This window comes from Triturus cristatus, chromosome 2_1 (genome assembly GCF_964204655.1).
Source record: "Triturus cristatus chromosome 2_1, aTriCri1.1, whole genome shotgun sequence".
In the NCBI taxonomy this organism is placed as follows: domain Eukaryota; kingdom Metazoa; phylum Chordata; class Amphibia; order Caudata; family Salamandridae; genus Triturus; species Triturus cristatus.
Window position 1 is genome coordinate 427,316,336 of NC_140581.1, and position 144,179 is coordinate 427,460,514.

The window sequence follows — 144,179 nt, forward strand, 5'->3', positions numbered from 1 at the left end:
CCCTGTCTCACTTTCTTCGCCCCCCCTTGGTACAACAATGCAGTTCAAAGTTACAGGAGAAAACGAAAGTAAAACTGCACTGGCAAACTCGGATGCTGGTGTTTTTATAAGCCAATAAAATAAATCTGGCCACTTTGGAACCCCTAGGACTGTCTGTATTACGCCCCCCCACCCCCATCCCACGCTAGCAGCACCCCCCAGGTGAAACAGACAAAGAAACGAAAACGAGCGTTTTTTTTTTTTCGAAATTCGCATCAAATTGCCTGCGCTTTGACGATCAACGAGCAGAAACAAAGCAGAGATCTCAAAAACCCACTTACACCCCCCCCAACATTGTGCCCCCACCCTACCTAGCGCACACATCCACTGATACCCCCTCCCCAGCCCCAAAACTGACCTTTACACTCCGACGCGCAGGAAGCAAATGGCTTCCAGCGCCTCGGAGAGCAAAGGGGAAGCCTCTGGTGACGTCAGCGCGGCTCCCGCGCTGACGTCATTGATGACGCGGGCGGGGGGGGCGGGGGGAGGCAGGGGAAGGTCTTCCCCTGCCTCCCAAGCAAAAAAAAAAAAGATCGCGGAATCACGGGGGGAGCGCCAGCGCTTCCCCCAAGGGTGGGTCCCATGACGAGCTGGACTCGTCATGGGCACAGCGCGACTGTGCTCCATGACGAGTCCAGCTCGTCATGGGCACTGAAGGGGTTAAAACAATAAACATTGTTACACTTACTTACAGTTGGGAATTAAATCATGATAACTGAACAGTGGTGGAAAGCAGCACCACCATCCCCTAGGAATTTAGTTTATATAAATTTATAAATGAAGATGTGAGTGAAGGGACCCCTCACCTTAGAAGAACCTAGTACTGGTAGTTGTTGCATCATTCAGAAGCTCTGCAAAGCTCTGGTTCATAGAAGGGAATCTTCCGTCTGTAATGCGAAAAATGAAATGGTGCGCGTTAGTATATTGCAACTTGCAAGCATTTCTCAGCCGTGCCAAAAAGTGTAGCATTTATGGATAAGCAATATGGACTAAAGGTACACCAGTACTTCCTAAAAAAGTGGCTTGTTAATGTTTTTGTTGACCGCTTGTACGCAGCACGTAGACTAGACAGTAGCAGTGTGAGGCAGGTCATGTGGGCTCAAAGGTGTCTTATACAAAAAGCTGCAAGGTAACGTCACATGTGCAAAAATAAAAGAGACAAAGGTAAAATGGTTGCATGGCTCGAGCTAACTAAGCAAAGGCTAGAATGACCATATATAACTATTAGTGTCTACTCTACTACTACCTGATTTGTACTAGTGATGTATGTTAGTATTAACTCATTTTTCAACCTTGCTACTGATCAATAGGGGGGAGGTGTATATGACGCCTAATAAATGTGTAATGTTTTGTAGGCGCACTACCGACCACCATTGCCGGGGCCAGCGAAGGCGACGCGGAGGGAGAGGATGCGGCAGTTGCTGCAGATACCAACGGAGCGGTAGGGGGAGTGGCAGCACCAGTGGCGGGTGGTGGTAAGTTAGATTCATAATCCTTAACTATTGTTGAACTTGACAGTACACTCACTGCAAGGGTGTACTGTATGTATATGTATTCTGTACTGTTGAGACTTAGGACCCCATTAGGATGGCGGGCATATTGCCCCCGCCGGGCCGGCTGTATTCACCACCGACACCGCAGGGGCAAACCTCCCGCCATCCCTGTAGAAAAGAGTCAGCCCCCCACATGTCGACCAGGTGGAAAAGGGTTCAATATGGCGGTGATGCCTCTCTGAACACACCGCCAGCCATATAATCTGCATTTTGGAATGCCTTTGCGTGGCGGCATTGCCGTCTGCCACGGAAAGGCATGCGGACATTGCAGAGTATGCTTGGGGGCCACCATGGAGGGTACCTACCTATGCTATGGTACCCCCCCTGCCTTTCAAAGCAAAACGTGACAGGCTCCGTGCGGGGCCCGTCATGTTTTGTGCTTGGAAAAGCAGCGCAACATGTATTTTTAGCATTGCTTTTGGCACCGCCAACCAGGATGTAAAAAAAACAGGATGCGCCCGCCACTGTGCCGGGCACATCATCCTAATTAATTGTCCCCACGGGACCCCCACCCTTTTTAGCGTGAGGATGGCGGGCGGACAAAGTCTGCACACCATCCGACGTCGTAAGTAAGTTTGAGTTGTTGTGAACGTTTGAAGAGTGAACTAGAAGACTAGAATCCCTTTAATTGGCATAGGAGCGGGAGTATTGAGTAACCAATGGCCTCATCTATCTGATTTCAACTCCGCTTTGAAAGTTTTATGGAGAAGAGCACCTGGTGCACTGTTCAACTAAAAAGTGAAAGACGGGTGGAAGGAAGAAGGACGGGCGAGATTTAAAATGTTATATACTACTGTGCTTTATAGTGCTACTCTACCATGCCACTATGTGTATAAATAATTAACTTGTCTTATTGTTTTTCTAAGAGTATATTTTACAATTGTCTTGTTTTTTTCTTTTTGATACACATCTACTCCTAAACTCAACCGAAAGGAGTTGGCCGCCAAGGTACGGCGCCGGAAGCTGGAGGCAATCCAGCGGGAATACCGGCGGCTGGTGGTCTTAGCAGAGGAGGAGGAGGAGACTGCGGCAGCAATTGAAGCCTCCTCCAGTGCCCCGGGCTCCAGCCACCGCCCTCCAGCGGTACGGCGCCACCGTCTGGCAGCTGCCCGCCACCACCGTAGTGCAATCTCTCGTGCCCCCCCACTGTGGCTGCAACTGCCGCGCCCTCAGACGCCGCGTTGCCCGTTTAGAGGAGCAGATGCGTGTCCTCCTCGAGTTCCGCCCCACACCTTAGTCCCTGTCATCAAGTTCTGCCCCTTTTTTAATTCTTGTTTGGGTGGGTGGGAACTAGTTTGGGCGTTGGGTTTGGGTTTTTGCTTTACAGACTTTTTCTCCTGGACTTTCCTATGGACATTGGTTGGGGTTAGGGAGGGGGGTGGGTCAGGTTTTGTGGGTTTAGTTTATTTTTGTTAGGGTAAATTAAATATATTTTTCTATGTTACATGCAATGTTGTTAATGTTTTGTAGGTGGGGTAACTGTTTTACATCACACTGTTTCCTTGCTGGTGCAGGGCCGCCCATAGCCAGTGTTTGATTTAAATAATTGGCTGAATGTGTAAGACACAAACAGATAGATGCGACACACCTCACTGATTGACTTGTCCTTCTAGTACTTTCAGTCTGTCCTCTAGTCTATGCATTCTTTATCTGGACTGGTGTGTCAAATTGAAATCATTGACAACATGTCCATTATTAATTCTACCTCCCCCAAACTTCTCTCTTACCTGTGCTTGATGTTTATGTTTAACTTTGGCACAGCAATGGCTGCATGGTGAAGATGGTTTCATTTTTCTAACATGCCATGATTGGGGTGGTGGTGGTGGTAGTATAGTAGTACTAGTAGACACTGGCAGGACGGCAGCATTTGCAAAAAAAAGAAAAGGAGACAGTCAATCGCCTTTGAGAGACTGTTAGAGGAGTAGTAGAATGAAGTACAGTACAGAACTTACCGAGCAACAATAATATGCTAAAATATTTTACAACAAAACATAATGGTGGTTGGGATAGCCTACTAGACAGAGTTACAAACTATAGTTGTGTTGAGTCACTTGACTATGCCTACAGCCTAACAGTTAGTGCTGTATATGAGGAATGACAACAAACAAATCCAATCAATGCCGGCAATTAATGCTGAGGTATATGTTCCTTTGTAAAATAAAATAACCTGTAAAATATCCTACTCATGGGTGGGCAAGCAGAAGAAGATCATCGCTCTGCCTTGAAATTGAAGTACACATCCGCCACATCCGCCCCAGCAAGTGTGTGATTAAGTATTGGTGTACATTTAATTTAGTCACACCTCGACAATAAGTCACACAGCCCGGGGGAAGAGGGTTAGGGCTTGTTGAATGGATGGGAAAGGGTTTTTTGGGAAAGGTTTGACATAGAAAAACAGTATGCATGGACAAACAAACGACAATCATTGAAAACTACCATATCCATATGTTAAGAGTGAAAAAGGAAATGCATGCATGATGATGAGAGACCTGGATTACATACACTTCTAGTTCTTGTTCTTTTGTTCCGGCCTTAATACTTTTACAGGTAGCAAATAGAAATTTTAAATATTGGTAGGGAAGAATCATAAACAGGGAGCAAACCTAATGATGATAATAACAACTCCAAGAACACACTGTTGTAAAGATTGTATACTGTGTTATCCTGGTAAAAAATGTGGACTGGATTTGCATCTCGGCATTCCTCTTGGTCCTCTCGTCCATCAATCTTTGGTGTGTCGCCTCGCCACTGCCCGGCTGGAAAAAAAAATGTCGATTTATTGGTAAGGTAAGTGTGCATTGTAATGTTTTCCAAAGTATAGGGCAAGGCCCGGCCTGTAATTGTAGATGGAAAACCAAAGGGGATATTGAGAAACAAAGTTGAAACAAATGCACAAGTTATGGTGTAGTGCAACAAGAACACTTTCTGAGGTGGCATGTATGCATCATCTCTAATCTAGTCTGTTTCCAGCATTGACCTTCAACAATAACAGGAGAGAGAAGGCCCACAGTGCTTAGCAGTAGCACATCCTACATTAAGACTTTAGAGTACTTTTTTTTTCTTTTTAAAGAGTTGGACAAAGGCAAAGCACATTATCCATTCCAAACATAGCATTTTACAGTTTAAGTTAGTAAATCAATGCACCGCAGTCATCCCACCGCTACTCTATTCCACCTCCACACAGACATTTTTGGTCTGCTGTGGTTGTTTTATGCCACTCATGAAACGTCCTCCTGACTTCATCATCATCTCCGATACTTTTACTGACTGACTGTGAAGATCGGCCTGCAGTAGAAGTAAAATTATTATTACACAACAAGAGTAGAAATATTATTGACTTGAGTCAGTCTTTAGTGTGTACAGAAAGATAGATTACTAGTACACTTTGACTTCACTTTGTGCACAACAAACAAACAACGAAAGCACAAAGACCAATCGCTCAGAGTCAGGTGTCCAATGCATGCCATTAATTGTCATTACCTGTTCCTTCTCATCTTAAGTTAACGGGCCGTCTATTTCGCCATCATCATGATGGACGGTGCTGTTGTGTCAACCATACTCATTGCGCAGATTGAGTGAGTCCCCTTCCTGTATTGAATTAAAAGCAATGTATCACCAAGCTGCAGGAGAAGTACACATTTCTTATTTGCAAGAAGAGGAAAATTGAATTCACCTTGAGTTAAGTTTAGTGTGTTCTGTAGAAAGTTGATTAGTGGCAGTGCACAATTACATAAATTCATGCACAACAAACACAACAAAATCATTCAGTCTGCGACTCTGCGTCCAATGCATGGCATCAATCATTACCTGTTCCATCTTATTTTCAGTTAATGGCCAGTCTCTCTCGCCTCTGAAAGGAGGATAGCTATAGTAGTCATCTGATTCATGCTCCACTTCTTTTGGCAGGACTAGGAAAGTTTGAATTTGTTCTTGTAGTATTTTACCATCATCCAATCATCATTCATGAGGGCAATGGATTTGGGCGGGAGATTCAGTATGATGGAGCGGAGGAGCTGGATTCGGAGGACTGTACTGTCAAATTGCAGACAACTGAAAATTGTATATTAAATAAGAAGAGTAGAAGACGGTGGTAATGGATTTGTTGTGATTCACAAGTTTGTAACCGGAACGACAGACACACAAATAAAGGTGGGAAAAAAGGGAGAAAGACAGTAAATGCAAGCCTAATTTTCAGGGAAGTATAGCTTATCCTCAAACTCTGGGGGGTCAGCCAGTAGTGGGTAATAATCATCATGTGACACACTACTTCCGTCACCTGAACCGCTGTCCTCATCTTCCTCCATTGCTTCATGTATTGTGTAATTCGGTGGTATGAAGTGCTGATTCATTTTGATCATTGTTAACCTCTCCACTTTTTTGGGCGAGAGACTGGTCCTTCTCAATGTTACAATGGAACCAGCAGCACTGAAAACATGTTTGGAAGAGACACTTGCGACAGGGCAAGCCAGATAGCTTATCGCCAGTCTGCTGATCTGTGGCCATTCAGACCTTTTCCTATACCAATACTGCAATGGGTTTTGATCAATGTACACCTCTGTTAGGTCGTCCAGATAGGCCTGGACCATCCGCTAAATGTTCAGGGTTGCTGCTGGTAAGCTTTCGTGCTCTTTTCTCTGTGCATCAGCACTGTGCTTATTAATGCCTAACTTTACATACCAATCGTGTAATGATTGTACTCGGCCTAATGATCCAGTTATTGTTGCTGTGGTCGATAGTGATGGCGAGTGTTGTGATCCAAACGCACTGCTCTCAGCCGACGAAGTTGCACTTGATCCTGCATGGCCTGCTGCAGTACTTCTTGTGGGTTGATCTTGCGGGTAGCAGCCGTTCGTTTTCCAACTTACTGGCTGCTTCAGCTATACAAGTTTTGTAGCGGGCAACATCAATCTCGGAAAAAGCAAAGAATGTCTTCAGTCCAAATTTTGCACGTGGATCCAGAATTGTGGCACAAATGTAATGTTCTTGTGACAAAATTTTATTTTGTATCCTTACATTTTCAGCTAAGCGACGGGATAAGCTCTCCACCAAGTCATGGGCTTCCCTTTTGTCCTCTACAACTTTGTACGATTCAGACACATTATTCAGCTGATGTTCTAGCATTTGCAATAATGGGATAGCTTGGCCCATTGTACAGTCCTCCTTGCTGACTTCACGTGTGAAGACCTCAAAAGGACAAAGCATCTCAGTCAGGCATTTAATTAGGCTCCATTGCTCCATCTCAAGTTTCATGTCTTTAACAGTAGCATCCCCTCTTCTTTTCCAGACATATTTATGGAGTGACCTGTACTGCTCATACAGACGATCAAGCATGTAATACATTGAGTTCCAACCTGTTGCCACCTCCTGGATGAGTGCCTTGACTGGCATCCTATGTTCACGTTGGATGATCCTCAGCTGCTTCTGAGCTTTAAAAGAATGGCTGAAATGAGTGCATATTCTTCGGCAGATGGCCAGTAAATTGCTGACTGTGGGTTATTTTTTTAGAAAGTCATGAACTATAATGTTTATGCAGTGCGCCAAACACGGAACCCTGAAATAGGAACCAAGATCCAGGGCCTTAAGTACATTACTGCCATTGTCTGTGGCAGCAAAACCAATACCAAGCCCTCTTGGCCGCAGCCATTCCAAAACCTTGCTGCGAAACTTGTGTAAGATGTTTTCAGCCATATGAGATTTCTCCATGGCGAACATGGCTACAGTTGCATGTTTCCGAGTACCTTCAAAAATCGCAGCTGTGTCAACAGCACCTCGTGCAGATAGCTTATCTCTAACCCCCACAAAAGAGATCCAGTGTGCAGTGATGCACATGTAATCTGTGGTTTGGCAACTGGTCCACATGTCTGTTGTCAGGTGGATATTGTGAACAGCACTCTGCTGCAAAGCTTGTCCAACCAATTCCAGCACATCAGGATGTAGTGCCGGAACAGCAATTCTTGCGAAATAGGACCGGCTGGGAACCTTCCATTTAGGGCTAATGGCAGACACAAATTCAAGGAAACCCACCCTTTCCACAAATGAAAAAGGAAGAAGGTCCAGCGTTAACATTTTAGCCAGCTTCGCATTGTACAACCGTGCCGTTGGGTGGTTGCGTTGGCACTGCCCCTCCAACCTAAACATGCTCTCAAGGGTAGGCTGGATTACTTTCCTTTGTGGTTCTGTTTTCATTAACCCACTAAGGCTCAACGACACAGATTGTCTCATTGCGGTACTCGGTCGCCTTGGTGTCTCAGCCTGACTCAGAATATGGCTCTTACTGCGGTGCCACTCTGATGTTACTGAGGAGGATGTGGGCGTTACCACTGCACTACTGGGGACAGGGCTAGAAATGCCTCCCTCTTCTTTACCTTCCACCGCAATAATATCGCTCCCTGATTCTTCCTGACCAACTTCAATGGGTTGAGTTTTTCTACTTTCTTTTAACTGAAGTAGGTGATCCTGCCCACGATAATGTGGTGTATTCTGAGATGACTTGCTTGTCCTCCGGTACCATAGTTTTTACCAAGCTTACCACGCCGAACACCTTGCCGACAAATTGAGCATATAGCAACGTTCTCCTCCTTGGCGCTAACAGAAAAGAAGTCCCAAACTGGGGAGGAGAACTTTCTGGCATTGCTGGATGTGCTACTTTCAATACCAGATGAACTGGAGAGTGTGCTTGAAATGTGACCCTGTGCACATAGACTGTGACTTTTACTACCACTACCTACTGAGATGGTTGAGCTGGATGTAGGTCCATGCCGAGCCTTGGAAAATATGGCAGCTGGAGGTAGTGGTGGTGTAACCTGTGTTGGTGATATCCGTGCTACATCCGGCTCAGTAGCAGCCTTTCTCGATAGGGTGAGAATGTTGGTCTCCAATCCCTTTGGGGCGGGAGTAATGTGCGTGATGACTGGCTCGTCTTCATCAACATCATCACCCCCCTCTTCTACATCTACCTCCATAACTCTAAGTTTTTCTGGGACCTTCCTTTTCAGAAGCATTGTCTTGTGGCGTATATCACTCTCAGACTGAGCTAGTGGGAGCCAAGTGGCATCACAATCATCAGAAGCGGGGCTTGAAGAAGAAGATGATGGACTAAGCCTCCTTTTCCTTGCTGGTGGTCTGCAAGACAATAGATCTTCTGAAACAGTGGTTTGACTTTGCTCCACTTTGTCTGCGGGAAGCTCAATTTCCTGAAATGCCCCTACGTCAGGAGCAACAACTACTATTGTGGGCTGTTGCGGCCGCTGCTGTTCTTGTTGCGGCCGCTGCTGTTCTTGTTGCGGCCGCTGCTGTTCTTGTTGTGGCTGCTGCTGTTCTTGTTGCGGCTGCTGCTGTTCTTGTTGCGGCTGCACACTTATCTGCTGAGTTTGCGCCTGCGTTGAACTTGATTGTGTACTACTTTGCGGTAATGACATTTCTTCAACATCGCTGCTCGTTAGTAGACTGGCTACCTCTGCGACACTAAAGCCCTTGGGCCTAGGTTGGTGGGGTTGGACCGCTGTGCTGCTCCCAGCTTGGTTCCCTGACAATGCTGCTGCAGGCGTAACTTTTTTGGTGCCAGAAAAAACATTGGCCGGCACACCACCAGTCGTGGTTAATGGCACTTCCTTTTTCTGTTCCTTCTTCTCACCGGCAACTTTCTTGGTACTGGACCTGGTACCTTTCTTTGGGGCCATCTTCTTCAGATGTCAGGCAGGATGCAGATGCACAACAAGTTCTGGTCACACGTGGACGTGATGCGCAGCAGGACTTCTGTCTGGCTGGCAGTACAACGGGTAGCTGGGTGATGCTGATGACACCTCCTCCTCTGTCTTTTGTGCACCTAAAAGCAAATAAGCCAGGAGAAAAACATCAGTGAAATGTTGCATTTGTTCTTGTGGTTCAGTTACTTAGTGCTGTACTAGTGCAAACAAAAGATAGTCTAGCCATTTATGACTTTTTTTTTTAACAAGGGCTATGTTATACTACTGTGTACAGTCACACACTACACTCTCAGGAAGGATAGGAAAGTTCATAATAACCACCAAAATAAAAATGTAATGGAAGTGGGGTGGACCCTATTTGCCATTAAAGTATTTGAGCATCTCAGCATCCATGGAGCTGCTGCTGGCAAAGGGGGTGGATGGATGGAAGTAGTAAGCCAAATAGCCAATAGGAAAACCATGCAGGCCTATGGCAAAAGCAGGACACCAATAACTCCCAGTCCAAACACAAAAAAAGGCCACCAGCCACATGGACACTCACAAATCACAAACATGCAGGGTGTCGGTTTTGTCGAACCACTCACCTGAATTCCAGGTAGTTGACAGGAGCGATTGAGATGAATGTTCCCAAACCCGTCTGGACTATTTCTCAACCTCACTTCTAGTAACAATGACGCTGGCAAATACTCCAAAAGGGAAGGGGATTGGGACCACGAACTACACACAAAGAAAGAGACACTGCAACTCTTCTCCAGGACCAGCCGGGTTCTTACCATAGAAGATTGATTGCATGCGTCAACAGTGGCTGAGAGAAACACAATAAAACACCCTTACTGAAAAGCATCAATATGACTTAGCAACAGTGTATCACTTCTGTTATCAATAATCACCATCTTTGTAAGGGCAATACCTTAGTGAGCTAGACGTCGCTTTCAACTCCTTTCTAGGCATGTACATCAGTGGACAGTCGCTCTCAAGTCTTTCACTCCACAATGCTCTATCCTTTTTTCTATTGAAAGCACTCTGTGGGGAAAAAACCTTGCGTACATCCTAAAACATTGATTGGTACAATATAGCTATCAGGCTCATATTAATAATACTATACGTGTAAAGAATTATGCAGATATGAATCTCTGTCTCAATACTTTTATAACTGAGCACTAGGTGTGGCTTGAGCACACACTAGTGCGAACACTTTCATATAACACACTTGCATTTCTTTTTTCAATATATATATATATATCAAGATGAGCGCTGAGCGCTCCAATGATTGGAAAGTCAACTTGCACTTGAGCGCTTCATGGAAGTCTTAAACGCATTTACCTAAAAATGTCTGCACGCTTTAAACATCAAGTTCCAAAACGCTCACATGCGTTTGCCAACAATAGTCTCTGCACGCTTTTAACACCGCAAAGTCAATGTTTATAATACGCCTTAAACGCGTTTACCAAAAAATTGCCTGCTCGCTTTTAACACAGCAAAGTCAATGTTAATTAGATTCCTTAAACGCGTTTACCCAAAGTGCCTGCACGCGTTTAACACAGCGTTCACAGCAGCAAAAACGAAAACGAGAAACTCAGGGACTTAGCTCGGTACTTCATCACGATGCTCAGGAGCTGGCTTGCATCTCTGTGGACAGCAATGGATGTTCCCGGTCTCGAGGTATCCAGACGCGATGCCTTCGACTTGCACGATGCTCAGGAACTGGCTTGAATCTCTGTGGACTGCAATGATGTTCCTGGTCTCGAGGAATCCAGACGCGATGCCTTCGACTTGCAGGGATGAAAAGACGAAGTCAAGCACAGGGAGATTGTGTGCGCGTTATTTATAGGAACAGCTGGGCGTTTCCTGCCAACGCACGAGTAAACATTCCCCAATGTGCCTGACAGACACGTTTCTGAACAACGTGTGACAGACACGTTCCTGAACAAGTGAAGGAACGTGTCAAAACGTAATTGGTAGCATGTGTCTTTCAAAATGCCACTACTGGAACAGCAGCATAAGTGTGTGAACAAACAAGCATTGCTTAATGTAAATACCAAACCAAACAAGCATTGCGCAGAACAAGTGATAGGTTATGCGAACAGATTACTCAGGCTTTTTCTGGTAAACAAGGAAGACATACATGATTACTATAATTACGCCTTGAAGTACAGATGACACAGTTTGAAAAACCCCAAAGCCCACAGGCCTGTTGTTTCCTGACAGTCCTCCCCCTCAAAACCCCTGATACGGGGCGTGGTTTAGTGGGATGTTGCAAATGAAACAGTTTAATCAAGCGTGGAGCATGTATAGAGGATGCTGGTTCCCATGAATTTTCTTCGGAATCGTAACCTTTCCAACTGAGCAAGTAATATAAAACACCTTTCTTTCTCTTGGCATCCAATACCTTATCGATTTCATACTCCCATTGACCATTAACTTTAACTGGAGGAGGAGCTGGACCAGATCTGGTTTGGGCTATATACGGTTGTAAAAGAGAAACATGGAACACAGGATGAATTTGATAATCAGTGGGCAAACACAATTCCATGGTGACTGGATTAATGACTGTTTTAATTGGAAACGGTCCCAAGAAACGAGGTTGAAGTTTTCGAGAACCACTTAACCTAAGATTCTTGGATGATAACCATACTAAGTCTCCTTCTGAATATTGCGGAGCTTTTCTTCTATGTTTATCTGCCTGTGTTTTTACCTGCAGTTGGTATTGAGACAAATGATCAATGACTTTTCTCTGTATAGTGTGTAAGTTTGAATGGTGAACAGAAACAGCAGGAACTGGAATATCAAGATCTAATTGTGGAATGGGTAACATACGTGGATGGTAACCTAACAAGCAATAAAAAGGAGAAACCCCTGTAGCTGTGTGAACAGAATTTTTATAAACAAATTCAACCAGAGGTAAGGCTTCATCCCATTCAGTGGACCACATAGAGGAAAAACAACGCAAAAGCTGTTACATAGTTTGATTCAGTCGTTCTGTTTGCCCATCTGTCTGTGGATGGTAGGCAGAAGACAGACGAACGTCCATTTTCATGGATGAACAGAAGGTTCGCCAAAACTTAGAAATAAATTGGGGGCCCCGGTCGGAAACAATGGCAGATGGCAAACCATGTAGTTTGAAGATGTGTTGAATAAATAAATCAGTAAGATCCTTGGCGGTGGGTATTTTCTTTAGTGGAACAAAATGAGCCATTTTAGTCAAATAATCCACCACTACCCAAATAACATGATAACCATTTGAGACAGGAAGGTCTGTGACAAAGTCCATACTAAGCGTGTGCCATGGAGCTGGGGGAACAGGTAAAGGACGTAGATATCCAGCTGGGGCAACATGAGAACTCTTAGTTTGCACACAAATTGGACAAGTTTGAACATAGTTTTTAACATCTTCTATAAGAGTAGGCCACCAGAATTGTCTTTGTACTAGATCAATATTTTTTCGACAACCCGGATGGCCAGCAAAGACAGAATCATGTGTCCAAGAGAGGATTGTTTGTTGTAAGTCCGTTGTTGGAACGTACAAACGAGTGTCATGGAACCACAAACCTTTTTTCTTTATCAGATTAGGTGGGATCTCGTTTTCCTTTTGAGCTTGTTGTATTTGAGACTGAAACTCCTGTGGACCACAGAGAGCGACAATGTTATGGTCTGAAATGACTGGCTTAATTTCTTCCTGATCTAACTCAGTACCAAGAAAACTAAGACGTGACAAGGTATCAGCCTTTAGTTGTTCTTTTCCTGGCTTATAAGTGATGACAAAATCAAATTCGTTAAAAAAAAGAAGCCAGCGCAGTTGCCTTGGTGTTAAAGCTTTAACGCTTTGATAAAATTGTAAATTACGGTGATCAGAATAAATAGTGACTGTATGCCGTGCCCCTAACAAATGATGACGCCATTCTTGAAAGGCTAACTTGATGGCAAGCAACTCACGTTCTGCTACCGTGTAGTTCTGTTCAGCAGGTAACAATTTTTTAGAAAAATAGGCAACTGGGTGAAGATGACCAGAAGTAGCATCTCTTTGAGACAAAATGGCCCCTACCGCTACCTGAGAAGCATCTGCTTCAACATAAAAAGGTTGTGTAGGATCTGGATGATGTAAAACGGGTGCTTCAGTAAAGGATCTTTTTAGATTTTGGAAGGCTTTTTCAGGCCTCTGTTGACCAACTAAAACGAGCACCTTTTTTCAATAACTGCGTGATTGGAGCAACAACAGTAGAAAAGCCAGGGATAAAACGTCGATAGAAGTTGGCAAATCCCAAAAACTGTTGGATATCTTTCACAGATTTAGGGGATTCCCAACGCAAAATGGCCTGAACCTTAGATTGATCCATGGCAATTCCTTGAGGAGAGAGCACATAACCAAGGAATTCAACAGTGGACACGTGAAACATACATTTTTCCAACTTAATGAACAACTGATGTTCTCGTAAACGTTGTAACACTGCTCTGACGTGATGGACGTGTTCTTCGGTGGACGTAGAGTAAATCAGAATATCGTCAATATAACAGATGACACAAACATCCAAAAAATCCTGCAACACTTCATTAATAAAGAACTGAAATGCAGCAGGAGCGTTACAAAGCCCAAAGGGCATTACTGTATACTCAAACAATCCAAACTTAGTTCGGAAAGCCGTCTTCCACTCATCACCTTCCTTTACACGGATGAGATGATAAGCACCCCTAAGATCAAGTTTGGTAAAGATGGTAGAATTCCCAACCTGGTCCAAAAGGACAGGAATGAGTGGAAGCGGATATCGGTTTTTCACCGTGACCTTGTTGAGAGCGCGATAGTCTATACAAGCGCGAAGCTCTTTATTTTTCTTCGGCACGAAGAATAAAGGAGAGCTTACTGGAGAAGTTGAATGACGTATAAAACCTTTCAAGAGTAGGTCATCCAAATATTCTCGTAAGTATCGCGTTTCAGGATCTGATAGAGCATAGATTCTACTACAAGGCAAGGTAGCGCCGGGGATGAGGTCAATGCGACAATCAAATGACCGATGTGGTGGAAGTTGCGTTGCCTGTACTTCCGAAAAAACATCCGAAAAATCTTTGTAATGATGGGGTACTAAAGACATCTGTTCATTAGAAGAAGATATACCTACAGAAGCACAATGCAACGGTGTGATAGTCATCTTCCTATCTTCATAACAAGAGTGAACACAAAAAGAGGAATCCAGGGTTATCGTTCTTTTCACCCAATCGATTTTAGGGTTGTGAGTCTGGAGCCAAGGTATTCCTAAGATAGCTCCGAAAACAGGTGTGTCAATCAAATCAAACTGAATCTCCTCGGAATGTCCATCAGCACAAACCATAGTTAATGGTTGAGTTTGAAATTGGATCAAACCTGAGGTTAGTTCAGAACCATCGACTGCTCGAACTGGTTCCGGAATTGTCTTTTTAGAAGTTTTAATATCCAAGGTTTTAGCCAACCCAATATCCAAAAAATTTCCAGTAGCACCAGAATCAAGAAGAATGGGAATAACTTTTCTGACTTGGGTTGACAAATGCAAGGTGACAATGAGCGTTAAATGTTGAGGAACTGTCGTTATGGTGTTAGCCAGAAACTGCGGGGAGACCCAGGAATCAGACACGCTCGATAGGGGGGTCTCATCCCTCATCGGGCTAAGGCGTTTCCCGAAATATCATCAGTAACGGAAAAGGAATCATTACAACCAATACTCTTTTTCGGTGTGGTTGGTTTCGAAGAACATTCCCGAGCAAAATGCCCAGATTTCCCACAATATAGACAAAGTTTTAATCTACGTCTACGGTCCTTTTCTTCTTTAGACAAAGGCCCCCTGATTCCACCAATTTGCATAGGTTCTACACCTTCAGAAGTGGAATGATTTAGTTCTTTTCTTTCTTGTTTGAATACCAACACTCTAGGAGCATCGGTTTTGGATTTTTCCCCTTTACGTTCTCCTAACCGATGATCTAAACGCACCACAAGGTCCATAAAATCGGAACAATCAGTAGGGAGATCAACAATTTGAGCTAATACATCTTTAAGATCATCCCTAAGTCCACGATAGAACAAAGATGTTCTTTTTTCTTCAGGCCATTCAATTTCAGCGATGAGACGATTGAAGGAAGTCATATAAGATATCAAATCCTTCGACCCTTGACGTAAATTGAGCAGTTCGTTATCACTGGCCTGGATAAACTGATGTCGAGCAAACAACTTACGCAATTCTGTCCTAAAACGTGAAAAGTTGTGTAAAATAGGATCATCCCTGTTTACAAAAGGAATTGACCAATTTGCTGCGACACCACCCAAATACGATAATACAAAAGCTACCTTCGCTTCATCATTTGGGAAAGCCGCAGGGCGACACAGAAAATGTAATTGACACTGATTAAGAAAAATATCAAATTTAGAATGATCCCCAAGGAAATGCTCTGGAGGGGCTAAAGGAACAGATGGTGGAGAGGTGACAGAGACATTAATGGGTGGTACAGGGGATGTCTCGGACTTTGTAGTCTGCGTAAACTGAGTTGGTTGTAACATCACTTTGGGCCGAACTGTAGAAACCCAAGGATTGTCTCGGGGTTTATAACGTTGTAAATCATCTCGTAACAGAGAATTTTCTTGTTTCAGATTAGAAATCTCTTGTCGAAGGTCCTGTAGAACCTTTGACACTTCCTGCATAGACAGGGTGTTTTCACCAGTGGGTGGCTCCATCGCTCAGGTCAACTGTTAATTTTATGGCTTGACTTTCTGTCGGTTTTGTCGAACCACTCACCTGAATTCCAGGTAGTTGACAGGAGCGATTGAGATGAATGTTCCCAAACCCGTCTGGACTATTTCTCAACCTCACTGCTAGTAACAATGACGCTGGCAAATACTCCAAAAGGGAAGGGGATTGGGACCACGAACTACACACAAAGAAAGAGACACTGCAACTCTTCTCCAGGACCAGCCGGGTTCTTACCATAGAAGATTGATTGCATGCGTCAACAGTGGCTGAGAGAAACACAATAAAACACCCTTACTGAAAAGCATCAATATGACTTAGCAACAGTGTATCACTTCTGTTATCAATAATCACCATCTTTGTAAGGGCAATACCTTAGTGAGCTAGACGTCGCTTTCAACTCCTTTCTAGGCATGTACATCAGTGGACAGTCGCTCTCAAGTCTTTCACTCCACAATGCTCTATCCTTTTTTCTATTGAAAGCACTCTGTGGGGAAAAAACCTTGCGTACATCCTAAAACATTGATTGGTACAATATAGCTATCAGGCTCATATTAATAATACTATACGTGTAAAGAATTATGCAGATATGAATCTCTGTCTCAATACTTTTATAACTGAGCACTAGGCGTGGCTTGAGCACACACTAGTGCGAACACTTTCATATAACACACTTGCATTTCTTTTTTCAATATATATATATATATATCAAGATGAGCGCTGAGCGCTCCAATGATTGGAAAGTCAACTTGCACTTGAGCGCTTCATGGAAGTCTTAAACGCATTTACCTAAAAATGTCTGCACGCTTTAAACATCAAGTTCCAAAACGCTCACATGCGTTTGCCAACAATAGTCTCTGCACGCTTTTAACACCGCAAAGTCAATGTTTATAATACGCCTTAAACGCGGTTACCAAAAAATTGCCTGCTCGCTTTTAACACAGCAAAGTCAATGTTAATTAGATTCCTTAAACGCGTTTACCCAAAGTGCCTGCACGCGTTTAACACAGCGTTCACAGCAGCAAAAACGAAAACGAGAAACTCAGGGACTTAGCTCGGTACTTCATCACGATGCTCAGGAGCTGGCTTGCATCTCTGTGGACAGCAATGGATGTTCCCGGTCTCGAGGTATCCAGACGCGATGCCTTCGACTTGCACGATGCTCAGGAACTGGCTTGAATCTCTGTGGACTGCAATGATGTTCCTGGTCTCGAGGAATCCAGACGCGATGCCTTCGACTTGCAGGGATGAAAAGACGAAGTCAAGCACAGGGAGATTGTGTGCGCGTTATTTATAGGAACAGCTGGGCGTTTCCTGCCAACGCACGAGTAAACATTCCCCAATGTGCCTGACAGACACGTTTCTGAACAACGTGTGACAGACACGTTCCTGAACAAGTGAAGGAACGTGTCAAAACGTAATTGGTAGCACGTGTCTTTCAAAATGCCACTACTGGAACAGCAGCATAAGTGTGTGAACAAACAAGCATTGCTTAATGTAAATACCAAACCAAACAAGCATTGCGCAGAACAAGTGATAGGTTATGCGAACAGATTACTCAGGCTTTTTCTGGTAAACAAGGAAGACATACATGATTACTATAATTACGCCTTGAAGTACAGATGACACAGTTTGAAAAACCCCAAAGCCCACAGGCCTGTTGTTTCCTGACAGTGGGGGCCTGGGAAACACCAGGAGCTGAAAAAAGGCCTATAAAAGCCAGGTAAAGGATGCATGCTAAAGCACACTGCTCTGCCTTTTTAAGGCAACAAAATGGAAATACGAACATTCACAGGCCCCTAAAAGGTCTGCAGGGTGCATGCATTGCACACCAACACACCAGACACGTACAACAAAAGCATGTCTTTAAGACAACCAACATCAGAAAGGCCACCCCAAAAAAACACACTTCCCCAACTCAATCCAATGCCATCCATGCCCTAAATGATGTCTAAATTCAACAGACCAAACAGAAAACACTTGATTAATAAAGCTGTGGCTAAATGCTCTGATCCTAGTGGATGAAAGCAGGCCTGTTGGAAGACAAGGCCAGGCAAGCTTGCAGGCCTAGGCTTCAAAATGGCCACCAGCCACATGGCCAGGCCCAACAACATCAGAAAGGCCACCCCAAAAAAACACACTTCCCCATCCAATACCACCCATACCCTAAATGATGTCTAAAAATTCAACAGACCACACAGAAAACACTTGATTAATAAAGCTGTGGCTACCTGCTCTGATCCTAGTGGATGAAAAAGCAGGCCTGTTGGCAGACAAGGCCAGGCAAGCTTGCAGGCCTAGGCTTCAAAATGGGCAACAGCCACATGGCCAGGCCCAACAACATCAGAAAGGCCACCCCAAAAAACACTTCCCAAACTCAATCCAATGCCATCCATGCCCTAAATGATGTCTATATTAAACAGACCACACAGAAAACACTTGATTAATAAAGCTGTGGCTACCTGCTCTGATCCTAGTGGATGACAAAGCAGGCCTGTTGGCAGACAAGGCCAGGCAAGCTTGCAGGCCTAGGCTTCAAAATGGCCACCAGCCACATGGCCAGGCCCAACAACATCAGAAAGGCCACTCCAAAAAAAAAAACACTTCCCCAACTCAATCCAATGCCATCCATGCCCTAAATGATGTCTAAAAATTCAACAGACCACACAGAAAACACTTGATTAATAAAGCTGTGGCTACCTGCTCTGATCCTAGTGGATGAAAAAGCAGGCCTGTTGGCAGACATGGCCAGGCAAGCTTGCAGGCCTAGGCTTCAAAATGGCCACCAGCCACATGGCCAGGCCCAACAACATCAGAAAGCCCACCCCAAAAAAAACACACTTCCGCAACTCAATCTAATGCCATCCATGCCATAAATGATGTCTAAATTCAACAGACCACACAGAAAACACTTGATTAATAAAGCTGTGGCTACCTGCTCTGATCCTAGTGGATGAAAGCAGGCCTGTTGGCAGACAAGGCCAGGCAAGCTTGCAGGCCTAGGCTTCAAAATGGCCACCAGCCACATGGCCAGGCCCAACAACATCAGAAAGACCACCCCAAAAAACACACTTTCCCAACTCAATCCAATGCCATCCATGCCCTAAATGATGTCTATATTCAACAGACCACACAGAAAACACTTGATTAATAAAGCTGTGGCTACCTGCTCTGATCCTAGTGAATGAAAGCAGGCCTGTTGGCAGACAAGGCCAGGCAAGTTTGCAGGCCTAGGCTTCAAAATGGCCACCAGCCACATGGCCAGGCCCAACAACATCAGAAAGACCACCCCAAAAAACACACTTTCCCAACTCAATCCAATGCCATCCATGCCCTAAATGATGTCTACATTCAACAGACCACACAGAAAACACTTAATTAATAAAGCTGTGGCTACCTGCTCTGATCCTAGTGGATGAAAGCAGGGCTGTTGGCAGACAAGGCTAGGCAAGCTTCCAGGCCTAGGCTTCAAAATGGCCACCAGCCATATGGCCAGGCCCAACAACATCAGAAAGCCAACCCCAAAAAAACACACTTCCCCAACTCAATCTAATGCCATCCATGCCCTAAATGATGTCTATATTCAACAGACCACACAGAAAACACTTGATTAATAAAGCTGTGGCTACCTGCTCTGATCCTAGTGAATGAAAGCAGGCCTGTTGGCAGACAAGGCCAGGCAAGTTTGCAGGCCTAGGCTTCAAAATGGCCACCAGCCACATGGCCAGGCCCAACAAAATCAGAAAGACCACCCCAAAAACACACTTTCCCAACTCAATCCAATGCCATCCATGCCCTAAATGATGTCTACATTCAACAGACCACACAGAAAACACTTAATTAATAAAGCTGTGGCTACCTGCTCTGATCCTAGTGGATGAAAGCAGGGCTGTTGGCAGACAAGGCTAGGCAAGCTTGCAGGCCTAGGCTTCAAAATGGCCACCAGCCACATGGCCAGCCCAACAACATCAGAAAGCCCACCCCAAAAGAACACACTTCCCCAACTCAATCCAATGCCGTCCATGCCCTAAATGATGCTTGAAAATGAAATATATTAAAAAAACACCAAAGGAACAGTTGCTTCATCATGCACACACCCATGAGGCCATGCCCCTGACTAGCTTGGGCCTACTACTGACTACTACTACCCACAACATTTAAAAAAAAAAAGGAATGATGATAGTTACTAAAAATAAATTGTAGTTACAACAACTGCAATGCCCACAATCAAACAGACACAACAACCACTTACTTGTAAAATATCAAAATCAAAAAATCCTCAAATCCAATTGCAATGATGCAGCAGACAAAAAGAGTGATCTTTCCAGCTCAAAATCCAAAGGCAGTATGAGCAGGAGATGGACAAAGCACTGGGAGGAGCCTGCTGGACAGGAACAGGAAGTTGGAGATTCTGTGTCACTTCCTCCCTCTCCCCACCTTTTTAAAAAAGGACTCCTTGCACAAAAAAGGACACCCAAATGTCAATCTGAGGAGTTGTTTTCATCCAAAATCATCATTTGCAGAAGGTTTCATGCTGCTAGAGCTGATATTCTTCTCCAAATTGAAAATTTTACATGTTCGAGTTCTCGAGCTTCACATTACTTCTGCCGGATGTCGATGGCGTGTCGAAAATGACTTGATCACGTTCTCTCGCTGCCTGTCGCGTTGGATATGACGTGTTCGGGGTCTCTTTCTCCTTTTCGCGTTCGATTAGACATGCCCGCGTCCTCACTCTCTCGCTCGCGGTGGAGAATGACGTGTTCGAGATCTCAATCTTCTCATACTCGCGCAGTGCATGATCGCGAGAAGAATGACGTGATCGCGCGACAAATGACGTGATCGCGCGACAAGTGACAATAATGCGAGCGCGAACTGTTGCGAGACAGCGCAAAATGGCTACCAACAATCCAATATCTCGTGGAGAACGCGACCGGGTCGGGAAAACTTGTCAGCGAACGCGGGGATTCAGGTAAGGTGATCACGCGCACGCGAGAATGTATTTTTTTACAACGCGAGCAAGAAACAAATTATCGCTAAGCTGCGGATTGCGGAAATTTTGACATTTTCGCGCTTTCCGCGGAACGCGAAAATGCCAAATTATCGCAATTCCCGTGAACGGAACTGAATTTTGGCCCAGGCCTACATAGATCCCACTCCAGAATAGATTATATTTTTTGTACACAACCTATTCTACAATTTCTGACACATGCCGAGATGGGTTCAATACTTATTTCAGATCATGCCACAGTCATAGTAGATCTGGACTACCCTACTCCTATGCCCACTTCACGTAGATGGAGATTTACCAATATTCTTTTGCTGGAGAGTTAATTTACAGAACAGTTTAAATCATTTACACAGGAATTTTTTGATAATAACCTTCCCTGGAACTCACAGATGAATTTTCTATGGGACGTATTTAAGGCAACGACAAAGGGTTTCATTATGGATTATGTTGCAAAAAAAAGAGGAAGAGACATAAAGAATCAACACTTCTTATGGAGCAAATTAAATCCTTAAAACAAGAATAATTTTCTTCAAACCACAATGACACTCTGTCTAAACTTGTTAAGGCATAAATGCAATATAACAAACAGTCTTGGGATGACACTTGTGAAAGTTTGCTTACATTTAATGGTATAATTTATGGAGGTCAGAACAAGGCTGGCAAATCTTTGGCTAATTTCCTTTAAATTAAAAAGCAAAAGACTAAAATTGTCGCGATAACAGACATAACTGGGGTCAGGCATGTTAGTGACTCTAAAATATTAGAATGCTTCACAGATTTCTACAGCAATTTATATACCCAGGAGGTTTCCCCTTCGCAGGATCAGATTGATGCCTTCTTTCAATCTATTCCTAAGTCACCTGAAAACAATATTGATCTATCCTCTTTAGATATTCCAATATGTGAGCAAGACATTTTAAATGCCATGACTCACCTTCCAAAAGATCAAACTCCCAGGCCTCATTGATTCTCTGTGCGTTTTTTTTAAACATTTTAAACAACTGCTGATTCCTAAGCTGCTGCTTCTCATTACCCATTTTTAATCATTTGAAAATATAGTTTTTTTTTAATCAAGCCATGCTTTGTTTGATCCCTAAGAAAGGCAAGAATCCCTCCCAGTGCAGTAATTACAGACCTATTTCATTGATTAACACGGACTGTAAGATGTTTGCTAACTATTGGCACTCCATATTAACCAAGTCATCCTTGACTTCGTTGATATACATCAATCAGACTTTGTAAAAGGTCGCTCCATGAAGGACAACTCTAGAACTTTCCTTAATATAATTCACCTAGCTTCCCCTGTGCCAGCCATAAAGCTAGATGCAGAAAAGCATTTGATCGTGTGAACTAGGAGTTCATTTTCGGAGCATTGAAAAGGCATGGTTTTAGTCCTCATATCCTTCAATATGTTAAGTTATTATACTCTGATCCCTCTACCTCAATTTGGGTCAATGGTCAGCAGTCCAGTTATTTTCCCCGCCATAGGGGGACTAGACAAGTATGTCCTTTATCCCCACTATTGTTTATCTTCTCTCTAGAACCCTTCCTAAAATTTGCTGTTCTTCACATTCACAGGTTTTTAATTTAAAAATATAGATATTAAATGTACTGCTTATGCGATGATATTTTGCTATACCTCACCAACCCAAGCACATCCATTTCAGAATTGTTCTCATTATTACAGGAATACTCTGTAGTTTCCCTGATATAAACTTAATATAGATAAGTCAGAGGCTCTTCCCCTAAATAAATATTGCCTTCCAGACATGTTCAACGACACGGGTTTACATGGAACTCAAAAAATATAAAATGCTTAGGTATCTTAATCACAAAAACATTAAAGAAACTATTAAACTTAATTTGAATTAAATTATTACAAAGATTTCGGCTTTAATACAGGGCAGGTCCCCGTTACTTTTGTCCTGGTGGGGTAGAGTGGCAACTATTAAAGTGATGTTACCACCGTTAGCCAATTTTTACCTCTCCATGTTGACAGTATCCCTTCCACTTTCTTTTTTTTAAATCTGTCAATCGCTCCCTCATAAAAATGTTATGGAATAGTCGCAAGCATAGAATCTCATTAGTGTGTCTACAACAGTCAAAAGAAAATTGAGGGGCCAATTTTCCCATTCTGCCTTAACGTTGAAACAAAATTGGCCCTCCCTAGCACTAACCCCTCAAGGAGAAGTGACTACCTGGGGTCAACTTGAACAGGCCCAATGCACATCATTTTCTTTGAACAAGGTGGTTCTTCTCTCTCAACCCCCTAAATCCTTTTTCTCTCCAATACTTACCCACTCCATAGCTGTTGCTAAACCTCTAATTGTTTCCTCTAACTCCAGCATGGAATACTTTCCTGCAAACTTCTATTTGGTACAACAAACACTTAAAACTAAATAACAGAGTCCTCTCTTGGAGAGAGTGGATTAACAGAGGCATTATTACCATTGGCCATATTCTCAACGATGACTCTCTTATGGATTTTTCTGAGATTCAGGAAAAAATATGGCATATCTTCTTTTCATGCTACACATTACCTTCATCTTAAGATGCTTCTTTTTTCTCTTCTCACTCAGTCTTCTTTCCCTGTTCCAGTATGTCAACCCTCACCCCTTAATCTAGACTTTTCCTCTCATATGAAAGTCTCTGGTTTATACAGGCTTTTGTCCTGCCCCTCCGATTTGAGAACGAAATCCAAGATGGAGCTCTTATGGGAAGCAGACCTTAACAAAGAGTTCTCTCTCCAGACATGGGAATCCATTTGGGCTAAGATCCACACTTCATCTCGCTCAGCAAGCACAACACAAACACTATATTATTTTTACAATAGGCTTTTCCTCACCCCTGCAAATCTTCACAGATTTAATTTGACTGATACTGCAAAATGTTGGTCTTGCTCGTATGATAAGAGTGATCTTTTTACATATGTTTTTTCTTTGCCCTCCTGTTAAGCGGTATTTTGTCCACAACCTTTCCTTTTGATATTTCACACATATTCTTAGGAGGTTCCTCCTTTATATGGCAATCCCAGGGAACGATAGGAAACTTCATAGACTTGTTCATAGCATTAGCCCTACAGATTATCACCACGAATTGAAAAGATTCCACAAAAATGTCATTCATTGATTGGTGTAATCTATAATACCATCATCATAGATTGGACCGTGCATACTCTACCTCTATTTCTTTATTAATTTTAAAAGGATCTACTTTGGTCACTACTTACGTCTTTCTTATCCAGTCAATCTGCTCACTCCATATCCATTGCTATGAATTATGAACCATTTTCGGGAATGCTGCTGTTGCTTACATATCCTTTTCCTTCTTTCCGTCCCTTACCCCCTTTCCTTTTCCCCTTCGCCCTCTTTCTTTCTTTCTTCTTCTTCCTATAAAAATAAAAATGCATTCACTTCGGTAAATGTTTATGTTTTCAATTCAGGCTTATTATTTAATGCATCAGTTTATTCAAAGTTATCTCTTGCTCATGTTATATTTCGATAATGCTCACTTTTGGTTAATAGAGTTATTGACTGTTCTTATTTCATTTGTTCATTAATTTTCCTTGAATTGAAGTGCTTGTATATTTTGCCTTATTGCTGTACTTAACCAATCTTAATAAAGCATGCTAAACTCCCCAAAAAATAACTGAAAGTGGTGAAGAATAGTATGGAAAACATGAAAATAATTGAGCACATGAAGGCAATTCAAGAAATGCTGCTTTCGATTTTAAGAAATAATCATAAAAGCAGCAACACGTTATAAATATACACAATAATAAATCAATACAGTATTCCATTAGTCTTGTACAGATAAAATCTTTGATGCATTAGTGCTTTGTAAATATCACAACAATTAAAACAATACAGTCTTCCGTTTGGTGTAATGCAGATTTTATAATTCTCTGAACTGTGGAAAATACTTCATAGTCAGCTACCATTTGGAGCAACCCTAATGCTGTTCTACATTGGCAAATGTTATGTTTTCTTAAAATTGGGATTATGAATGTTTTAGTAAAAGGCAGATGACATTTACAGAAAATATAATATGTAGCAGTATTTGATCAGAAAACTCATCACAAAGACAAATAAAACGGATTCAGTACTGAATTGACCCAAAGGGAAACACAATTGATGTCTAAATCTAAATTTAGACTCTAAAACTAGTTTAAATCCCTACAGAAAGCCTCTCTCCCAGACACCAAATTACATAAACAGATATGGGAGAACAGAGTAGATTGAATAAAGACATAACTCCTAACAGACTTTTTCTTAAGCTTGATTTATTAGCCTTACATGTGAAGGAAGGATTAAGGAACAACTGTGGTCTGCCAAACTCACTTAGGGCCGTTTAACATGTTGCAGGCAAGGTATTTCTAAATAGTTGTCACAGTTCATACAATCCATAATAACTTCTTTATTTAGTGAGTGCATTACACCAGATGGAAATCCAGAGTAGTAAAGGAGCTAGTTTTGTTGTGTCCTTGCCCCAGCTTATGGTTCTCCAAAGTCGGTCTTGGAGGGCCAGATCCATGGCAGATTTTTTTGCATATCCATGTTTAGATAAATGTAGTTGTGTTAAAAATCTGGCATGGATCTGGCTCTCCAGGACCGACTTTGGAGAACCCTGCCCTAGCCCCTCGTGACTAAATAATTCAGAGTGCTTGGCAGAAGAGAGAGGAGACGCAAACAAAAACTGTTTTCCACAGTTTGCAAACTCCTTAAATTAGCATAGCCCCATATCCCTGCTCTGTACATACGTGTAGGAATACATTGCCTTTGGTATAGCTCTATGAGAGGGGCTGTCTACTTTATCTAAACCAATTGCCAAGTTCTTGGCAGAACACCTTCTTGCTTGTGCTAAAGCATTACACAACTTGGATCCATGAAAGGAATATCCACAATGGAAAGTCCTGGATGCTGATGGCCTCCAGTTCATTAAAGGATGTGGGAATCCATGGAGTTGTGCATTTGTGGACTTTAGCAGTTGAGGTGGGAGAGCAAGTAAAAGCTCGAGCCAGATGTCTGGCTCTCGCTCAGCTTCGGGTCTTTTTTGGCCCTTGAGCCCAACAAGGGCTGAGCTTTCATGTTGCTTCTGCGTGCCACCACGCTCTCATCTGGTGCATCGAAAATTTACAGACACAGCATGAACTGTTGATGTAAAGCAGGAGGCAGAAAAAGATACCCGTCTACAGGTTGAACAGAACAATTTGGACTGCCATGTTCGAAAATTGTGTGACCAAATGCATATATTTGCTTCAGCAAGCCAACTTTTAGGGTATACATTAACTTACTAGCGCCATTGTTGTCAGGGTGCTGGAGGGGTGGACAGGAATGTTTCCAAGTTCTTGTTTAAAAATGATCACTTTTAAGAAATCCTTCTCAATGCAGTGATTTCTTCTGATGAACTCCAGTGAAACGCTTCCACGTGCTATTGAGTTGTTAAGAGACTATCATTCAATACATGATTTTTGCTGCATGATGAACGTGCCAAGCATTTCCAGGACTTGGCTTGTGCTCTTAAAGCCAAGCCAGACCCTTGGCTCGGCTCTAGGTCTGCTCTCCCCATTCATTTGTTGGCTCGTCCATCTCTAGAGTTGGTACTGCCTTTTATAAGCCTAATAGCACCTTTTATAGAGAAATGTATTGGTATGTGCTGTACCTTATAATTCTGTCATCTTAATTAGTGGGTAGTAGAAACAAAACTGAGCAGTGATGAAATATTAGCCAGTAGAGATCGTAATAGTGTGTTTTGGGGGTTCAGCTGTCCTTTGCCTTTTCCGGCTCTTCTTTAATTTCTTTATTTTCTGACCTGAATGAAGATTTGGGGCGAGTTGTCTGTTCCCCCCTAAGATTGACCAATATTCTTCTCCATATATTACTTTGTGCATGGCTCCTTGCTTTGTGACCTGACACCCATGGGCCTTAGACGGGTTCTATACAATTATGCTGCTATTAAGCTATCGAGCAGGTCCTCAGGCCAGCTCCCCTTACAACAGTTCTCCTGTCCAGCTTTCCTGCAGTCCGCTACCCTCTGCTGCCTGTCGACCTGCTGCCCTCTGTTTCTGCCACCCTCTGCTCATTTCTTGCTTGGTTTTGCCTTTCTGCTCATTTCTCTGCCCTTTGTTTTGCCTTTCCCTGTTCGTTTTTCTGTCCTCTGTTTCGCCTTTTCTGCTTTTTTTGATCATTTTTCTGCAGTTCATTTTGCCTTTTCTGCTTGTTTTTCTGCTCTCTGTTTTGCCCTCTTCTGTTTTGCCTATTCTGCTCATTTTTCTGCCCTCGGTTTTGCCTTTTCCTGCTCATTTTTCTGCCCTTTGTTTGGACTTTTCTGCTTGTTGTTGTGCCCTCTGGTTTGCCCTCTTCTGCCTTTTGTGCTTGTTTTACTGCTCTCAGTTTAGCTTTTTCCTCTTTTTTTCTGCCCTCTATTTTGCCTTTTTGTGCTTGTTTCTTCAGTTTTCCCGCCATTTCCTCAAGACCTGGCTTTTCGATGGAGACCTTGCGCCACAGCATCCAGATCCCCCCAGTGGTGACAGTGCTGCACTCTAAAAATGCTGATTGGTTGATTGATTAATGGCATCATTTTCAAATTCGAAATGACACGAACTATATGCCTCCAACCCTGGAGGCACGGGAGTTATTGCTAAAATTAGGTTAAAACACACTAAAAATTATCAATAATTGGGATTATCATTTGATCAAAGAGTGTAATGGGAAGCAGAGAGGTTATGTAGGTAGGGGGTGATGTGGGTGTGACGAGGGAGGGCTAGGATGAGTCTTTCTGTGGCGTTCTGGATGGTCTAACGTCGGTGGAGGAGGAGTTAGAGATTCCGACACATAGTGTGCTGCCATATTCTAGTCTGCTTGTGACGAGGGCTTGAGTGCTTCTGGTGTTCTTGGGAATGCATTTGAAGATTCATTTTAGCATGCGAAGTATATGGATGCCGGAGGAGATGATTGCGTCATCTTTCCTGCCATGTTGAGTTTGTCATCTAGGAGGATTCCCAGGTTTCTTGCGTGGTTAGTAGGAGTTGGTGTGGGGCCAAGCTCTGACAGCTACTAGGTGGAGTTCCAGGGGGAGTTTCTGTTGCAGAAGATTAGCACTTCCATCTTGTCAGAGTTGAGATTTAGGCAGTTTATTTTCATCTACTCTGCTATGCTGATCATGCATTTGTTGACGTTGGTTCTGGTGGTGGTGGATTTGTCAGACATTGATAAAATGAGTTGGGTGTCATCTTCGTAGTAGATGATGTAGATTCTGTGTGCTCTGATGACTTTGGCGGGTGGTGTAATGTAAATGTTGAACAGGGTTAGGCTTTGTGATTAGTCCTGTGGAACTCCGCAGATCAAGTTCTTGGCCCCAGATGTGTAGGGTGGAGTGGCCTTTTTCATGCAGGTTTTTGAGGAGGCTGCAGTGTAACACGGTATCAAATGCAGCTCAGAGGTCAAGCAGTATGAGGGCAACAGTTTCTCCATGGACCAGTAAGGTGTGGATCTCATCCGCAGTGGCACTGAGTGCTGTCTCTGTGCTATAGTTGCTATGGAAGCCAGACTGGTTGTGGTTGAGTAGGTTATGGAGTTCCAGGTGCTTGGTGAGTCCTTGGTTGATGGTCTTGTCTATCACTTTGGCTGGGTACGGGACTAAGGAGATGGAGAGGAAGTTGCTTAGCTCACTGTAGTCGAACGAAGATTTGTTGAGGACGGCATGACTGCTCCATTTTTCCAACTTATGGGAAGGTGGCAGATTTGATTGATAATGTGTGTGAGGAGTTATTTGATCAGAGGTTGCAGCGGTGTCTTCCTCTGGGACTGTTGTCCAGTTGGTTAGGTGGGTGCTCTGGTTGGTTGTGGGCAGGTTAGTGATTAAGTCCTTGGGGTTTGGTTGTTTTTCAAAGTTATTGTAGAGCTTTTTGATTTTGCTGTGAAAGAAGTTGGAGAGGTTGTCGTAAAGTTCCTGGGAGGGAGTGATTGAGTTGGCTGTGGCCTCTGGGGTGGTGAACTCCTTGATGATAGAGAAGATCTTTTTGCATTTGTTGGAGCTGGTCTCAATTCATTCAGTAAGGGCTCTTCTCTTGGGGTCTTTCAAGAAATGGTGGTAGTGCCTGAGTGCGGTCTTGTAGGTATATCTGGTTTGAGCTGTGTGGTTGAAACCTCCATTTTCTTTCCAACTGCTGTCAGTTTCTTTTGGATTCTCTGAGTTTATCTGGTGGTTCTGCGACGTTTATGAATTTTGCTGGGTGCAAGTGAGTTTGTGCAAGTTTGGATCCACTGTTTGAAGTTGGTGAAATCACTGTGTAGGTTGGCGGTGGTGCGAGGTTGTTTTTTTTTAGAGTTCTGCTCCAATTAACTTTTGCTAATTTGTTCCAGCTGGGCAGGTTGATGATGGTAGGCTTGCGGTGTGGATATTTGGAAGTGTATGACTGAGTGTACAGTCCAGGTGTGCAGCGAGGTGGAGTTGTAGTTAATGTTGTTCCCAGCAGCAAAAATAGGATTTAGGGTGTGTCCTGCAATGCGAGTGTGGTCTGTGACAAGCTGGGAGAGTCTGATGTTGTTCAGGCTCTTGAGGAGGTTCGTGGAGAAGGTATCGGTGGGGAGTAGAATGAGTGCGGGGCATGGGTAGGAGAAATGCTGAAAGTAAATAGCATGGTGCAACTGCTTTCCTTCCCCCTTTGCCTGTCTGGAGTAGGCTATTGGGCATTTAGGGTTGAGTGAGCGGAGGGTGACTGCAGTGTAGCAACGGAGGTTGACAGACCAGGAGTCATGGTGCTGTGCGCAGTCCAGACATGAATGGGCACATATGGGCTTGCCTGTCGTGTTCCAGCAGCATGCCCGCTGCACGGATGCACAGTGGTTACCATTAAGTAGATCCTGGAGGGGGAGAGGGCAGAGGAGCGGTGGGTGGGGCTAGGAAGGGCAGGAAGAAGATATGAGAAGAAGCAGGACAGCAGGTAAGGAGCAGGAGACAGGAGTTTGGAAATGCACATGAGAGGATGTGGGGAGCTGTGGGGGCCTGAAGGGGCAAGTGGGAAGGTGAAAAGGAGCGTAAGAATGAAAAGGTTGAAAAGATTAAAAAGGTGCAAAAGAGCACAAGAGTGAAAAATACAAAATGGCACAATAGTGGACGAGTTCAGAAAGACACAAGAGTGGGAAAATACAAAAGGGCACAAGAGTGAAAGAGTTCAGAAAGGCACAAGTGTGGAAAAATACAAAAGGGCACAAGTGTGGAATAGTTCAAAAGGGCAAAGAGAGGGAAAATATAAGAGGGCGCAAAAGTGGATTTTTTTTTAAAAAAAGGCACAGGGGTGGAAATCTATAGAAAAGGAAAAGGCAAAAGTGAGGCTCAAGTGTGGAATGGAGAGCGAGTGGAGAGAGGAGGTTGCAGAAGGAGAGAGGCAGGACCTTGAGGCACAAGGGAGCACCTGAGAGGGCTTATACTGGTTGGAGGACCTAATATTGAAAGTGTATCATTATAAGCGCTCAAATTTGGGAACAGTTCTCCAGAACCATCGAAGCAGCATTTTACTTGCCCCGTTTTGTAACAGAGTGTAGCACTACTTATTTGACAAAAAAGCACTCAAGTGCTTTCATTTGTCACTTAATGACACACTGACATTGACAAATATACACACACATGTAGACAGCTGGCTTCCTGCATTCCCTCTAGAGAGCCACACACAAAAGTTGAGTAGGTGTGACTGAGCAGCCATCTGCATGTTGATGGGTCATTCTGAGGTAGGATGAAAGGGAGAAGCTGACACATGCAGCTATATATGGTTGTGCCTGTCCCCACAGAAGAATTGCATACCCCGCTGTAGTGAGTCTGGAGCCAAGGCGGGTAAGGCAGGGTGTTATGCACTTCAAAGCATCTCTTTGAAGTATCCCTACTTCAAAGGCCAAATTGAGTATAAGTACTGGACCTCACACACCTGATTTTAGAACACTTTTGGATCTACGAACATTCTGTCAGGAAGAAGAGCTGCTGTGCTGCAGGAGGGACTGCCACTTTGCTACCTCCTATGCTGTGCTGGCCTGCTGCTTCTTGCCTGGGAGTGAGAAGGACGGGCCTGCTTTCTACATGTTTGAACCCAAGTGTGTCCAAAGACTTGTTGACTTGCCTACAGTTTTGAAGTCTCAGGGCCATCAAAGACTTCCTTCAACCCTGCTTCAGCTACTGGACTCTGCCAACTGTGAGTCCTGCCCTGCCAATAGATGACAATCCAGCCCTGGGCCTTAAAAGTGGGTTCTGCAGCTGTTTTTCTATAAGAATTGATGTAATGACAACTTTGCGCTTATCAGAACTGATGCAGTGCCCTTTGACAGCGACGCAGTGCCAATTCGAGGACATGCCCGTGTGGCTTGACGTCTCGTGACCAGACTGGAAGGCTCCACAACGACAAAGCGCCTGCATCGCAAGCAGTTCAACGTGGACGCAGGACCTGACTGCGAGGCTGGACGATGACGACACTTCTCCTGCATCAAAAGGAGTTGGATGACAAGCGGACCCGACTGCAAGGCTCGACACCGATGCATCTGCCCGACTGCATAGCTTGGAACGAACACATTGAGTCTTCAACGCTTGCTCCATCCAAGGTACTTTTTCACAATGGTGTCCGGTAATTGTAGTAGGGAGGGGTGTAGATGGGACACACATACTCACAACCATGCATTCACACAAATGCACACACACACACATCCATTCACAACACTAACTGCAAAATATTCAAACATAAACTCACGCACCAAACTTTAATTAAGAAAAATCATACTTACCTGCAGCACTGCCTCAGAGGTCCCAGGAGGCTTGAGACTACTGCCTTCCAGCCAATGAGGGAAGGCAGCTGCCCCTACTTTGTCACGGAGTGGGATGGGGTCGTCACAGAGTGGGATGGGGTTGGTGAGACTGCCGACCCCACTCTGGGAAGTGTCACTGATTGACAATCAACCCTTGGCACTTCAGAGCTTAAAACTGAAGCACCCAGGTGCGAGGCAATGAGTGACGCTACCCCTCAACACTGAGAGGGAGGGACTCAAGGAACTTTGCTGAGCTTAGGAGGTCACGAACACAGGAGCTGTAACATTCTCAGCCAGCAAAGTTCAGCTCAGGCAGCCAGGAGCGCACGTCCAGCTCCTGGCTGCCTGACCTGAAAATGAACAGTGTCTGTCATGCCAACCTTTGCTCAACCTGACAGACAGTGTTCGTGAGGGGCAAAAGGTGAGGGGATGTGGCCCCGCAGCCCCAATGGAATGGCCGTGGCTGCTTTTTCAACAGGCCCTGCATGGGTCCTTTAGCCAGCCTGTCTGTCATTGCGGTCAGCCTGAAGTTTGGATTTACCCCGGTCCAGCACGACCTCAAGTAACCCCTAAACGCTATTTGCTTTTAAGCACTACATTGCAGTTTATTCTTGAAACATTCATAGCTCAAGGTCTACTTATTGGATTTATGTTGTTTTGGTCTTATCTTACTCGGATAAATGTTCTTTTTTTTTCTAAATTGGTGTGGAGTCACTTTATGGTGTTTTCCCTGTGTTACTGTAATTAAGGTGTTGCACAAATAGTCTACACATTGCCTCTTAAGTAAAGCCTGACTTCTCTGTGCCAACTTACCAGATGGTGAGCACAGGTTCATTTAGGCTGTGTATCTGACTTACCCTGACTAGGATTGCGGTCCCCAATTGGACAGGATGCAAACTTCTGCCAACTAGACACCCAATTTTGAACACCAGCTCTTTCCTGACTGAAAATGCACCTTTCATAGTCAGCATTTGGCATTGGATTGAACTTGTTGTTTGACACTTCCTTGATTTGACGGCACGTCACTTCATCACCTTGTGGTATTTTCTTTACTACTTCTTTTACTCCTTCACCTGCTAAATTCTTTAAATATTTAATGATCCAGCTTCATCCAGTGCAACAATGAAATCATTGAAGGTTTCACCCCAGTCAGTCTATCTGTCACCAATGTTTTGCTTTTTGGAAGTATTGGAGGGAGGCGGTGGTTTCAAGAAGGCGGCGGATCCATATCTTGCAATCCTTCCAGCACCCATTGAAAGATTTTGCTATTCAGACCGCTGGTCACATGCTTTTAGTCTGGCCAACGTGGTTCACCAGCTTCGTAAGCACAAGCCCCGTGCTTCTGCTTGAGTAGCGGCACCTGTTGCTAAGGTTGGATGACTCTCTTTACTGAGGTTCTGGAAATAGTGAATATATTCCTCCATTGTGCTTGGTTGTCGCCCTTTTTTAATGTTTCTCTGTATTCATCTGCTTCAGCTCGGAGTGTTCTTATGCACCTGGCTGTCACCACTTGCTGCACTTTCCGTACCTGGTTGTCACTGCCTTTAACGTTTCTTGATGTTAGCACTGTCTCTGCTTTAGCGCTTTCTCGCACTTGGCTAGCACAGCCTCTAGCTCTTCTCTGTACCTGGTTGTCGCTGCCTTAAACATTATCTTACTGTATGAATGACAATTTTGTGTCGCGTTGTGGGGTAGTACCTTTTGTCTCAACTTTATTTGTAAATTCCTAGCCGACAACAAATAATCTTGCTGCAAGGTATTTACTTTCTTTACAGACCTGCCTCTGGCTGGAGTGTCGCTCTGACTCCACAGACGCCAACCATTGATTTTCACTTTGCACACGTGGCATGCACGAGCAGTTCACTGGACCACGGCAAAATCTTTGGGAGAGAACACTTGGTTCTTCGGGTCGCGGGGTTTATATGATACCCTATCTCATCGCTAGTTGTAGCGTCCAACCCTAGCCCGGGTACTTGTAAATGAACATGCCACATATAGAGCTTGGTATTACACGTCTTTATTCATCAGTGTGTAACCATGAACTGAACATTCTGTATCATTAATTCTATTACCCACAACCATGCACTTACGTCACTATTCTACGGAGTCCGTCAGGAACCAAAAGGTTCCCGCAGGGGTGGCTCCTCAACTGCTTTCTCGCAGTGCGAGAAAGCCAAAAGATAAAATGGCAATAGCTTTTGGTTATTACCATTTTATGGTTCTTTGTGCATTGCTGGTGGGCGGAGCGGTCCTGCTCTCCGAGCAGGGCAGGGCAGGAGTGGTTTGCCCACTCCTGAGTGCGCAAAGACTGTTTGGTCAGCCCTCTCGGGCCACCCAAACCAGTCATGCACACTTCCCCTTCTCCATGCAGACTCCATTGCAGCCTGCATGGATAACATGATATCTCCTATAGCCCCTGGCTCGATGGCGACCAATCACAACGCTCCACTGGAGCATTGTGATTGGCTTAGGGGAGGGAGCCTGGCTGCCTGCTTCCTGTTCCTGGTCGAAGGACAAGAGAGCAGGAACAGTGAAGACGCGGGACCGGGCTGGCGGAAAGGTAGGTTTAATATATATTTTTTATTATTATTGGCCACCCCAGTGTCGCCCCCCTCCCGCATTGGCCCCTTTCCCGCATGGCCCCCTCCCGCATGATCCCCCTCCCGCATGACCTCGCACCCGCCCCCCCTCCGACCCACAATCCAATGCCGGCCGCTACTGGGGTCCCGTCATCTTTAACTCACAAGACACTACAAGTAACCCACAAAAGACAAACGCATGCATGGCACAAAGACACAAACATGCAGTCACTGTGAACACTACACACTTTTACCTGTATCAGTGCCATCATACATTTGCTCTTCAGGCAATCGACCTCCATTTTTTAACTACTAGAGCTGATCAGGTGTTTATAGAGAAGAACATTGATGAAAGTAAACAGGAATCATTTAATTTTTAGTATTTCCTTTAGAAACAGTTGAATTTACAGTATATGCACAAAAAAATTCAAAACAGCCTCATAATGTCATTCTAGTGCTCGTAAATTCAGTTACAAAGCTGCTCGTATATGTTGAGAGAATCCTACACAAATCATCACCAAAGTTTCAATTCAGAAACCTATTTGTACACCCATGTTTTAAGTTAGGTACCCACAAGGTATGATTTGCGAGCGTACGCTCACGTTTGGAATTCACAATATGAGTTTCACTCATAAAATCATATTTTTATGTTGTAAGTTTACAATGTGCTCTCTTAGGGGGGGGGGGGGGGGGGGAGTGTTCCCGGATGCAGATGCAGTGAAAGTTGGCAAACAGTCGAAGCTATGATAAGCGCTTATTGGTATTCACATACTGTTGAGAAGCATATTCTCAGCCAGAATGTAGTCAGAGATTTACTTCTGTAAATTATAGTAGTAAATCTATATCAATGGTGGGAATGTGGAAGAACACCCCCGAAATTGGTGGCGGAGTCACGGAAGGGTTTCTACCTGGAGAAAAAGTTAACAAGAAGAATTTCACATTTGCTACTTACACATGTTTGCAGGCAGACTGTACACGTTTATGTATGTGTAAAGGCTTATGATTGTGAATAATCTAGAAAAGATTCAACTGTTATAGCTACCCAGGAATACTTCTGAATTTTTTTGTGAGGATTTTTTTTTTTTTAAAGTTAAACTTATCATATGTATGCTTTTGTGAATCTTGCCTGCAAATCCTTAAATTCTTAAAATAGTGAGTCAACGTTTACTTTGAGAGTGGTGAGCTTAATCACTCATATCTAGGTGTGCTTTCTTTTATTCACATATATAGACATATATATATATATATTATTTTTTTTAAAGCGAATCGTTGTGAGGTTACTTTCATCACTTTTCCAAATTAATATTTACTCATGTTTTGTTTTATCAGTTCAGCATGCCAAGAAATCAGTGTTCATATCCTGTAGCCAAAAGTTACACAACAGTACCAATAGCTCCGCCAAGAAAAATATGGTAGAAAGATTATGTTCAAGGAAACACCTACTGTGTGCAGAATTGCGCAGCACTGTCCGATGAAAAGCAACAAAACACTACGTGCTCACATAGAATTATGGACGGCCAACCATTCTAAAAGTGACATTTTCAGTCAGTGTGGGGAGTGAAATACAGATACCAATGCTTGAGTGATCGCTTAGAAAGCAGAGGTGGACCACAGACCGACTTTTCTGAACAGTTAATTCCATTCATCATTTTTTTTTTATTGCGGTTTTTTTCTTTCATTAAAAAGCTCACTTTATTTCTACTATACTCGAAATCTAATTGCAGAACAACAACAACAACAAAAACAAGCATTTGCAATGCAATAGGTCTCGCATTTACGGGAGTTTGAGCTATTGGCATTGTAAATGACAATGCCTTTTATTTATGTTTTGGTTTTTAAAACATAAAATAAAAGGCATTGTCATTTACAATGCCAATAGCTTCCTCGCGTAAATGCGAGACCTGTTGCATTTTCAATGCTTGTTAGATGAGCTTCAAAGACTTTTGAATGGAAGCATTAAAAGAAAACTTCTCATAACTGTACCAACAAATCGGTCCTTTTTCTCACCAGGCACATGGCATGCATGATTAGAAGCTGTGTAGAAATAGCGCTTCGCGGTACTGTGGTAAACACTAATGTACTGGAATCTTTATTTGAATCCCTTTCGGAGCAGTCAGTAAAAGTGGCAAATATAATTGAAAAATTGAGCAGTTAACATGCACCTTTTGGTTTCACTTTTCTAAAATTATCCTACATAAAATCCTACTGAGCAATGTGCTGGGGGGTTACTCACTTGGTGCACATGGGGTCTAAGTTTATACTTTTTGACAGGGCTGTTTTAAACCACCAGTTTTACCTCCAGAGTCGAGTCAATGACAAAGAAGTGGTCCAAATGCTACGTTCAGAAGGGGGAGGGTGTGGCTTAGCAGCCAGTGCAGCCGACTTGGGCGCTGAGAGATCCAGGTTTAAGTCTCGTCGTGTGCTCAACATCCTGTGATTCTGGGCAAACCACTTCCCCCTGCCTACGGACAGCGCCTACAGACCCTCACGGGTCATTAGCGGCGCTATAAAAATCCAAGTATTATATTATAGTATAATCATTAAGAAGAGAAAGAGGCAGCCAAAAGACGAGGATCAAATGTCCAAGCAAAATGGAAAAAGTGGCCTAGAAGGAGACTAGATAAGAGGGGGGGGGAAGGAGTGGCCCGAACGCTACTCTTAAAAGCTGATGAAACACAACTAGTAGAAATGGACAAAGTATTGAGGGACTATATGCAGCCGTTCCAGGCGTTCTGAATATCCGGTACCGACGGGAATCTCTGTACGCAATTACGAGTTTGCAGGCCAAGAATTACTTGGCATAATTCTGCATGGAAAGCTGCATGTTTAAAGCTACAGATCAAATATTGAATGAAACTGCACTACAGCAACAGCACCGGCCCTGATTTAATATTAATGGCCGCCGAGCAGCACCGTAGCAGCAGAAAGCCTTTTAGGCTCTTACGCAACACCTAGCTAAATTATTTATTTGCAGGGAAAGGATCCCATACCCCCGGCAGCCTCCGAGCGATCAGTGAGAGCCGGACTGCGGAGGCGCTCATTAGCGACCCTCAAATGTTAGACACCGGGAGGAAAGAAGAGGCCTGACAGGGAAGGAGACACAGCGACACAAGGATCTGGAAGGGAGGGGGCGCGAGAAAGACAGGGACAGCGAGGTACAATGATGGAAGAGGTGGCGACGCGAGAAAGGGAGCGGGCACAAAGAGGGGAGAGGGCGCGAGGTAGACGGGGACCACAGGTTAGAGATAGGAAATGATGGAAGGCTCGTGAGAGAGAGCAGGATAGAGTGGGGAGAGCGGGAGAGACAAAGAGCAGTAAATTCAGACATAAGCGAAGAGAGAGAGAGCAGTAAATACAGACACAAGCGAAGAGAGAGAGAGCAGTAAATACAGACATAAGCGAAAGGGAATGGGGTCGTAAGAGAGACAGAGGCCTAGGAAAAGGAGGGGAGCCAGGTAGAGAACAAATGCGTATTACGAAGAAAACAAGACAAGCCCGGCTTCTAAAGTGGTCCGGACGCGAGCGAGCGCACACCGCACGAAAGTGAAAGCAAATTTGTCACGGCGAGACGCGGTGGAGCGTGGCGCGTGCGCTTGGCGGGGGAGCACATCCCAGGTGGGGGAGCGGACCCTTTGAAGTATGATGCCGAGGGCGCCAGTGGGCTGAAGCGCTTCCCCAAACGGATTGCATGGCAGCACGATGCACGTGATTGTGCACGTGCTCGCCATGCAATCCACTTTTGGGAGCACTTTGAAATGCCCCTCTTACTAGAGTCTCGCATAGCGATTGCGTAAACGCAATAGCTAGGCGAGACCTAAAAACTATTTCACTCTGCGGCGTCTGGTAGTAACAACCATTGCGGACAGTCGCTTAAGCATATTTCTTTTAGTTCCGACCAAATTCCACGCCACTGCCAAACCACATACTAATGTAAAAGTAAGTCCTTTTTAAATGTACGAAGTGAAAATTAGTGAACGTTGTGAAAAAATATTTTATCGAAATAGAAACAAATAGCGCACAAAAGTGCGCACAAAATACATTACAATTTATCCAATAGGAACTGTACATGTAGTTCTAACCAGCAAGGCTTTAACTGATCATGAATTTGACCAAATATTTACCAAATAACTCATCGCTAAAACTACAAAATGTCAAACAAACTAGTTGGGCACTCAGAGTACTACACACTTCGCAAAGAAGGAGCAGTTACAAAGAGTCGACAGAAAACCGGACGACGTACACATAACCCTTTAAGGGCATCTCTTTACCATGAGGAACCATAGGCAGACACAAGAACTCTGCACCTGCAAACGCTATACAATACAGAATGTGTGACACTGTGAAGACTCACTTAGGAAACGAAAAGGTGCTGGGTACAACGCTAGAATTAATCTCAGCCGCAAGCAGTGTGTAGAAACTGCAGTCATTCTATCGTTTTTTCCCAATATGGCAATGTACACAGGGACGAGCCATATATAAATAATAATTGATCTTGCACCTAACGCAACAGTCAGGCCCAAATTAGCCAGCCACCCCGGACAGGAACACAAGCAACTCCAGACTGCTTTGTAGGTCGAGCCTTCTTGGCTGTAAGCCATCTGTTGTCTGTGGTGTGTGGGGCCTGACTCCTCCCCACTTTAGATTGGCCTGTGTGTCTTTCATTTAACAATGGTAGCCTGCAAATGGATACTGGTGGGCGCATGTCCCACCTTTTCTGTAATGTTAATTCCCACGGAGTATTGCTGTGGGAGCGAGCAGCGGCGCGCACATAGACACAGTCCCTACCTGCAGTATGGTGCTTAGTTCTGCCTTTCCGTTACCAGCGTGAGTTAATGGCACTGGCAGGCCTGCACCCTGACACTCCTCAGGTGCGAAAAGCAGGAGACAGGAAGCAGCTGCGCACAATAAAGGGGCAGACAGTGATGCGAATACAACCCGCGGCCCCTAGGAGCGCGGCCGCCATCTTTAATGCAATGGGAGATAGGCCCGTGGCCTTGCTCTGTGTTGTAGTGTCGTGGGGGACTGGGCCCACGAGGATGAATAATGACACAGCACGCAGGTATGTAGATTGTCGTCAGCTATGAACTAACTACGCCCAGAGCCCTGGGCTTTTTATTGTAATGCTCACGTGGTCTCGACCTTGGTCGAGACCACTTCTAAACACTTCAACTGGGGGGTCGGCTTATAAGCAAATCCACCCCTATCGTGAGGAGAGGCATGGGCTGTCCCATCGCCTCTCGCGATATTACATTTGTGACCTCCTTGCAAGTATCGACATCCAGTCACATATCCCTTACTGTGCAGCTCAAGCGCGGAATGCTAAACTGAGGGTACCCAAAAGCATTGGTGATAACCGAAAATAAAATAAAAAAATACACAAATAAAGTACATTGGGTAAGTGTGAACTGATTCTTTCTGAAGAAAAGTTACTAAATTAAATAATTATATCTAACTTTTTAGCCGGTGCCTGAAGTATGACTTTATTCTTTTCACCTTGCTTCACATGTGCGTTTCTAATGCTCAATTTGATACTGCTCATTTTATCGACTCAAATAATGAAAAGCAAAGCCTACCACTACTACACATAGAGATATATATTGCCATAAGACTGAGATTCTTGAAAGTATGAGACGATTCTAGCCCCATAAACTGTCTCTTAAGGCATTCTGCAGCACACATAGAAATTACAAAACGCCCTTGGTGATTGTTTATGTGCGGGAAGGGACACCTTCCTGCACATACACAATCTTTCTCTGCAATGCAGGCACCCTTGCACAATGCTGCAAGAGTGCCTGTATTGGACCTAGGCAGCTGCAATTAGCGCCAGCGCAGGGTGAAACGCAGGGCTGCACCGTATTCTTGTAAGCACGGTGCAGCCCTGCGTTTCTGAAGTGTGGGAGTGCGGCGTTCAGCTAACAAGGCTTACTCCGCGCTCCATCACATCATTGTGAATATGCCCCTTAGATTGTTAATGTATAGAAAGGACCAATTAAGATTATTTTCCGAGCATCAGAGTCTAAGGCTATTGTTTTGTATTGCAGAAACGGAGCTCGTTGTTTGTTTAATTCTGGTCCATGTTACATTTCTTTAGGAGTCTTGGCATCCCTGTTATCTTATACCTATATAGTGTGGTCTTAAGAGTGATTTATCTGAATCTGATTACTAATTTGTAACAAACACCCCTGAACTTGGCTACCGATTCCTGGTCCTCATTGTGTAGCCAAATGGTGTCACTGTAAATCATATCGTAGTTGATTGGACAAGTAATGCTAACTCTTTTTCCCCTCAGTGCTCCCCACAAAGATCCATTGGAGGACCAAGTTAGAAAGTAAGTAAACGTTCACGATCCATTAGAAGAGATAATCCTGAAACTTGAAAACACCTAAATGTTGGGCCGAGAAACACTGGATCAAATCTGGTAGCACGTTGCATGGTTCCATCCACTGATGTGAGGGAGTTATGGTGTCCGACCCAGAACTTGCCTAAGCCAAGTCCAAACCCAAATGCTCATGGTTCAGAGGATTGATGTTGTATCACCGGTGTGGAGCCAACTTGTAGCAGTGGAGGAGTGTGAGTATCAATAGGGTTGCACATCGTAGTTGCTTATGCTTAGATTGCGGTGCCTTGTAATGGGTTTGTGGTGTTATGTGCAGTTGATTTAAGTTGACGTGTGAATGTGGCGCTTAATGCAGAAAAGATGATCTGTGATCAAGTCTGACATGACCTAAGTTCCCTGGATATACACATACCTATGTGGTAAGTCTCAGTGTAGAAAACACTGGGTGTAGTTGTCTGCTGTGTGGTGGTGCTTGTTGTGAGACGCCGTTGACAGAATCTTTAAAATAGGGAATTGTTCTTTGCGTGGTTAGGAGATTTTGTTGGTATAGTTGATCTCAGTGCACAGGGAATAACTGTATCAATCTCAGTGAGATCTCGCTGGTCGAGATTTCACTTAAAGCAAGTGTTAGAATAGGTTAGAAAGAATTGTCCCGAAAATTCATGTGTGTTTAGAACACTTTCACTTCTTTAGTGGAGCAGACAGACTTAGTTGTTGAAGTTGCTTGTATTGTTTGTGCGAATTGCTTAGAAAATACGCTTGAGAATAAAATTGTAAAGGAGGGTGAGCTGCTGCGAGGAGTGACATTGATGTCACAGTATGCCGCGCTGGTATAAGTCGGTTGGTGTAAAGCAGTGCTGGGACTGGTTGTATGTAGTAGAGAGCCAAACTGGTATTGATTGTGACTGCTGAACAAGAGAGTTGTGGGAGAAATCAATTTCCTAGTTTTAAAGAACAGTGTACTAAATTGAACATAAATTAAATTCTTGAAAGCTTTTACAACATATAGTATGTGGAGATGTGGCTGTGTCCTTTATTCAATACCACCTAAAGGTACGCCAGGTCACCTTATGATGACAGATGTAGGCTTTCACACATGCCTTTGGCTCACAAAATGGCATACGATCACCAAGAAAGATGGTGCATTGTAATTTCCCCATTATGGGACATTCAGTTTGAGAATTATTGAGAACTTAAAAAGGAAATTGTACGAAATGAAACCGCCTCCTAGACCTACACAATATGAAGCATTTAATGCTTGGGAACATGCTGCACATCTTAAAGAGAGAGAAATAAGGGAAGAGTCAAGAAAGACATAGACACTTGTGCGGATGCTAGGTGAAGTGCATTACAGAAAAACTCGAGAATTGACATAATTGAGGGAACTCAATTATATCCTGTACTGACAACTGAAGGAGAAAAGAAGGGTAAACGCAAGGAAAAGAAAAAGCATATACAGACAGAAGGAAATGAGAATCATCCTGAAGACAGTGACAACGAACTAGATGAGGACCTTTGAGACTGAATTATTGTTAAATCATCCACTTCCGTATAATGAAACCATGATTGATGGACCGAGTATTGCACCTGTTGGTGGAATCTTTGATGTGCCTTCTGCACCATTCGGTGTGAATCCAAATTTAGTCCGAGAAAATTCAATGGCGACAGTTCCTTCCACATCATATGCTCTAAGTGCCCTAGATGCACTGACAGTTCCCATAAGTCCTGTACAGTGGCTGCTGCCACAACATGAAGGTGGGGAGATGGATGGAACAGCAAAATAATTTTTAAAAAACGTACCTCTTGTTGCTGCCTCGGATGCCGACGGCCGCCTCGGTGCTCTCCCAGCAGTCTCTGGGAAAACAGAGGCTGCCCAGCCAATCCAGCCACAGTTGGGTTGCAGAAATAGAAGTGTACATGTCTGTTGGCTGGCCTTGGACGGCGGGCCAAACTTACATGCGCACTTCTAAGTGCTCACCACCTGCCTGTCATGGCTCGGCCCTCCCTACAGGCATGCCAGAGCCAGAAAAATAAAATGATATTGAGTATTAATCATTTTATTTTTCTGTGAGTGACTGACGAGTGGGGCGGCGCTCCTCCGCCATTGGGGAGGAGTGGCCTCTGGTCCTGTAGTTCCTTTGTATAAGCCTGGAGCAGCAGGTAACACTGCACATACGTTCGCTGTTCCCACTGGGATGACTGTTGTACCTTACAGTCTACCAGGTTCAAGACAAATTCCTCAGAATCCCATGGTTCCAACACAAGGGAACACTTCAAGTGTTTCCAATGCGAGTTCCACCTCGAATTCGGCAGTGATTGGCTGGTCTAGAAGGTTTCTTCAGAGACCGTCACCCTTTTTCATGCCTAGCTCGAATGCTCCACCAATGATGAATTACAATCCCCTTAGGGCAGAAGTGCCTACAGGAACACTAGCTTCCTGACATCCCTTCTGCATTTACTGCCTGCCTTAAGCAGTGGTACCTATATGGGAGAAATAATTCTAAATACTCCAGCAGAACCACCAGGTCTTCTCATTCGAAAATGTGAAGATTGGCTCTGAAGTCTGGATACCCCGACAAATAGTGGTAATCCTAGAACAAATAGAGGAGCTACTGCTCTAACTCCAGAGAGAGAAAGGTTTATGCATATGGCTAGATGGAAAATAGACATGAAAGAAATAATAGTTGGAACTCTTAGTCCAACTCGTTAAGAGGTTTACCAGGATGATGAATTGTAATTCCTGTGTAAAGACATTACTCAACACAGAGAATAGGCTCATGATAGACTTGCAGAACTAGCTCAGAAAAAGGAGATTGACTTCCAAGTCTTGCAGCTACTCACCCTCAATTCAGTCCGCTGCAGCTCTCAGTCCAGCTGATTAGCTCAGTCTACCCCACTTCCTGGTTAAAACTCAATTTTGGAGGTCAGTGCTTTAGCTTCCTCTCCAGCTGGTTGCATAAAGAGCATGCCAGCACTGGCATACAGCAGGTAAAGCGCTCCATATGCTGCCCGGTCTTTACTTTTAAAAGACATATTTTGCTTTACTTTTAAACTCTGTTCACTGCTGTTTGGCAATTTTAGTTATGCGGGAACTGTGTTAGGGGAAGGGGACTGATTTTAAATCTAGACAGCTACTCACCCCCCTTTCGGTCCGAAGCAGTTCTCAGTGGAGCGGATTGTGTGGAAAGGAATTAGCTTAGTCTATAAAGAGCATGCCGGCTCGGGCACGCAGAGGACGAGTGCAGCGGGCACTCAACCGGGGTGCCAAAGGCAAGCTTGTCTGCGCCTGTCTGTGCCTGGACGGTGGCAGGGGCCTGGACCCCTGGTGGTTTGGACTCAACCCCCAGGCACAACTCGGGAGGAAAACGTATGGATTTGGAAAAGGCATTGCCTAGATGTTTGCGAACATGGGTTAAACCTGGGCAGGGCAGATACTTGCTGTCAGAATTGTGGATTTTTTCTTGGGGATTGGCACTGTACTGCCATAGCAGTCAACTCACTCCTTATCTCTCACATAAGGGCCAAACTGTTTGTGATCAACTGTGGGCCACTAGTAAAATGTGTACATGAGGTGCATGCACTTACCTACCAGATGCTGTTTTTCTGACGGAAACCTGGCTAACAGAGGAGTCTTCTCCTGACTTGCTACAAGCCATCCCTAAGGGCTATGCCATTGTGCGATTGGATAGGCAAGGGCAGAGAGGAGGAGAGATTGCAATAATCTTTAAACAATCTATGCATTGTGTCTTCTCCAAACTTAACACAGAGGGAAGCAAAGCAGATGTTTTCCCGGTAGCTCTGACCAGTAATTGTACAATATCGGGAAGCCTGATCTGTCGTCCTCCTGGGCTAGCGTCCAATTTTACGTCAGCATTAGTTGACGTCTTGTCCCCTCTGGTGCTATGATACTCTGGGGCATATTCTCAAGGATCTGTCGCGATAAATGTATCGCCCCATTTACAAGCTTGCGATAGTAGCCGCAAAAAACATTGCCACAGATGACCCCGGTAATTATAACTAATGAGATGCAGAGTAGGCGTTCCCGAGCAAAAAAACGCGACAACACCACTCCGCAACATTCTCAACGACCAGCCGGATAGGCGATAAGATCACAAAACAGGTGATAAGGCGAGTTAGCAGCAGGAAACTAACACCTGCTCTGACCTGCTGTAAAGTCGGACGAGAACTGGCACCCGACAAGGGAGCACAGCCCAGAGCCACACATGAAGGACAACAGATGCCATGGAGCCACTGATCATGCAGCCCGGAGCCCCAATACGGCAACAACACCCACCGCCACCAGTCCCATGACCCCCCTGGGGCCCTACGCCAGGCCCCCCCCACCTTCGGACAAAGATATTGCACATCAACTCCACTAAATCATGAACCACACAATTCGCCTGTAGATGCACAATCACAACACCTAACATACATGTGTGGTCAGAAAAAGGAGAATCATACATTCATCTCCGAATATCAAAATAATCCATTTATTATAGCATAAACCCAAAACAACAATTCGGAAGAGTCATGTCGGGTCTTCTCAGGACATTCTGTAAGTCACAGCCTGCAAGACAAAAACCTAGATAAGAAGGTATGTCATACGCTCATCAAAGTACAGAGAGAGAGAGCGAAAGAGAGGGAGAGAGAGAGGGAGAGAGAAACAGAGGGAGAGAGAGAGAGGGAGAGAGAATGAGAGAGCGGGATAGAGGGAGAGAGGGAGAAAGGGAGAGAGAAAGAGGGAGAGAGAGAGGGAGAGAAAGAGGGAGAGAGAGAGTGCCGTCACTGCGGACCCAGGCCTCACTGCTCACCTGCTGTCACCAGTGTGTCTTCAACCATGTGCCGGTACACACTGCAGTGCCCCAGGTCCCTCATCTGAAACAATTTCCAGAGACATGAATGGCAGAGTCCATACAGTAGCACACGCCATCATCGCTTGCCCGCCGCCCAGTGGTCATTGCCCGCCCCTGCGCAACCAGGCCTCACTGCTCACCTTCCGCCACTGGTGTGTCTCCAAGAGGGCCCACCACGTGCCGGTGGGAGCTCCAAGCCCGGGGCCCACGACCATGGCACCCTCCACATCATGCAGCCCCGCACCGCAGACCACCAGGTCACACACTTGATTCTGGGTCTTGATTTCGCTAAGGCAGAGAACATATCAGTGCACATGGCCTCATCGCAGGCTGCACAACCGCTCAGCCCTAGAGGTGCCACTAACTCTGTGAACCGCGAGGCGACACCATGTGTCGGTAGGCCCCCACTGCCCACTGGCTCAGGCCTACACTGCGGTCCAGCAGGGCTCACAACTATGCTACCAGTCCGGACCGCCAGGACGGCACATCATCGAAGGCTGCACACACGCTCAGCACTCGAGGTGCCCCTACCTCAGTGCACCGAAAGACACCGCCTGTGCCTGCTGCAGTGTATCCGGTGCCACCAAGTCTGTGCACCGCAAGCCATGGACCCTTTATGATTGAGTCTCATGGTGCGCACGCCATCATGTCACCCCCGGCACTGGGCAATGTGCTGTGCCAGGGCCCTAGGCCCTCACGGATAAATGATAACCACCCGGAGACACCCAGTTACAGAGTGGAAATGGCGTCCAGCACGTGCGCCAGGCCCTTTATATTTTTTTTAACAAGAAACAGTGGTCCTTAGAAAAAGGGAAGGTACATTTGGGATAAATATAGTCCGGAATCGAAACTATATTGTGGGATGTCCAGCCGGACAAACCTATTTATTTCTACAATGTAATAATCACACGTACAATATACATACTGTTGAAGGACACAGTCCTGTATCCTTTGGGGGAAAAAAACAGACAATACATGTAAAACAATTACATACAAGGGGGCATTTCAGGCAGGACGGAGAGAGCTTGTATGCAAATCCAATGTTTAGAAGCTTTTTTGTAACAGCACATGCACTATTTATCCCAAATGTACCTTCCCTTTTTCTAAGGACCACTGTTTCTTGTTAAAAAACATAATTACCCAAGGTCCTTGATTACCTCTTCTGGGTACCCTTGTGTCTTTTCAAATAGGCCCTTTATATTGGCAGGGTCACATGTCCTGTGATGCCTGTGCTGGATGGGTGTGGTGTGGGTGTAGACCAGCCGTGAGGGATTGGCATGCTGACAACTAGACCTGTGAGCAACAGTTCCCTACAGGGAAGATCTGGGACATGTAGCGTTGTCGTCCCCCCTGTGAGCGTAAGCGGAGTAGGCTAGCCTGGCGTATGCCAGTCCAGCATAAGGGTGTAAACAATGACCCCCGGGCTCTAGGCGTGGTTCCATTATGGGCTGGCCAAGGCAGTAACTAATGCGTGTGTCTCCGTTCTAGTGTCGGCGCCACCCGTAATGCAATCAGCAAAGTATCACCCTGTGACCCAAGTCCCACAACATGTGCAACATGGACGTAAGGGGGAATCATTTACCCTAAATTCATCCATACCTCCACACTTGCAAGATCATAGACATGACACATCAGTGTGACAATGAATGTTTAATGCACATTCAATGGAGTGTTGTAGCTGGAGCAGTACAGGGCCATGCAAACCCCACCGTGCATTGTTGGCCCATGGAGGGCCAGCCAGAGTCCTTCAGGGAATGACAAGTACATCAGAAGAGGAGGAGTTCAGTCCGCAGTCTGATAGCTGTGTCATTGGTGACCAAACAGAATATGGCAGTCCATGTCGAGGTCCAAGGTGAGTGTCACAGAGTGCATCGGGGGACAGTGGAAGGTGATGATGCAGAGGGCAGAACCAAGCAGAAACAGGCCATATGGCGGAGATGCATGCTACTGCGTCCTTCTGACCACGGAGGTGATGGAGCAAGTTTCGTATAAAAAGAAACTTGCTCGTATGCAATCCTCTCAAATAACCTATAACATTGTAACCAACTTGTTCGTGAATACTAATTTTGCACCACAGTTTACATATTGTATCTAGGGGAAGCTTTTCTATGTGCTTCACTAATGAATAACCCGAGTGTCCTAAAATGGCCGCCAAAAACGCGGGAACTCTTCTGCGCATGCGTCTACCACATATACGTGGTATGACATTTTCTGTCGCTTGAGGGGGTAAATCTTTGCAGCTGCGCAATAGCTTTTAATATGGCTGCTTGAAACTATCACACTAATGCACATGCTGTGCTGAAACTAACTTATGCAAGTTTTACTAAGCTATAAATGCAAAAGAAATATTAAGTAAATGGGGTTAGAGTAGAAGTAAGTGGTATACAGTGAATTCATTTAATTTTGTATTCTAACATGTTCTTTTCTGACTTTAATAATAGCTCGTATTTGGGCCTTAAAGGGTGACCGATGTCCCTATCCTTTGCGACCACTACGAATGTGCGCAACCTCTTTGTTCTGAAACTAATGAAGTCATTGGGTGACTGCCAATCTATGTACCCAGCAAGGACATGGGAAGATCAACTCTTGACCCTACGGCAGGAAGAAGAGGCAACATTGTATTACAGATTTATCGATCCACATATGAAATGCTTGTGGGAATAAAGCTTGTGGGTATTAAAATTAAGGGGCGGGGAGCTAGACAATAGAAGTAAAGAAAAATTATTGCACTTAGTATGGTGTGATGTCCTCACCCCACTGCCTGGCCCAATCAAATTGCGGGTGTACATGGAATTGAAACATTTGGGGGTGGATCATACATTTGAATTGGTATAACAGAGGTAAGTTTTAGATAGTTAGACACACTTGACCTACGAGATGCTGATGCTGTGCTGAGATGCTGCCCGATTTTGCTGCAATCTGACTGAAGAATCCAACACTAGGGAAATTCGTGGAACAACCGAGGAGGCACATCTAGGAAGGCGTCCGGACGAGCCCGAGCGAGTAGCACCAGAGAGGGGTGTAATGCTGGTGTTACACTAGAAGAGGTCACCTTCCCTGTCCTGAACCTGTCCTGAATCCTTGACACTCTGATGTCGGGGTCCTCACACCATCCTAGGTAAATATAAGTGTAGGGTTAATGTTCTGTGCCTGCTCTCTATTCTTTTTCTCCTCAGGTACTGTCATTACAAGAAATTTGATGAAAAATGATTATGAACTAACTGTTCTATTTTCCCTGATGGAGAATTCTGGTATATCTATGTGTATTTTGATTTGACTCACAAAATTATTAATTCAGATACCATTTTAAAACTCCTTCTGAGTCTGTGGTTCTTTGATTAAAAGATAAATGTATCATATTATTTCCTCCCTATTCTAATCTACTACTAGATCTTTCGAAGGTGCATTTACTCAGGCGACAGGAATGGTAAGAATACTGGTGTAAAGGTTTCCGAGGGTAAAATAAAATTGATTACCAGCGGATATTTGCTAGCTCATTGAGTGTATGAATGTATATGGGCCCAAATGAGTGTTGTGTGTATGTATGTGTAGAGCTGGTAAACTCCGCTGCATCAGAGGAAGATTCATCTGCATCTTTGTCCTCTGCTGTTGCATGTGTCTCACATGTGGGTGGTGGTGTTCTGTCTCCAGCACTGTGTGGCAGTGACACCTCAGGGGCCGAAGATGTGGATGGGGTGGTAGCAGCAGCATGCATCAGTGGCAGGCCTTGTGGCAGCAATGCCATGAGGATGGTCTTTAGGGCATTGAGGGACCCAGCTACCTCTCGCTGGTGGGCAGCCGTGGCAGCCTCTCTTTCCGCCCGCGTCCGCTCCATGTTCTCCATGAGCCTCCGCATGAGTCTCAACTCCCGGGCGAGCTCACTGGAGCCACTCTGACTGGACAGTCGTTCTTGTCTCAGAGCCAGGACTGGCGATGTCAGCCATGGTTCATTGGAGAGCATGGAGCGGACTTTGGGTGTCCGTTAGGGACGGTGAGTGTTCCCTGATGGGACTTAGACACCCACGTATGGCGTCTAGTTTGTCTGCCATGCCGTCGAACCCCACCTGCACCTGTTCAGCCAGCTTCTCCTGTCACCCCAACACACGGCGTTGGAAGGCCATGTGTTCGTCGTGGAGATCTTGGGAGGCAGCTGTGGTGGTGGGAGCTGCCTGCTGTGTGTTCTGTGCAGGGGGTGGGTTCTGCCCGTAGCAGCTGGGCTGCCCTGCTTCTGGAGGTGGGCTGCGGAGGCTCTCCACGAGCTGTTGGAGGGAATCGGAGTCGAAGGTGTGGTGGTCCTCTTCGTGATTGGCGAAGAGAGGTTCGGGCTGCTCTGCAGGAGGTGTTGGATTTCCCCCTGCAGTGTGAAGGGGAGATGCAGTTTAACATTGTGTTGACATGTGTGTTGACGCATTGTACATGTGTACATTCAGACTTCATGACAGTGTACATTGTGAGTGTTTGGGGGAGCTGCCTATTTGATGCGGAAGAGTGGACATTTCGACAACATCACGGATGTGTGTTTGTACTTGTACATCATCATCTCACATTTCCCTGCTATGACAAATGTGATTGGCCAGTGTCTGCACACAAGCGGCACAAGTTGTGTCCTCTGTTCTGCTGTGGACGTGTTGCGGGTTGTACCACATTGTTGTCACTGTTGCTGTGCTCTGCATGTTATGTGTGTGTGCTGCATTTTGGGTGAGTTGCCCCTGCAGCTCTGATTTGGATGCCCCTTATCCCTTTGATGCAGTGTGCCTTTGACTTCTGTGCTTATACAGTGCTGGGATGTAGCGGACTTGTGTACATTGGGCTCTTGGAGTGAGTTGGGGATCTGGGGCATGGTTTGTCCGCAGCTGTGCTATGCTTAATTGTGCAGGTGTTCCATTGTGCCCATCTCCCCCCTGTACCCCCAGTCCCTGTTCGTTACTCACCCTGTTGCTGTTGGGTCCGGTCATGTTGAGCAGTGTCTGGCCACCAACTCCTGCCACCGTCTCCCCACTGATGACTGTGGACACCATTTCCTCCATCTCGTCCAGCTCCTCCGGTGGCGCTGGGCTCCCACCTCCAGTCTGCATTGCTGCCTTCCGGTTGTTTGTGAGTTTCTGCCTGGTTTTGCGCTTGACATAATTCCAGCGCCTCTTGACCTCTTCCATTGCCCTCTTCAGCACTCCGACTGCATTCACCTTGTCCACGATGATCTGCCATATTTAATTTTTAGTTGCCAGTGACACAGTGGAGGTGACGAACAGTAGTTGATGGTGTTCTATCACCTCCGTTATCAGGATCCTGTTTTCCTGCAAACTGAACCTTTTCTTTCTACTCTTCTTGTCCTTGCCCTTCCCTGACCCCGAGGTCCCAGGCTGGTCCTCCAGGGAGCTTGTGGGGTTCTGGTTGTCCTCTGCACTTGCTTCGGCTGACTCCATTGTGCTTCGTTGTTGTTTGGCTTTTGTATGTTTTTATTTCCAACTTTTATAGTGCATTTTCCCGCATGTCGCGGGGGGGTTGCAGGTCTTTGGCATGTTTTCGCTGATTTTTGTATCGCGATTGGCGTCATCGCTGCTTTCTTCACGTTTATGTTTCACTTTTTTGTGGTGTCGCGTTGATTTTAACGAGTTCATTTGACGCGTTGTCGTGGGTCTATCGCATGGTGCCGCTGTGTTGCGAATACCACGTTAACACAGAGTTATTTTCCCGCGATAGACTGCGATGTGAAGGGTTGCGTTAAGCTACTTTTGTGGTAGTTATCACACGTTCTTGAGAATATCCCCCTCTAATTTCACAGTGGTGGGGGCTTGAATTTGCAATTTGAAGATGTGCCTTGTGTGGCAGCCACATTTATAGCTGCGGACTTGGAAGGTCTGCAGTTTCTCCAATATGTTATCCCCCCCACACAGACTGGACTAGGGCTTCTGTTGAACCCTATTTTTTCAAACTTAGCTGGTTTAGTGGTTGAGATGCCTCTCCCACTTGTGTGGTCCGAAAATCTTGCAATTCCTTTCACAATTTTATGTGAGGAGGGGACTAATAGTCAGGCATCTGTCCACTTGGTGCAAGCATGACGGTGGGCCAAAATCACACCTTCCAAATTTTGAGAAGCCTTAACGATCAATCGACCTATTCTGAACAGCGGTATTCAATTGGCGGATACACAAGTTAATAAGTGGATCTCTGGAGCATTAGATCATGTAGCCTTATTAAAAGAAATCTAATTCAACGTAGACAAAAACCTTTGGCAGAATGATTCAGTGCTGAGTTGTTGGGCTTAAAATAACAATGCAAGCCCCTGGGGAGCTACTGGAGCAGGACATATGTTCCTGTGTATAAAGATAAGTACTTGGCAGCCCCAAAAATGTATAATGCCAGCATTAAGGTAGTTTGGTGCTACTTTTATGCGGACAAAATTCTGGCAGCTCCAAACTCCACCTGTGGGATATTTACAGTGGTAAAGCCTCTTCTATCACTGGAAACCATTCTCAGTATCGATTGCACCTTCAGAGGCGGATTGCAATGCTCTAGTCCAATTCTTCTTTGGAAAAATAAACTTAATGACAATTTTCCAGCCAGAGAAATGGAATGTTTGACCACCTGGTTTGACTATTGGGAGACCAGTATGGCCCTGATGAATTTTAGGCACATTAAGCCCGAGGAGATCACTGAGTTAGTCTCCTCTGTGAAGTCAGGATCTCCTATGGATCCAGCATCTCCGGCCATTGTAGGAAGAGGCAGGGAAGTGGTGAATCCAATCTTGGCTGAACTGGTGAACTGTTCCTTACTGTCAGGTCAGGTCCATGGGTGCTGAAAACAATACAGTAGTAGTTCTATTACTAAAATATCACTACTGGACCCCTTCAAACCAGAAAATTATCGCCCGGTCTCGCTATTGCCAGCTTTCTCCAAGATAGCGGAGAAATTCGTCAACAAACAGCTCTCAAGTTCAGAGAGCCACAGGATTCAATACAGTTTTCGGCCCTCTTACAGTATAGATTCGGCTTTGCTCTTGGCAACAGAGGCTGCTCCTTAGATTATAGACACAGACGATTGTGCGGCGCTGTTGCTTTTAGATCTTAGCAGCGTGTCCAATACTGTGCTCCATAATATACTAATTGAGAGGCTCTGGAACTGCGGGGTCAGCCACAATGTGCTAAAATGGATTGCTTCATTTCTGCAGGGTCGCACTTTTCAAGTGTCATAAAAACCCTATCAGTCAGAAGTTTGCTCATTGAGAGAAAGGGTGCCGCGGAGCTCTTCATTGAGCCCTACTTTCTTTACTGTGTACATGAAACCGCTAATGGAGATCATCGAGCATTATGGATTTACCATCATATCATATGCAAACGACACACAGCTTATCATTACACTGTCACATAATTCGAACCCTATGGCCTCTGCCCTGTGCCACTGTCTTACAGAGATTGGTAGGTGGATGGACCTAAACTGTCTCAAACTCAACACTGGGAAGATGGAGGTCATGACCTTAGGAAACCAGGCAAACATCTTGTCCACTGCATGGTGGCCTCAGGAGCTGGGTCCAGTCCCTGTTCCAAAACCTAAGGCCGAGAGCCTTGGTGTATGGTTGATGACAGACTGTCATTTGACAGTCAAAGTCACTGCAGTGGTAAGCAAATGTTTCAGATTGTTCAAAATGCTGAGCAAAATCTTCTGCCTGTTGCCAGAGTTTGCCAAAACAAGATGATTCAAGCCTTCATGACGTCAAGGCTTGATTATTGCAATGTCTTGTATCTTGGGGTTACTCAGGGAGGAATTATAAGACTCCAGAGAGTGCAAAACTCAGCAGCATGCCTACTACTGAATTTGTTGAGGCATGCATTTATTGGGTCTGCACTCAAGAAATTACACTGGCTGCCGATAAAGCGGAGATCAGCTTTCAAAGCACTGTGTTACTGTCACAAGGCTTTTGCTAATAAAGGGCTGGGATACCTTGAATCCCTAGATAAGCTGTACATACCTTTAAGGAACTTAAGATCAGCAGGGTAGATGCTGGGAATTGTTCCTAGGGTGAAGAGAATTCGCTCTGGAGGTAGTTCTTTTGGTTACCTGGGGTCAAGGTTATGGAACACCTTGCCCCTGTCACTTCGTCAGGTGCAATCAGAAGAGCTTTTTAGGAGGGAACTTAAAACCTGGTTTTTCAGGCAGGAGGTTTGGGAGTTTAGAGTAGTGCATAGGGTGTGGAGTGGGGGGAGCTTCTAGCACTGGGACACCTCATTTGAGGTAGCTGTGTGCTTATAAAATATATTAATATTTTGATCTACAGAGAAGCTACAGGTCGAGCTTTAGTGACTGAGACATTGAGAACATGTGCCCACCTGGAACAAAATTACAGATTAGAGAATTGATACCATATGTACGGAAATGGAGCGAGCTGGATAAATGAGAAGGTAGATGGTTCAAAGAAAAAGGAGACAAAGAAGGTTAGGATACTAATGCCTCCATCTGGAACAAAGGAGAATTATGAAAATGTACACATGCTTCCCATGGAAGAGGTGCCTGGTGAAGGGTATGCACATGTGCCACGGAGCAGGGCTGTCTTACATCCTTCACAAACGAGTTACTGAAATTGAGAGAGAATCCAGTGGAATGGTACACACAGGTTGAATGATTTGTAAAAATATCTAAGGTTTTATGGAAGGATTTGGATACATTGAAATTGTGGTTTGAAGTGATGTGTGGGTTGAATGCAATGTTGGTGTTGATCGGCCTGATGTGGAGCAGATGTGATATCCTCACTCACAAGCTCCTTCCCCAATAGTAATGAAAAAAGATCATCAGGTGCTTACCCATTTGAAAATGAAGATATCTCCTAAAGAGTTCGATCGGGTCTAAATTCATAGGACCACCCAAGAATCTAAAGAGTCGATTCTTGCTTACTAAGAAAGATTGTTGGAGGCATTCGAGCAGTTTAGTGGGACAAAGAATATCTCAGCCAAGGAGACAGGACATTTTGTTTATATATTTGTACATGGGTTGAGACCGGATGTTAGTTCCATTAATTCAGCTGCATTTGATTTGTTGGCACAGTAAACCCATTTGTTTGATCCTGCGATATGCAAAATATTGCAGCAATGAATTGGAAATGAAGATCAAAAAGTTGAAAGAAAAGTTGATGCCTGCCCAAATAGGTCAGAATCAGCAGTTTATTGATAATCCAGGTTTCATGCAGGGAGGAGATCAACAGGTTTCAATGATGCAAGACGTTGATGGTTTTCAAAAGCAAGAGTTTCCACTGCAAGGTAGAGAGTGGGATGTTTGACTAATCTCAAAACAGGTCTGTTTTGAGGAAAACCAATCCTTGCCACATCTGCAGAAATTTGTGACATTCGAAGTTTGAATGTTGATTTAATACTGGGAACATGGTAAATGGAAAGAATTAAAGTTGTAGGAGTTGCCAATAAACAAATGACAATCCCAATTTCTGGAGCTGTACCAGTCAAAATAGGGTCTTTCGAGGATCATCCCCGATTAGTGGTGTGTGATTCGAGTCCTGTCAACTTACTAGGATGAGACCTTTTATGCATATTAAACTGTTCAATTTATTGTACCCCAAATGGTATTGAGTTTCACACTCTTGATGAGGGCATTGTCTCCTAGCTTGCTAGGCAGAGATCAGACATTAGAATGTACCCCTTCCTGACTAAGGATGATTTTGCCTTGGAGTTGAGAGACACTGTGTTACCTGAAGTCTGGGACTTTTCATGTAAAGATATCTGACTTACCAAAGGTGTTGAGCCAGTCCCCATTACTGTGAAGCCAAACTCTGAATTTCCGAGAATCCCGCAATACAATTTGACCCCTGAAACCATTGCTGGGATTACTCCTGCGATTGATTAAATGATTGAACAAGGCATTCCGAAGGAGATTATGGGGAGTCCATGTAACTCATCCATCATGGGTTAGCAGAAACCCAACGGTAAATACAGCATAGTGCAGGACCTGCAAAAAGTAAACTCAATAGTGATTCATTGTTGGCCTGTAGTACCAAATCCTGCTATGATATGGTTTCATATTCTATGTGAGCCCGAGTGGTTCTCGGTCATTGATTTATGCTAAACCTTCTGTTCTATTCCATTGCATGAGGATAGCCAGTTCCACTTCACTTTCCATTTCAGCAACCATCTCTTGGCTTGGGGCAGAATCTCACAAGAGTATGCAGAAAATTCCTTCATTTTTAATCAGATACTCAAAAAGAATCTAGAATCTTTAGTGATGCCCTAGCATTCAGTTCTAGTCCAATACATGGATGACCTGTTGGTGGCATCGAATACCCAAGAGGCTTGCTAACATGACACTATTGTTTCGCTGAACCACTTAGCTGCAAATGGCCAGAAAGAAGCTCTGTATCTAGGACACAATATTGAGAAAGGAGCAATGAAGGTGTCCAATTAGAGAATCTCAGTGATTCTGCAAATTAATCTCTCAACTACCCAGAAAGAAGTCAAAATGTTCTTGGGAATGGTGGGCTATTGTTGAGAATGGATTCCTATCCTTTCCCAGATGGCAAAATCTCTTCAGAGGTTGACACACAAAGACGTGTCAGATCCAGTACCATGGGATGACAGCTGCATGCGTACATTCTTAGAGCTGTGAGAAAGTTTCTGCCAGGCCCCAGCTCTGGGAATGCCTGATTAAAAGTGTTATTTTGCAGTGAGAGTGTAGGCTGCGCTCTCTCAGTACTTACCAAAATTCACAGCAGTGCTCGCAAGCCAGTGGCTTAATTTTCTGCCATACTTGATCTTGCACTGCCTGGCTGCCTCAAAGCCGTTGTCTCCCCACTTAGTTGAGGTATTGCTACCCCGTACTTGAACACAGCACCTTACCAATAGTTGGCTTACCAGGTATGAGCAAATCATCCTGGGTGCTGAGAATATCACCCTTAGCAGGTGTACTAATCTAATTGCTGCTACCATGTTACCCCTTCCTGGAACTGAAACAGTGGGTGATAACGTAGAACATAACTGCCTAGATGTTACTGAGCTATGCACAAAGCCAACATCTGACATACAAGATGGGCCACCCGAATCAGATCATGTGCCGTTTGTGGATTGCTCCTGCTTACGAGACCATGATGGAAATTTAAAAACTGCCTATGCAGTCTGCATTGTACAGGCGTGGTCGAAGCCTCCTGGCTTCAAGGAGTGTTTTCAGCACAAGTAGTGAATTGATTGCTCTTACCAGAGCATGCTATTTTTCAGACCAGCTGAAAGTGACAATTTTCACTGCTAGTCAGTACGGCTTTGGTGTTGTTCATAACTTTGGGCAGCTGTGGTCCCAACGTGGATTCATGGCCTCCACTGGATCGCCTATTCACAACAGAGAAAGTGTACAAAACCTTCTCCAGTCCTTACAATTGCCTGCCCAAATTGCCGTGATAAAGTGTGCCTCCCATAGACCAGGCACAGACTATGTGACAGTGGGCAACAAATGTACAGACAGGACTGCCTGCTACTGGACATTGAATTCTTGCACATAATGTGGAAAACATTAATTAAAGTGCAGATGTCACTAATTGCAATCTGTTATTGTCTAGTGTTGATACTTGGGAGGAAGTCAAGAGATAGCAGGAAGAAGTGCTAGAGACAGAACAGCAAAGTTGGTTCAGAACAGGTTGTGCCAAAAGAGATGATGATGAAGTGTGGTTTGCAACTGATGAAAGACCAGTGTTGCCAGACAGTTTGTTACAACTTATGGTGTGACATTATCATGGTCCCGACTTGTAGGGAGAGACGCGATGGTGCGTCTCAATCAACAAACTTGGTTCAACTGGAGATTCAGATTGATGTCTGAAAGTTTGTGTAACAGATGCGTGGTGTGTCAACAACAAAATGCAGGCAGGAAAATACCAGTAACCATGATTCACATAGGGAGATCAGAAGGTCCCTTCAACAGAATGCAAATGGACTTTATAGAGATGCCCTTTGTAAAGGACTGAGTTATGTCGTAGAAATTATGTGCATCTTTTCATGGTGGGTGGAAGCTTACCAGACTAGGAGGAATGACAGTCTCACAGTGACCAAGCTATTGTTGAGGGATATAATGCCGCGTTTCGTTTTCCCGACTTCCCTAGAGCCAGACTGAGGAACTCATTTTAATAATGAGGTCTTGAAGATGTGTGCAGCATTGCAAGCTGAGCAGAGGCTACATTGCAGTTATCGTCTGGAGGCTTCCAGCATTGTGGAGCAAGTCAATGGCAGGTTGAAATCCAGATTAGCAAAAGTGTGCGCCTCAATATCTTTGAAGGAGCCTGATGTGTTGCCTCTTGTGTTGAGGAGTCTGCAAAGTACTCCAGACAGGAGGACTGGGTTATTGCTCCTTGAGATCATCATGGGGAGAGCCATGAGGCAACCAGCTGTGCCTACGAACATGCTTGTGAACATTACAGATGACATGATTCTTGATTAATATAAAGGACTGTCTGACGTGGTGTGTTCTGCTTCTCACCAGGTAGGAGAGGCTACTGCCCACCTTATCAGGACCAGTGCCATGACCTCAGTCCCAGCGACATGGGTATGGTGAAGAAGCAAGTGTGCAAGCCATGCTTGGAGCCTCACTGGCATGGGCTGTACCAGGTGATTCTGGTAACCACAACTTCTGTATAGTATGGAGGTTTCCCGAACTGGGTACATGCCATCCATACATGCAGAGTCCTGTGTCCCCTTGGTGATAGAACAGCACCTTTTCATGATGTGCTGGTTGTTACAATGAGACAGAAGGAGCAGGTTAGTCAAGCATTTGGAGATCAGCAAGCTACTGGAACAGCACTTGTTTGGCCTGAGGGAGGTCCGAGAGAGTCAACTGTTGTCGGTACAGATGAGTCTAATTCAGTAGAGCTGCCTACATGAGGTTCAGATCCTGGCAAAGGGCCTTGTGCAATAGTAATGTGAATTGTACCAGGAGACAGATGGCCCAGAAGACAGGAGAAAGGGAGATGCTGTCTGACTGAAGTAAAGGTGACCTACACCATCCCAGTAGGTGCTGACGAGTCTGGCCTGTGTCACAGTGAAGAAGAAGTGCCAACAGTGAGGAGATCAAAGAGAGCAAGAGTATTCCGTCAGAGGTACTCCTGTAGACTTACTTGGCAGTAAATGATTGGGAGAGCGCATTTCACACCTTTTGCTATAACAATTCGCATCCACCTGAACCTCCTAGAACTGAACTTTGTGGCTAAACTGAGAAGTGAAATTGCACTGCCACTAGACAGACTAACTCAGCTTGTTCCCGAAGTGATCATTAGTGAATTTGAACTGCACATTTGCTAAGTTGCACTTTAAACTTCGAAGAGAGACATTTTGCTTTGCTGCCCATGCAACTGGGAACTGCAAAAATTAATTGTGCTGCAATCTTTTAAGCTAACGGTCTGTCATTAGTGAACTCATGAAGCCTAATTCAAGATCCTTTAGATACAAATGCTTACGTGCAGGAAAATTTGCAATTGCTACCATAACATTAGTTGTTTTGATTATAATTCTGAGCATTGTTCCCTCTAAGGTGCACGCCTGGGCGGCCGCGCACACAGCAATCAATCTCAGTGCAGGGGGCACATTGTAGTGCGCATTTCAAAGGAGAGACCTTTAAGGTCTAAGTGGAGAAATCCGGCAGAGGAGAAACAAAAACAAAAGGGGCTATTTTAACCTGATGGGCAATCATTTGCATCTGTGTATGGGGTGATCTCCCTTGTGTTTAGCAGCATTATACTTTTATTGCCAACAGATCAGAACACAGACAAACGCCGACAAACACGATGGACCTCACCCATTCACTGATGCAAATGGATACTTTTAAATATGTTCAGGTCTCAGCTCAGGCACGGACTCTCCCTGTTAATTTGTAAGCCTGCCCACCTGTACAAAACTTTTACATTAATGCTATTTTTGGAAAAGGCAGCCACAAGATTCCTTGTATGCACAGAGAGGTCAGACAAAAAATTCCTGATTTCTTTCCATTTCACTGCACGCTACTCTGAGATTTCCATTTACAATTTTTTTTTTAATGAGATGTGTCATTAAATCCCCACATTCTGTACAGGTTGGCAAACTAACAAATTAAAGGGGAGAGCCGTGCAAGAGCCAAGCCTTGGAAATATTTAACAGGTAAACTCTACACCAAACATCATGTACAGATAATAGCATCGCTAAAAAACTCAAAAAGTGTATTTCTTTAACATGTGGAAACTTTGTCATTAGTACATCACATGATAGCACTATATTGAGACATACTTTAAACATGAACCAGGAGTGAACTAAGAGGCAAGACAATTTTCATGTAAACCGTGTATGTGCCCCGGGTTATTATAAAGCAATATTGTAGTCTGTTAAATCAGACATAGGTTTTTTAACAACTGTTTTTCTAAACTCACATATTTGGAAGTGCTTACTTATGTGATAAAGAAGAAAAACAGGAGTTTTGCTAAAATAAAATATTTGCCTAAGATCACACAATTTAATCGAGGAAGCCACGATTAATTCAGGTTTTCTGATGTCACTTTGTACAAATCAAGCAGTAAATGGGTACCTATTTGACTTTCCTTATGTTACAGCTTTCCCCTTACCCCCTTGTGCACTTTACAGCAGTTTTTATATAGCAGGAAGAAACCCGAAGTAATTAGAGTAGCCGCGGTTGGTAGTAGGAGTAACTGCAGGGCGGTGACGTGGGGAGGGGGAGGGGCAGGGTGGGGGGTAGTAAACTAAGGATTATGGGGGTTTACAGGTAAGTTAACATATAAATTAATAAAACGAATTTTGTTGCGTGTACTGCATCGCATTTGGGGATGCAGTGCACGCAACGAAATTAGTTTTATTAATTTATATGTTAACTTACCTGTAAACCTCCATAAACCATAGTTTACTACCCTCCACCCTGCCCCTCCCCCTCCCCACGTCACCGCCCTGCAGTTACTCCTACCAGCGACCGCGGCTGAATTAGAGGGATTTACCTGTGCACCAGTTACATTACACAAGGTCAACATTCATTGTTAATAGGCATGGGAAGATTAAGGGGCTGATTAGGATGGCGGTCGGGTAAACAGGACCGCCTGCCAGGCTGTCGGCAGTCCCGACAGAGGCATTAAGATGCGACCGTCACCACGGTGGTCACAATGCCTATCTTTTGCATTTTGTCAGGAGCTGCTGGCTGCAGCACACGCCACAATGCAAAAGGGGATACATTACATATCCCTGCACTTCGTGGCAGGCACCATGCGATGCCTGCCACATGGTGCAGGGATATGTAGGGGGCATCTAGGTGGCCCCCATAACCCACAGCTTAGTGCAAGGGGGCCTGCTACGGGCCCCCAAAAGTTCCTTTCTGCCTGCCATTTTATGGCGGGTTACCCACCATGAAAAGGCGGGCAGAAAGGAACATCATAATCCCTACGGCGGTGCCTGGCAGGCCCCGCCAACACTGTAGGGAATTGGATGTCCCTCCGGTGCACTGGCGGGCTCAAGTAGCCCGTCGGATGTGTGGCGGTTGGTCTTTCCGCCCGCCATGGTAATATGGCAGGGGGATTACATGGTTCCGATGGTGGTGGGACCGCCATCGTCACTGTAATCAGCCCCTAAGTGATTTGCCCAGAATCACAGAAGGTTGAGGCAGGCTCACTGGTTTTGTTTACTGAAATCTAGCTTTGGGCATTGTTCATGCAGGCAACAAGTAGTGCAAGTGGGATAAGTAGTATGTGTCAGTAGGAGAAGTGGTCAGGGTACCCTACAAAAAAGTGGGTATATATATATATATATATATATATATATATATATATATATATATCACTTTGGATAGAAATGTATTTGACAAACGGAGAGAAGACAATTTGACAGCGAGTGATGTAGAAACTTTAGCAGTTTTGCAAGACTTGGCAGACGAAGGGAACCCGACAACATTGATTCCACCATCCATAAGATGTGAAGAAGAAGAGCAAATCAGTCCCGGGAGTCCCTTCAAACCGCAATCAAGATTCTGCCCGTTGATGCCAGCTGACGCCATTGACTTATTTACGGATGTGATTACGAAGGATCTCCTAAAGCTCCGCCATACAAATAAAAGGAACAGAAGTGGGGGAAATATTACGGAATCACAAAAAAGAGCAATTATGGATTTGAAACAAGACAGAAACATTGTGTGTAAACCATCCGACAAAGGAGGGAACGTGGTTTTATTGACCAAAGACTATTACATTAAGGAAGCGATGACACAATTAAATGATGGGACAAGTTACATTCGAGTGACAAGAAAAGTGTTCGAAGAAAGTGTGAACACATACAGATCATTATTGAATAGATGGTATCACAGAGGAATGCTGAGCAAGGAGGAATTTGCCTACCTGGAGTGCAAATATCCCCGCGTACCAACTTTTTACCATCTCCCGAAATTACACAAAAATGCAACCTGCCCACCCGGTCGTCCTATTGTTTCATCGATAGGAAGTTTGACGGAGCATATGTCAAGGTTTGTGGACTATTTTCTTTTTGATTTTGTTAAAGAACTGGCCTCGTACACAAGAGACACTAAGGACTTTTTAAAGAGAATTGATGATCTGATCTGGGATGACAGCATGGTCATGATAACACTTGATATCTCGAGTATGTATACAAGTATTGACCACCTCCAAGGACTAGAGGCAATCAAATGGTTTTTAGGAAGAAAATCTATGAGTTTATTTGAACACAATAATATGATCATTGAATTTGTCGAATTCTGTTTATGCAACAACATATTCCTCTTCCAAGACCAATTCTTCAAACAGATACGCGGTACTGCGATGGGCACCTGCTTCGCCCCCAGCTACGCGAATCTTTTCGTGGGCTGGTGGGAGGAGCAGGTGGCCTGGGCAGAAGCGGACAATACAGAATGGACCCACAGAATTGTGAGTTGGAGTAGATATATAGATGACTTATTCATCATCTATAGAGGCACCGAGCAATCAGCTAGGGATTACATTGATATCCTCAACACGAATGCACTAAACCTGAAATTTACAGGTGAGGTGAGCAAAGAAAGTGTAGCTTTTTTAGATCTTAAGGTATTTCCTGAGGGAGGCAGACTGTGCACTGTGTTGCACAGGAAACCAACCGCAGGAAATTCCGTACTACATGCAGGTAGCTGTCATCCAGGGAAAACCATAACAAGTATCCCGTATGGGGAATTGTTGAGAATTAAAAGGAACTGTACACGTCCATGTGACTATACAGCAGCAGCAAGGGAGAGCATGAACAGATTCAGAATGAGAGGTTACCGACAAGAGACTCTAGAAGAAGCCATGCTTAAAGCAGAAAAGAAATCCAGAAAAAACTTGCTAGATGAGAACAGTGTGAGTAAAGAAAGAAAAAAGCAAGTGGAAGGTACGAAAAACAACTTGAGGATGATTACAGATTACTCTGGGGATGCGGGAGCAATTAGAAATTTTTTTGCTAAACATTGGCACATCCTGAGATCAGACCCAACAATAGGGAAGGATCTGCCAAAAGCTCCCTTACTTACTTTTAGACGAGCTAAATCCCTACGTAACACATTGGTTCAAAGCCATTGCGACAGTGATAGCAAAGTCCCACCTTTTTGGCAAACTTGCAGGGTTCTACCCATGTCTCAGATGTAGGGCATGTAAGAATAGCAAGAAAACACTGGAGTATAAGGTACCAGGAATGAAGGAACCTAAGAAAATTAGAAGCCTGATGAACTGCAATACCACCCACACGGTATACTGTTTGGTATGTCCGTGTGGGTTGCGGTACATTGGCAGTACAATTCATCCGACAAAGATCAGAATTCTAGAACATCTCAGGGCCATACAAAATAAAGATCCCAACTATCCGGTGGCACGGCACTTTGAGATGTTCCATCAAAGCAATAGAGACCTTTTAAGTTTCTTTTGCATGGACCAAGTGCCCATTAATGTGAGAGGTGGTAACAGACTGCTGCAATTACGCAGACTGGAATCACGACACATTATTGATAACCAGACCAAAAGACCAGGTGGCCTCAATAGTGGGGAAGAAATGGCTGTACATCTGTAATATTCTCTACTTTGTGAATTTTTGTTTTCTGTTTGAAATATGAGAGATCATTGGGTTAGTCATAATGAAAATATAAAACAGGATGTACGCCCATACAGGGCATGATTGCAATGTTTTCTGTTTTTTAGGTACTTAAGGACAATACTATGTTCTTTGCATTAGGCAACTTTGATTTAAGCCCATTCAGGGCAAAATAGCCATGCTTTTACAAGGCATATACATATTAACTAACCCGTTCAAAGATGGACGACACCTTTACTGAAGTAAGTGTAGGTGTTCTATGTTGATGTCTCATAATGTGATGGTATTTAAATCTGTGAAAAACTGGCGCCGGCCTCTATTGACAAAAGCGTCAAGCCGAAACGCGTCTACTGTGTGTGCAATCCTTTCAAATAAAAATCTGAAAGGTACGTTCTTGTGAGTGCTGGTATTTTGCCGTGAGCTGGGGATTCGTAATCCGCACGGTTTCTGTCACCGTGCATGAGAGTACCCGATCGTGAGTGCAGGGGACCAAGACGGAGAGAGAGCGTGATATATATATATATATATACACACACATACACACGTATGGCATCTAGGGTTGAGGTGGGAGCCTGGAGGTGCTGCCCACAGTACTCCGTTGGTAGACGGTGTAGAGGGTTATTGCGAGAAGAGCATGAGAAGCTGAACTTGCACTCTGAGGGAGTCGGCAGAAAGGAGCCTGGGTAGCTAGTGATTTAGGAAAGGAGCATTTTAAAATTTAGCAAAACCCCTCCTTGAATCTTCTGTTGGACTGCAAAGATTGGATGATTGCATGGGCTGCACCACACCCTCTCCGAAATTTCACCACTACCTATTTGCCTTTAGACAATACCGTTTGAATAATAACATTTAAGGAAATAATTTACCATTGAGTATATGTGTGTAAAAAAAATATTAAACTGTTCTTTCACCTGATCACCCCCCCCCCTGGCCCCCCCCCCGAGGTAGCTGGCTCGCTGGCATAATGGCTCATGGTATTTCTCCGATATTGTGTGCACAAAGACATTGCCTTGCTGCTCGCCAAATAAATTAGAGGGAACATTGATTCTGAGTTTGCCGCACCATTTACATAATGAAGAGCCTAAGTCTACCCCCATGCCTCAAAAGCCCAATCCTACTAGTAATAGCTTACCTACAGTAGATGAGAAGGACTTGCACATAGATGCTTCTATGGAAGATTGCTCATTGAATGTATATGCAAAACTGCTATACATGTTTGTAGACACTATGAATGCTCTGGATTGCTACATTTGTATGCAATCGCCTGCATCAGTTGCCGAGGGAATAACCTATCACCACCTTCCCTTGACATGTGGAGGACTTTGCAGTCTGTTGCTGAGTCTATTTTATGGGAAAGGTAATTTCCAATACTATTACTTGAATCACAACTTAGTTCTTTCAGAGGTTCCTGTGCTGAAGCACTTGAATAGGCAGCTAGATGCTAAAAATGTGGAAATAATGGGACATTTCTTTAGACTCATTATGTCACTGGATACTGCCTATGCACACCAACACAATTTAACCTGTTCTTTAACAAGTGTAGAAAAGAAAGTCATTGATTTTGTAGATGATAGGAGAGATCTCTTGGCGAAAGCTGCAAATAATTTGAAAGGTGAACCCTAGGCAAAGGAAGAGAGTGAACATAGACTAGTGGGATATATGCCTCATTTGCTAAAGATTGGCAACATAAAGGGAGATTATGCATTTTCATCAGGAAATCCACAACATACATTAATTTTGTGGGAACTAGCATATGTGACCACACGTTTGAAGTTAGAGAAAAATGTGGTTTATATTTAAAAGGAGGAGATCCTGTGTTTCCTGGAGTTAATTACATTTGTGGGAAAAGTGCATTTTACGAGTTACCCAAGAGATGATATGGAACATGTTGTTTAGGAGTAGTTTTTCCAAAAATGTATCCTGTGGGACAAAACAAGGAACAACTCACTAGAACTGAAAGAGGTGTGAGTGCTATGGAAATTGTAGAAGACATTTCCGGTGCTTTGAATCCATCTGTAGGAATGATACTCAATTCACACAAGCTTAAAAAACGTTCTACTGTAGTTGACAAACCGGATACTAGAACAGCTGAACGATTCTTGCTTATGGATACGGAAATGGTTGCCATTAGATCCAAGGTTTTACAGAATAGACTTGCTTTTAGACTTCCTTCTAGCAAAGCAGGGTGGAGCCTGCCAGATGTTAATAGTTCAACAGTGTTGCATTTACATCCCAGACGGGAGTAAAGACCGGAAGAAATACATTAGCAACATTACTGACCTGAAGAAAGATTTGAAAGGGATAACAGCAACTGGTGCTTGGGAAGCAATATGGAATGGATTTTCTGCTTAAAGCAGATAGTTTGGTAAGCTAGGTAGTGAAACTGTTGGAAGCATCTCAAGACCCTTAGTGATAATTGTTCTTTGCGGCTTACTCTGTTTGTGATTAATAAAGTGAACAGAAGTGCTCAAGTGAGAAAGGGAGTGAAGAGAAAGAGAGCAGATGTAGAACTAGAGGAGAGACAGACTAAACTTGATGCCATAAAATGTGTAGAGGATTCCAGAAGGAAAATGAAGATAACAAAGCTGTAATCTGAACATCTGAGAAGGCATTGTTTTGGTGGCTTGATTCACCATCAGAGGGGGATTGGTGCAGCGCAAAGTTGCCTACTCTTTACACATTACCTAAACGCAAATGATATATGGCACACAGAATTAATGTGCTTTTAGCACTTGATTCTAACGTGTCGTAATAATTAATGCACACAATGCATCTGACACAGTTGATGCAGAGAGTCTTTACGTTAGAATTTACAGCTCTCATATAGAATGTTTACTAAGTTCAAAAGAAATACATCTGATGTTTAACTTAGGAATCGTCTGCACTAAATTAGAGATGTATTTGATATAAATGAATTTGAAATAGTCCTTTGATGTTGATTAATAAAGTGAATAAATATGTAATGGCAAAATGTATAAGCTTCATTGCAACTAAAAGATTCATGGATTATAACAGGTGTCATATTGCTAAAGAGGAGCATTAGTAATGTGTAGTATGTTTCAAACCGTCCTCTTCACTTCATTGCTGAACCCTTAACTCATGATTCCTAAACGTGTGCTATATTGTCTGTGTAACTGTTAGAGATATCGTTATTAGCTCTTAATGATCATTATATGTGTATATACAAGTCAAATGACAAATATTATTCAGTGTATGCATTAATGTTACATGTATGCATTTTCAAATGTAGTTCTTAGTCATACTCACTATTGTGCAATTTGATTAATTCACTATATGGTATTGGAACATGAACTAAAAGTACAAAACAATTATATTCATATATGTTTAAATGTGCATACGCATATTAAATGTGCACCATTGAATTTATGTTTAAACTTGGCTTCACACTCTAGGCTTGTTCTTTTCCATGCAGCATATTGTAATTCATTTAGTTCCCAGTCTTTTGCTGACTTGCTGTTCTTGCAGGTATTCTCATGCATTGCTAGTCTAGAATAGATACTTTTCTTGTAACAGCAATAGATACATGGCTTGGGAAAGGAGCCTTGACAATGAAAAACCTGTGGATGAATAAGAGACTATTATGCTCCAGCCTGAATGTGTGTTACCAAGACGGTGTTCCCATGTCTAGTGTGGGATTTTTCTCTGTTGCAGTGTGTAATATGAGAATTCCCACTTGGACTGAAAACAAAAATACTGGACTTCTATTGATGATGCAACGAAAGGGGAGTTGCCGGCAGACTCCATGGGCTATAACTTCTCATTTGCCCCTGCACATGCGGGTAGATCACTGTGGACTATTGTTTGGAATCCTTTTCTAAACCCCATCTGCAGACCCTATGCTTGGACTCTGAACCTAACCATTTCCTGAATCCACATTGTCCCATAAATAGACTCTTAAAGAATTTCCTGTATGTCTCGTTGCTTTCCTTTAAGTGTTGTTTAGGCCGACGCTCATTTCTGACCTATTGAAGACTCCTGACCAAACTTTAGCAATGCTACTGTTGATGCTACTCATACTTCTGTGCCTTAGTCCTATTTTTTTCAGTAGAACTCTTTGAATTTTGATGGTGGCCTGCTGGGCTTGGCAGACCACCAGGTCTGTAATTGCATTTCAATAAAGGATTTTTTTTTTTTTTTTAAAGGCAGCGCATTTTCCTTTGAGGAAAACGGGTTGAGTTTTAAGGGTAGGCAGTGGTCCATGGGACCCCTTCTCATTTGCAAATGGGCTACCACCTACTTGAAGTACGTGGCAAAATGTGAATGTTTTGCAACCGCATTTCAGTTGCAAAATATTCCTACATACCATTGCAATTCGGTATTAGGGAGGGACGCCCTGAGATGCCCCTTTCTAATATCGAATTGGTATGTAATTGCAATTCGCAACATGTTACTAAACCGCAAATTGGAATTCATACATACTAAAAAGCATTTTATTGGTCGCAAGCATCCAATTCTGCGAATCGGGCCATTGGCGACCAGTAAAATGCATGACACATGTGGTTCTTAGATTGCTAATGTATAGAAAGAACCAATTGAGATTATTTTCCGAGCATCAGATCCTAATGTTACTGTTTGTTTTGCAGCAACAGAGCTGATTGTTTGTTTAATTCTGGTCCATCTCAATTTCTTTAGGAGGCTTGGCCTCCCTGTTATCTTATACCTAAATAGTATGGTCTTAACAGTAATTTGTCTGAATCTGATGACTAATTTGTAAAACAAAAAACACCCTTGAAATTGGCTACCAATTCCTGGTTCTCATTGTGTAGCCAAATGGTACCACTGTTAATAATATTGTATTTGATCAGACAAGTAATGCTAACTCTCTTTCCCCTCAGTGAGACCCACAAAGATGAATTGGAGGCCCAAGTTAAAAAGTAAATAAGAGTTTACGATCCAGTGCTTGAAAACTCCTAAACACTGGGCCCAGAAACGTTGGATCACAACTATGGTACTGAAACCTCACCATGTCAATGGACACACCAGAGACACAAGGGACATGTTTGCATCCCACATGTGCAATAGTAAGCCTTCCCTTCTAACTCACAAAATTCGAAGTCAATCACAGGCAGAGGTGGTTCAGTGTGAAGAAAAACCTAATCTGCAAAAGGGCTCAGAAGCGCATCTTGCGCAACACATCAGGCCACCACAAGTGAGTGAAAATTGGGCCTGTTATGCCAACAAATGCTTAGCATTGAGAAAGCTTCCAGAAACCTCCAAGGTCAGTGCCCCTTGGTATGATCGGAGCAAAAATAGGTGATTTGGTGGATTTGTAAAGGCTGGCTATCGGTTTTTCTTTACTTTGAGAGATTGAGTGTTATGATTGGGATCTGCTGTTTGAGATGTTTTCTTCAGATGTATTCTTCCACAGTCTCTCTCTATGTTCACGGTTTCTCCTCTTTAGCATACTCTCCTCTCCCTTCCACTGGGTAGTACTGCTCAGCACTCAACTTCTGCTAACTTCATTGTGGTTTTACAATTTCTGCTTTATTTCACATTTCTCCAAGCTTCTCTCTCTCTTTCTCTTAGACTTCCTCTTCTCTTATAGGGTTATATTTATACTGAATGCTGTGATCTTACTGCCTGTTTGCCCGAGCAGTTCACGTTTCAGACTAGTTGCTCTGTCTGTTACTCCCAAGGATGGATACTGGGCTCTCCCTTTATTGCCCTGTCGGACCTTATCCCTCAATAATCCACATGACAGTGGTGCGCCCAGGTTGCGGTGTTCAGGGATGGTGTTAACCTCAAAGTATATGAGGTAAAGTGTACTAGAGACGAGATTCAAAACAGCATTTCAAAATAAAATCAATAGTAAAACACTGACTCACAAAGGGAGTTTGATATATGAATTTATAGAAAAACCATAAGGGTTTATTAAGATTTAAAGTGCAAAACATAAAACAGAAAGATGCGAATTAAGCAGCAATATCATTGAATCAGAGTAAGTATGTAGAATAAAATAGTTATAAAGATTCAGAAGAAATTCAATAATGAGTAAAAACAAAACAAAAAACAAATCGGGAAATGTGCTTAAATTCAAATGAGCTGCAAGTAAATAGAAAATCGGGCAGCATCCCTAGCCCAGACCCAAAATATCTGGAGCACCGCCAAAATCAAGAGTTTATATAGTAATTTTCAACATAGGAATGTATTGGAACTGCAAAGTCAACATGGTATGAGCATTTTTACATCAAATCACCATTCATATTTTTAAAAAGTCACAGAACTATCATCTAAATACTAATCCACTCCATGAATGTCATCCGGGTACATCACGACAAACAAGTTGCATAAACCGAAAACAGTTGTGAATGAATGCAGTACAGTGTGCTAACAGGAAGAGCCTTGGAAGTAACAAAAGGCTTCCTTCATTGAGTTCTGTGAGAATAATATGTCATACAGATAAAGAGTGCACATCTTGCTGTACGTGGTATCTAGCTAGAATATAGACTCAGAATGAGCATCATGATTCTGGAAGCCCTTTTAATAAAGATGGAAATGAGGCCTAACTGAGGCCTAGTTACCCTAAGCTATAAAAACACACTAAAACACTTCATAATGATTTTGTTTCATTGTCTGTGCACTTGTGAATTAAGGAAGAGAATGAAAAATATTCATGAACAAATACAGTTTAATGTACAATATAGTGTGCACCACTTTCAGTCTCTTGCATCTTGATTCTTCCAATGTCTTAACTTGGTCATATACTTGTGCTTTAATGTCTTCCAATTCCATTTGATCTTTGTTCCTCTTATATGCCTTCATTGACACTATCCTTTTACACTCTCAATTTAGTCCCATCTTTGAGAAAATTAGCTCAGAGAGTAGAGAAATAGTTATTGCACAAATTAACAATTGAAGGGTTAATATTACACACAGCATGTCCGCACCACACGATCAAACCATTCACCAATCTTCCTAAAGCCCTTTCTAATCTCACCAAATCAGGAATCGGCTGATTTCCATAACAATATTCTCAGAGGGCTTTTGATTCGCAAGAGATATTAGTGATATTTAGTATATAATCATAAATAAGCTAACTAGTATCCAGGATGAAGGTACAGCACTGTTGCACCCTCTCAAGAAAGAGATCTAGCATGGTTCTGCATAATCAAAGCATGCATTGTCATAAGCTTGTAATGCATTTTTATTAATGCTTCTGCAGTATTAGTAGCAAGGAGATCTAATTTTCAAGTCATTCATAGCCACACCAATAGGTAGTATCATAGCACCCAACACATCTAACACAATTTGCCCAAATCCACACTTCATTTGTTTCAAACAAACAACATCAGTCATTTCATTCATTTGGTAACCCAAAGGTAATAAAGCAAGATAAAAGCTTCCAACCCCATCACAAGGTAGGTTAAAATAAACAATCTTAGCACATAAATAATAGATTCCTCTAAATTTTGGCTCTTCTACAACCAAAAACTCATTGCTAACTGCATAGCTCCTTTCACACTCACTCTCTCCAACACATTTTATTGGCTTCTGAGATGTCTGGCACACCATAAACAACTCTCCATTCTATTCATATTCCAATGTCAATCTCGGATATACCTTTAAATTTCTATAATTCTCTTCAGCTTCAATTAGTTATCTAATTTCACTCGCATCTTCCCAATTTCCCAGAATTTTCACTCTCCTTATGTATGCTCTTTTTCACTCGGAGTACAAACACTCATTTTTAGTCTTGATTTTCAAGTTGGGTTGTGCAATTTTCATTAAATACTTAGAATAAACAATACAGTTCCCAGCGTCGCCAGATAGACGAGGTTCTTCCAGTAAAGCATTGAAATCCGAAAGATGTGTGACAAAAAGTCTTTCTTATGGAAAGTACTAACAAAAACATTACATGAAAACTAGAGGACAAGAACAAATGAAAATAAGTTGCATATTCTTCAGCCGATAAAGAAAGATATGTAAAAACAGAGCACTCTCTAATACACATTATTCTAACTTACTACCCTAACAGATTCAAATAAAGGCCTACAGCTCTGTCCCTGTATGTTAATCCAATCTGTTCTCTTTCATTATTTATTGTAGTTAACTGACCTTGTGAAGGAGAGTCATATCCAACTGGAAAAATGAGGTACAAAAACAAGACTTCTTAAAACCATCATCAAGGAAACAACTAAACATTTTACACCTTCTGCTGCATGCCATCTTCTACTGAGAAAAAAATAAAGGTTACAAGAAGAAGTACACAAATTCCAGAAGTAAATGATCATGGCATCAAGCCTTTTGTTTGTAGTTAATGAGGTTCATGAAACCCTATTATCTTCATCTGATACCTAAGGCACAAAACAAAATTAATAATTTCTTGGAGACTTTCAAATTCATCTCAACGTTCATCAGGATTTAGCAAAAGTTCACATGGTTCCTTTTTACTAGTTCATCTTCAAAATAGACTCAGAAAAATGTGTTAGATCAATAACTCCCACATCTGACTTTTCATCTGTGGATACTAATAACAGATAGGTCCACTCAGGTGATAAATAGTGTATGTAAATTCCTCTTTTTTCATTATCACCCCCATTGATTTTAACTGATGCTCTTGGTTTTTGAACTTTGTACACAGAAACCCTGCTAGCCAGGTCCCAGTGGATGTGCTCTGACCCCTAAAAATATGTTGAATTTGTAAAAAATTCGGATTGGCACATTTAGGCTACAAATAAGTCCATAGTATATGGAGGCCAGGGCCTGTACTTTAAATGTCACTAGTGGACTGCAGCACCTATTATGCCACCACTAAAAGGACAATAAAAAGCATGTCTACAGGCCTGCCCCTGCAGCCCAAGTGTATAGTTTTAAAACTGCAAATTCTGCCTGGCAATCTAAATAATTTGCCAGGCCTAAACTTTCCTGTTTAATAAGCCAGCCTTAAGGTAGGCTCTTAATGTCCCCAGGGCAGGGTGCATGGTATTTTACATGTCCTAGCATTGAAAAATCTCCAAATTAATGTTTTAGGTTGGCTCTTTTATGGAGACACACTGGGTTACATTATAACACCTTATAATGCATACCTTTAGTTTGGGTTATGCTAGAACCATAAGTCAAGGCCTCAAATTAATAGTAATTTAAAATCCAATCTAATGATGATGTTGGATTTTAAATTAGTATTTTGAAAATAGCACTTTTAGAAATATGCAATTTTTCTGCCTAAACCATCTAGTAGTATTTTGTTTTTAAATCTTTTTTTTAAATTGAATTTGAAGCAAACAAAAATTCAATTGAATAAAACATTGCACATTGTGGTATCAAGACATATATATGGGGTAGTAATCTCTTGTCTGTCCCCCAAAACCCACAATCTCCCTGTTAGAGATGGGGGTCTCTGGTTGGCAGAGGTATGCACCTTGTCCAAGTAGGGACCCTTGCGTCTAGTCAGGATAAAGAAATTACACACTTTAGAAAACCCCTGCTCACCCTCTTGGTGGCTTGGCACGAGCAAACTGGCTTGTACCAAACCAAATGTGTAAAGTATTTGCACCTAGACACACAGTAACACAGTCAACGCACTACAAATGGACACCACACTAGTTTAGAAAAATAAAGTATCTTTATCTAAACCAAACAAGACCAAAACAACAAAACTCCAACCTCCACAACTCAAAATATGACTTTTAAATTGTTACAAGCGATGCGGTCCATTGAAATCTATGGATGCGTGATTTTACACAATTTACATTTAGATGCGTCAAAATTCACAAGGCCAAACAGCTGCAGAGTGGGGAAGCATCAAAAAACACAGTAACGCGCCAGTTACCGAGTCCTTGGGGAGGCAATGCAATTGTTCTGATACACACAGGAGAAATGATGCATCGAATCCGGAATGTAGGAGGAAGTTATATTTTGATTCCAAGACGGTTTCTGGTCTGTGGGTGATGACTCAGAAAACTTGCGGCACATGCGCAATGCATGGAAATCTGGATGTGCTGGAGGTCGAGGCAGCGGCAAAACAGGTGCTGTGTCGATTCTTTCAGCCGCACAGCAGGGCCTGCGTCAGTCTGTAAAGTGATCTCGTACTTCGGAGGACAATGCACTGGACTCGGTGTGCGGTGTATTTTTCAGGTGCCATGTCCATTTTTTGGCTGCACGTCAGCGCTGCGAAGAAATTCTTCCTTGACGGCGGTGCTGAAGCGGGAAAACAGGCCTTGGAAGGATGAGGCGTCAATTTTCTTGATTTCTTAAAGCCTTTACAGCTCCCATCCCCTTCTTCCAGAGATCACTCTCTCTGCCAGCATACATCTGAAACTTTTCCAGTTTTTTATTTCGTTTTTATTGGCATTTAAAACTGTATAGCAGCGTCACAATCATATATAGCATTATCAACGCTATACTTTGTTTCCCAGCATATCTCATGGTGCTAAAGCAATCCCAACAAGTCCACATTGCGCTAATTCTTCAGTACACAATATAAGCACATCAAACCATGCCTAGGTTATCCCTTCTCCCTCCCACAACAGTGGTCCCGGTTGTACTGATTTCTGATATGGTGACATTCGCTAATCCTGGATGTTAGGCGTAGCTCACACTGCACCCCCCTCCTGATGTCCCCTGTGTGATGTGGCTTCTGGTCCAGTTGTGAGTTTCTGCATCCCCGTGTCCTGTTCCTCTTTAAGATCTTGTATCAAACTTTTCCAGTTTTTTAACGGTGGTGCTAAACCTTCTCTTCACATACGTGCTATATTGCGTTTGCTCACCATTAACACCCTGTGTCATCTAGAGCTGATTCTGGAGCTGATCCATACGAGTAAGGTCATTGGTATCCCATACTTTCAGGAGACACCAATTTACGGACATCTCCATGTTGCTTCCACAGATATTATTTAGACGTGCTACCAATGACATCCAATATTGCCAGAGCAGTGGGCAGCTCAATATCATGTAAAAAAAACAACCCTTCCTGGTCACATTGCTTTCTGCACAGTGCAGACCCTGCTCTGCTCATCTAAACCATCGTAACGCAGACACTAACATTTATGTAGGACTTTCAGTTGCACTAAGCAGAACCTTGATCTAGTAATGGCCACCCCCTTTGGGGACACCCAGGCATTGGGCTATTCATCGTCCTCCAAGCCCTCATGGTCTCGCTTCGAGTGCTCCAGAGATCAGGGGAGTGATCCATGAATTTGTTATAGGTGAGGGAGAATGCCTTCTTAGGCATGTAGTTGTTTAATAATCTGTCTTCATGTGGGGACAATTCAGGTAGGTCCTCGCCCTTTGGCAGTGCCTTCCGTAAGGCATGTCGTATCTGTAAATACTGGTATGTTTCAGTGTGCACAAGGTGTTTTTTGTCTGTAAGGCTACGAATGAAATCAATCTACCTTGTATCCACAGCTCTCCCACCCTAGACAGGCCAATTCAATCTGACTTATTGAAGCCATTTTGTGAAGCGAGGAACACCGTTGTGCCCTGTCCTACAAAGGAGTGACCTGTGTGATCCTGTTTTGCAAAACCCAGAGCCTTTAGTCTGGTGTGCGAGAGGGTAAGTGAGACTGCGGTAGGGCAGGGGAAAGACATGGTATGTGCTCTCCCAAAGAAAGCTCTGAGGTAGCCTCCAGGTTGCAGGACTCTCCTCTCCATTCAATATGCTGGTTCGTCCTCCGGGAGATGGACCCAATGGTTAATGGTGACAAGCTGCGTCGCCCAATAATATTTTTGTACATTGTGCAGGGCAATCCCGCTTTCATACCAGCTCCTTCTCAATTTCCTGAGTGCGATTAGTGAGGGACCCTTTTCCCAAAGAAGGGTAGAGATCTTGCTTTTTATTGCTGAGAAATAGTATTTTGTGACAGGGTAGGGTATATTTGGAAGCACTTATAAAAAACGAGGCAGAATTATCATTTTAAATGGGGCAGCTTTCCCTATAAGTGACAGAGGCAAAGTCCTTCAGTGTTGATCGTCTCTCCATAGGCCCACCAGCGGTGGTTCAAGATTATAGGTGTGAAAGGTGTGCGGGAGTAGTGGAACTCTTCTGTACCTACTCGAGCCGCACAGTCTCTGGGCAAGCGCAGCTTATTTCCATGAAAGAGATAGCTCAGGGACTTATTCCAATTAATGGTATCCCCAGAATATCGATGGTACAAAGTGTGTTGGTGTATTATTCTGTCAAGAGTGAAAGTTGGGTCAGTGACAGATAGCAAGATGTCATCTGCATAGAGTGAGATCCTATCCTCCCAGTCTGCAGTCCATCTCAGGCCTCTGATCAGGGGGTCGACTCTTATCCAATCAGCCAATGGCTCCAAGACAAGAGGAAAAATTAAGGGGGGTAGAGTAGACAGTCCTGCCTCGTACCCGCCTGAGTTGGAACACTGGGGACGTGGCTCCATTTACCATCACCTCAGCAAGGATGTCAGTGTATAGAAGCAGAATCTAGGACATGAAATGTGGGCCGAATCCTAGTTTAGTCAGAACTGCGAACAAGAAAGGCCACTCGACTGTGCATCAAGGGAAAGTACTAGGACCTCTTCCCGAAGCTCAACTGCACAGTCAAGAACGCCGTGGAAATGCCGCTAATTAAGTGATGTGCTTCTTTCCGGCATGGAGCCAGATGGATCCAGGTTAACCAGTGTCTGAACTACCCATATGAAGCCTGAAGCAAATAGTTTCGCTAAGATCTTGACCTGTGTTTAATAGCGAAATAGGCTGGTAGGAGGCGCAATCATCTAGCCCCTCCTATGAATGACTACTATGCTGGCCAGCCTCTGATCATCGGGCAGACTGCCAGTTTTGCGGCATTCTAGAAACTATTGTAGGAATTGGGGCGCGACTTTGAAAGCAGTAAGCTTGTGGAGCTCAACAGGTAGGCCATTAGGGCCCACTGCTTTCCCAGGGTTCAAGTCTCAGAGAGCCTTTGCCTCTTCACTGCCTGTGAGTTCCGGTTCAAAGAGTGCCCTATCTGTCTGTGACTGGCTTGGGATCCGAATGACCGATAGTAGCTTGCGAGACTTCTCAGCAGTGCCGGGGAGTATAGATGAGTGTAGTATGTTGCAAAAACGTTATCTATGCCCGATCTATCTCTAATGTTCACCTTTTTTGTTCAGTATCTCAAGGCCCATGGTTTGCTTTTGCTCTTTTGTCGAGCCAGACCAGAGGTTTCCCAGCCTTGTCACCCACCTCATAGAGGCGGTGCTGTGTTGCGTGGTGGCTGGCTCTAGCGGCTTTCATTGCAGCATCTCTGTATTCCCTTTGTTTCAGGGATTATTATGGTGTAAATCCCCATGATTAACGTTTGTGAGCTGGGATTCCGCTGGGATTTAATTTTTCACTCAAGCATTTTTAAACGGGCCCCCTTTTCTTTTTCTGTGCCCACTATCAATGATAGGCCTTGACACCTTGTGATGGTCTTATATGCCTCCTACAAGGTTTGCAAAGAGGTCACCGAAGCATCGTTTTCATCTCCTAGTATTTTTCCGTGGTCTTATGAAGGCCCACCCGGCTGTGGGGTATTTTGAAATATCAGGGACTAAGTACAATTCATAGGTTCTAACTACGGACAAGCGGGCTGTAAATCGCCCTGACTGGGGAGTAATCAGAGATGCCCCTAGTGAGGTGGCAAATTTCTAAAAAATAAGGAAGCTGGTGAGTATGTAATCAATGCGTGAGAGGCTGCCATGGGCTGAATGGAATGTGCATTGTTGTGTTGCAGGTCCGATGTGTGGAAGTGGCTGGGCAAGATGGCTAATGGCCAATGGTAACTGATGTCACAAAAGGGTAGCATTAAAGTCTCCTCCAGTAACACTCCGCCCCCAGGAAGCTAGAGGAGGAGTGCGCTAAGGTCAGAGAAAGCTGCATCATGAAGTTGTGGGGGTATATACAGTGACATAATGTTAAAAGTATTGCTCTCCCTCTGCCCTGAGAGCACCACATACCACTCCTGCGCAATAGACCAGGTGTTATGCATGATAAATGGCAGTGAATTGCAAATGCGAATACCCACCCCTCTAGAGCCAGTTGCATAGCCTGCGTGAGCAACCAACTTATACCCCATCTACCTAGGACGTGGGAGGTGTTTCCCTGAACATGTCTCTCCTGAAGGAGAGCTCTGTTGGTAGAGTGCCTCTTGAGGTACTACAGTGTTTAATTTTATCACCTAATCCATTTACATTCCAGAAAAGGTCTTTAAAGCTAGGGTTTGCTGACGAGTCGGCCATGAATATCAGTACCAAAGGGATGTCAGAGGAACTGGAATCTGAGCCCAGCTCAGGGGCTATGGGAATAGTGGTGAAAAATTGTGGGGATAGTGGGGAAAGTGATCTGGTAATGGGGTTGACCAAGGATCTGTATGAGTGTGTACTGCACATGCAACTGTTGCATAGGTTATATGATAGCACAAATGAACTGATAAAACAAAAAAGCAATAAAACACCATTTCAGGAAAACAAAGAGCAGACTAAACAAAACCTAACTTAATCCCCCCCTCCCTGCATAGTGGGCCTACAACTGACTGCCCCCATCTTTGCAGGGTGCCTGTTGCCCCAATATAACATGTCTAACAGTAGGTGGTTGGGGCCAAGGTACTCTCCATCCATCCCCCATAAATTAAATGAAAGATTTAGTAATGTATTGTATGATTCTGCAAAGTCACAATCGTCCAAGTCGTTAGTTGGGACATAGCTGGAGAGCAGCATCAATATCAAAACAAAAGAAATGTCTCTGTCGGCAGACCGTACAAGACAATATGTGAACAGTCAATAATTGCTTCTTGGGCAGTCACAGCAGAAGATTCGACATATAGCTCTCATGATGTCTGTTGCTGTGGGGAGTTACATGGCCCTGGCTGGCTGCTGACGCTGCTCTGTGGTTCCAAAGTGCCGGTCCCTCGCCTCTGTCTCCTAGAGTGCGCCAGATGCTTCGGCCCACCAAAAGTCCTCCAACCCTCGAGCCAATCCCATGTTTCCTCAGCAAAAGAGAAATACCAAGTTTTGCCTTCAGCTGCCAACCTTAGTTTTGCAGGAAAGATTATTGAGTATTTAAAACAAAGGTCCCTCAGGGCTCACTTAACTTTGAGGAAACTGTGGCGCATTCTCTGAACTTTAAGTGTAAAATCCAGAAGAAGGTAATGGTGGCATTTTCATAGATTAGCAGTGGGGCGCTGCAGGCTGTTTCTAGGATGACATCGCGGTAACAATAGTTAAATATTCTGGCTATTAATGGGTGAGTTGATGTTCCTGGATTTGGCTGGGGGACTGGAACTCGGTGTGTAAGCTCCCCCGAGAAGTAAATGGAGCGGCCACAGGGCTGCAACATTTTCAGTCTAAGATCTTCAAAACAAAAATTTACTGCCGACCCTCTGAGTCTTCAGGCACTTTAATTATATGAATATTGTTGCACCTCAAACAACCTTTGCAGTCTTCTAGCCAAGTCTCCAGCGCCCTGATGGTGATAAGCAACTTGTTGACCTGTGCTTTCAGAGCCACCTTGAGGGCCGCAGTGGAGTCATCCACCTACTTTAGGCAGGCTCCCATTTTACTCAGATCTGCTTACACTAGTGTGACTTCCGTCGTGACTGAGTCAATTTTAGCCTCCAGGGAGGTGTGTACGCCCTGAATCTCTGCCATTATATCATGGAGTGTGAGCGATTCCCCCTCCAGCACACCGGATCCACAGGAGACCGCACTTCTGGACCTCCCCCCACTGCAGGCGCTTCCCTGGTGAGTGTGTTTATTGAACTTGGTCTGGAGAGCTCCTCTCATATCTTTGCCACCTGTTTTATTCCGCTGGTTGCTCTGTGATAGAACCCTCATGCTGCACGGAGCCCAAACGGTGGGGGAAAAAGGAGAAGAGGGGGCCGCCCCAGTACTCACTGCCACCTGCCTAGGGGCAATTAGAGTGCGCCCAGTACCTGTCTGGTTTCTCACCGCTCCCTTCACAACCCCCTTCAATCTTTGGTGCATCGTCTTCAAATTTGCAGTGGAGGGAGCTCAATTATAGCACCTAGGGCCCTCCTGCACGGTGCTTTGTAAAAGGCACTCTGTTCAGGGAGAGCGATTCGGAAGGATAGTCACACCCATGTCACCCTCCAGGGATAGTAGCAGTTATGTAGGCAGCATTCCCTAATTGGCTCATAGGGCCTGTATCTGGCTGAAAGGTTTTAGTGTGGGCCTATGAAGCATTGTCTTCTGCTCACCTCTCTGGTTAGGAGGTATTAGTAAACATGGGAGAGTTCAGTGGAAGCATCATCTCAACTTCAGGTCTCATATGAAGATTGTGATTTTAATTGTAGGAACTGCTAATCCATCCTTAGTGGGAAATCTAGTTTTAAATTGTACTATTTGAATTTGAAGTGTGGTGTGGGAGGGCGGTAATCTAACCCTGAGTGGGCCGCATTCCTATGCCGGGAACTAGGAGCCGCCATTGTAGTAAGTGAGTGGTCTAGTTGTTTCAATCCTGGGCACCATTAAGCGGGGCGCTGAGTGAACGTGCGCAGCGGGCGCACCGCTGGCACGCCTAAGGCAAGCCCATCTGCGCCCGTCAGCGTGCCGGACCCAGCCGGCGCCGGCCACGCTGCCAGTTGGACTCTCAATGACGGAAAGTGCCCATGTTACAGCAGAGCAAGGCTCCTGGATATCGGTAAGTGCGTGAGCTGCCACTCCCATTTAGCTTTAAACACAGATGCTAATGCCCTCGCCTGCCTGCATGCATTACAACTGGGTTGCTTCTACTTCCAAGATTAAGATAAAGGCAGGGATGCAGGTTAAGTGTATCCCAGGACCCCAACCGCAGTATCAGGAGGACGGCCAGCTAAAGGCCCTGCTCCTTAATACTCGGACCCTAAAAAACATGATCTACATATTTACAATCTGCTGCTAGGTACAAGCCCTGATTTTATATTTCTAATCGAAACATGGCTTAATAAAGGGTCTAATCCTACTATTGTGAGTGCCATTACTCCCAGTTACCAGATCATAAGGAAGGACCGAACAGTGGGTATAGGCGGAGGTATTGCTATAATTTAAAAAAAAAAAGTTTTTTCCTGCATTACAGTACCCACAGATGAGGTAGTGGGGTCGAAGGCCTCGGATTTCATGTTGTAGTGTCTGCCCATTAAACTTTCGCCGGCATTTTAATCTATAGACCCCCTGGCCCTGCCAGTACATTCATGGAGTCTGTTAGTGATGTAATTTCTCCCCTTGTCACTAAATATAAACATTGCCTGGTGCTTGGAGATTTTAACATTCATATGGACAAGCCAGCCGAGCAGGAGTCCATCAGTCTGTGGGAATCTTTAGATTTTTTTTTTTTTAATTCTTTTTATTGAAAAAACAAAGACTAAGAGACAGCGGCATAACAATAGAGAGATACAATGCTTCAATCATCTGCAATACACATACAGTAAATTTTAGTATTACATTGCCAGACAGTTCCATTGTTTGGATTTTATAGGTCCTCGTCATCTGCTGGCACCAAAGGTGCCTCACATATATCTCCTCTGTAAGCATTCCAGGCGCCCCAAATTGAGGACCACTTTTTTGGACAGCCCTGTGCAGTGTATACAGTCTTTTCTCTAAACATTCACCAGTCAAGGTTTTGTTTCCATTTTGACAATGTAAGTGGCGTGTCAGACCCCCAGTTTTGCACAATGTCCCTTTTTGCCGCTGTAAGACCCAAAGTAACCCAGGTTTTCTCTGAGTTGTTAAGGTCAGTAGGCTCCCATATGTTAAGGAGGCAACGTTTCGCTTCGGGGTACACAGTTTTGTTCAGGACCATCCTAAAGGTCTGATGTATCGCTTGCCAAAGCCTCTGAATATGGTCGCATTCCCAAAGAATGTGCATAAACGTGCCTGCCTGCCTACACCCTCTACGAGATTCACTCCCGGCTTCTCTCCCAATATGCAGCAACTGTGGTCCTGTGAAATCCTATGAAGGATCTTGAGTTCGATCAGTCACAGTCGGGCAGAAATACCCACCTCCCAGGGGGACGCCACCGCCTCCCACCACTCATCGTCATCTATTTCAAGGCCGTCTGCCACCCAGTGTTCTCTAAGTTTCTCAAGGAGGTCAGGAGTATTGTGTAACAGTTTCTTATATGTAAGGGAGACTGCTTTTTCCGGCAAGTAGCCATCCAGGAGTCTGTCCTCCAGCGGGGAGGAGTCAGGGAGCGAAGTGCCCTTTGGTATATTCGCGTAGAGGGCATGGCTGATCTGCAGGTACCGGAAGAATTCTGTGCCTGCCATTTCATATTGCTGTTGTAGTGTCGAAAATGGTACTACCTCTCCCCTGGACCAAAGATCACCTATACGTGATATGCCAATTAGATCCCATCAGTCAAAACCCTTGGAGGCCCTCAGTTGGCCTAGTTGTTCCGAGTCCCACAGAGGGGTGTCAAGAGTTAGTCTATCCCTCCAACCCAGACTTTTCTGGACGTCATGCCAAATCCTTACCGCATGTTTGGTTGGGCCAGTGAGCGGCAATTTTTTCGGGGGGGGGGGGGGGGGGGGGGGGGAAGTACAGTTCTACATTAAAGTTCCCGCCCGGCAGGAGCCATCTATCCATGGCGTTTCCTTGTTCATGGGGGCCGCGGTAAGTAGCTTGGTTGATGGCTGCAAGTTGGGCAGCCCAGTAGTATTTTTTAATATCTGGGAGGCTTATGCCACCATCATTCCAGTTGAGGACCAATTTTTTATGTGCTCCACGCCCGTCAAGTCCAGGGGCATCTCTTTGCGGGTGTCCCAGTTCTGAGGAACGGATATTGGAGTCAGGATATAAAAGAATTCGGGCGAAGCTGCGGGAGCCGATCTACTACGTGGCCATCATGGTAAAAGCGCGTAGCCACGCCCCCTTTAGATATTCTTAATATGGTCCCTTATGTCCATCTCCCTACCCATGAAAAGGGACATACTCTGGATCAGATGTTTTCGAATGTGAAAATAGAAACTGACGCACTTCTTCCTCTACTGTGGTCAGACCACTTGGTTTTAGAGTCAGTAAGGAGCCTAACTGCCCTCAATTTTATGTGAAGTCCCACCCCAGCAGTTTTAGACCTTTCCATCAGATTACCCCAGATGCCCACAGTGCTGCCCTTAGGCTTTGAAGGTCCACTATATTAAAATTCATGAGAAAAAGAAACAATTTTTCTCTTCCAAAATTGAGTCGGTGGACAACAAAAATGAAGAAGTCTTCGAAATAGTAAGAGAGTTTTCATCTCGGAGTGCTGTCGATAGGCCTTTCACTCCCAATGACGAATGGATTAGCCATCTGGCCTCTTATTTTCATGAAAAAATCTACACCATTCAAGACTCCTTCGAGGATCCGCCCCTGGCCAAGGGAGGGTGTTTTGGGCCCCCGACCACTTCCACCCTTGTGACAGGCTCACCTTTCACACAGTTCCCTCCAATTCCCCAGGAAAAATCTTTAGAGATTATGAAAGCCCTCAAGTCAGGCTCACCTTCTGACCCATGCCCAGCTAAAGTGTTGGCTTCTATAGCTGGGATGATCAATCCAGCTGTGAATCTGATCCTCAATACTCCACTGCAGAATGGGCAGGTACCAGACAGATGGAAGAACGCAAAAATTCTCCCTTTACTAAAAAAGCCTATGGCCGACCCCTTGATAGCATCTATTTATGGGCCAATATCTTTACTCACTTTCTTCTCCAAAGTATTGGAGAAATATGTGAATCTTGTCACCACAGAATATGTGAAAGTCAACCATGTGCTCCATCATAGCCAGTCAGGTTTTAGAGCAAACTTTAGAAACAGCTCTACTGGAAGTATCTGAAGTTATCAAGGAGACATTAGATAAAGAGCAGTGCTGATTCTATTGGACCTATCCGCGGCCTTTGATACCGTGCCCCACGACCGGTTTCTGCAGAGACTTCAGGAGTGCGGCCTCGGCGGCAAAGTACTCAAGTGTTTTTCATATTTTTCTGAAAGACCGTCAGCAAATGATTTGGTCTCCGCCCTTTGCTGCCCCCATCCCCCCCATGAAGGTAGGGGTTCCTCAGGGCTGGATTCTGAGCCCAACACTCTTCAATTTATTTATGGTCTCCCTCGCGTATCTAGTGGAGGCACATGGTGCGACAATAGTGTCATAAGCAGATGATACTCAATTGCTGTTTACTTGTGACAAAGGCGCTGATTTTAGAGGGGATGTGATCAACACCTGCCTGTTAGAGCTGTTCTCCTGGTTACAACAGAACCAATTAAAGTGTAATTCAGAGAAATCAGAGATCATTTGTTGTGGTCCTTTTCTCTGTGATGTGTGGTGCCAAAAGTGGCCTTTGGACATGTCCCCCCCCCTGCAACCTCAGTAAGGACAGTCAAGAACTTATGGGTCAAGCTGGATGATAATTTGTCTATGAAAGCTCAGATGCAAACAGTAGCCGGTTCCTGTTTTGGCTTGTTAAAAATGCCAAAGCACTTTCTGCGCCTACTTCTGGTTACTCACAGGAAGACAGTGGTCCAGGCTCTGATTGTGTCGAGGCTGGACTACGTGTACGTCCTGTACCTGGGCCTCCCGGAATATTTATTGACAGGTCTTCAAGTGGTCCAGAATGCGGCGGCTAGGGCGATTCTCATGTTAGGACCGAGAACGCGGGTGTCCTCCCACTTGAAAGCCCTGCACTGGCTGCTGGGCCGTAAGAGGATTCGGTTCAAAGCTCTGGTTCTGGCCTTTAAAGCTCTACACAACACTGGTGCCTTTTATATTAGGAAAAGAGTTCAGCGTTACATACCGCGAAGAACTCCGAGATCCTCATCGCAGCAGCAGGTGGCCATCCCCAAGTTCTCCTGCGCCCGCATAGGCGGCAGTTCCTTCCAAGTGCAGGCCTCCCGTCTATGGAATTGTCTGCCACTGTCACTTAGACAGGTGCAGGATTTACTCACCTTCAGGAAGTGGCTGAAAACTTGGCTATTCCAGCAATAGCCAATGAGCAGAGTGCTCCGGTAGATACATTGTCAGTTGTCTGTCCTTGAGGTCTTTCAGTGCCGGGACACTCTATTGAGTAGCTGTGCGCTCTACAAGTACATATTTACATTACATAGGAGTTTCTCACGGAGGACCCAGCGTGGGTACCCTCTGTATGCTGTGCGCAGCAGGTTTGTCTCATGTGCTTTAGTGGCGTAGTACAGGGCCGTTCGTCGGCTTCTGCTGCTGCGGGTCTGCACAGCCTGCGACTCACCGCCTCCTGGTAGGACCTTATTAGGTGGCAGCACGTTTTTATTTTTTGGGAGGCTACAGTCCGACAAAGGCACAGACTGGCAGAACCGCTTGCCCGGCCTGTCACCACATCTTTCCCTGAGGTGCCAGACTTGTCTCTGCTCTAGGAATCTGACTGCTCAGGGCTGGAGGCAACCACTCAGTCCCATCCCTCACCCGCAGATGCCCTAGTAGCACTCTCACCTCCTGCACATAGAGATGCGGTCTTGGATGGGGGATGGGGGGGTCACAAGCTCCAAAGCCCAGCGGTTCTATTAAGTAGGGCAGATGCCCTTATTTCAGCCACGCTCTCTCGCCAACAATTGTGGCTGGGGCTCGTTCCTCATGTAAGGCCCGGGCTTCACCATGCTGTTTGGGCCTCATCTCAGTCCATATCACGAGGTCAAATTAGTGCAAAAAGAATCAGCACCTCGGTATCCCCGTGGCGAGCCGCTCACAGACATCGGGTTTACTCACCACCAGGGATGGAATGTGAGGGGATTGTGTCAGTGGAAAGCCAGAGCAGCTCTAGTAAGCGGTCATATTCCTCAGTGGTTGGCCACACCCCTAGCATTTTCAGAACTAACCCCCAACTTTGACCTGGCAGCTTGCTGGGAGGGGTGAATGGATCCAGAAAAAGGGCAGGGAGGAGGTAGCACCTCCTCCAGACAGGATGGTCTGACATTTTTGCCAAAAGACTCAGAGGTTACCACCAGATAGCCGCCAATGTTGAAATGCCGGTCGGAATCAACTTGCTGGTTTGCCCCAGTGAAAGGATACTAACATCCAGAAAAGTTCCTTATCCTGCACATACAGGACTTCACAGGGAAAAATGCCGAGCAGCACCCCGCCGTTATCGACGCCTCCCTAGGTCCGACCTTGCATCCCACCGACTTGGAGTTTTCCCGCCTTCAGCATCAAGAGCCTTGAACTTCCTGCTAGAGGTAAGGCTCCCACGAAGACATGCGCTGCAGCTGACCACCATCGACTAGTCCCTTTTTGGAACAGCTGGCAGTCAGACCTGAGGAGGACCTCATCAACCATGGCTTTTCTAAAAAAAATTACATTGTCTGAAGGTATACTTTCCACCGGGACGAGCATGGGCTCTGCATCCAACTCACTTTTCATCACAGTCTGCCGTAACTTTTGACTTTGACCTGGTCTAGCATGACCACATTCCTGCGGTTTGCACTTTCTGCTTATTGGGCGCTAGAATCATTTAAAGTGTCTAGAAATCATATCTCCAGTTCCCTACATTCAATTTTTGTCGTTTTGGTGTTTATCTGCTCATTAAAATATTCTCTATTTTGATGAATGGGATTTTTATTGCGGCATGTTGTCTACTTTTTAACTGTTCTGGTATTGATAAATGCTTTATATATTTATCCTAAATTACACTAGTCTGCTCCGTGCTACAGCTGCCAAGGGGGGAGCTCAAATTTAAATTACGGAGACCTAACTGGACCTTGTAAAAAAGAATGTCACTATTAGTCGGACAGAACTAAAATCCACTTCAACTAATAATCCACTTTCGCACAGATGCTTTCTATTCAACACTCTCTTTCTTGTTGGTCATTTAGCTACAGATGATTCACACTCACTATTCTGAGAATCAACTTTAATTGTCTTCAGTTCTTGTTATGTTAAGTTATGTAGATTTGTAGATTTCACATGTAACCTGTGAAGGTATCCAGTTGCTTGGAGCAGCTGTGTAGGCTGATCAGGAGCTCAGTGGGGTATTGCGGGAGAGAAGGGAATCTAGTTGAAGATCTGCAACCACAAAACCCAGCGGTATGTAGACCATCCCACCAGGGAGGGGAGAGAGGACATTTATTTTAGGGATTAGGATAGCGTTCTACCTTTCTCTAAATCCACAATCACCTCAAGACAACCCACCCTATTTTGAAAACCAGTGAGTGTCACCCTATGCAATGAAACCACACCAAAATGTTTCATGGGCAAAAGGCTAAAAAAACAGAAGCCACATTGCTTTTAGTTGTGTTGGATCCGGCAGGAAAGGGGTCCAAGATAGGTACTGGGTGACACGGTACCCTTGAGGACGTAAACCGAGCGGTTAAACATCCACATTTGCCTCTCTGTTTTTTGTATTGTTTTCTCTCTTATTCTGACATTTTATTCCATATATGCCATGACTACTTTCTCACAGTGTGTGACAACAGGGGTGTGCCCCCCTCCTCCTCCCATGCTGTCTTAAGAGATTTCATAACAGGGGAAGAAAATGCAATTTGCAGGGTCGTGTTAGATGCATCATTACACTAATATGTGTTATATGTCTCAGTGCTTTATCCAGATAGATGTCATTGGTTTGACAAAAGTCTGCGTATTTGCTCACAGCATGAAACCACTAGTTACACCTGTGATATTAATCAAGTATGTATTTTGCTATGAGAAGCAAGATATATGTGTGCTGCAACAAAAGAGAATACTGTGACTACGCACCATCACAAAAGAAAAAAGAAAAAGCATCATACTCACTGTGGATGTTGATTTCACCCAGACATATGTATTCCTTTGACGTAAAATGTGTTTTTTCTTACAGGAATCAAGTTTGAACACTCCCATTATTAAGTGAGTTAGTAAGCCTTTAAATGCAAGAATGTGTGTGTCGAATGTGTGTTAATTCCCCGTCAAGTAGAATGGTCAGCAACCAAACCGTTTTTAACAGGGAACCCTTTAGTCCTGATGAAAGTCCTGGACCTTTAGAGGTCTTATGTTAGGTTCATGTTTGGGGCTGAAAAAAGGCAACACACCCGATAGGCAATAGGATCATTATATCACTTAGTTTATCCTTTTTAATCAGAGAAGACCACCAGTTGCAATTTATATCAAAAGTTCTCCCTGGAATATGGTCAAGTCCATCCTGGTTTTTAGGGACCAGGATAAGATCCAATAATGGAGCATGACACTACTAGAGTGTGTCTTACAAAAAACATTTTGTTTTTTTTTCCGTTGAGTAGGATGACACTCCCTGGCTTTCAAAATCGAAATAGGGTGGGATACCTTTAGGTGATTGTGTATCTAGTTGAAGAGCCAGGTCTTCATTTTCCTGCAGAAGTTGAGTAGGTAAGGAGAGGTTCTCGATGTGCCAGGAAACGTCGTTCCAGGTTTTGGCAGCAATGTATGAGAATGTGTGGCCTCCTGCTCTGCTTCTACGGATGAGAGGGATCTGTGCAAAGGAGAGTGTGGCTCAGTGCAGTTTTCTTGCTGGATGGTAGAGGTGTCAGTGGTGGTTTGTCACGACTTGCTCCCTGCATTCTCGTGTCCACCACCAGGAGGCTGAACTGTGGGACTCTCCAGTGTTCTAATAGGCTTCCAGGCCCGGCCCTTCATGTACATACTGACTTCCAGTCATTTGGACACTATTTAGGAATTGACATCATTCCCAATCCATGCCGGGTTTTTTGGAAGCCATCCTGCTCATGCCTGAAACTCCCTGCTCACTGCTTTGTCTCTAACCCTACAGGCCAAGGATGGGTGGAGGAATTCAGTTCACCCGTGGCTGGCTGCTGCTAGCCTGCTCACACCTGATACATGTTATTACTGTGAGCTCTTTTAAGCCCCAGCTCCCTTCAGTCCAGTGCAGGTCATTGTAGCTGTGTACAGGTGAGACCGATCCATGTTTCCAGAGCTTTTGATATCCTTCTTTCCAGTGTTAGCACTGCCTGCAGGGCTGCCTTGACTCCTGAGCCTTACCATCCTTTGTTCCCGTTTCTGAGCTGCAGCTATTTCTTATTCCTGATTTGCACTACTTGCAGTGCTCTTTTGACTCCTTGATTCCTTAGCTGTAGCTATATCCTGTCTCCTTAAACTAGCACTGCCTGCAGTGCTACCTTGACGCCTGAGCTATAGCAATTTCATGTTCCTGAACTAGCAATGCCTGCAGTGCTGCCTTGGCGGCTGAGCTTTTGCTAAAATCTTGTTCCTGCCCCAGCACTGCCTACAATCCTACTTTGTTTTCTTGACTCCTGATCCAGCACAATTTTAGTATACCCTTGTAGCCTCCCCTTTTGTATATCCTTTTCCAGTCCCTGCCTTTTTGTTCCCATTTCCTTGGTTTCAGTTCCTAGTTTGCGGTCTTCCTGTTCTACTGTCTTGCTTCTAGTTTCCTTGTATGTCTTTTCCTTGCTTTCTGCCTAGTGTGTCCTTGTGTTTTGTACTACCTCCTTGCGTGTTCCTGTTTGATCGCCAGGATCCATGGGCACAGCTGATAACCTAGGTGGTGTTTCTTTCACTATGAGTATTGTCTTTGAGTTACATTTATAACATAACCAAAGGTATCTGTTCCACAAACCCTATCTTTGCATACATATCCTATATGTGGGTATTTGCAGTCAGTGTCTGTAACAGCAATTGTGGGTGAGGAACTTACTGAGCTTCAGTCTTACAGTGTGGAGCTCCAGAGTGTTTTACACCACATTACCTTTATTATTAATGTTTTATATATATATATATCTTGTCCATCTGTCCTGTGTATAGTTATTCTGAATGCTAAATCACCTCTTGAGTGCCTATCCTTTCTGAGTTCTAGCTATCTTGTTCCTTTGTACAGGCTTACCCTTTGGATCCCTTTTTCTCCTCTGACTCCCCGTGTGATCCTGGGCAGCGCTGTACTCCTCTTTCTGTGTAAGTTTTCTATCCAGTTCCCAGTCCTTGCCCAAGTCCCTGACTCTGTCCCAGACAGTCCCTGACATGGTTGAGGCAAACTGGTCCAGCTTTATGGAAATCTTTGTAAGACTGGATGAGCAGCTTGAATTGGTAGCGTTTCTGTATGGGGAGCAAGTGTAGATCTTTAAGGTGACGCGTGATATGGGTGCTGCAGAGGGATGCGGAGGATGAATCTGACGGCTGCATTCTGGGTGGTCTGGAGACTTTGTATGAGGAGAGTTGGGATTCTGTTCTGATGGAGTCTGGTCTCCGAGTCTTTCAGTACAATCTCCCACTGCTTCTCACAGATACAAGCCATTTGTCTCCCCTGTGTGTAATCCTAACTTCTGTTTCATGAGTGACTACTGCTGAATCTTCTCCACTCAGAGCTGGACTTGTGGTTTAATTATCAGCAACGTGGCTCACAGTGAACTGCTTTTCCTTGGAAGTTCTTGAGTCCCAGATTTTTCCCACTCCCCTCTGGATCCACACAGTGAACTCAAGCTTGACACTGACAATCAGTGGTTGTTGTCAGCACTCCTTCATCTGCATCCTTCACTCTTTGTGTGAGCTACATGGATGTACTGTTGGATTCCAGAACACTTCACAGCAGTGCTAGTCACAAGTATGACTTGAAATGGCCCCTTCAATGTGGTTCCAGGAATTTCTTGTGGACATGCTTCTTCACCAAAACCTAGTCTCCTGGTTGGAGTCTGTGGCATTGGACGATGTTGCCAAATTCACCTGATGAGAGACAGATTTCACCACATCAGCCACACCTTTACAATAACCCAAATACAGGCATCAATTATAGATACAAGTGCTGCCGAAGGAATGTACAGGATCCATATAGCTCTGCCCAGAACGATTTAATGAAGTGAGAGACAAGTTTTGAGTACTTTTAATGCTCCTCAAAAGAACAACTGCTGTTGATTTTAAGGCTGTCAAAGCACACACTTTGGCAAATTTGGACCTTATGGATTCATTCATCTTATCCACCACACAAAAACATCCTGGTTGGTAACTGTAGTAGAACTTTTGCTTAATAAGGTTGTACACAATTTTAAGACCTAATTTTTATTGTGAGTTCTGCAAACTAGGGTATAATTACAATATCCCTGCGGCATGTGGTGTGCCAGCCCATACTTACAAGGCCACGTAAAGCCATCCTGCGTGGCATTTCATGGCCTTGTAAATATGGACACCTTTCACATATTACTCTGCATGAAAGGGGCGATCCATGGGTGTTGCTGTGGGTGTTCCCACACAACACCCATGGAATTTGATGCATTCCCAGATTTTCAATTTTTCATAAACCTTGGATTCCGTCAGATTCTAATGCTTCCCCAGGGGAGGTGTTAAAGTGGTGCAACGAGGAGAAATACCTTTATTTCACCTTGTTTTTTGCAGTGTGTGTACTGCAGACACAGCAAAACACTATCAATTACAGTTTTTGTGCAGGAAGTGGACTCTTCCTGAACAAAAACGATCATCCCTGCAACGAAGGGTGCCTGCATTGGCGCTAGTCAGCCAATTGTGCGCCAGCACAGCGGAAAGCACGGGAAAGTGTTGTATTGCTGTAAATACGACGCTTACCTGCAGTTTCCTAATGATGTTGCCTGGCGCAGCAAGATAGCTTGCAGCACTGCACTGCGTCATTTTCTAGTAAATATGCCCCTCTGTCACAATAGAAGTAGGCTTGCCAAACCTCAGTCCTAACTCCATCCTCCAGGGCTCGGCTACAGTCACACTGTTACATCTCCTCGCTGGACAGGCCTCAACCAATTTAGAAATCACAAGAATATATCTGAGCCCATTATAAACAGGCATCTCTATGAAGTCTGCTAAATTGTCCTTCAGATTGGTCTTTGTGACTCATAGCAGGGGCGTCCTTAGGCATGTGCAAGCTGTGCACCTGCACAGGGCCACCAAACCCCAGGGGCCACCACGAAGAATCGGATACAAAACATATTCGTGGCGGCCCCTGGCAGGGATTTGGCGCATGAACGACTGAGGCATGCTAAATCCAATGTGATGCACGCTGAATGGTTGTCCTTTCTAACCCAGTCTCGTCTTTGTGTGGGGTCGGCCTTGTTTCGGGCTCTATTGGTAGGTCTTGTGCTTGTTTAGAACTTTTTTTCCAGGAGAATCAAGCTTGTTTTAATAGTCCAGATCTGGCACCTCCGGAGGCTCGCATGCACGCGCATGCGCAGTGCCCGCGAGTCCTGCAACGAAGGGGTTACAGAAGCACCACGCATCACTGGCGGCAGGAGGGGTGGCAGCACCCGTGCCCGGCGTGCAGCGAGCAGCACCGAGACCGGCCGAGGCCATGCACCGGCGCGCCTAGAGACCCTGGGCAAGAAAGGCCGCCTTGCAGAGGATAGCATGCCAGTGTGCAACCTTTGGTGCCAGCTGCGAGGTGAGCAGCCCGAGGGTCAGGGCATGGGGAGGGGGAGTGAGGAGGTCAACGTGTGCCACTGCAGAGTGGACCCGAGGGAAGGTGAGCCATTGGACGAGGGTGTGGGGAGCCCTGGGGAGGAGGGCAGATCAGGCGTAGGAATGTATCCCAGCCCGTGGGGGTGAGGAGCCGGGGGCGTGGGGAAGGTTGGGTGAGGATGTTATTGTAGATGGTGTGTGCTTTGGGTCTGGGTGGAGGTAAGCCATGTGAGGTGGCGAGCTGGAGGTATTCTGGTGGTCATGGGAAGGGAGGGCATGATGAATCGTGAGAGAGAGCCTCTCTCTCACGATTCATCTCTGAGAGGGCGCGGGTCGGAGAGGTGGTCACCGTGCGCCAGGGGTAGGGAGTGGTACAGATCGGCGCTGTATGTTGAGGGAAGAGTGAGTCAGGAGTGCAGGGGCGGTGTTTACTTGTGGCTGAGGGGAGGCATGGTGACTTTTGGAGGTGTAACTTGGGAGGCACGGTCGTATTGGGGGGAAGAGGAGAGCAGGGTACGAGGTGTTAGATGTAATGTTAAGGATTCATTAAAATGATTACAATTACTTATCAACAATCATGAAAACAGAGTATGAAGCTGATACTTGTGATCTAATGAGTGGATCTGCCTGCACAAATCTTTTAAAACATCGAGTGTTCGAATGTACTTGGCATTTGGTTATGTCTGTTTATATGGTGTTGAGGCAGACATGAAATGCAAGCACCTATGGATGGATGCCTGGAATAGGATGACAGTGCCTACCCATGTTAACTCAATCTAATGCCCTTTTGCAGAGACCTTGGTAGGAGACTGGCTTCTTGATCATTTCTTTAATTACATTCCAGTGCTTGTCATGTGACTAGCAGAGAAAACTAGTTTAACTAGTGCTCAGTTTGCAATTGGTGAAGCAGCCTTCTCTGTCCATACTAGGGGCATAGTTACCATTGGTTCAGCAAGTACAGTGGTACTGAGACCCAAAACCCTCAGGGGCCCATTGAACCCTGATAATTGCTATATTTTACTTCCTGAGCAGCAGCCAAAGGGGCCATTTTCCTTGCTTATGCCACGGCCCATGGGGTCGTTGGTACGCTGTGCTAGTGATTCGTACGTCTGCTTGAAAGTTGTCTCCTGACTGGATGTTCCTTGCACATTAATTTTGCTTCAGTGAACCTCTAGTGCCTTTTCATAGCCTTAGGACTCACTGTAATTAATCCTTGTTTAATAGGTGCTCTGAAAGCGAGCAGAACTGGTTGCTGGAATATGGCACTATACAAGAAACCTTAATTAAATATATTGTATTTTGTCTTTTGACAATGTGGTAAAGTGGACGAGTCTTTGGTTACCTGTAGGCTGTCTTCAGGATCAGTTAGTGACGTACTGAGACAGGTCTCTGTGTGCCATGATTTCAAGGTAGCTTACTCTCTTCCTGCTAAGGTGACTTCCCAAATAGATCATGAACTATTCTTCAGGCTCTACTGTTCTCAGTGGACTGAGAAAACATACCTTGTATGCCAAGTCACATGATCTACCCTATAGTTTTATAACACTCTTCAAATAAACCTTCCATATGTGGCTAGTCCTCATAATGTGTCATACATGTAGTGGGAAGGGTAATTACTATCAATCAGTCAGGGTTTGTAAAGCTCAGCTGCTTCACATATAAGGGTCTCGAAGCGGTGTGGGATTCATACTGCTGGATCATGCTGCTTGTTGGTTGAACAGCGAGGTCTTGTGGTCCTTCCTGAACTGCTGGAGTGATGGTGAGGCTCTGAGGTGCAGGGGGGGGGGGGTTTTCAGGTCTACACTGCCAGGTGAGAGAAGTAGCGGCCTCCACTGTTTTATCAGCGGCTGCATTGGGTGGCTGCTAGGGAGATGGTTCTGGAACATATTTTCCTGGTAGGTTGGTGGAAATTCACTCGTTCATTAAGGTATGCTGGTCCTTCATTGTGTAGTCCAGGGAAGACATGGCTTGGCAGTTCGGGCTGGACTGTTCCCATGAGGCACAGGATCAAGGCTGATTTGCATATGGCCATGTCTGAACTGGGGTGGTGTGGTGAGCAAAAAAACGATGGATTTAGGCCCAGATCTCTGTACTGGGGTAAATGTATGACATTGTTCTGCATTCTGTCCATCAACTGTTGTTTTTGCAAGAAACTAAAAATGACACATCAAAATCTTTCAGCAGCCGCCACTGCTGATTGTCTTCTTTTTTTCCCTACCCATTGCTAGCCTCGCCCGCTGCATTGCAAGCAAAATGAAGAGAATCCGAGTACACAAATCTGGTTATTCGAAACGAAAGAGAAAGGTGGCTCAGCAGGCTTTCGTAGTGTCACAGGAAGGAGCAATCCTGAACTTTATCACCCAAGGGAAACCTAAAGATGGAGAATCCTCTGGCCAGAGTACTGCTGATGCACTCGGTAAAACAGGCGCTGACGACCATAAAGAAGAACAAAACAATGATGATATCCATGAGCAGAATGATACTCGTGAGCAGACCAATGAAAATGAACAAGGGGACTCTGAAATTGATACAAACATGCAGCAATTACCAACTCAGGATGAGGGTTATTACAAAAGACCCTCATACAGAGAAACTGAAACATCATTCATCGGTCCATCAACATCTGGCATTCTGAAGGAGGTTCAGAGTTTACAGACGGATGATGCTGGTATTGAAAAGGAAGCCAAAGAGCAAGACCATGTTACAGACCCGTGTTCTGAATATGATTTATGTGATTGGAGGGATCCTACTTTGTGGCCGAACTCTCTTACGGACGCGCAACGAGTTTTTCTTGTTGAAAGGGGTTCCTCCAGAGACCCAGATTCTAAAACAAAGTATCCAAGTGATGAGCACTCAAAAAGCAAACGTCGTTTTTCTGTTACCATGTTACTGGTCATCTAACGCCTTTTCTGGACGTTTTATTAAAACACCTTCCTGAGCTCCGCCCAGCCCGGACCCCCTCTTCCGGGGCCCCCTACCTGCGCTCCCTGCACAGGGCCACCATGAGCCTCGAGCCGCCCCTGCTCATAGCAGCTAATGTGCATTTTCCTAGATTGATTCTCGGACGGCTAATACACCTTTGGCATAAATCTTCTGCTACACTTAAATGTGTTGTACCAGTACTTTTAAATGTACTTACCATACTGTCTCATGGGTTTGCCCATGCAGGAATCTGCCCATGCCCTGCAGCATGGAATCTGGAATAACATACTGAGGTTCCGAACTTACCCATAAGTCATTACAATCCCTCTAGAAAACTACTGTTTCCCACCTTTTCTTGTCATCCTCTGGCACCTCCTCTTGCAATTTTCTGAGCTCGTTTAAAGTTGCCTGCATTGGGTTCAACAAAAAACAATTCACATCATCTGCATTATCAATTTTCATGTCAGCTTCATATTGCTCTGACTCTTGTTCGTTTACTTTGATAGTTACATTTTCAAGAACACAGATAATTCTTTTATCCAAGAACCATCTAGTCATTTTCTAAATGGTTGCAACATAATTTTACTGTTAAATTTCACAGCAATAAATAGGAACATACAGTCTTAGAATATCTGTGCACATAGTGCATAAATAGTATAAAACTCTTGAAACCACAGTAATCAATTTAACATTTTAAAGAAAAGTGGAATATTTCAATATTCAAATTCAAGATGTGTGTTGCATTACTCAAGAATAACATGGACTTGAGCAATTACATATAGAAATATAGATGGATATCAGTTAATAATAGGAATGTTTTTCACTGAGGGGTTCAGATGACATCAAACCTACAACGAGAGGAAAGCTTGAGTTGTCTACCATACAACTAGAATGTTATGTTATGTATGCCCCCAAAATCATCTGCTACTCCTCTTAAGTACAAGGCAGGAACAGAGGGGTGATGGGGGAGCCATACATAAAATCGAACCCCCTCCCTGTTCCACATGTAAATAAAAAATTAAAAAAAGGGAAATACCTGGCTCCCCCCCCCCCCTTGTGTCCCCAGTGCGAGGACACGCTAAACAAAATTGCACAGTACATTTGGTTGGATAAAAAAAAAAAATTATCAACGTATGCAGCACAATTTGGGTTTCTTCGTAAACTATACAAGCATAGTGTAATAAACCACGTGAATGCGGTTCCAAAAGGAGAGATTCTGTATTGGTTATTTTATAGATAAAATAAACGCCATAGTGAACGGAGATGTTAGTTCGCTCAGGTCATCACTGGCTCTAGCCACAAAGATGACAGCATATGCCACATTTACGCATAAATAATAAACGGAGCACACTTGCATCACTCGTACACCTGGAATCAGACAACAGATGATTCAACTCCCCCCCCCCTCCCTTTTTACAAGCCAGCAAATCACACGTATTAGTCACAGAACACCACCACATACCACACCTTCAAACTGGCCACAGAGTATAAACAAAAGTTCATCACGGATCACAGACTGGAACACCAGAACAAATCAGACTTAAGTGGTCAGCAGATTCAATCAGCAACTACAGCACATCCAATAACTCAGCAAAACCTGCATTGCATTCACCTGGGAAACAACAGCCACAACCTTCTCTCACAGTTTATCACATCACTCAAGTAAGCTACATTGCACTGTCATGGGCAATACTATCACACCTGCTCCCACGACTCATTATGTGACCAGGAAACCACAATTGCAGTACACACACCCAATCCACTCTAGTACACAAATATCCTCAATTCAAAAGGGGCCGATTATTGACACTGATTTAAGCGCAAACAAGTAAAACAAAGCTGAAAATACAGTAAACAACGTTTGCTGAAGTATAGAATTAATGAGCATTTTATGGAACTGAATTGACAACAACATTCTGAATGTAAACACTATACAAAATTTAGCAGATGAAACCACACGTTTAATCTATTGAGTTATGTATTACAGGTGGAACAAGCACTGGCAAATAATTATGTCTCACGTTAACTGCCACCCCTTTTGTCTTTATTAATGCTTGCTTTGTTTTATTATGGTTTTTACAAATTATTATTTATGGGGCATTTTGCTGGGCCCTCGCCAAACTAAAGGAAAACTGTGGCTAAAAGCTAAAATATATTTTGAGTCTCTAAAGCTCTAAAAACAGATTGCCATAGTAACCACTGTCACTCACAGTGAAGTTAGCCAATTGCTGAAGTGTGCCGACCCAATGTTTCATGGTGTATGCTGTAGTGGGTGGAAGGAAAATGTGAATGGCACAATAAAAGGCAAATGACTGAACAGGGCTAGCTGAATGCCCCTGTAAGTAAGTATATATTACAAATATGTCCGTAGAATAAAAAGATCTTCGCTAACACCAGACCTAAAAACTGCAAAGGTGGAGTTAGCAATTCAAACCGTACTAACAAACAGCAAGACTATAGGCAACACTAAAATACAGAGTCTCTTCAGAAAACAGAAGCTAATCTTTGTTCTCTTTTTCACTCCTGATTAATACCCAACAGGGTTTATATTTTCTAGACCAATCCTACATTTTATTCTATGTGCGTTGAATAACAATCTAACCTCTGCAGAGATAGGCAGTAATATATGCAATGCTCATTTCTTTTCGGAATCTAAAGTACTTTACCTATCATATGTCACACAAATCCTTTTTACCATGTCACAAAGTATCCTTGTAGCAATAAACCCTGCAGAAGATGCGGCAGTCGTTAAATGCAATTTTACCGAGAATGCTTAACAGTATTTTTCTTCACTTCTACCTTTTATTTCTTTTAATTTATGCATCATGATCCTTCCAAGGAGAATCACATTCCTAGGATATGACTAAGGATCTTCTTGGAAGGGTCAAGATGGAAAAGATACACAAATCTCAGGTCATAGACAGCACAACTACAGATTTTAAAGACTAATACAGCAGTGCGAACACTCACGTTATAGAGACTTAGGGCCTGACTTGAAGGTGGCTCATAACAGGACGACTGGCAAAAACTGCCCGCTGTCTCCTCTGCCCACCTCTTGATTATATGTATATGAGCTGCAGTCCTGCCCCTCTCCTTTCCTATTCCGAAAGCAGGCACAGGCACCATGAGATTAGAAGTCAATTCTTTTTATTTTCGCCGAAACAAGGGACAACACGTTTCGGTGGCAGCTCCCTCCTTTTTCACATAATACGACCGCCATTTTCTTTAAAGTTAAATACTCCAGTGCTCACCTATACTTCGTGTGAACACTGATGAAATACTTGTGACCCTGATCAAGTAAAGTGCTGTGTGCAAAATTAAAATGCATTACATTTCTTAAAAAAAAGAAGTGAAACGTCCCACATAACAATGCATTAAAACCTAGTTCAAATATATTGACCTTTACAAAATGGGACACATGCACTGAGGAATTACGGCATTCAAATTAAATAAACAGGTTATCACCCATGCTCGTAGCGGCGCCTGTACGTGGGCTAGGCTAAATTAATAAATTCGAAATTCATTGTACCCTAAATGATACAAGATCATTACGCCCCAATGGTCTCCACAATTTCAAATTGGAGCATCTGTGCACCCAGCTAGTTGTTACCAAGTGCAACTGATGTGTAAAATCCTTTTGTCACCATTGCAAATTTTTGACATTGCCCCATTGTGTGTTTGCTGCAACCTAAGTTTCTACTGCTGCATTACCTATGATCAATAAGGGCTTGCCTAAGCTGGATTCCAGACCTGTGTCTGGGCTATTTGATCTTAACAAATATGTCTTGTCAGTCACTCAAACTCTTTACTTTAAAACCCATTGCTGCCCTACCTAAGGACTACTCTATTGGGTGATAAACAGGAAAAAAATGATGCTCACGGTCATAACTGAACCAGAAATGAAATGAAAAGTCTAAAACTCTGTATTCTGTGGCCTATATCATCAACTATGGCAACGAGAAGCTGGGAACCAATCCGCATTACATATCTTACAAATGATTAAAGATGCACATTCAATTCTTCTTCCGAATTCAGACCATTCGGCATTTAGCTATTCAGCATTATTATGTAATGAGACTCCAGTCTCCTCAGTTTCTGTTCCCTATTGCCACCCCTCAAGTTTTGTGGGACCGAATATATGACCTAATAGATCAGATCTGCTACTCTGAGCCCATGTTCTTTGTGTATGTGTAGGGCGCCTAGATAGCTTTTGTCCACCCCCACTATGGCACGTAGATGCTGCAAGATCCTTACATTACCATGTATATGGTGCTGCCTACATACACCTTTGGGCATGAGCACTGTAAAATATACACCGCAAATCCACTCCTACAATTATAAGAGTAATGAATCTTAAAAGGGGTATTGAACAGTGGACTAGAGAACTTCCACATGTTCTGACCTATTGTGCATGCCTTGCACCTGTGGCATTTATTAAACCCTAGATTTGGAGTGAGCCTTGTCTCAGGCTTAACCATCCCAGGGCTACTGACATATAGTTCACCTTGCATGGATTTTGCCCCCCTGAATGTAAGGAGTGCGTTCTTGGTCACTGTTTTCTCAATAATTGGGTCACTTCTGATTAAATTCCAATGTGAGGATAAAATGATCCTCACTCTTTGGTGGTATGTGTTATAACCCGTTATCATTCTCACTTCATCCCAACTGCTTCCTTTTCAATTCTGTTCTCTGAACAACAGTGATTTCCTGGGTTTAGTTTTTACTTTTTCTTTGGAACAGTCAAGTATAGTCTGATCATACCCTCTGGCCCGGAATCTTGCATCTAATTCCTCTTGGACATGTGCCAAAGACTTCTCCTCACTGTAAGTATGTTTCATGCGGAGATCTTCTGCATAGGGAATGCTGTGTTTCAATTTGGATGGGTGAAAGCTTTCTGCATGGATCAATCAATCAATCAATCAATCATAGCATTTGTAAAACGCACTATTTACCTGTGCGGGTCTCAAGGCGCTGGGGTGGGGGGTGCTGCTACTGCTCAAAGAGCCAGGTCTTGAGGAGTCTTCTGAAGGTCAGCAGGTCTTGGGTTTGCCGTAGGTGGGTGGGGAGGGTGTTCCAGGTCTTGGCGGCAAGGTGGGAGAAAGATCTGCCGCCGGAGGTCGCTCTTTGGATGCGGGGGACTGCGGCGAAGGCGAGGCCGGTGGAGCGGAGCTGGCGGGTGGGGGTGTAGTAGCTGAGTCGGCTGTTGAGGTATGCTGGTCCGGTGTTGTGGAGTGCTTTGTGTCCGTGGGTGAGGAGCTTGAAGGTTATCCTCTTGTTGACGGGGAGTGCAGGTCTCTCAGGTGGGGTGTGATGTGGCTGTGGCAGGGGATGTTGAGAATCAGGCGTGCGGAGGCATTCTGGATGCATTGCAGCCATCTCAGGAGTTTGGCCGAGGCTCCTGCGTAGAGTGCGTTTCTGGAGTCCAATCTGCTGCTGACGAGGGCCTGGGTGACCATTCTTCTCATCGCGGTGGGGATCCACTTGTAGATCCTGCGGAGCATGCGGAGGGTGTTGAAGCAGGAGGAGGAGACGGCGTTGACCTGCTTAGTCATGGAGAGGGTGGAGTCGAGGATGACCCCTAGGTTGCGTGCGTGGTCGGTGGGTGTTGGAGCTGTTCCCAGTGCGGTCGGCCACCAGGAGTCGTCCCAGGCCGAAGGGGTTTATCCGAGGATGAGGACCTCCGTCTTGTCAGAGTTCAGCTTCAACCGGCTGTTCCTCATCCATTCGGCGACAGCCTTCATTCCTTCGTGTAGGTTGGTTTTGGCGGTGTGGGGTCTTTGGTGAGCAAGAGGATCAGCTGGGTGTCATTGGCATAGGAGATGATGTTGAGGTCATGCTGCCAGGGGACGTGGGCGAGAGGTGCAGAACGAAGAGACCGACCAGCTGGCCTGTTCTCCAGCCTCACTCTCCTCCTCCTCCCTCTGACCAGAAACCATCATGGCGTGTCTCAAGTGAATTTTACACTCCCAGAGGAGACAGGACGAACGCCTGCGCCTCTCCTTAACACTCCGAAAATACATTGAAGACTTAAAATACGACCATAGTCCATCATTGGAATTAATACGATACAGGAGATCATGCTCCTGAATGAACAATTGCCCACACGAAGAGTTTAGAACACGTCACTTAAGCCATATTGGGCCACCATAGGCGGTCACCTCCTTGCTATGTCCTGATGAAGACCCGCATTGACTAGACAGTAGTGCGCTTCCAGGGTTGAAACGTCGACATATACCCCCGGACCAGTTCAAAGACTCTGCATAAAGATTCATTAACTTAACCTGCAGATCTATTTGATTATTTGTTCTTCTGGCCTATTCTTATTCTTGAAACCATCACAATCACTTTGTATATACGCTGCACTATCACTACATCACTGAGCACCACGTCACCTTGTCACGAAATTCTTTACTTGTTTGACAGCCATGCAATTCAATTTGGGTATTTATAAATGACGTAATTTATAAAATCTTGAATACCCTTCATGGTCTCATTGTGTGTATTTTGCGTGATTTAATTGCCTTTTTCTTGCAAATAACTTAAGGAGTGCTCCGATAGTTTAAAGAAATTATTCATACCCGACAGAACCAACTGTTATCTTTATATACAACTGCCCAGGTTCTGAGGGATACTGGGTTACCCCATTGCTATTTCAATGTAGATGTTGAACAGCATTGGGCTGAGGGATGAGCCCTGGGGTACGCCGCAGATGATCTTGGTGGCCTCGGAGCGGAAAGGGGGGGGGGGGGGGGGCAACGCTCTGTGTTCTACCAGAGAGGAAGGAGGTGGTCCAGTCCAGGGCCTTCTCTTGGATCCCAGCATCATGCAGGCATGTTCGTAGTGTGTGGTGGCTGACCGTGTCGAAGGCGGCTGACAGGTCCAGGAGGATGAGGGCAGCCGTTTCGCCGTTGTCCAGAAGGGTCCTGATGTAATCGGTGGCGGCGATGAGGGCGGTTTCGGTGCTGTGGTTGCTGCGAAACCCGGACTGGGACGGGTACAGGATGCTGTTCTCCTCGAGGTAGCTGGTCAGTTGTTTGTTGGAGGTCTTCGTTGAACCAGCTGGCTTTCTTGCTGGTGTTACTGTAGGAGGGTTTCTTGATCGGGGCGAGGGTGTTGGCGCAGTCGTGGATCCATTGTCTGAGGTTGCGGGTGGTGGTGTCGGGGTCGGTGGGGTCGGCAGGTGGGTTCTGGGCGAGGGTGGTGGTTGAGCTGGTCATCGGTGACTTTGCTCCAGCTGCGGCGAGGCATCTGTTGGGTGCAGGGTTGCGTGGTGGGCTTCCTGAAGGTGAAGTGGATGCAGCGATGGTCGGTCCAGTGGAGTTTGGTGGTGTGGCTGAAAGAGACGTGGGGGCTTGCGGAGAAGATGGGGTCGAGCTTGTGGCCGGCGGCGTCGATGGGTGTTGTGACGAGTTGTTTGAGTCCGAGGTTGGCGAGGTTGTCAATCAGGGTGGTGGAGTTGGTGTCGTTGTTGTTCTCGAGGTGGAAGTTCAGGTCCCCGAGGAGGATGTAGTCTGAAAAGGTGAGGGCGTGAGTGCTGATGAAGTCGGCAATGGAGTCGCTGAACTGTGGTCGGGGTCCGGGGGGTCTGTAGAAGAGGGTTCCTCTGAGGGTGGTGTTGGGGTCGGTGTGGATCTGGAAGTGCAGGTGTTCGGTGGTGCTGAGGGTGTCATCGGTGTTGGTCGAGACTCTGAGGGTGCTCCTGTGGACGATGGCGATTCCTCCTCCTACTCCGTTGGTGTGGTCCCTGCGGGTGATCTTGTAGCCTTCCGGGATGGCTATGGCGATGTCGGGTGCGGAGGTGGGGTGCAGCCAGGTCTTCGTCAGGAAGGCGACGTCTGGGGAGGTCGAGTCGAGTAGGTCCCAGAGTTAAACGGTGTGTTTGCAGGCAGAGTGGGTTTTGAGGAGGATGCATCTGAGGTGGTTAGGTTCATTCCTGGGTGGTGGTTTGGCGGGGCGGATGCTGGTGAAGCTGTAGGTCCGGCAGGTGAAGGGTACTTGGGTGCGCTTTCGGGGTGGCCCTGTAGCAGGTGTGCTCTCATCCGGGGTTGAGTGCATGGAGGGTGCTGGCATCGTAGCGGAGTGGCGTTCGCGGGGTCCAGGGGTTCTGGCGCTGGGCGCGGTCCAATCAAGTTTCCCGCAGTCTCCTCTCTAAATGTTTTGGTCTGTATCTAGTTGTCTTGGACAAAAACCTTGAGATCTAGAAATTCCACTTCACTATTGCTGATCTTACATGTGAAATATAGGTTAAGGTCACTGCAGTTCAATCTGTTAGCAAAATCTTTGGCAGATTCTTAGGAGCCCCTCAATAAGACAAAGAAATTATCTATGAAGCGGGCCCATAGGTCTATGTTCTCCGTCCATTCCACAGCGTACTCTGTTGTGAGCAACTGCTCCTCCCACCAACCCATATGCAGAATTGCATAACTGGAGGTGAGGCCGGTGCCCATCGCTGTTCCTCTTACTAGTTTGTACTGCTGTTTTTCAAACAGGAAAAAGTTGTTTTCCAGACACGACTCCATCATTTGGAGTACCATTTGATTGTGCTGGTATAGGTTAATAGGTCTTGTGCTTAAAAAGATTTTTGTTGCCCTCAAGCCTTGCTCATGTCTAATGCTCGTATAGAATGATATTACATCTAGAGTCATGAACACATAGGTCTCATCCCATGTGATGTCATAAATCTTTCCAAGAAAATCACTGGTGTCTAATATAAATGAGGGCAAGCTCCTGACATGTTCCCGTAGAAAGTAGTCCTTGTCTTTAGAGGTTGTCTCAAACAGCCCCCTATGGGTGATATTATGGGTCTGCCCGGGGGGGGGGGGGGGGGGGTTGGTGGCATTTTTATGGATCTTTGAAATCAGATACATGATTGGGACTATGGGACGGTCTATTCTCAAAAATGTGTATTCTTCCTGTGTTAATAAACCCATTCCCCGCCATCTCGATAAATCCTCATGGAACCGGTCCTTGATCTCAATTATGTTACTCCGAGACATTCTGCAATAGCAAGATTTATTGTTGAGTTGCGAGTAGGCCTCTGCTTTATAGAGTGATAGCGGCCACAACATTATGTTCCCCCCCCTTGTCAGAATGGCGTACTACTACATCCCTCCGTGATCTTATCTTTTCCATTACGACTTGATATTCTCTTGAATGTCCAACGTTTTCTGTCCTATATCTTATGCTTGATTCTACTGCAAGTCTCTTAAGATCCGTTGTCACTAGTTCAGAGAAGATGTCCAATCCATCTCTCAGCATGATTGGTGAGAATACCGACTTAGGTTTAAGTGGTGTCGCTGCCCTGCCAAATAGGTCCACTCCCAAGTTCTCACCATGTTGCGTACTGATATTTCCTGCTTCTCTTTCCAATTGGTTCAACTCCTGCAGGAGTTCCAAATCTTCCACTGCCAGGTTACCTGATGGAGCGTTTTCTTGGTTACTAGCACTAGGTTCTACTGAGTGGGAGAAGAAATGTTTTTGAAGTTTTAACTTCCTCATAAATTTGAACAAGTCTATTTTAGTTTGAACATAATTAAAATTAGTTGGTGTGCAATAAGAGAGTTCTAGTGATAAAATATATTTTTCTTTATTTGTTAACTCCATGTCTGATAGATTGATAACGGTTTTGGAATTATTCAGATTCACTTTCTCATGCGTGTTTGTGTTATTTGTGCCGTTTGACACCCCTCCAGGTGTTCTTTTGTTTCCTTTTTCTTTTGTCTTGCCAGCTTTGTCTTTTCTTTGAGGCCGTGATCTTAAATTCAAAGTCTGGTCTAATCGAACGAAGTTTCTCTACTATAGTTGGAGGCTCGCCACGAGATCACGCCGATGTGCCCTCTTGTGGGTTTATTTCCACCTCCGAGCTCATTTCAGAACTGGTTTCTACCATTTATCTTTGAGGTGTATGTTGTGATTTCTCAGATAGTTGTTGTCTCCTTATGTTATCGAATCTCTTTGAGAAAGTGTAAATTTGGCCATGTTGATAGTGTATATCTATATATATGTACACACACACACACACAAAATATATATATATATTACAGTCACCACTGTAGTTAGGACCAAAGTTCCATAGAAAGAGTGATTTTTTGCTAATAACTTTTGGGCTGTTTGACCTTCATAAACCTTTCCCCCAGAAAAGCTTCATCCACGTCAGCTCCTACATGGAAAGTTTAGGGGTGATCTGACAAGCAGGGGGCTGAGAAAAAGGATTGGGGGGTCCCAAAACACATTTTCCCCATGCAATTTTGCAATAGGAATTTTGAACAGCGCCTCTGCCAAAAAGGCTGAACAAAATTACACCACATTTGGCAGAAAACTAGATCTTTACCCAGAAAGGGTACTTTTTGTGATTTGGTGTGCATCAGTAGCTTTTGAGAAATTAAGATTAATCATTTTAATGACATCTAGCAGCGCGGAAGTGCAGCAGGACCAGCAGGACAAAAGATAATCTGATTGGCTGCGGTCAGTATCAACAAGGATGTTTGGCAGCCATTTTAGGACTCGGGACTCAATCGCCATGTCGTAGGCTGAGAAAAGAAAAAGCATAAAGGGGGCTTGTTAGGGATCCCCTGATCCCCTAGCCCACCGTTCGTCACCCTCCCACCCCCAACCCCGGACAACCAAAAACAAAAACCTTTTTTTGCAGTACTGCGATGGTAATTTTTTTTTAAAAACGGGGGCCTTGGGAATTATAATCCCCCAGGAGTGCGAGGGTCAGCCGATTTATATTTAATTATAGGGAGGGAAGCGTGCTTACCACTCCCCCCGCCCCCCGTGACAACACATTTATTTGGAGAAGAAGTCATGGGGCCGCCATCCAAAAATCACCAGTTTACCCCGGGGGTCCAATCCCCCAGGGCCTTGCGCATTACATATTTGTTAAGAGGGAACAAGGGCCGCCCTCCTCGAGCCATGTAAAGTCCCCCGGGGCACATCACAAAACAGTGTCCCAGGAACGCTATCGCTCAGGACACTGTGTATTGCTCCCTGCCTGTGAGAGTGTTTTCCCCACCCAGCAGGAGCTGAAAGAAAAGCTGCTCCTGCCAAGCAGGAGCAAATAACTGAAATCGGACCCTGCTGCACCCAGTATGGCTGCAGGCAGGGCTGTGGAGAATATGGGCCTCCCTCGGCATCCCCCCATTGGAAGGAAATGTTGCGAGTGTCACTGTCTCACTCAAAAAACAAAAAAAGAGCCAAGCTCCTGCCGCCAACCAGGATGAATGCTGGCCAAGGATTAGGCTGATGCACAGGAACCCTGGGGCTCTCCCAGCCACGCCCCATGAAAAAAAGTATTTACAGGTGTGGGTGTCTCCAACAGGACTGGTATACCAAAAACAAAAAAAAATGTAAGCAGAACCACTAAAATTAATTAAATGAGCGACAAGTGCCAAAAATATCACTATTACGCCATGCTTGGAAACTACACACAGCAGACAGAAACAATTTAGGGCGAGTGCACAGAAACAAAGTAAAGGAAGAGAACACGAGTGGTTGCTCTTTGCAGCGCTTTGGTGTTTTGCACTATTTTCTTAGCACAAAATGAGTCCTCATGTCTAAAATGGGCGGAGGGATATGTTTTGTGCTAAATTATAGCACCAAAAATAGGCATTGCATTTCGTAATTTCCAGACTTTTTACATAATTAATCTAAAGTAAATTACACAAATTTCGCGAGCAACCCTTCTGGTGTATGCACTATATTATGTAAAGTATCCATATGATCCCCACTGGGAGCAAAAGGTAGGGGTCACAGCTAGGTCAGAAGTTCATCTCCTATTGAACTATGTTACTGTCGTTGCAGCCAAGGTTGGCCCTAAACAGGTCTATTTACTCCCCTTCAGTTCCATGAAGTCAATTTGAGTGTGTGTTTTAAAGAGCGATGAGGCGTGGAATGTTGCTAGTCTCCAATCTTCATTCTTCTTCTAGTGCATGAACTGTAAGTGTAAAACAGTTAAGTAGACATGACAATGTGCAAACCTTTATTGGTCAGCATAGAAAATGTCCCTGAACCCGCTCTGATCACCCCAAATCTCAGTGCAAAATCCCAAGATAACTCCAAGAAAACACTGGGCGAGCAGCCAACAACATGCAACCCTAAGACAGTCAATAGCGTCCGCAACAATATTACCCTAATCACAAAGATTAGCATATGTTACAATTGAAAGTGCAATGCTCAAATCTGAATAACTGTGATAAAACAGGAAACTGTGAATTAAATGCATCCATTATAAGCAGTAATGTTTCTAAACATCATGGGATAATACAGCATCTGAAAACAGTCAACAGCAATGTGTCATTCTGAGGCACTGGTCCCCCCTTGACTTTGTCTTCATACTGTTTATTACTGAATTTGATCGCTTTAGCAAGGGAAGTACAAATGTGGTCCTTTTAATATTTTTTTTTCTTATCTCACCTCTGCTGCTAGTAGCATTTTCATAACTTCTTAAAGGCTCGTACCCTTATTTGTACCCTGGCTATAAAATTCAGGAGTAAATCCAGTTTGTTACATTGGAAGTCTAGTGTGTCCTGGTCTTGAGGAAAAAGGAAGATAGCGGATTGACTCCGCCAAGGAGAGCACCTCCAGTTGGCTACTCCGGCTCTGCCAGCGGGTCCCTTCAGAACCTACCTCCAAGCGTCCCTTGAGGATTACAAATATGTTGAAAAGCGTTTAAATGGCTAAAGAAGTGAAAGAAGTGAAAGGTTAAGGTCTACTCAGTAATCGTACCTGAAGTGCGGATGTGCTGGTGTTACTCTTACCTGCGGCCACCTCCAGCTAATCAGGGACGCTATGTGGTTCACCGCGGCATCGCACGCTGTATCGGGTTACGGCAGGTTCACGCCCGATCTCGACATGGCTCCAGAGCATTGATCAGTTCAAAAAGGACGTGGTAGCCATCTCAACGAACCTGCAGTGTCGAGTCAGGGGGTCCCTGCGGCTGGTGCTAGGAAGTCAACAAGGGAATCTGTTTTGCCCCTGCCGACTCAGACCGGTCAGGTGTCCGACGCAGCTCCCGCCTCGTTGTTGGGGAAGCCGATCCTGCGAATGCTAGGCTCTGGGAGAGCAGGCGGCTTACTCCAGTCCTGTGGTTCAAAGAACTCCACTCCGGTCTCTGAAATGGCAGACACCTTGCTCTCCGCTGTACAGGAGGACTGGGGGACTAATTTGGTATCCCCATCCATCCTGCTAGCAGGTGCTACTGGCGAGGCGGACCCGGTGCATGACTCACAGGGGGGTCCTGGGGCAGACAGTCTCAGTATCATTAACCAAGCGTAACAATATTTGAGACAACCTGAATCTGTAACAGCGACCTGTCCAAATTCTATCTGGACTGGCCGTAGCTCCCCCTCTGTATCTCCCTTACCTCAGCAAATGGTTGATGGCAACTAGGGGGAGCAATACTACCTGATGATGTAGACTCCAGCCTGCAAGATGATTCCCTGGTTCATCTGGGGTCACTGAATTTGGGGGTTGCGGAAACATAGCTATGTCAGATCTAGACTCAAAGATGGCACATACTGCAGACCCTGTAGTGCCTAGCTCTGTATCCGATGTTTCGGCTGATGATACCTGGGGGCCTACCTGACAAAGTAAGGAACCAATGGAACTGGCAGAGCTCTCGAGGTCCAGCACCATGGCAGCGCCCCTTTGGGCGATAAGTCATCTAGAGCTAAAGGCGCCAAAGGAACTAAAGGAGGGAGAGGAGGGAAGGTGGTCTTAAATTCCCCAATGCTGATTCAGAGGAGCTGCTTAAAAATCCTGTCCCAACATGGTCAAAGGCATGATGCGATGCTAGCCCCTTAAGCAAATGGGTGAGATCTAAGGGGGAGGGTCAAAGCTATAATCTCTCGGGTGTCTAACACCTGCAAAACAGGCCCTTCGGAGTGGTCCTCCGCAGGGGTTGATTGATTGATTTTATACATTTATAAAGCGCTGGCTGTCACTCCAGAAGGAGCATCCTCGCACTGGGCAGAAGAAAGTCAAGGAGGAACAGGAGGGGACCCTATATGAGGGATAGGCAGAATTTGTCTGAAGATCCAAAAATTCAAGTCTTCAGCGCCTTCCTGAAATGTGTTTCTATTTTCAACAACCTCAGGTGTGTTGGCATGAGATTCCAGGCTTTGGTTCCTAATGCGGCTACAGTTTTTCCTCCCTTAGTTTTATACCTAAAACAGGGGGGTTTGAGGAGGTATGTTGATGAGGATATGAGAGTCCTGACCACGGTGAAGGGAGTGAATCTAGCTGAGAGGTACATTGGGCCAAGATTTAAGGATGCTCTGAAGGTGATTAAGAGTATCTTGAATAAGATTCTCTGATGCAGTGGAAGCCAATGGAGGGTTTTAAGAGCTGCTGATGCGGAGGACATACATGGTAATTTCAGGACTTGGCGAGCCGCCGCGTGTTGTACCACTTGTAGTCTCTTTAGTGTTTATTTGCTACCGCTAACAGGCTGTTACAGTAATCTAGAGCCGAAAGGATCAGTGCCACCACAACTGTCTTCCTTGCAGAGAGAGGGATGAAATCGAGGAATTGTAGTGTTTTGATTATATTAAAACTACCTGCCACCATCAAGGCATGTGGTCAGAAGGAGAGTGAGGTGAATTGCACTCCCAAGTTCTTTGCTACTTTAACAGTATTTGGGGGCGCTGTTGCATCTTCCGGCCACCACACACTTGGCTGGAAGGGATTGTCCTTTCCTATCAAGATGATCTCGGTTTTGTCTGTATTGCACCGAAGATGGCTGGCCTTCATCCACTGGATGACCTCAGTTAGACATAGTTTGAAATTGAGGTCTGCATTGGTGGAGTCTTTGCCCAGGGATAAGATCAATTGCGTGTCATCTGCGTAGGACCTTACTTCAATATCAAAAGAGGATATCAAGGAGAGGAGAGGGGCCAAGTATATGTTGAATAACAGCGGTTTGAGAGATGAGCCCTGTGGTACTCCTGATGTGAAGGGACGTTCGGCAGAGATGAATGTTCCAAGAGCCACTGCTTGCCTACGATTGGTAAGAATGGAGCTAATCCACGCCAGTACAGTGTTTGTGAGGTCACTGGACTTTAGCCTTGCAAGGAGAATGCTGTGTGAGATGGTATCAAATGCGGCAGATAGGTCGAGCAAAATAAAGACTGCCTTCCTGCCTTTGTCAGCCATAGATTTTAGTGTGTCCGATATTTCCAGAACCGCAGATTCTGTTGAATGCTAAGGACGGAAGCCTGATTGCCACAGGTGAAGGATCCTGCCGGTTTCAAGGAAATTAGACAGTTCTCTGTTGACTATTGAGTTACCAAAGGTCTGCCAGGCTAACCAGGTCAATATAATTTCTAGCCTGAAACAAATGGACAATCTGGAAGGGACTTACGACCGGCCTAGCCACTCGCTATTATCAACGGGCCAATGTGACCCTCTGGAGGGGCCAGGAGAAGGTAGCTTGAAATCTATTAAAGTAAAGGAGCCATCTCTGTCTACGATTCTGCAGGTGCTGACCACTCAAAGAACAGAAGCTCAAAAATACTATACACAAGCTAAAGCCGACAGTCAGGAGATTAAACAGGCATTAGCAGAAGTCACTACTAAAGTTGTTTTGCTCTCCACAGAGGTCTCAGACCGGCAACAGCGGGTCGTATCGGCAGAAGAGGGCCACGGTGGTGAGATCAATAAAAACGCAAGAGACTCAGATGGTGTTTCTGCAGGGCAATATTGAGGATCTTGAGAATCGACTACGCCCTAATAGCCTGAGGGTCTTTGGTATACCCGAAGGGAGGGAAGGCTTGGATACCAGAGTCTATATGGTTAGTTTATTCCAGCAAGCATTCCGAATCTTGCCGACTGGGATATGGACTCACAGGTTCAGCGTGTTATGTTATAATGGACTATAATGGACCGCGCACAAATACTCCAGAGTGTCCTGGCGCGCAAAATAAAGGTGATCCAATGCAGCACGGCTTTAGCACGACTCTGGAAATAGGAAAGTTTTCAATTGTTTTAAAAAAAGTCTAAGATCCTGGATATTATGAAATTCCTGAGGCAAGGCGTTCCATGCCATAGCTGTTTTGACAGACAGAGACTGGCCCCCCAGCCGAGTCCTGCGGAAGCGTGGAATCACCATCCGTCGGTGGGTGGCTGAACGCAGCGCTCTATTCGGGACATAGAAGGCAAAACGCTTCCGAATATACATAGGACCAAGATCAAGCAGCGCTCTATGCGCTAGGGTAAGAGCTTTGAATTGCACTCTCTGGGCAACAGGCAGCCAATGCAAGTCGCGTAAATATTTTTTTACGCTAGATCTTCCAGAGATGTTAAACAGAAGTCTGGCAGCGGCATTCTGTATAGTCTGTAGTTTTTTAAAGTAGGTAGCCCGTAATCGCCACATACAGAGCATTGGCATAGTCGAGACGAGAAAGGATGAGGGCACGAACAACCATTTTCTTAGCTGACCGCGGCAGCAAAGGAAGGAATCTTCTTAAAGACTTGAGGGTGCCGAAACATATTCCAGAGAGTTTCTTGATTTGTTGAGTAAACCGTAAGTCCTCTTTAAACCAAACCCCCAAGTTTTTTGCAGGGGCACCCTCAGAATTAGGACGAGGAAAGTCAGGGGGCCATAAAGATTCTCTAAAGGCGGATGGAAAACGGCCATACAATAGGACCTCTGACTTATCCTCGTTACATTTCAATTGGGCGGAGGCCAGCCACCTGAACACCGCGGATAGGCAGTTCTGGGCAGTCTCTGTTAACAGATCGGAGTCCTTCCAAGTGAAGAGAAGCTGGGTGTCATCAGCATATGCAATTATGTTTGCACCCATCTCCTCAGCCAGATAGATCAGAGGGGTCAGATAGATATTAAAAAGCAAAGGGCTCAAGGTAGAGCCCTGCAGGACACCGGTGGACATCTTAGCGGTAGAGGAGAAAGGGCGCATCCATACCTGCTGGGTCCGATCTTCCAGAAAGGATTTCAACTAGTCCCAAGCAGGACCAGCAATGCCGATGTTAGAGAGGCGAGCAAGAAGCAATTTATGGGGCACCGTATCGAAGGCAGCAGAGAGGACAAGTAAAATCAGGGCCGCTCTGCTGCCCTCGTCTAGGCACTCCCGAATTGCTTCGGCCATTTCCACCAAAGCAGTCTCAGTACTATAGGATGCCCTGAACCCAGACTGCGCAGGATGGAGAAGACCGAATGTTTCCACATAGGTCTCCAGCTGACGAAAAACCACCTTCTCACAGACTTTGGACATGGCTGGAAGAAGAGAGATAGGGCGATAACTAACAAGCTTTGTCAGGTCTAAGGAAGGTTTCTTCAAAAGTGGAAGAAGTTTAGCCGGTTTCCAGCTCCTCGGAATGACAGCAGTCTGTAGGAATTGGTTTATAATCCTATTGGCCTCCGGAAGAACCACCTCAGCGACCCCTGCAAGCACCCTGGCAGGAACGGGGTCAGACGGAAACCCTGACTTGAGGGACTTGAGGATGGCCAAAGTATCGGGACCGGCTACGGGCACGAACTTCATAAATAGAGGGGTGGAGACAGTGGACACTAAAGACAACGGAAAGAGAGGATCACTTGGTGAAAGGGGATCCGATCCAAAACTGTCTTGGATAGTCTGAATTTTTTCTATGAAGAAGGAGGACAGCTCCTCGCACCATTCAAATGAGGTTGGGAGGGCCGTTTGTTCAGAGACAGGAGACAGAAAGCTTCTTACAATAAAAATATCTCTTTACTTTTGTTGCTAGCTTTAGCGATTCGATCAGCATAGAAGCTGCTTTTAGCTGCTCCAATGTCTGCATAATAATTCCTCTGGGATTTACACAAGGCAGTTTTAGCCAGGGGACAGTAGTCCCGACGCCAACATCGTTCCAGTATTTTACAGGCCAATTTGAGGTCTCTAAGAGAGCCTGAATACCATGGTTTGGATGGAGTTAGTCTCGGACGACTGGTGGAGGGGGATTTTGACACCGCACCAACTCCTTGACTAATCCACAAAGACAAGCTAGGTACCGCGCCTTCTAGATCACAGGAGACCGATGGGCAGGACAATAAGAGAGCCTCAGATAGGGCTGGGATGTCAATCTTACGAAGCTGCTTATTATGGGCCAAAAGTGGAGGGGGCGTGAGTTTCCCTATAGACCAAGAAAAATGTACCAAATAATGATCTGACCAGGTGACCTGCAAGGGGTCCAATACAGATAAAGCAAAGTTGGTACAAACCAAGTCAATTATATGCCCCCTTGATGAGGGGGATTTAATCCACTGGGTTAGTTGAGCCAGATCTAACAGGTCAGTAAGCTCCCTAACACCAGAGGCTTCAGGGCAATCTAAATGAATATTAAAATCGCCGAGAAGGAGGAAGTTAGGGAAGCGTAGAGCACGTGGAATGATCACATAGTCCAGGGCTTTCAGAAATGCGCCTGGGGGGCCATGGGGACGGTAAACCAAAGTACCGCCCAGAGTGAAATGGGGCGATATACCAATGGAAAAGTCGAGCGCCTCCCCCTCTACTAACCCTACAGAGGCTTCACCGGAAAAAGCCCAAGTATCTCTGAACACCACAGCAATTCCGCCCCCTCTCCCTGTTTTCCGATCCAGTCTTGCAATTTTATATCCTGAAGGAATAGCCTGTTCAATCACTGGGGCACAGGATTCATTAAGCCAAGTTTCAGTTATAAATAGCACATCTAGGAGTTCATCAGAGAGAAGTTCGTGGATGTCGAGGGAATGTTTAACCATAGAGCGTGAATTGATAAGTGCAGCCTGAATTTTAGTCAGTCTCTCGGTGCGCAAGGTGGGGGGATACCCTCCTTGGTGCAGAAACGAAACTTGCAATCAGGGCAAGTCCTAGAGGAACTCTGGAGGACTGCCCATTTCTCCCCACCAGTGCAACTGACATTATTCAGAGCCATCAGTTGGCTTCTAATAAAAGACCTCTTAACTCCCTGCTCTTCTAACATGTAACAGGCAGCGTGGCTGGCGCTGGCTGCTTCCGGGGCGCAGACGGCCTTGCCTTAGGCGCGCCGCCGGCGTGCCCGCTGCGCCCGTCCGCTGCGCGGACGCTGCATCCGGTTATATGGGCAAAATGAAATTGGCGAAAAACAACAACTAGAGCGCTTACCTGGCCGCGGGCCCACTCGGACACCGCGTTAGCGTGCAAGAATGTAAAAAAGTAGGAAGCAAGTTAATTCTAAAAATACATTCAGAACGATAAAAGATTATTTTTAAAGTCTCAGTTAAAAATACATTCAGAATTGATAAAAGCTTATTTTTCGAGTCTCAGCTAAAAGCCCCCCATACATGTAGCAGCAAAATACAAATCACATTAACCTAGCGTGCACAACGTAACATTAGTGTGCACAACGTTTACCATCTTTTTTGCACAAGGGGCCCAACCCAAAACATCACTCCCTCGTCCAATGCTGGTGTTGATCAGCAATTTTCTGCTTCGACAAGCAATTTTTGCTCAAGCCCGGCCTACTACCCCCTTAAAAGTGGACTTGATCTCCATCTTCGCAAGGCCAGACCTATGCAAGGCTACTGTGGACAGGTGGTGGAAGCACCGTCAGCTAATTGACCCTCTTAAAGCAGTCTGTACGCAAGTCTTCCAGCAGGAGCCTGCCCGATTGAAGATATTTAAAGATGAACGCTCGCAATCTTTCTATACAGAGACCAAAGCTAAACAAGCTCTTGATAGATGGCAATCTGACACTTCTTAAAAGAGGGATAATATATACATTTTTTAAATGATATTTTCTAAATAACTTCTTGGTCAATAACCCTTTCTCCCTCCTATTATTTTTTCTCGTTCTTCTATTTTCTTCTTGTTGTTTATTGCTGGCGATGGTCGGTGGCCGGGCTGGTGGAGCTAGGAGGTGTCTTCGAAGGATTGCTCTGTGTAGGCTGTCTGTCAACGACAGCAGGGAAGGGGGTGATTCCTTTTTATATGCACAGGGGGGGTGGGGGGGGGGAGTGTGGAGCTGGGGCAGGTTGGGGTTAGGCAGCATCAGAGAGCTGCTCTCTGTTACCTTATCTGCATCACTGGGTGGGGGCCGGGGGTGGGTACAGAAGCCAGTCAATTTATTGAAGCATACGCAAATATGGAGTTCAGGAGGAGAACAGGGTGGCTTAAATAAAGAACAGAACAAAAGGGAAGATAGCTCAATCAAGATTATTCAATGTTTCAAGCTAAGTAGATGTGTTGGAATGTTGCAGGGCTAAACCAAGCTAGGAAACGGTGACTGATCCGTGAAGAACTTAAGGCATTTAAGTAAGGGTGGGCGGACAACTCCGTTAATCCCACAGAATGTGTGGAGATTTGCCCTTCCGCCTTCCGCGATAATAGGCAGAGAAGCAGGGCAAATCTCCGCACACTCAGGGCATAACGGAAGTTGGCTGCCCGCAGTATTAAATACATTAAAAAACAATTTTTAAATAACCTCACCGGCGGCGTCCCCGGGCTTCCATCCTCCTCCAGCGCGTCTTCTTCTGGGAACTGCACATGCGCGGGAGCCTGCACATGCGCATTCCTCGACAGGAAAGCGCATGCACGGGCTCCCGCGCATGTGCAGTTCCCAGAAGAAGACGCGCTGGAGGAGGATAGAAGCCCAGGGACGCCGCCGATAAGGTAAGGTTATTTAAAAATTGATTTTTTAATGTATTTAATACTGTGGGCGGGAGGCGAGATGTGCGTAACGGAACTATGCGGAGAGTGCGGAGATTGGTTCCATCTGCGTGCCTCTCCGCGTAGGTCCCTTACGCACATTACGCCCACCCTTACATTTAAGCCTCAGATACTTGGCTTAATCGAGACCCAGCTCGCCTACAAGGATAGATTCATGCTGAATCAACTGGGATTCGATGTTTTAGTATGCACCTCTCAGACGGTCTCAATTCAGGGGGTTGCCATAATGAAATCTAAAAACTCAGCCGTAATTATATTACGTACATCAGACTATGAAGGAAGATGGGCAATGGTTCAGTTATTGATACAGGGACAAAAGGTTACCATATGTGTGGTGTATGGTCCTACTATTGATAATCCTGACATGTTTGATTATTTAACCTCCGAATTAGTAGGGTGGACTGGAGATTTGATAGTAATGGGAGACTTTAATTGTATTATGGACAATAAGATTGACACCACAAGTAGAAAGATGCAGGCGAGGATGAGGAAGAAGCGAGCCTCCATAGGTGAACTTATGTGAATCCATCAGTTAGATGATGCCTGGAGAATACTACTCCCAAGGTCACCAGGGTTCACATATTACTCATCCCCACACAAACAATATTCGTGTATAAACATGATCTTTGTCAAGGGTGTGCTTTTGGAAAATGCCCACATTGTAAAATTACATCAGACCATAACCCTATTAAGCTAACAGTACAGGTGCAGGCAGGAGGGAGAGATGGTCACCACGCTTTTTCGTTTCCCTGTCATCTACTCAAAAACTTGGATTACTGTAGGCATATCAGAGTAGCATTGGGGGAGTATTTAGGTAATGACAAGGGTACTGCTTCGGCTTCTGTTGCATGGGACTGTATGAAGGCATTTGTCAGGGGGCTGACCCTCCAGTTTATTCTGGGTCAGAATAGATGTACATATCAAGAAGCTGTTGTCTTGGTTATGTAGTTTTGAAACATCAGCATGTGCGGGTGATTATAGCAAGGGATTCTGCTGAGCAGTAGATCTATCTAAGCTTGTTAGAAATACGGCTCATGTTAAACACAAGGTGTTAGAACTGGGGGTCTCTAGTTGGCAGAGGTAGGTACCTTTGACCAAATAGGGACCCTTGCTTCTAAGTCAGGGAAAGGGGATTACACTACTGGATAACCCCTGCTCACCCCCTAGGTAGCTTGGCACAAGCAGACAGGCTTATCTCAGAGGCAGTGTGTTAAGCATTTGTGAACACATACAGTAATACAGTGAAAACACTACAGATGGACACCACGCAGGTTTTATAAAAAGAAGTATTCTTTATATAGACTTAACACAAGAGCACAAACGACAAAAATCCACAATACTGTACTCAAAATGGACTTAAAGATGATAGAATTAGCTTAGTTCAAGTTGTTGGTAAATGCGACACAGTTCTCACAAAAGTATCTGGATGCGTAATGCAAAATAAACAAAAGGCTCGCAGTGTTGGAGATGCGTCGGTTCCTTGCTTTGGGGGAGACTATGCGTCGCGCCTCAATGCTTGCGCAGAGTAGGGGATTCATCTTGATCCTTACCGGAGAGGAGGTGATGCGTAGATTCTCATGCTGCAGCCCGGTTGCGACGCGGCAAGATGGCGCCTCGAAGCGATGCGACAATCCGGTACGATGTAATAAGATGACGCCCTTGATGCGAGGACGTTGAGATGATGCAACACGCCCTGGCAGCCTTGCGGCGACTCTGTACTTTGGACCTGCGACAGGCCCTGCGACACTCTTCTCAGATGATGCGACGGCGACCCTTCCGGTTGCAACGCGCTTCTCCGGTGATGCGACAGCAGACAGCTGCGAAAAAGGCACGCTTCTGGGAGATGCAGCGGCGACACGCTTCTGGGAGATGCAGCGGCGACACGCTTCTTCTTGTTGCGTCGTGCTCCCAGCGACACGCAGGCTTCTGCAGATAGAATTCCCAGCAAGGAAATTCAGAGGGGAGCTGGTGGTGAAGTCTGTTGTCCCCTGAGATTTCAGCAGGAGGCAAGCACAAGTTCAAGCCCTTGGAGAAATACTGTGCAAGATGATGAAAGTTCTGTAAAAGTTCCTTCTCCTCTCCTTGGCAATGAAGACACCATTTCAGGCCAACCCAACAACACAGCACACTGGCAGGGGGGCAGTCAAATCCGACAGCTTCCTTTGGTTCTTCTCCTTGGCAGAGGTTTCTTCTTCTTGTTCCAGAAGTGATCTAAAGTCTTGGGGTTTGGGTCCCCATATTTATACTACTTTTCTCTTTGTTCTCTGAAGGCAGAGAGGCCTTTGCCTAGTCCAAACCAGTTCTGGTCAGTCCTGGAGCACTTTGTTAACCTGACTCCTTCTTTCCTTTCAGAGTGCAGGGCAGAGACATCAGACACACCACAGTAGGTGGAGCCAGCATTGTTGAGGGAAGACACAGCCCTATTCAGGTCCCAGGTGCAACTCCTCCCACCCATCTACATGCAGATCTTCCTATTCAGCCCTGTGCTGGCTCCCTGTGCTGACTCCCTCTCCCCTGGAATCCCCAGCCCCTGTCACTCACAGAACCAGACACACAATACACAACCTAGCAGAGGCAGGCTTGGACAGTTAAGCAAGAAAGTACCTACTTTCTAAAAGTGGTATTTTCCAACACAGAATTCAAAACCAACTTCGCTAAAAGATGTATTTTATCATTCTGAGTTCAGGCATACTAAATTCGAATTTCTACCATGTTCCCTGAGTCAGTTAGGATTATAAGATGTAATAATCAAACCGCCCATCCTGGCCTATTGCGAACAGGTAGCCTTGCAATAGTGAAAAACAAAAATGGCTGTAATTCACTGTTAGGACATGCCACACACACCAGGGCATGCCCTACCTTATACTTACAATGCACCCTGCACTTGGGCCTACCATAGGGGTGTCTGATATGAAGATAAGGGAAGGTTTAGGGACTGGCAAATGGGTGCACTTGGTCAGTCAGCATGGCAGTACTAGACTGCACATAGGCTCTGCAATGGCAGACCTGAGACATACTTTACAAGCTGCTTCTGCGGGTGGCACAACCAGTGCTGCAGGCCCACCAACAGCATTTGATTTACAAGCCCTGGGCACACATGGTGCACTGTACTAGGTCTGACAAGTACATCAAATAGCCCAATCATGGAGTCACTAATCAATACATCAATTTTACATAGGGAGCACTTGCACTGTGGCACTGAATAGCAGTGGCACAGTGCCCAAAGCATCTAAACCAGCAAAACATATCAAAAACAGAGGAGGCAATCAGAAAAAATGGAAGGGAGACTCACACCAATGGTACTAGGTCTAACACGTGTCCCCTCCAGCTGAAATGTGGGGAGAACTACCCTTCCCCTTGGGAGTTGTCTTCACTAAGGCAGAAAAATCTGGACAGACCATCAGCATTGGCGTGTTCTGTATCAGGGGGGTGTTCGACCGTAAAGTCCATCCCCTGTAGGGAAATGGACCACCTCAACAACTTTGGGTTCTCACCCCTCAGCTGCATCAACCATCTGAGGGGCCTGAGGGTCTGTCTGATCCCGGAAGTGAGTCCCAAACAGGTATGGTCTCAACTTCTTTAGTGCCCAGGCCACAGCAAATACCTCGCGCTCAATTGCACTCCACCTCTGTTCCTGTGGAAGTAACCTCCTACTGATGAAGGCAACAGGTTGGTCTAGGCCCTCTTCATTAATCTGTGATAGAACAGCCTCCACACCATGCTCTGAAGTGTCTGTTTTAACAATGAATTCTTTTGAGAAGTTGGGCGCCTAAAGCACGGGTGCTGTGCACATGGCAGTCTTCAGGGCGTCAAAAGCCTTCTGACAGGTGTCAATCCAGTTCACTTTCTTGGGCTGCTTCCTGGAAGTCAGCTCAGTCAAGGGTGCAACAATGTTGCCATACCCCTTGACAAACCTCCTATAGTACCCCGTGAGTCCTAAAAAGTCTCTCACCTGTGTCTGAGTCTTTGGGGGTTCACATGCCAGGATGGTATCAATCTTGGGTTGCAGGGGCGCCACCTGGCCGCTCCCTATCTGGTGCCCCAAGTACACCACGGAACCCTGCCCGATCTGGCACTCACTCGCCTTGATAGTGAGGCCTGCCTTGTGCAGTGCCATCAACACTTCCCAGAGGTGGTGCAGATGTTCTTTCCAACTGGCGCTGAACAATGCAATGTCATCCAGGTACGCGGCACTGAAATCTTCCAGCCCAGTCAACACCTGGTTGACCAACCTCTGAAAGGTGGCAGGGGCATTCTTCATCCCAAAGGGCATAACCCGGAATTGGTAGTGCCCATCTGGTGTGGAGAATGCTGACCTCTCTTTGGCCCCATCAGTTAAGGCGATCTGCCAGTACCCATACGTCAAATCAAACGTGAGGTACCGGGCAGCCCCTAACCGATCAATCAGCTCATCAGCTCTGGGGATGGGGTGTGCTTCAGTCCTGGTGACTGAATTGAGTCCTCGGTAGTCCACACAGAACCGGAGTTCAGGTGTGGCACCAGGCGAGGCAGCCTTTGGGACCAAGACCACTGGGCTGGCCCAAGGACTGTTGGAGGACTCAATCACCCCTAAGGCAAACATCTTGGAGACTTCCTCCTTGATGTAAGTCCTGACCTTGTCAGTCACTCTGTAAGCCTTGTGCTTCACAGGAGGACTGTCCCCGATGTCCACATCATGGACGCACCACTCAGTGACACAATGAACCAAGGAAAACAAATCAGAGAATTGACCGAACAGTTGGCGACAATCTTGCTGCTGATCAGGGATCAGTGTGGCAGAGAGGCTGACACCATCCACTGACCCATCTTGCTCTGTTGCAGACCAGAGTTCAGGAAGAGGCTCGGTCTCCTCCTCCATTCCATCATCCTTCGCTAGAAGCATGCCCACTTCGGACCTTTCTAAGTGGGGCTTCAGGCGGTTAACATGCAGGACCCGCAAAGGGTTCCTTGGAGACCGCAAGTTCACCAGGTAGGTGACATCACTCTTGTGCTCCACCACCTCAAATGGGCCGGTCCACCTGTCCTGGAGCATGCAAGGCTCTACAGGGGCCATGACACAAACTTTCTGTCCAGGTTGAAGCTCAATCAGAGTGGCATTCTGATCGTACCACCGCTTCATCTCTTCCTGGCTTGCTTCCAGATTCGCCTGAGCGAGCTCTCTGAATTGCAGAGTCTGGTTCCTGAAGGCCAGCATGTAACTCTATACATCCTGGGGAGGTTTCCTGGGAGATTGCTCCCAGCCTTCCTTGACCAGACTTAAAGGTCATCTTACCGGGTGTCCATACAACAGTTCAAAGGGACTGAAACCTAGGGACTTTTGTGGCACCTCACGGTAAGCAAACCGAAGGCATGGCAAGAGGACGTCCCACTTACGCCTCATTGGTTCTTCAAGACCCATAATCATGCCTTTAAGGGTCCGGTTGAATCTTTCAACCAGCCCATTACCTTGGGGGTGGTAAGGAGTGGTGAACTTGCAGGTAACACCACACTCCTTCCACAGGGACTTCATATAACTGGATATGGAATTGGTATCACAATCTGACACCACCTCTCTGGGGAACCCCACACGGGAGAAAATCCCCATCAGTGCACGTCCCACCACGTGGGCCATCACTGTCTAGAGCGGGATGGCTTCTGGGTACCGGGTGGCATGGTCCACCAAGACCAGGATAAACCTGTTGCCCATGGCTGTCTTGGGGTCCAGTGGCCCCACAATGTCAATGCTCACCCGTTGAAAGGGGGTACTGACTACCGGGAAAGGTTGGAGAGGAGCCTTTTGCTTCCTTCCACTTTTCCCACTTGCCTGGCAAGTTTGACAGGTCCTACAATGAGTATCTGAACTCTTCCGCATCTGGGGCTAATAAAAGTGGGTGACAAGTCTCTCAAAGGTCTTGTCCTGCCCCAGATATCCAGCTAAAGGTACATCATGAGCCAACCGCAGTAGGAAGGCTCTGAAGCGCTGGGGTACCAGCAGCACACGGGCTGACCCAGGCTCAGCAACCTTATTATTATTATTATTATTTAGCGACTTGTAAAGCGCCTGGTGACCCAGAGGCATCCCCGCGCTATAAAAATTTGCTGTCCAGATGAGAGGGAGGAAAGAAGGGGGATGACGTTATTTAGGGAATAAAAGTGTTTTCAATTTTTTTCTAAAAATCAGATAATTGGATTCCAGTCTAAGGGTACGTGGGAGGGAGTTCCATCCAGTGGAAGCTTTCACTGAGAAGCGTCGACCTCCAGTGCGTGTCTTTTTAAATTTGGGGATGTTGGCTAGGTGCTCACTCTCGGACCTCAGGGATCTGGACGTTTTATATGGAGTAACCAGGTCGCTGAGGATCGAAGGACCACCTCCATTGATCAATTTGTATGCCGTGCACATGGCTTTGAATTCCACTCTTTGGCGCACAGGGAGCCAGTGCAGGGCCTTGATAGCAGGTTTCGCTGACACTCTGGAGGGAAGGTTCATGAGTAGACGGGCAGCTGCATTCTGTGTTCGTTGCAGTTTCGCCAGGGTGGCCTCAGGGGCTCCCAGGTAGATCATGTTACTATAGTCCAAACGTGATAGTATGAGCCCTTGGACCAGTAGTTTCCTGGATGCGGGGGGGGAGTAGGGGGAGAATCCTGCGGGTAGTACGCATAAGCCCAAAACAGGTTCTTGCAGTTTTGGCCGCTTGCGTTTTCATGGAGAGCTCGGGTTCTAACCATACTCCTAGGGTCTTAATTTCATGTTTCGGGGTAGGAATTTCTCCGAACACGTCTGGCCAGACCGCTGGGGGGATGGTCACCCATTGCTTTCCCATGAGCATCACTTCGGTCTTTGACCCATTTAGTTTTAGTGATGACCCACACATCCAACCGTGGATTTCCGTAAGGCAGTTTGCCAGCTTGTCTGAGTGGTCGTCTAGTTGGGATAGGGAGACGACCAGCTGTGTATCATCAGCGTAGCTCACTATTTTTATACCGAATGGAATCACCACGTCTTCAAGGGGGGCCATGCAAGCATTAAAAAGCGTTGGGCTCAGGGAAGATCCCTGAGGAACCCCGCTCATGAGGGAAGAGTGGACGAGCGATGGTTGCCGTCCCAAACCTGGAACGTGCGCCCAGCAAGGAAGGACTCTATCCATCTGAGTGCCGTCCCGGTGAGCCCTGCTGCCGTCAACCGATTGAGGAGGACACGATGGTTGACTGTGTCGAAGGCTGCACTAAGATCCAGGAGGATCACTGCCACTGACCCTCCTGAATCTAGAATGCGCCTTGCCTCCTCGATGACGTCAAGAAGGGCAGTATCTGTGCCATGGCCCGGGCGGAACCCAGTTTGGGATTGCCGTAGGATGTTATTTACCTCGAGAAACTGAGACAATTGTCCGTTGACCAATTTCTCGGCTACCTTGCTAATACCAGGGAGGAGTGAGATTGGCCGGTAGTTGGCCATATCTGCTGGGTCTAGCTGGGGTTTTTTAAGGAGTGCCTTCACCACTGCACTCTTCCAGCTAGCGGGAACCGATCCCCGGGCAAGTGAGCTGTTAATAAGCTCCGTGATCGTGGGAATGATGACGGGGGCTACAGTTTTAAGGAATCTAATGGGTACAGGGTCCAAAGGTGATCCGCTTTTCATTTTGGTCAAGGTTGCTTCTACCTCGTTGCAGGTTACTGGCCTAAATGTCGCAAGTTGAGGGCGTAAGCTGCTTCCAGATTGGTTGGGGGGTGAACCATTGTCCATGTAGCTAGAGGGACAGGAAGGGGGAAGGGATGCTAAGATGCGGGCAATTTTGTCGTTAAAATAAGTGGCTAATTCGTTGCTTCGGTCCACAGGGGGGATATTGGAGGACGGAGTGGTTGGTACTTTCAGAAGCTCTTTTACAATTAGGAAAGATACCCTGGCTGAATTAGTGGATTCTTTTATCCGAGTATCATAATGGGAAGCTTTAGAGCGCCTAATAGCAGTTTTATATAATCTAACTGAATTTTGGTAGGCTTCCTTGCTGGCATGCTGCCAGTCTTTCCTCCAAAGTCGTTCGGCTCTCTTACAATTTTTGCGTAATAGACGAAGTTCCGGTGTATACCACGGGGCGGAACCTAGTTTCCCATTTTTGTCCTCCCGAGTCCTAAATGGGAGTACGAGATCCAGGGAGGTAGTAATCCATTCTCTATATTTACTATCGGCGACAGCGGGGTCTTCTGCGTAAGCAGGGGTAGTTGACTTTAGGGTCCTGGCCCATTCTTCGGTGGGGAGCCTGGACCAGGCCCTATCCCTGGTATAAGTGGGCGGTTTTTGAGGTTTCCTAAAAGTTCCTGGTAGTTGGAAGGAGACTAGAAAGTGGTCCGTCCAAGGGAGGGGAAGGGACTCACTGGCTAGCATAGTGAGGGAACTCGTGAACACAGGGTCCAGCAGGTGACCCTTATTGTGAGTAGCTCCAGAGTTTAGAAGGCGGATGTCAAGGGCCGCCAGATCAGTGATCAGGTCGACAGCCCCAGAATCTAAGGGGTCATCGAAATGAATATTCAGGTCTCCTATTATCATAAAATTAGTGATGGAGTGGGCCTGTGTAGCTACTGTGTCCAGGAGAGTACTAGCAAAAGGACCTGGATGACCAGGGGGGCGGTACACTAGGATCCCTGAGAGAGAGTTAGTCGGGTCTAACTTAATCGTAAACTGCAGGCTTTCAGAATCGGGAATATGCGCGTCATTAGTATTGCAGAGGAAATGGTCCCGATGAATAATGGCGACACCACCACCCCTACCTAGGGGACGAGGTAGGGACTGTATATAACCTTAGGCTATATATACACAGGTGGTCGTTCTCCCAGCAGATCCAATGTGATCCAGACTGATCAGCTGCTGCCTGGTTTTGGCCTGTTGCCGCAAACCCACAAGAGAAGGGCACTTCTTCTGTTCTGCACAAAATTCCTCCCTGGAGGGACCTCCTTCTTGCTGCCAATGGGCCAGCTCAGGCAGGTCCCCCAGTTCAGCAACTTGCTCCCCTGTAGGTTCCAGGGCATACCCCTCAAGGTCTGCCTACTCCTGGACCGTGGGAACAATGGGGGCTGGTTTCCCACGCCCCCTACCTCTTCTCTTCAAGGCAGGTTCCTGGGCCATTCTTTCAGGCTCCAGGACCTCTTCAACACCCTTACTGGCTGCCATAGACCGAGTGGTAACACACGCCCACTAAGGCAGACCCAACATCTCCAAATGAGCCTTCTTCTCCACCTTAGCCCAGGGGTTGCTCTCCAAATCATTGCCCAATAGACAATCCACAGGCATGGCTGGCCTCACAGCTACCTGTAGAGTACCAGGGACCCCACCCCACTCAAAGGGAACCTGAGCCACCTTGCAGTCGCTCTCTGTGTTGTCAGCAGCAACAACTGGGTAAAAGGCATTGGGGAAAACCTGCTCTTGAGACACCAGGTGACACATGACAGCTGTCACACTGGCTCCTGTGTCTCTAAGAGCCTCCACTCTATGGCCACTGATGGTCACCCACTGCCTGTATTTCTTAGTGTTATCAGGCAGCTGAGCTTGAGGGACCATCTCAAAGTCTCCTAATGAAACAAGGGACATTTCTGCGGGACCCCACCCACCTTGGGCACCCTTCTCCACCCCTCCCAGGGCTACACTTGCCATCAGACGGGGTGGTGCACGTGGTGGCACGCTGGAATCCTTCATGGGACACTGTGCATCAAACCAACAGTGGCCCACTTGACCACACGTAAAGCACTTGTAGGGGCCCCTCTGAACAGGTTTACCTGGTTGGGCCTCTTGCTTCTTCTCAGGGGGAGGCTGGGAACCCTTCCCTTGGTTCCCTTGGGAATTTCTTTGGGGCCCTTTCTGGAACTCCCTCTGTTTACCCTTGTCCTACCCCACTCTTCTCCCGGGGACCCTGCCCACCTTTGGCGGAATCTCCCACATGACCCTTGTGGATCCCGGTACTGACCCAGCGGTCCGCCTCCTCAGTAAGCTTCCTAGGATTAGTTAACTTGCTATCAATAAGGTGCTGGCGTAGCTCTGGAAAACAATTAGCAGACATGTGCTCCCATGCAAACAAATCAGAGCTCTTCAATAGTATCCACTTTGCTACCCTTCACCCAACCATCCATAGCTCTGCAACAGAAAGACACATATTCCACCCAAGTGGTTCCCTCCAGCTTCTTGCAACTCCTAAACCTCTGTCTATAGAGTTCTGGGGTCAAACCATACCTTGTCATCAGGGCTTCCTTCATGTGGGCATAAGACATCCTATTCTCACTGGGCAGGTCTAACAAAGTATCCCTCCCCTCACTCACAAAGCGGCCGCACAACCCAGCTCCCCAATCCTTCTCAGGGACCCGGTGGGCCAACATTGCTATCTCATAGGCTGCAAACCACTGCCAAATATCCTCATGCTTGTAGAAATCTTTGATGACATCCTTGGGAATATACACTCTGCTTTCTGAAGGCACAGATGGTGCGCTGCCACCAGAGGGATTGATCTCTAATCCTCACCGCTGACCACCATTGTTAGAACTGGGGGTCTCTAGTTGGCAGAGGTAGGTACCTTTGACCAAATAGGGACCCTTGCTTTTTAGTCAGGGAAAGGGGATTACACTACTGGATAACTCCTGCTCACCCCCTTGGTAGCTTGGCATGAGCAGACAGGCTTATATCAGAGGCAGTGTGTTAAGCATTTGTGAACACATACAGTAATACAGTGAAAACACTACATATGGACACCACACAGGTTTCATAAAAATAAGTATTCTTTATATAGACAACACAAGACCACAAACGACAAAACTCCACAATACTGTACTCAAAATTGACTTAAAGATGATAGAATTAGCTTAGTTCAAGTTGTTGGTAAATGCGACACAGTTCTCACAAAAGTACCTGGATGCGTAACGCAAAATAAACAAAAGGCTCGCAGCGTTGGAGATCCGTCGTTTCCTTGTTTCGGGGGAGACGATGCGTCGCGCCTCAATGCTTGCGCAGAGTAGGGGATGCTTCTTGATCCTTACCGGAGAGGAGGTGATGCGTAGATTCTCGTGCTGCAGCCCAGTTGCGATGCGGCAAGATGGCGCCTCGATGCGATGCGACAATCCGGTGCGATGCAATAAGATGGCGCCCTTGATGCGACGACGTTCAGACGATGCGACACGCCCTGGCAGCCTTGCGGCGACTCTGTACTTTAGAGCCACGACAGGCCCTGTGACACCTTTCTCCGATGATGCGATGGTGACCCTTACGGTTGCGACGCGCTTCTCCGGTGATGCGACAGCAGATAGCTGCAATGAAGGCACGCTTCTGGGAGATTGAGCAGTGGCACGCTTCTCCGACGATGCGATGACTACAGCTGCGGCGGCGACACGCTTCTCGTTGCGTCGCTCTTCCAGCACCCAGCGACACGCAGGCTTCTGCAGATAGAATTCCCAGCAAGGAAATTCAGAGGGGAGCTGGTGGTGAAGTCTGTTGTCCCTGAGACTTCAGCAGGAGGCAAGCAAACGTTCAAGCCCTGGAGAAATATTCTGCAAGATGATGAAAGTTCTGTAAAAGTTCCTTCTCCTCTCCTTGGCAATTAAGACACCACTGCAGGCCAACCTAACAACACAGCACACTGGCAGGGGGGCAGTCCAACTCCTACAGCTTCCTTTGGTTCTTCTCCTTGGCAGAGGTTTCTTCTTGTTGTTCCAGAAGTGATCTAAAGTCTTGGGGTTTAGGTCCCCATATTTATACTACTTTTCTCTTTGTTCTCTGAAGGCAGAGAGGCCTTTGCCTAGTCCAAACCAGTTCTGGTCAGTCCTGGAGCACTTTGTTTACCTGACTCCTCCTTTCCTTTCAGAGTGCAGGGCAGAGACATCAAACACACCACAGGAGGTAGAGCCCGCATTGTGGAGGGAAGGCACAGCCCTATTCAGGTTCCAGGTGCAACTCCTCCCACCCATCTACATGCAGATCTTCCTATTCAGCCCTGTCCTGACTCACCCTCTCTTCTTGAATCTCCAGCCCCTGTCACTCACAGAACCAAATATACGTTATAGTGGTGGGGAATGCACTCCTGTTTTTATCATAATCCACGTTCATCCAAATTATTCGATGTTGCATGCTCCTTGAAAAAGCACCTTGCCCAAGTGGCGCTTTAAGATAAGATACCGTTATTTTGGGGCGACTCTCGCCCCAATTCAAAGGCACAACATTGCTATTGCTTGTTGCTTTTATATTTCAAACCATGTGACTCACGCCAATGGTACCCGGTCTAACACAAGGCTAACAGAGGAAGTAGCCACCAGTTATCATAAGCATAGAATGTTGCAATATCAATTCGGCGAGAAAGTGGGTCGGCTCTTGGCCAGTCAGATACCCGACAATAAGGCTAGATCCAATATTAAGTGTATCAAAGGAGAGGGAGGGGTGCTTCACTCACAGCCACAGGCCATCGTTGAGCAGTTCGGAATATTCTATGAAAAAATATATGGTGAGTTAGTATCCCCTACTAATCGTAGCTTCTGGGAATCCTTCTGGAGAGCCACCTTCCCCGGCTTGATGCCCAAGAGATGGCACTGCTTCAAGGGGAAACAGGGTTAGCTGAGGTAGAGGATGCAATTAAGGCTCTGCCCTCTGGTAAGGCAGTGGGTGAGGATACTATTCCCCTTGAGTTTTGTAAAATTTTCAGGGATATACTGGCACCAGAGTTTACCGACCTAATTGTGGTGGGAGGAAATCCCCTGTATTCTGTAGTACAACTAATATTGTAGTGTTCCCCTATAAGGGCAAACCACTTGAGGAGAGAAGCTTGTATCGTCCAATCTCGATGATCAACTCAGAAGGCAACATTTCCTTTAAAAATGTTGGCAAAGCGCTTGGCCCCTCTTATACATGGTTTAGTCTCTGATCAACAGCACGGGTTTGCTCGGGCCGGTAGAGATACTTCGGCTCATGTTAATACTGGTATTGCATCCTTCGACGTATCTGGTAAACTAAAAAGAACATATTGGTACGATAATGCTGGATGCAGAGAAGCCTTTTGATAGAGCAGCATGGGAAGCAGTATGGTCAACCGTGACGCCATTTGGACTTGAAAGCCGGTTTATATTCTTGGTACAGAAATTATATAAAAACCCGATAGCCAAAGTTACGTTGAATGGCATCTCATCAACTTATTTCTCAGTTCGAAGGGGTACTTGGCAGGGGTGCCCATTCTCACCGCTATTATTCGCTTTATATCTTGAGCTATTTATCAGACATGTTTTGCTGAATGTGGGTATTCACCCAGTAAGCTTAAATGGCATGGAACTTAAGTTAACTGCATATGCGGATGATATTGCTGTTTTCTCCAGTAACACAGTAGAAGCTTTAGCTCGTATTACAGGAGAGGCAGAGCTCTGTGGCGCCTTCTCTGGGTACAAGCTAAATCTGGCTAAAACACAGATAATTCTTAATTACCAACCAGATATCTCATCTACATCTTTAGGGATTACAGACACCGCCACATATCTAGGCATCCGGCTTAGTAGCCAGGTGGAAGATATAATTTCTCTTGACTACGAGCCACTTCTTACACTGGTTACGGCTAAGCTACGCATCTGGCATCGAATTCCTCTCAGCATCCTTGGTAGCTGCAATGTTATAAAAATGAATATTTTGCCTAAATTTTCATAACTGTTTCGTTCAATCCCCTTACGGGTCCCAGGAATTTTCTTCAAGCATTTAGAAAGTGTCATTAGCAGTTTTATATGGAGTTACAGGCGGGCTAGAAGGGCTCCAAGTTTAATTAAGCTGACTTACAAACAAGGGGGCTTTAAGATCCCAGATTTTAAGCTATATTATTGGGCTGCAGTCACCGGGCGGATTCAAAGCTTGTTAACCGGGCATGAAGCTGGCCTGTCTACACTGGCCTATCAATTAGCTAGTGGGCTATATAAGACCACAGACCCGATCTATTTCAAAAAGGTCACATTCAAGATAGATAGGATAACGAGGATATGGCACTAAATCTGTAAGTACTACTTCTTGCCCTTGCTACATCATTTTACTATACGGTGGGGTAATCACATACTTCCAAAGGTATTTCATGACTATATCGGGAAAGTTTGGCATAGTATGGGTGTTCATAATCTAGCTCATCTGTACGACAGCCAGGGGATCCTTTTACTCATTACAAGAGTATGGGCTCCCGCAGCTCTTTTTTTGAAATAATATCGGCATGTAAGGTGCATCTCCTCTACAGGCAGAAACTGCAAGAAGAACCAGTTACTTCAGAAATACTGTCTGGTATTGATGGGAAGCCTGCTAAAATTTCAATTAGCACATTCTATCAAAAATGTATTTCATCAGTGCACGACGATAGCTTGCAGATTTCTGCAAAATTAAGCCGCCTCCTCGTTTCTGAGGTAATATAGGATATACAGGAGGCCTTGAATACTTTAGATGGTTCAGTAGCCTGTGTCAGTCTGAAACTTCAGCAGCAGAGGACAATCTTTATGTTATACTACACGCCAGAGTATATTTCTAAGTGAGCAACATATCGAGCCTATGACAAGTTGTACTGCCCAAAATGCAAGTTGTATGCGGCAGACTTAAAGCATCTGTTTGCTGACTGTCCACCTATTAAGTTATTCTGGAAGGACCTATCCTCTTTACTTACAGAGCATTTGGGTTACGAGTTCCAGCTTACAGAAAAGGAAATACTCCTATGGTTTAAACAGGAGGCTACCAGTTATGAAAGGTCATTGGCCTCTATCATCGTTATTGTATGTGTCCGTCTTTCCATTGCCATAGCCTGGATAAATCCTACTATTCTGAATGTCAGGGACTTTTGGGCACTGCTACAACAGGTGTATGAGTCCGAATTGGCCTTGGCTAAGGCCAGAATTCTTAGCTCCTCCTTAAAGTTAAAAAAGATCTGGTCTAGTATGCATTGGGAATAGTCCTGTCTTAGTTCTATTAATACAACGATGCCAAATTATGAAAAAGGGGATCCTAGGTTTGGGACCCTATTTTTAGTTATTACTTCCCCTTTGTTCTTCTTTCCTAATCACTCAATGTTTTTATTTTTTTAAAGGCTCCCAGCTTTATCTAATCAATGTCTTAAATAGGAGTATCATTGTATGTATTTGACAATTGTTTGTTTCTTTTTGTACCGAGTTTATTTGCTGGCTAAAAATAAAAAGTAAGAATAAAAATAAATATAAATAAAAGGAAATCTAGTGTGTCCTTACTTTTTGCCATCTTCAGATCTACATGTACCTTGCTGAATAGCTTCCAGTAATAAAGAAATTTACAGCAAACTCTCCACTGGATGATGTCATCAGTCATGTCATCAATTAAGTCACTTGAGATGACCTTAGGGATGCAATATAATATATAATTTGTAATATAATATGTGAGGTCACTAGTAGTAGATGGTGGGGTGCAAGTTTTAGTGAACTCAGTAAACTATAACTGATGCATTTCAATGCTTTTTTGGTTTATAAATGTTAGTTTTTATATTATTACATGGCCGAACTATAACGTCATTTTAACACTGATTTTCTTTAGTGGATTTCTATGGTTTGGTTAATGTAAGCAAAAATGCTAAAAACGTAGCACCTTACTTAACTACAACTTCACTTTAACTTTTTTTCTGTCAATACTATGTATTGCACAGTGGCTGAAGAAAATTTTTTGTTTTGCAAATTGTTTTAGGGGGCTCTGTCAAGCTAGGGCCAAGAAAAAGGAGAGACCCAAAACATTTTTTTCCCCATTCAATTTATATACAGAAAACTCAAGTGATAAAGTGAAAATGTCTGTACCGAAATACACCACATTTGACAGAAAAATATGTATTTTTCCAGAAAGCATGCTTTTTGTTCTTTAGTGTAAATTGATTCAGCCGTTTTGGAGAAATTAAGGTTTAAAAAATAGCAATATCTGTTGCCACTGGACACATGCTGGGAAACAAATGACAAAAAAAAGGTTAGTGATTGGCTGGTCCAGCAGGATTGAGCTCTGTGATTGGTGGACGTAAGATGAACAAATATGTGGTGGTCAGCATTACCGGACTCGGGTTTTGGTACCAGAATACTGAAAAATAAAAATAAAAAGCATATAAGGGGGCAGAGAAGGGATGCCCCTACCCTCCCTGAGCACAATTGTTTTAGAATAATTTCATTGGGATGTCATGATCGAGTAGGTTGCCAGCACTGCCCCACTTGTGGTCCCATGGTACAATTGTGGGAACAAAAAAGAAAAGAAGGGTGGATTGGCCCATTCTCTGTCTGCGGGGGATAGGGTCCAGGCCTGATTGCAGACATAAGATATTACTTTACGTTTAAGAAAATATAGAAATTTACTGAAACAAACAAAGGTTAAAGTGTAGTTATATACAAGTATTTGAATAATTAAAAAGCCTCTGTTTTCAAACAAAAAAACACTGAAATTCACCAGCTACATGTACCTGACATAAGTATAACTTACACAACTATGATGCACTGCTTATAACTGCATACATTACATTACTGATGATGCTTAAAATCTACGGCGGTGCAAGTTATACTTCTGTGAAGTACACATAACTGGGGATTTACTGTGAGTTTTGTTTGGTTGTAAAACTGTAGGCTTTTTTTATCATTAGAAGACCTATGTATTCCTCCAATTTAACCTTCCCATGAGGCATATGTATATAGATGCGCCTCATGGGAACAGTCCCTCCCAAACTGCCAAGCCAGGTCTTTCCTGAACCGGAAACAAGCATCCTGGGACCGCTTTCATGGTGACACCCCTCATCAGCCAGGCTAGCCTGAATCCAGTGGCAAAGTGAGCAAGGGGCCCACGTCTGGGCACACCCTGCCAACTTAGGGCGAACAAAGCAAACACAAGGAGATGATGGACAGAGCGCTGACATTTTTCAGACACTCACCCCAGTCACAGATCTGGGTCGAATCCATCATCGTTCTTTAGCTCACTTTGCCACCTCAGTTCAGATACAGCTACATGCAAATCAGTCTTGACCCTGTACCTCATGGGAACAGTCCAGCCCAAACTGCCAAGCGAGGTCTTCCCTGAACCAGAAACAAGCATGCTGGGACCGGTTCCATGGTAACACCCCTCTTCAGCCAGGCTAGCTTGAATCCAGTGGCAAAGTGAGCAAGGGACCCACGTCTGGGCACACCCTGCCAACTTAGGGTGAACAAAGCAAACACAAGGAGATGATGGACGGAGCGCTGACATTTTTCAGACACTCGCAGATCTGGGTTGAATCCATCATCGTTCTTTAGCTCACTTCGCTTCACTTTTTTTGCAGACATTCATTTCACTGCCTGTACTGCAGCATCTAATTCAACAGTGCTGCAGTTGGAGGTGGAGAAATGCCCATGGGCAAAGCTGGGAGGGGAGAAAGGGCATGGGGATCACACCTGTAAAAAAGAAATTGCAATCACCACAGCGTCAAGAGTGTGTTGGCGTTTGCCCCACAGTGAAATGTCTACACATCATATTACAATACAAACCTATTAACTTTGTCAAGGCATCACCACATCAATATATGAAGGTAAGCTGATTGGCTTTTCAACAATATAAAACACATGTTGGAGTCAGTTTTTGACACTCTTCCTGCCACATAATGCAGCCATAATCCCAATCACAAAGGGGACCCTGCAGTTCTCAGCTCAAGAGCAAAAGCTCCTGCTCTGGTACTACTTAGAAACACAATCAACTTTTTCTGGGGTCATGTTGTATACATCTCAGAAAGCATGGGGTTAGTTTAAATAAAAGGATTTCTAGACAACTGCTGCTTTACTTGTAGCATCCACAACACTTTTGTCACATATTGCCCAGACTTCCCAGGCTGTGGCACGACAAAGCAGGAAAAACATGTAACTTAGCCCATGAGAGGCATAATGAAAGAGTCGAGGCCAGGAATAGTAAATAATTAATGAGCCATCACAGCCAATCAGAAGGTTGCATTTTTGAATTTCAGCCCTAATACCCAGGTATCTATACAGTTTAAACCTTAATTTCTCAAAAAGTACTGAATAGAATTACACAAAATCACAAGAAGCATGCTTTCAGTTAAAGATCTAGCTTTCTGACAATTTGGTGTAATACTTTGGGCTGTAGCACTGTTCAAAATTCAATATGAAATTGCATGGGTTCACTTTGTTTGTGACCCTCCTTTTTATTTCTCCCCCCTGCTTCACAGATCACTCGGAATCTTTCTAGGGAGGAGTTGAGGTGGATTAACTTTTGTTTTATATTTTAGGAAAGTCTTATGAAAATCTGTCATATGGTACCAAAGTTATTAGCAAAACAAATTCATGGTAACTAGGTCTTAACTAACCCTGAGCGGAGCTGGGGTAGTGGGACTACGTGGAGGTCCATGGAGTTGGGCTCTCCGCCCCGCCACCAACTCCACCCCCCCTAATTAATTCTTACTAGTGGGGGGTGGAGGCAGGGGCTGGTCAACTCCACTCAGCTCTCCACCCGCGGTTAGTCTTAACTATACCTACACAGTGGAGACTGCTACTGTTTAAATATATTCACCTGTTGTAGTTTTCTCTAGTTACTGTAACTCGTGCCCTAGAGATAACTATAACTTGTGAAGTTCAGTGTTTGAGTTTGCAAACTATGCTTTGTCACTGAAATGTTCACCTAAATATAACATGACTTAACCCTCTGATTTTTTTTATTGAATTTATAATTTTTTTGACGTAAAGTAATATTTTATAACCACACATAAAGCCAACCCCCTGCCGCTGCGGCCAGGACCTGTTTTCAATGCACTGCGGGCAGCCAATCCCATGCCGCTTTGCCCAGGCCCTGTTTCCAATTCCCCACGGGAAGCCAACTACTGCCTGCATGATGTGGAATTATCCACAAATAAGCAACCCGATGCGCACACAGCGGCATATGGTGGCCGTAGGGCCTGGTCTATGGCAAGTCCTGCATCGAACCCCTTGTAAGCAGCCAACCCCACGCAGCACACAGCTTTCTGCCAGGTGCAGTGTGCTTTTGGTCTTTCAGGTCCTGGCCTCAATCAGGTAGACATACTGACTTCGTCAAAGAGGCACAACACCAAAAAATAAAAAGTGACTTTCTCAAGGGGTGAGCATATAAATGTATACATCACCACCAAAGAAGAAATCCACTTGCACTCCAGGAGATTTTGTTGCAAGGCTAGTTTTAATCCAGTAAAGTACAGGCATCACCGTCAACAGTTCACAAACCAACACGTTTCGACCAGATTGGCCTGGAGTGCGAGTGGATCTGTTCTTTTGTGGTGATATTATTTGCAGATCTCGATTCCTTTACCGAACTACTCGCACCGTTTGCGAGTGCACTGACATAAGGAATCATTTGGAGGTGTGTATATATATATATATATATATATATATATATATATATATATATATATATATATATATTCACTGAAATAACCATAGGTTTTAGGGGTGTTATAGTTAGCTGGACATTTCACTTGAACAAAACCATTGAAATTCCTCCGATATAGTTAGTTGTACTAACTACATCTCGCGCGCCACTAAACTTTATCGAAAAAGCACTGCTGGAAATAACACTCTTCATGCCAGCAGTGCGCATCCTAAACATGTTATCGATAATATTCCGTTTGGAGAATTGTTGAGGCTCAAACGGATTTGTAGTGAAGCTGATGATCTTAAAATTTGTACAACTGAAGCTCTGGAAAGATTTAGGCAAAGAGGCTATAGGGAGTCCATTTTGAGGGATGCAGTTCTTAAAATGGAAGCTAGAACCCGTGAGTCATTATTATTAACAACATCTAACTCTTCTGTTGATAATGACTCTACAAACAGTAGCCAGACCCCCAGGCTCATCATAGCCTACAGTAAACAGGCGAGACAAATCAGGTCCATTGTTCAAGAACGATGGCCGATATTAAAAACTGATTTGGTCTTAAAACCCAGATTACCGGATGGGCCTATAATTACATACAGGAGGGGACCCTCTTTAAGGACCCAAGTTTGCCATGAGTTTCCCGAGCTCAGAAAACAAGAAGAGTGGTTGAAATCCCGGCCGGGATTTAAGCGCTGCTCTACATGTAGAGCGTGCAAATTTGGCAAAAACACCAACCAATATTGCACACCTTTCAGCCCAGACCCATCTAATATACGTGGATCTTTTACATGCAAAACCGAATTCGCTGTCTACGTACTAACCTGTACCTGTGATCTTAGATATGTCGAGAGCACCCGGCAACCAGTACACGTTAGGATTCTTCAGCATTTACGCGCCATTGTAAATAATGATGCAGCGTATCCGGTGGCGAGGCATTTTAAGGCTTGTCACAATAACAATCTACAATGCCTTAATTATTTTGTAATTGCCTCAGTTCCTAAAATCAAGAGAGGGGGTGACCGTGACAAAATGCTTAGAAGATTAGAATCTGAATACATTTTAAAACTAGACAGCAGATTCCCCAATGGGCTTAATGCAACTGAGGATCTACATGTATTTCTTTAACTCTGTATTTTGTATTGTATTAAGGATAAATTTCTATGGAGTGTATTGCCCTGCCTGCTTCCGCGTATATAGATTATGAATTTCCAGTTTTGATCCCATTTTCTTTTTATACTCACAATTCTATTTTTCCTAATGTGTTTAACTACATGATTTAGGAATAGATAAATGTATTTTTGCACCTCATTCATTAGACATAGACTCTTAGACATGTCTGTTTGGACCATACAATTAATAATAGTGAATTCACTTGCAATGCTTTATAACATCTTTTTATATCTCAACTCTCAGGTGCTTAACAATACAAATGGTCATCATTTTGATTATGCTAACTGCATTATATGCGCTTAGATATTTTTTGTATTTTTATCTCCATGGTTTGGTACTTGTATCCAAAAAACATATTGAATCATTGACAATTTTTGCATTATTTGCACAATTCTTTGTGTTTACATTATTGCGTAATTTGCACATTATTTGTATATATATTGAATTTTAATCGAAAATATTTGCACTTTATTGCGTAATTTGCACGGTCAATCAAGTTTGGATATCATTGAATCAATGAATATGGAGTTTTATGTATTTCATACTAAATAATGATCCTGAGTTTGTTTGGATTTTAACCTGTTATTCAATTGCACAACATATTCAATGTGGTCCAAAATGTATTGTTTGGAAAACAGACTTTCGAGGTTGGAGTAGTGTGTCTTCACTTTCTAAATGTCACATGGTGCAAAAAAACGGTGAAAAAAATGTAGCCAATTGAAAGTCTTGTTGTATAAAATGGGCTCATTTTATTGAACTGATTGTCTGTGAGCAAGGGCGGATGCCCGAAACGCGTCAGATATTTGTGAAAACTCAGCTTTAAAATAAACTAACAACTATTGTGCCTGACTTTGGATCTGCGTGGTTTCTGCTTTCCGTGGACACGGATTTTTTGGAGACTGCAAACATGGGATATATATATATATATATATATTCACTGAAAAAACCATAGGTTTTAGGGGTGTTATAGTTAGCTGGACATTTCACTTGAACAAAACCATTGAAATTCCTCCGATATAGTTAGTTGTACTAACTACATCTCGCGCGCCCGCAATCCACTGCTGATGATGTCACATAGTACATCATTCATGACATGGTCAGTGACATAACTGATGACATCTCAAATGACATCACTGACGACATCACTGATGACATCATCCAGTGAATGTGGTTTGGTTTGTTATTTAAATATGTATTATATATATATATATATATATATATATCAATTTGTATTGAAGAATGAGTGGATATATAAATATAAATATCTGGATGGAGGATTTAGTAGCAGGGTGATTGACTGTTTACTTGACTAATTTATAGTGTCTCACTAAATATATTGGATAGTGACTAAACTGTGTGAATAGATGTATCACTTTGTCAGTTGTTGTGTATACTGCTGCACCAGTTGGTTACTAGCTACGTGAAAGTCTATATTATTTATTGATTAGTTAACTGAGTATTTGTATGGGAGAGTGGATGTGTGTGTGGTTCAGTGGGGGGGGGTGTGCCTGGCCAAAGATGTGTGAATAGTTGATTCAGTAGGTATATGAAGTTAAAACTACATGTTATAACAGTTTTTTGGGTGAGTGAATATCTTTATGGGTGTGGTGATGAGCCAATACATGTCTCAATGGTACATGTCCAACAAACTAGGAAAATAAAACCCAGTGTTTGTGTCAGTTGTTGTATATAAATAAATATATATACGACTCAGTGATGGTATGCGTGACTGTATGGATAACTGTATACTTGTAATAGTGTTTTTATAACACACTAAGTATGATTTATTATCTATATGAATAGATGAAGTGGTGTTTTTATAAGTGTATAGGTAAGTAAAAGTAAATATGATCCATTGTTTGCATGAGTGAGTAGGATGACTTCATAAGTGATTAGGATGTGTGCTGGTGTGTAATGTCGATATAGGTGTATAAGTGATAGTGTTCTATTGACCATTGACAGCATGTATAAGTGAATCTACAGGTAAGTGATTAGATGTGTGTATAGATCTAGGAATCACTGAGTGGGTGTTTAGAAACTTGTATTGGTGTGTCAATGGTTTTAAATCTGGCACTCTGTATTTTACAGTGAGTGATGAAAGGTTATACTAGTGTATGATGAGGTGTATCTGATTGTCACGTGGATGATGCCATCAGTGATGTCATCAGTGATGTCATTTGAGATGTCATCAGTGATGTCACTGACCACGTCATGAATGATGTAATATGTAACATCATCAGCAGTGGATTGCGGACGCGCGAGATGTAGTTAGTACAACTAACTATATTGGAGGAATTTCAATGGTTTTGTTCGAGTGAAATGTCCAGCTAACTATAACACCCCTAAAACCTATGGTTTTTTCAGTTAATTTCCAAGGTTTTTTAAATGCTAATTCCTAACTATATCAGGCCTGAAACCTATGGTTTTTTCAGTGAATTTCAAAGGTTTTTTAAATGCTAATTCCTAACTATATCAGGCCTGAAACCTATGGTTTTTTCAGTGAATTTCAAAGGTTTTTTAAATGCTAATTCCTAACTATATCAGGCCTGAAACCTATGGTTTTTTCAGTGAATTTCAAAGGTTCTGTAAATGACAATTTTTAATGTATTAATTGTTATACTGATTTTTTTTATACTGATTTACAACATTTTTTAAACTATTTCTTTTTAGGTATATTTTTTTTAATTACATTATAATTACAATACAAAATACACTTTCTCAGAATGAATTAATTTAGTTTAAATACTTGGCAAATAGGCAACAGACTTTTAAATACAGTAGTTACAGTTGTTGCAATGGGGAACACAATTTCAAACACAAAGCAACATTGAGCTCAATGTGAATGTCTAGTTAAATGCAATTAGTTACTTTATGGATTACTTTTCTAACCACAGGACTGGATCCTAGATTCAGTCCTTGGACATCTCCTGTAAACAGTCGAGTAAAAGCGTTTTGGTTACAGTAGTTATTTTTAAGGAATATTATTGTATTTTAAAAGTTGACAGAAAATGTTTCACATAGAATCACCAATGTTATCCTATGGCAGAAAATTCACTTAGCAGGTAAGTAGTGTTATCGTTACTTTTTCTTACTCAGTGGTGGATCCTGGATCCAGCACCGGCCAACCTCCTGTAAACAGTTGAAAGAATGTGTTTAAGTCATACAGACGACTTTTTAGGAATATTTTTAGTTTGTGAAAATAGACACTTAGAAACTTTTCTGCTGAAAACCACACAATGGATTTATGGAAGGAAATACAAGTTACTGGTAAGTACGCTTAGAATTACTTTTCAGAGTCAGTGCTGGGCTAAAAGATGCAGCCCAGGGTTCTCTCCTGATAACAGGTGAGTAAATCTGAATTCGTAGTTCGGCTGATTTTAGAGGAATATTTGTACGTTTCAAAATTGGACACAGAAACCTTTCTGGTGAAAACCACACAATGGATTCCTATGGAAGGAAATACAAGTTACTGGTAAGTACGCTTAGAATTACTTTTCAGAGTCAGTGCTGGGCTAAAAGATGCAGCACTGGGTTCTCTCCTGATTACAGGTGAGTAAATCGGAATTCGTAGTTCGGCTGATTTTAGAGGAATATTTGTACGTTTCAAAAGTGGACACAAAAAAATTTCTAGTGAAAACCACGCAATGGATTCCTACGGAAGGAAATACAAGTTACTGGTAAGTATGCTAAGAATTACTTTTCAGAGTCAGTGCTGGGCTAAAAGATGCAGCCCTGGGTTCTCTCCTGATAACAGGTGAGTAAATCGGAATTCGTAGTTCGGCTTATTTTTCGAGGAATATTTGTACAATGGTGAAGGAAGGGGGAGGGGCCTGAGATGACGTGTGCAAACGCACCCTGTGGCGCGTTTTAAGTTGGGGAATTAATTCCCCTTCAATCCTGAGGTCCCTTGGGACCCCCTATTTTAAATAATTAGTGCCCCGGGGAGGTGGCGGTCCCTGGGGCATGTGGGGGGGGCTCGAGCCCCCCCCCCCCCCAACAGGTTTTTTTAACTTTTTTTTTTAAACAAACAAGCCCCGGGGGTGGTGGTCTGCGGGGGGGCCATGTGCCCACCCCACATACATGAACGTAAAGCCAAGGGGGGTGGCAGTCCCCGGGGCTGGGGGGCCCCTCTGGGCCCCCCATTACTATAAAAGATTGCCCCTGGGACTTGGCCCCCCCGGGGGCTAAATAAAAACGAAGTGCGGGAGTCCACGCTTCGTTTTTTTTTTTCTCAGCGCGATGCACATCCCGTGATTTTTAAGGCCTTGGAGGTCCTTGTGGGACCCCCTGAGCAGGCCTAGGGGGTCAGGGTGTTTCTACCCTGCCCCCTTGTCACGTTTTGTGCCTTTTTTTCCCGGGTTTTCTTGTGCCTCGGTTCTACCGTAATACATGGCGGCCATCTTGGAATGGGTAAAGTACCCTTCCATACAGTAGGAAACAAAACCAACCCCTGGCCAAACTTCTGATCCAGAGTGCATGATGAAAATCAAATATACATTTTCTGGGGAAGGAAAACATGGTATGCATTCACGTGTGGAGACACATTGCAATTAATAAGTGCTGAGAGCAATGTTTACAACTAACCAAACTCAGGAAAAAGATATTCCATGGACATACTGTCAATATTCCACACTGATAAAGTTTAGCACGATCCAAAATGAACAAAGGACAATCCCGTAATACATGGCGGCCATCTTGGAATGGGTAAAGTACCCTTCCATACAGTAGGAAACAAACCCACCCCTGGCCAAAGGTCTGATCAGTTATGCAAGATGAAAATCAAATGTACATTGCCTGGGGAAGGAAAACATTCACGTATGGAGATACATTTGCATTAATAGTGCTGAGAGCAGTGTTATCAACTAACCAAAACTCCGGTAGAAGATATTCCCTGGACAGAGTGAACACAAAGTGTGTCACAAAATTTGTACGGTTCCGCATAATAGCGGAAAAGGGCAACAAGAGAGTATCAACCAAAATAGGTGGGAGTACAGCATCTAACATAACTGCAGAAATAACAGCATAGATATATGGACTACGTGGACCAAAAATGATCAGTGGCTTAGTGCCTAAATGAGTGGCTGAACGAAGGTAAACATGTAGTGTGTACAAGTAAACCAGGAGCAGTCCATGCTGTGAAGATAACGTAAGAAAGTAATGTAATCACACGGAAGAACAAAGTAATCCCAAAATAGTTCCGTATTACAGAACTACCTGGCCAACCTGGAACGTGTCAATATCAGTGGACGTGGTTGGTGACAGCATAAATAAAGATGTGGCAAGCGTGTAGGTCATACCGGATGAAAAGGGTAGGTTGCCCGTGCAGGTGAATACGTGAAAGTGGGCCCCTTCCTTTTCTCCTGTAAAGAATAATAAAAGATAATTAGAATACAAAGATATAAAAACAAATTACATTTGTTGCACATCCTAACGGGGAGAGGAAGAAGCAAGAAGGTTAAGTAAATGTACTGACAACCCAAGACAAAAACTGGAGAGTCCTAACAACCCGTAAGACAAGGACATACAAAAGGCAAGACACGATCATGCGTGTGGGTCTATACATCACAAGGGTTAGGGCACTGTCCTTGTCCTGGTAATATACAAATAAATACAATTAAACACAATTATGAGCTTTCTTTGAGGTGAATGGATAACTCTTCATCCATGTTCAACCCCCCAGGGGTCTTCGTATGAAAATCTATGATGTATCTAGATTCGCGTTGTCGTAAGGAGAGTACCCTGTCACCACCTCTAGGATTTCTGGGGACATGTTCGAGGATGGTGAAACTTACATTGGAAATGTTGGAGAAATGAAATTCTTCAAAATGTCGTGCCACGGGATATTTGGGGTCATGATTAGTAATGGCTCTTAAGTGTTCTAAGATCCTCTTTTTCGCTGGACAGGTGGTGCTCCCAATGTACCATAATTTGCAGGGACACTCAATGGCGTAAATCACAAAGCTGGTACTGCATGTAAGGAATTGTGTAATTCTTTTCGTTATACCATTGTAAGATAGAGAGATCTTGAACTTACTATATTTACACGCCTTACAGTGACCACATGGATAAAATCCAATTAGACCGTGACCAGTGGTGGTGGGAGATTGTGTGATATCATTCCTAACCACCAGATCGCGGATATTCTTGTTGCGTCTGTAAGTGATGGTGGGTCTATTGGGAGTCCTGCTTCCCAGGACACTATCATTTTTCAGAATGTCCCAGTGTTTGACCAGTATGTGTTTGATTTCTTGTGAGTCGGAATTAAAGGTAAGGATCATCGTGGTGTTGTCCGAATCTTTGTCAGTGGGAGGCTCTATGGGATCAGATAGAGTGTTCTTTCTCTCAATCAATTCAGCCCGTGCTGTGGCTTTGAGAACCCAATTGGGGTAACCCCTGTGTTTGAATCTTTCAATGATGTTATCCCTTTCTTCAGTGTAAGATTTCTCATTGTTGCAGTTTCTCTTGGCCCTGAGCAATCTCTAGGCAAACATCAAGGAAATCAGTCTGTTCCGCACTGATGTTACCCGTGAGAAAGATGTTGTACTTGTTCATATTGAGTTGCTTGATGAAATGTTCAGCCTCCCCTTTGGTACCATTCCAGATAATGAACAGGTCATCTATGTAGCGGAGCCACATGATGACCTGTTCAAAATCTCTTTTGAGTGTGGTGCTACACATGATCTCCTGTTCCCAAAAGCCCATAAACAGATTAGCGAAGCTCGGCGCGAAACACGAACCCATGGCAGTGCCATTGATCTGCCTGTAGAGGGCGCCATTGAATGAAAACATATTGTTAGTGAGACAAAAGTGTATCATTTCCATTATCATCTTACTGTGTTCACGATATCTGAGCGGTCTCTGTTGTAAAAAATGCTCACATGCCTCCATCCCCTGTTGGTTGTCAATGATGGTGTAAAGTGAGTGTACGTCAAGAACAATAAACAGAAAGTTGGTGTTCCATTTTAACTTATCAATTTTACAAAGAAAATCTTTGGTATCTCTGAGATAGCTGGGTAGCTCTGTAACATACTCCCTCAAAAAATGATCAACGTATTTCGATATATGTTCGCTGACACTGCCAATGGAGGAAACTATGGGGCGCCCAGGTGGTCTAATGCTATCCTTGTGCAATTTAGGAAGAAGGTAGAGTATGGGAAGTTTGGGATGATCATTTTTTAAGTAGCAAAATTCTTCCCACACTAACAATCCCTTATCTTTCCAGGTAACAAGTTTTTCCCATAGGTTGGTAATGCTCAAGTCATAGATGTCTTGAGTGATGGGTGCGTAAAATTTGGTGTCATTCAATTGCCGTAAGGCTTCCTTTATGTAATCATCTCTGTCTAAGATCACGATGTTACCTCCTTTGTCGGCAGGACGGATTACAATGTTGGTGTCGTCACGTAGGTCTTTGAGTGCTTGTCTTTGACTAAAGGATAAATTATTAGAGTTATTCCTAAAGTGATTCTTGTTCTTACGTCTTAACTCCATGAGTGCCTGTGTAGTGCAATCGTGGAAGGTGTCAATATTATCGTGGGGTAATATGGGTATGAAGGTGGATTTAACCCTAAGTTCTGTCCTAGCCGAAGCATCTTGCTCTATTTCCATGTTCTCAAGAATTTGGGAAGCGGAGATATCATCATTGGGAATCTCATTGGTATTGTCAAGTGAGGCTAAGATAATGAGAGTATCGACATCACTAATGGTGAGGTTATCATCAGACCTGATTGTGTGTTGTTTGGCCAGAGTATGATTAAGCCTTTTAAGTTTGTGCCATTTTTTTAGTTTTAATTTTCTCACGAATTTAAACAGATCTATTCTTGCATCCGTGTAGTTAAAAGACGAGGAGGGACAGAAGGAGAGTCCCAGACACAAAGTTTTTTTATCCAAGTCACTGATAGGCCTGCTAGACAGGTTAACCACGGTTTTGTTTACCATGTTCTTGTCCATTAGTATTTCTTGTTTGAGCGCGTTCTCCGATTTCCCACGGCGCCCCTTCCTCTGTCTGTGCTCCCATCGTTGCTTGAGTCTCTTTTTTCTATTGCGTCGCTTCTTTGTCCTCTGCCCCGGCCCCATCCTTGTCCTCTCGCTCTCATGGGTGGATTGTCTCTCATTTTCTGTCGATCTTTTCTCAACACCCGAAACTCGTCTAAAAAATTGATCTGTTTCTGGATGTGCTCCTCACTGGGTATGTTTCCTTCTGATACATCTGATTCTGTATCACTTATGATGGAAA